This window comes from Amblyomma americanum, chromosome 1 (assembly GCF_052857255.1).
Source record: "Amblyomma americanum isolate KBUSLIRL-KWMA chromosome 1, ASM5285725v1, whole genome shotgun sequence".
In the NCBI taxonomy this organism is placed as follows: Eukaryota; Metazoa; Arthropoda; class Arachnida; order Ixodida; family Ixodidae; genus Amblyomma; species Amblyomma americanum.
The window spans coordinates 90,118,403-90,248,250 of NC_135497.1; the positions used below are offsets into that span (position 1 = coordinate 90,118,403).

At 47.8% G+C, this 129,848-nt stretch overlaps 1 protein-coding gene across 5 annotated transcripts; it reads left to right on the forward strand.

Moving 5' to 3' along the window:
* The first annotated feature begins 8,748 nt into the window (after positions 1-8,748).
* Positions 8,749-121,692, forward strand: LOC144113211 (transmembrane protein 163a-like). Of its 5 annotated transcripts, none has more exons than XM_077646176.1 (9): positions 8,749-9,131; positions 55,787-55,923; positions 111,435-111,572; positions 113,169-113,212; positions 113,290-113,375; positions 116,099-116,195; positions 117,457-117,568; positions 118,668-118,809; positions 120,450-121,692. In XM_077646176.1, the coding sequence occupies exons 2-9, from the start codon at positions 55,866-55,868 to the stop codon at positions 120,502-120,504; spliced, it is 732 nt and encodes a 243-aa protein (XP_077502302.1). In that variant the 5' UTR covers positions 8,749-9,131; positions 55,787-55,865; the 3' UTR covers positions 120,505-121,692. The 5 variants fall into 5 exon arrangements, with proteins under 5 accessions (XP_077502302.1, XP_077502304.1, XP_077502301.1 ...); XM_077646178.1 differs by lacking the exon at positions 8,749-9,131 and adding an exon at positions 34,772-34,884; XM_077646175.1 differs by lacking the exon at positions 8,749-9,131 and adding an exon at positions 38,463-38,651.
* Positions 121,693-129,848: the final 8,156 nt, after the last annotated feature.

A 129,848-nucleotide genomic window follows, 5' to 3' on the forward strand; every position in this document is an offset into this window, starting at 1 on the left:
CACGCGCTGGATGTATTGACATCTCGCCTCCCACCTCTGGGTCTAACACTCTCTCCTACTAAATCATGTTTCATTCGAATTGGAAATAAAGCCGCCTTACGGAAAGATCCCCCTTTAAATTTTACGGTACATAATTCTCTGATTCCTCAGGTAGAAACTGTTCGTATTCTTGGTCTTCTCCTCTATACATCTGGGACTGGCACCCCGTGGCTGGCAGCCACGCGTATATCGGCTCATGCTACTCTAGGTCTGATTCGTCGCATGGCTATGCGCTCTGGTGGCGCACGTGTTCATACGGCCCGTCAGATTGTGCGCTCTATCCTTGAGCCACGGATAGTATATCAGGCACAATTTCAACGTCTCACCCGCAGACAGTGGGACTCCCTTGAAGCTATCAATCGTGAGGCTATGCGCGTCATAACATATCTGCCTCGTTTAACACCCATACCTGTGCTACAGGAGTTCGCACAACTTAATACACTCAGTGAAATCATCGACCAACGGGTGGCAAATAGAGCTCGAAAACAGCCTCTCAAACTTCATCGTTTAAAGACACTTCCACCGTGGTCCTATTGCCAGCTCACTGACAATCGCCCCACTGTTTCCCTGTCGGTATCAGCAGCGTATCTGCCTGAAGGGTGCATATTATACACGGATGCATCACATTCTGCAGAGAGGGGAGTTACTGCTGTGTATTGTCCATCTCATCCGCATCTCAACTCTCGCGCGACGTATACTGCGGATACGTGCACACCCCTGGCATTGGAACTTCAAGCCATTTATAATGCCATTGCTTCCATTCCTCTCGTTCCAACATTCAATACAGTTCATATTTACACCGACTCCCGCGCCGCCCTTAAACAGCTTAATGCAGTTCAACGGACATTCCAGATTTCACAATCAATTCATGTGCTCTGCGCAAAGTATCCATGTCCTGTGCGCATACACTGGATTCGCGGCCATGCCCAGTATCCACATAACATTCAAGCGGATGCTATGACTCACCTTCCTACATTAGACGATCCGCCACCTTCCCCTCTTCCCCCAGATCCGTTCCTCTCCCATGTTTCCGATTCCGAAGTTCTGCGCCAGCGAACACGCGCTCTAATTCCTCCGTGTTTGCACCATCTCCCCCGTAGTCTTACTCGGCAGGAGGAGGTATCCGTGCGCCGGATTCGGGCAGGGGCGGCTCTGACACCATCTGTCCGTCATCGGTGGCGTGCCAAAGATCTGCCAGCACCTGACAGGTGCCCTCACTGTAGCGCTGCACCGGACATTTGTGATGTGCGGCACTTGTTATGGACGTGCTCAGCGACGGCTGCTATCAGAACACGGCTCCTCAGGCAGGTGGGCCTGCGGTGGAACCGCGAAAGTGACTACGTGAAGTGGACTATGGACAACCGTTTCATTAGCAACCTGTGCGACTACCTCAGCGCAACGGTTCTTCACTCCTTCTTTTAGCTTTCAATCCCGTGCACCCCCCCCCCCCCCCCCCCTTCCTTTTTCAACTTATGCCTCATGGCACACTTCTCGAATAAAAAAAAAGAATAAAGACGCGGACTCCCCGACCAGGATTTCCAGAAAAGCAAAGAAACGTGAATGCAAAGACTGGCGTTCGCGGAAGGAATGGCAGAGGCAGCGACGCCAGTGGCGTATCCACGTGGTCGAGCATTCCATCGGGTCGACGAACCGAATGTGGTCCTCATTAGTGGCGCTGGGGTTGAAAATTGACGGAAAGCTGCGCCTTCGACAGAGGTTCCGCTTTCCGGTCATCAGGCGACGAAGTGCAAGGTCTTTCAATCCCTGCTGGGAAACAGCCTGACATTCCTGTGCCACATGGGCCCGCATTCCTGTGTCACGCACGCGCATTCCTGGGTCACATGGACGCATTCCGAACCCACGTGTGCGCCCACGTGGAAGCTGTGTTGACAACGTGACCGTGTCCTGTACCCTTTACGGAATAATTTCGACCACCTGGGGATCTTTAACGTGCACTGACTTCGCACAGCACGTGGGCACTTTAGCGTTTTGCCTCCATAAAAACGCAGCCGCCATGGTGGGGTTCGAACCCGGGAACTCCGGATCAGTAGCCGAGAGCCCTAACCACTGAGCCACCGCGGCGGGTACTTTCGACTTATTCGGCCGAAAAATGGGCTGCGGCATGGTTTTTGTATGTAAAATTTCTTGCTTGGTAAGAGTGGGTCGATAAATCCGCCCCTGGTGAGAAATGTATGAAGGCGTAACTGCTGTGAGAATATTTCGACTTAGACTGCTGATACGGTTGATACAGACGAATGAGAGACAGGAACTTTCTCTTTCGGCCGTGTAGCAGCCAGATTATTTTAGTGAGAGCACCGACTTGCGTCAGATTATTTTATGTCTCCCCTTTGTGAAATGGGCATTCCTTTTGGTATTACTTTTAAATAAACCGCTACTGGGGAAAAAAGACTTCTTTCGTTGGCGTCACGCAGCCACGACATCAGTAAAATTCGTCATGCGTGTTCCCGGTCAGGCACGTCCTGAGCTTTGTTTTATTTAATTTTTTGCCTATCTTGATGACAACACAGGGAGCGAGAGCTTGTCTGCCGTTTTCACTTGTCTGTGTCGTTCTGCGCACTTTATATCAAACATGGTTTTCCAAATAGCCCAGACCCATACATTAATGAAGGGATCTATTGCTTTGCCCAACTACTATCGAGTGAGGTGGCAAGCCAGCGTCTTTTGGTCACTGGTTCAGATGGTTCCGCGGAAAGCAAAGAAGGCGGCCTGGCCTGTATTCCTCCGACTCCGTTTTGTTCCTTTAGCCTGGCGGGGACCATGGGATTCAAAAGTGTGGTTCTCAGGGGCTGATTTTTTTCAGGCAGGCTTTTTTGCGAATTGATTGCTTTGAATGGTTCTTCATGTTTTGCAAATAAAATAATTAACGTTTTTGTGAATTTTTTTCCTCGAATAAGGCTACATAGCAATCGTATCATCAATTCATGCGCTGTCAACATCAGGCAACCGAACCGCCTGAATGATTTGATTGCGGAATGAGCCACTAAGGGAAGGAATTGAGAAAATATGGCCATTCGGTTTTAGATGTGTCCTGAGCTGTCCACCCCAGAGAGAGCAGAGTGGCGTTTGGAAGACAAATTCACCAATACTGCGTGGAATTTGGCACGTCTGATGATTTAGTAAGACAGAGGGATCCGGTCGAATATTTAAAAAGGGAGAGTTAATTATGCAAGAATAATTATGCTTAGCAGGTTATCCTCCATGCTTCTGTCATACCCGAGGAACTCGGGGCTTGGTGAATAGTCCTTATTAAGTTCGAACAATAAATGCAGCATAAGCCTGCGCAATTCGGCGACCTTGATACTATAAATGATGACTTCGACGGAAGCCCATATAAACGCTGTCATTCTTCAGTGCAGCCAGTGTACTGGAAAACACAGCAGCCCGTCATAACTTTTCGATCGCCGCACAGTAGCAGCGACTGCATAATGTATGAAACGCGCTCCATATTGCTAGAACATTACTGCCAGGAGCAAAACAACTATGCAGCGTACCTTTCCAGTTCAGTCGCATTATTTCCACGCAACCGCAAGGAAACTACCCCACAAGCTTAGCGCGCAGTACGCGACCTGTGAGTGGGACCCAACATGCCGCCGCTGTTGACAGTTCTACGGATTGCATTCTTGGTTGTTCAGTTTCGTTTTCATTGATGTGCTGTGTGCCTTGTGGTGAATTAGTTTGCTTTGTTGTGGTGCAGGCAGCTCATCTTAGGTCCGAAGCACCCGAAGGTGCCTGACTCCAGGCAACAGACACTGTGTTCAGCGCACTTCGAGTCAGGCACCTGCTTGCCTGCGAAGTCCGTTTGCCCTATCGCTTGGAGCCATTTACGCAGCAAGCTGGGCTTGTCTAACGGGAACCTGTGCATTCAAAGGTGAATGATGATAACAAACCTTTTTGTGAATTTAAAACTCAACGTGCTACTGTGACCGCCCTGCACATTTCTCATAGGAGTCACGGAGACATTTATCTTGTAGAATTAAGCGCTGTCTGTTGTTGCCAGGAAGAAAAAAAAGGAAAGTGCACAGGCCTGCTCACTGGCTCAAGACGAGCCACAATCGCTACCACGTGCAGATAGTAGGAGAGTTGAAAGTACTTCGCCAATTATGTTACCGTACTCGTTGAAGATTTAATTTTCTTGCTTTCGAAGTCTGCCGGTGGCCACGCGCGCGTTGCATGCAGAAACGACTTCCAGGTCATGAATTAATTCACAGAAATACCCACCCGCAAGTTGCACATGCCAGCATGAACACGGCTTTCAGTTACTTGTGTAGGACAAGTTTCCGCTTCATAGTTCATGTTTTTCTGTGCAAAATCCGTAAGCGCAGCGCCAGGACACGGTGACAGCCGGCACTCTGCGCGCGCAAGCAAACTTTCCTAAGAAGACTGAGGGCAAGTTTTTCGTGTCACAAGGGCGCGAACCCGCAATAGCAGATGAACCACGCAGCGTTTCTATTCTTCACAATGCCAAAACGGAGCCTCCTAATGCGTACTATATTAAGTGTTAACAAGTTTCTTTTTTAATAATATTTGCTGTGAAAAGTGTGCTTGTTAAACGCAAAAAATTGGTTTCGATTTCCAACGCTATATAACCATATGGCGACGTGGAGAAAGGCCACTTATGTGCTCATTTGTTGCAATTTACAGCAAGAAAATTTTATAAGACATTCTGATTGTAAAACATCATCTACTCGCGATACATCAGGTGGTGCGGGCGAGGATATTTTTCTTAATAATTTAAAATGCCTTTACTATCCTCTGTAAAACAGCGTTTCCTCGCAATATTTTTGAAAATTTATATTTTTGCAGTCGTAGTTATGTTGTAGGGCAAACACTAGCCAAGCCAAGTAGGAAACTTCGTTTTCACGGCACTCCGACGGTGAATGAGAGGCTCTTTAAGAAACTCGCGCAGACGATGGAGGCAGCTTTCCCTCTAGGTAATATTTAGAAACTCTATGCCTAATTCCATGGTAACGGTGCATGCGCCCATCTCAATCACGTGTGGGCTGAATATATGGACACCGTATATATACGTGTGGCGGATTTTCATCGCTGAGGGCGTAAGTTATGCAGTGATGGCTCCACCCCACTTAGTCGGTAAGACCAGGCCACCACACGCAGCGACAAGGGGTCGCACAAAGTGATCGGACAGTTGAGGCCGAACTAACCTTTTGTGGTCGCACGTTGGATGCATCAAGAGCCTTTCTTGGTGCGTCTCGCGGAAGCAGGCTTGTGTTGACTGTGGACACGTTTCATTCGCGCACAGCAGGCGTAAACGTGAGCCGTAGTAGTTTTCTGGAACCTGGCGTGCATTTCAGAACTAAACACCCGTTTTCACCGCCGGCGTATTCTGTAAGAAAAAGACGTGTGAGCGCTGACTGGAGGTGAGAACGTGGGCCCCGGTTTCGCCAGTCCTCGCTCGTAAAGCGCTCGGAACAGCGAAACGGCGCAGTGAGCCGACGCGGCGCCGTTGGCTTCAACGTATGCAAACACGGGCCTTTGTTTTCCGCGGGCGGGCATGAGGCCTTATAGCCAACTCGTTTCACCGCCCTGCAGATAACGTAAGACCAAGCACACGCTGCGTGCGAAAGAGGTGCTAATGCACCCTGTGCGCTCGTAAAAGAAAGGCGGATTTTGGTTTGAAGATGAAGCCGCTTTACAGTTCGAGGTTGAACTTCAGCGCACTTGAAAAGAAAAAAAAAGAAGTTCGTTGCGCGAATATGTTTTTTTTTAGTAAAATGGCTGCCATACCTGAAGCCGAAGGGAGCATTAGATATGCTTTCTTCAAGCAGGGAAATTCTTGGAGCGAGGAATGAGTTGGGTTCACGTGTAAACAAGATGTGCATGACGCCGGCTACTCCGCCTCGCCCCTCCTCAATGGAAGCGAAATCGCACAACGCGGAAAGTAGGGCCGGCGGTCTGAAAAATAAGCCTTAAACACAGAGTGTGGTTTCAAAAAGCCACCAAAGAGCCTTCGAAAGTACAAAACTCAAAGAAAATACCGTTAACAATATGTGCGTGCTCAGCTGCCAGAGCGTATTTATTGAAGAAGTTTCCAGTAATGCTTTCAAAAGTGAAGTGTAAATGCCGGAAGTTCGCCCGTCTTAAAAAAGGGCTCTTTCAAATCTTAAAAATGAAAACGTACGCCACATTTTCAAACAGCGCGAAGAAGTTTCCGAAAGTGCGACGAAAGGCTCAAGGTCCATATATGGACTGGCACACACCCTTATCGGTAGTATAGCAGAACGATTGCTTATGAGTCGATTACTTCAGTGATTACACGACTGCGGAAATAGATAGGGCACGGGGAGCCTGCGGCTGCGTGTGGTGCATGGCGTACCTATTGAGAGCAGGCTGGACGGCAGTGCTTGGCAAGAAGAAGCCGGCATTGTGCTCGACGAGTCCCAGGTGCAGGCCGCATAATCGAGTGGCGCTCTTAAAATTCAATGTGTGGACCTTATGAACACTGTCACCAAATATACAACCTTATTCTCTCTCTTCGGATGGCCGGTCGTACAAACCACCTTTTTCGCATCTCCCCATGGCGTTCCAAAATGCAGGGCCCATTGGGCTCCGCCTTTTGGCATTTTGCGAGCTGCGCCAGCGAGCAGTGCATTCTATGCGTTGCAGGTCTCCACAAGATATAGCCTTCTTTCCTTCCCTTTCGAGTGGTCTTCAAAATGCTACTCATGTAATTGGATACCTATTGCTGTACCTACAGAAAATTAGTTTATGTTGTTGTTGCTGTTGCTGCCTCAAAAACGATGGCACATACCCACGGTGGGGGATTGGCCAGGGTTTGGTGCAGATCCACACAGGAAAAAACTCATCCAGGTTTACCTCAAGCGGCTCATAAATTTAGTGGAATCTGAGAGAAAAAGAAAATCACGAATTTGGAGAGAGCTTAGAAAATCAGAATGAAAATCGTGGAAACAAAGCGATGTGGGTTGAGTAACTAAACTTCAAAAAAAAAAATCAGAAAAAAAAATAATTTTGAGAGGAAAGTAAAGGCATCGAGAAGTTAACACAAAAATCTCCCGGTTTCAATGATATACGTGTGAAGTAGCTGACACACCTGCCAAATGGCATGCCCTTTGACGGTTGCATCGAATGAGAGGAGGACGGGAAGAGTAAACGGAAGACTTAATTGAGCGAGAGGATTTTGGAAAAACTGAATTCTCTGCCGTTCATGTTGGAAGCACAGAAGAAAAGGAATACAAGGAGAACTTCTCTGTCTCCCAGGCCTCACATATATAATCGGTGCCGCTCCATCAGCTGCTTTGTGGGATTTACTGCGATCAACTGGTTGCAAAACTGCATTCTTGCCGACGAAGCTTGTGCGAATTCACGGTGGTGACGAACCGCAGTGAGCTGCACAAGGCTGCGAGCAGCGAGTTGCATAGTAAGTGCCTGGGTTTGTTCGTGCCCGCTCTGTGAGCTGACGTGCAGGCTGATACGAAGCAGGATGAGCCAGATGAATCGCGCTGTCCTGCTCGTTACTGCGACCTTGGCGTGCACTGTTCCTTCGGAGTCCGTTGTCGCATTTGCGTAGGCAGCCCAGCGGTAAACTCGCGGTCTCGCCGCATCGACCCGAATCTCGGAGCCGGCACTAACTCCTGCTATCCGTCCTTCTCCGACGTTAAACCCACTAGACAATGCGAAAGCATTGTAGCTGGCCGCAGAAAAATGCTACGCATTTAAATGTCGACGAGGTCATTGGCTCGATGCGGGCCGCGTCCCTGCTAGCTGAACAGCAGCAACATCAGCAATAACAACGCCCGGCATTTTCCCTCTTAGTTGTATAAGACTGGAAGAATGAGGAAAAAAACAACAAGCATAGCCAGATGAAATGAAGACGTATGTATTGCAGATCCCATATGTTGCGTAAAAGTGGAATAAAAGGCGGAAAAAAAGGCGTCACACATGACAGTATTTTCGCCATACTGATTTTTATTTTCGGGTTTTCCTTGGTTTCTATAAATAAAAAAAATGATGCAGTGTTAGAACCGGATAACAGGAGGTAGTACTGTTACATTAGAAGTGAGATATTTTCGGCGCGCATCTGCGTGTTGGGTCACGTAAGGCGGTACAAGCAACAGAAAACGGGACGTTTACGAGCCTGTATAGCCTTGCCTTTAGCATCGTATGTGGTATGAACAGATTAAACTGGACTCGCTACCTATCATCAGCGACGACCCTTTCTTACGCGCTGTTCTCATCGATTTCTTCGGTCGATGAAATCGGGCATCATCAAAATAGCTGTGCGATCCAGTCCGATTGTTCCGATCACCAGTTGTTCCGATCGCCAGTCGAGGTGTCATACTGTGACACGAGTTCTAGTCAAGTATCGCCGGTTCATGTTCGCGCACTGCGGGAAAGGCATTGCGCAGCCCGCACCCAGCTACGTTGGCAACGTCCGTCTAACCACGTGTGCAGGAATTACTAATAGCTCTGGTCAGCTTCGTGCTCAAGCAATACGTCACGCGCGCATGTTCACGCCGAGATATCACTTGCGCTTGATCCCAGCAGTTCGGGCGACGATCAACGTGAAGCACCGTCCAGCCGATACGATTCGAAAGCGTCCGGCTGTGTCAGCCAGTGTTGCCGTCCGCGTGTGTGTCGCTTTGCCGCTTCCCGCGTGGTGACCGCACGGCACGTGGAGGGCGGGTGGTATGAGTTGCACTGCTGCGGCTGTTTCTGCTGGGACGCGTGGCGGTAGAGAGCACTGCCACAGCGGGAGTCGAAGGTTGACGCTCGGGGCTATGCCGAAGCGGTAGCCGGTGGAGCTTAACTTGACGCACAGCGGTTTCCGCCCTGTGTCCACGCGCCTGCAAGCTTCCCTTCGAGCGCTTTTTATTTTCTTCGCCACAATCCGCGGCGCGCAAGTGTGTGAACAAGCGCGACGCCGGTGCAGTTGTCGCGCGTGTGAAATCTGAGGGACTCCCGCAGCCGTCTCTATTGACTTGAGCTTCGCCCGCATGCCGTTCGCATGGATTGGAGTCGCTGACATTCGTACGACGTGAGCTTCGACGCTAAGCGTCTAACCGTGCGGCCGAGCGCAGCTGCTGCACACAATGGTAAGCACTTTGTGTGTTCTCTGTGCAGGCTACGCTTCCTGCCAACGAATTTTCTTACGCGTTGTGGTCTCTAGGTCGCCGAGAGACAGTGTATGCTTACGGAAAGGTCTAGGTGCCTGGAATTTGCGTTGCCATTTTCCGTGTAGCAGTGCATTTCCCTTCTATGAAGGTATATGCTCGCGTTCTCGTTATCTGGTATGTTTGAACTCTTGCTGATAATGTGCTTTCGCTCAAGTTTCTCTCTGGATTTGTATCTTTACATCACCGAGTACGGATCGAAGGTTAAACAAAAGCGGCGTATAAATGTGGAATAAGCATGTCTTCGACGTGTTTCAAGTTCCACATGACAAACGTTGCTATTCCCCGGCGTCCTGCACGCCTGCTGCCTCACATGGCTATATAGCCACACGGCAGGCGTCGGAAAGCTTGCAGCCTGATGAGTGCTGCACAGAGGCCGGTCTGACGCGCTGACCCCGGTCTGACCCCTTCAAACGAATCTTCGTACGAACAACTTCTAAGCGGGCCTTCTGAGTATCATTATCGTTCGCCGCCTTATCACTCGGCGCTTTTTGACAGCCAGTGCGCGTACAGTAGGAAGAAGTTTGCTGGTTAGACGCATTTGGTCGCTTAGGCTTATAGATACGCGGATGAACGCCAAACACATTTTATGTAAGGTTTCCCTGATTCTGAAGCACTGTCGGGCGACTTGTCCAGTGTGTAATGATAACTGTGCGCACGTTGCCTTTGTTTCAGCATCAAAATATTATTTCCATGCCGAGCTAGTTGCAACATCACCTGAATGCCTTGATATGAATGATATTGCGGGTAGACGAATGACACTCGAGAGTGCAGCGCACGCGTATAGGTCGTAAGATATATGACAGCTAACACGGGAGCTCGTGACGTTCGGCGCAGGTAGGTTAGGCTAGCGAGGGGCTCTCGCAGTGCGTTCTTGACCGGACGCGCTCCTTGTTTCATCTCGCGGCTTGTCTGCTAGAACCCTCGGCGACAGCACATCGCGGCTGGGCAGCAAGAAATGACGCCCGGTGGCGCGCATGCCAGGTGAAGCAGACTGAATAAATGTTGGTTTCGAGCTACTTTCACATATGCACGCCATGATCTGCAACCCACTTTGCAGCCCACCGTAGCGTGTTCCAGCGATGGTGCCGATTGTGTTGGATTCGATCGGAGAGAACAGCGCGGCACCGCTCAATAAGCGAAGCCGCGCTAATTTAATGCTCGCCGACATGCCGCCGAAGAGGTCGAGAAGCGAGCGCGTCATGAACACGCTGTCGCACGTTCTGCGTCATTAATTTGTGCACCAGAGCGATCAGCAACGCACACATGCCGCCGTCAACAGCTGTAGGCACAGTGCCGAACGTCGCTCCGGATCCCCATGCATCACTCACCAGGCGAGCTGCAGTAGCAGCGACCGTCTCTATGCGAACTAACGGCAGGCGAGGGATGGATGGATGGATACGGCTGAACCCTTTACATCGGGCGGTGGCTCATGCCACCTAGCCATGACTTATGAAATTTTACTCTTGTCTTGATTTTAGCCACCAATCAGATAACCTTCGCTAGGTTATTTCTACCCGCTTAAAATCTACTCTCCCTTCACTGTCCTTAAACCCCAATGCCTTGGGTAAATCAGCCCCGCTGCTTTCCACTGCAGGGTGAAGCCCTTTACAGAAAAGTATCAAGTGTTCAGCCGTTTCCTCCTCCTCTCCGCACGCAACGCACAACGTGTCTATCTCGTGGTACCTGACTCTATATGTCTTAGTCCGCAAAACTCCCGCCCTGGTCTCAAACAACAAAGAGCTTCCCCTACAATTATCATAGATATTTTCTTTGGCAATTTCCTGCTTAAAAATCCTGTATGTTCCCAGTGCTGATTTCGTCAGCATCCCTGTTTTCCACAGAACTCTCTATTTCTTTAACCTTTTTCTTAACCGATAATTGCTGATTTGCCCCCCTACTGCTGTCCAGATTTTTGCTTGTCAATTTTCTAGTTCGCTTTCTCCATTGCGTGTCAACATTCCTTATATACAGGTATCTGAAAACTTTCCTAGCACACTGCTTTTCCCCCATTTTTCTCAATCGCTCCTCAAATGCTATCTTACTGCTAGCTTCTCTGCTCTCGAACGACGCCCATCCCATAACACCCTGTACCCCCTGATTTGGTGTATTGCCATGTGCTCCCAAAGCTAGCCTCCCTAAACCACGTTGTTTAATTTCTAACCTTGCTTGAACATCTGGTCTCATGCAGAGGACCGCATTACTGAAAGTCAGACTAGGAACCATCACCTCTTTCCGGATCCCTCTTACCACTTCATACCTATTGTAATTCCACAGTGCCCTATTTTTCATGACAGCTGCATTCCTACTAGCTTTATTCATTACATATATTTCATGCTCTGTCAGATACTCAGCATCGTTATTTATCCACACACCAAGATACTTGTACTCATCCACTACTTCTAGCGTGAACTCCTGTATTCTATGCTCGCCGACCTCATCGTTAAATATCATGACTGCAGATTTTTCCTTACTAAACTTGAAACCTAATCTATCTCCCTCTGTACCAAATATGTCTATCCACTTCTGCAAATCTTCCTTGTTGTCAGTTATTAGCACTATATCATCGGCGTATATTAGTCCCGGTAGTGACTGTTTAATCAATTCTCCTTGCTTGAAAAAGAAAGGTTGAAGCCTATTCCGCTCCTCTCTAGCTTGGTCTCCAACTCTTGCAGATACAACATGAACAACAAAGGAGACAGAGGACATCCTTGCCTAAGCCCCCGCTGTATCTCTAGAGGCTCTGATACATTTTTCCCCATTTTATAAGCACTGTGGTACCTTTATATATATCTTTTAAAAGATTAATTACTCCCTCTTCCACATCCAATGTGCCCAGCATGTCCCACAGATACTCTTGATTAACGTTGTCGTAGGCTCCCTTAATATCCAGAAATGCTAGCCATAGGGGCCTGTGTTCCTTTTCAGCAATATCTATACACTGCGTCAATGAAAACAGATTGTCCTCCAACCTCCTTTGTTTCCGGAACCCATTTTGTAGCGCCCCTAGCACCCCCTCGTTCTCCACCCAAGCCTGCAATCTGTCCTTTATAATCTGCATCACCCCCCTGTAAACCACAGATGTCACTGTTATGGGACGGTAGTTACTTACGTCAGCTTTGTCCCCCTTTCCCTGATATATCATGTTCATTCTACTTAATCGCCATTCATCGGGGACTTTCCCATCCACTATCATTTTATTCACTACCTGTATTAATGTTTGCTTGGATTTTGGTCCCAGCTTCTTTATTAACATAATCGGAATACCATCTGGTCTTGTTGACGTGCCACTAGGGACCTTCTCTGCCCTTTACCACTCACTTTGCTCAAGTGAAGCTATTGCAGTAACCGGTCTATCCTCCTTCGATAAATTATGCGCAACATTTCTTTAAATTTTTCTGTCATCCTTGTTACAATGTGTTTTATCGCTTCATCCCCTTCTAGTCGAATACACTGATCTGTAACAATAAACCTTTGTTCTAGCCTGGTCTTATTACTCATTGCACTTAGATGCATCCAGAATTTTTGAGCTGCTTTTCTATCCTTTTTATTTACTTTTGACATCCATTGGGCACACTTTCTTCTAATTTTCTCATTAATCAAATAGGATGCTTCTCCTCTACACTTTATGAAGGTATCCCATTTTCTGTCTACTTCAACTTCTGGTTCCCCCCTCTTAGAATATCTGGGTTCCCTGGACGTTTCCTGACGTTTCTCTATCGCCCTCTTGACCTCCTCATCCCACCAACTCTTGGGTTTGCGTCTTTTCCCTTTTAGCTTTACTCGCACCTTAGCTAGCTCTAGCTCCAGTAATCGAGTTAATTTGGTATAAGTTCATTCTGTTTCACTATCCTCAAAAATTACTTTCTCAAGTTGTTTGTCTGCTGCTTCCAATTGCTTTTCTGAGCAAAAATTCCCCTCTGATTGTTCATCTCGCTTCAGTCCTACTTTGGTTTCTCTTCTGAAACTCAACTTGATATGCTTGTGGTCACTACCTAGACTTCTGGAACCATGTTCATCTTTGCTCATTACCCCTAATCTATTATACATCCTCTGTGACATTAGGGCATAATCTATCGTCGAGTACAGACTCCCTGCCTCCTATGTTATGAGCCCTTCACGCTTCTCGGCAGATGCGTGAACATGCCACCTGCAGGTGAATCCTTTGTGCTTGTGAAGGGTGTCTGATCTGTGACGATAACTGCTGTTGCGAAAGACCGCTGTTTATCTTCGCTTTGATTTCAGTGTGGATGAACAGCAATCGGAGTCCAGCGCACATTTTCTTCTGCAGTCTGTGAAAGCGGGCGTTGCCGCCCTTTTAGGCTTAATCACACAACAGCCTTAACTGAACTGCGAATTGCAGTAGCATGCATACGTTCCAATGCAAGTGGCACTGTTAGTGAAAGCATTCCTAAAAAAAACGATTCAGACATAAATACTGAGCACAACGGCGCCTGCCACCACCCCGTTTCAAAGGGGACCAGTGATTTCCCTATGCACCCCTGTGTTTTTCTGAAGGCACCCCGTTAATTTGTAATAAACCTTTTTTTTTTACACAAGGAATTTTTGTAATCTTTGGCACGTGTGCTTTAATGATAAATGTTGCTAGGCCTACGTGACACATCGACACAAATAAAAATTAAATATGACTACAGATTCTTCTCTATCCTGAACATCCCCCTCTTCCCCCGAAATGTAGACCCCCCCCCCCCCCCCCCTTTAATTTCATTTCCTAAGGAAACCACTGAAGCGGACGCTCCTAACATCCCTCTATATAGGGAGCGGGCGCATTGAGGCCTCCATCCATCAATCCATTCATCCGGTTGCAGACATGGTATACACTATACGTATACCTTGGAGGAAGGAAAGCTCAGGAGAGACCCTCGCTATCCAGGCTGCACACCAAATAGTGTGCCGGAACTCATGCGCTTTCGCAAGGACTACTGGGAGTCTTTGGCCGACTGCGCAGCCAATGGTAACGTTGGGCGCGGCGGCGTCGTCTGCTACATTGTCTGCTGCGCATGCGCAAGCGCGCCGAGACGGCGGCCAAGTAGGCGGGTGCGCAGGGCGGAGTCGGCTTCAAAAAATGGGACGTAACCGCCTCTCCTCAGTTCTTTCCTTTTCTCATGGGCAACGCCGATGGATGGATGGAAGGTAGGAGCGTCCCCTTTGAAACGGGGCAGTGGTAGTTGCCACCATGCTCAGTTTTTTCCCTTTATTTTTGTTTAACTCTGCTGTAAGTTAATAAAATTCGCCATTTTCTTTAAAATACGTCTTCCTACACTTTAAAGCTTATGTCCCCTCTCTGCACTTGTGCCACCAATCCTCCAATCGCTTTTTGCTAATTTCCACCGCAGATTTATTTACATGACTATTGTTATCTCTCAACCCTAAGGCCTCAGGAAGAGTGACTGTGCCTGCATCGACATCGGGATGGATACCATCACATTTTAGAATGAGGTGTTCTATTGTTTCTACAGATTTACCACACACAGCACATGTGTCATCTTCTTCGTTAAATTTTTTTTCTGTTGCCTCTTGAGTTATCATAAAACGTTTCCTTCCTGATCTGCCTATTCCAGCATCGATATAGTTCTACACCATGTTTCTTTATTTTTTATTTATTTTATTTAGCAAATACTGCCGGCCTGTGTTACAGGCCTTAGGCAGGAGTGGGGTACAAACATATTGATAAGAAAACAAGTACATTGCAAAAGAAGCAGATAGCGAACAGAGCAAAAACCAGTACATACAACATAAAATCGATTACAAAGACATAGAACATATAATGACATCGATCCTGGCAGCAAACGAAGGCATCGGACTTGGCCCAAAACAAGGATACATAAGAGTCCTATACATCCTTCAGAGCTTGTAAAAATAAATCCACCGATTCGCAATTGACAACATCAGCAGGTAAACCATTCCACTTAATGATAGTATGGGGAAAGAACGAGTACTTAAATACATTAGTTTTGCATGAAAACGCGGCAACTTTCTTAGTATGGTAAGAGCGTGTAGGGTGTCGAGATGTGTGCTCAACTAAAATTCCTTCCTCTATTGTTAGTTTATTGTGATAATACAAGTAGAATAACTTTAATTTTTCTCGATGACGACGCATGGCCAGGTGTTCAAGTCCTGCGGTTTGCAGTAGGGCTGTTGGGGAAATATTCCAACTGTAACAATTAAAGATAAATCTAGCAGCTTTGCGTTGGACATTTTCTATTTTAAGTTTGTTACTTTCGGTCCAGGGATCCCACACTGCCGCAGCATATTCCAACATTGGCCGAACAAATGTTTTGTAAGCTAAAAGCTTTATTTCTTGTGTGGATTGTGCCAGCGTTCTTCTCAAGTAGTGCAGTTGTCTCAGAGCTTTTTTTTCTATATACGATATGTGCTCGTTCCATCGAAGGTCTGAGGCTATCTGAATTCCTAAGTATTTAAAAGCGTTGACCACTAAGAGGGGCTCATTGGCTAAGCGGTATGTAAAACTAAAAGGATTCTTTTTACGTGTCACAGTCATCGCTACTGTCTTGTTGGAATTCAAAGTCATTTGCCACGTGGAGCACCATTTTTCTACTGCAGACAGTGAATCGCTTAAAAGGAGTTGATCTTCAGGGCTAGAAATTTCTTGATAAAGTATGCAATCGTCTGCGAAAAGCCGTATTTTAACATGTACGTTGTGAACTATGTCATTAATAAATACTAGAAAGAAAAGGGGACCCAAGACTGAGCCCTGCGGAATACCGGATTCTACTGGGACAGCATCAGAGAGGACACCATCAACAACCACACTTTGACGTCTATGCGAAAGATAGGCTTCGATCCATGAGAGTAGGCACTCGTGTTTCAGTATAGGTTTTAACTTCTGCAGTAATTTTTGATGAGACACACGATCGAATGCTTTCTCGAAATCAAGAAAAACAATATCAACTTGATTACGCCTATCTAGTGCTGCCGCTAAATCGTGGACTGTTGCAATAAGCTGCGTTACTGTGGAGAGACCGCGACGGAACCCGTGCTGGCGATTATCAAGGACGTGGTTCTCCTCGAGAAAGTTAGACAAGTGTTTACAGATGATGTGTTCAAGCAATTTTACTGAAGTGCACAAAAGAGAAATTGGCCGGTAGGAAGAAGGTGCTGATTTGTGTTGGTCTTTGGGAATAGGGGTGATTTTTGCGTGTTTCCAATCACTTGGCAATTCAGAGCAGTTTAGTGATTTCCTAAATATTAAAGTTAAATATTTGGCGGACCATTCAGCGTACCGTACCAGAAAGGCATTAGGTATTTCGTCAATCCCTGGTGACTTCTTTGTGTCCAAGTTAAGCAGAAGAGCTAGCACACCTTCCTCAGTTATGCAAATGTCACTGATTGGTGCCAGATCATCAAAGGAAGAAAAATGTGGCTTGCAGCCGTCATCGTGAGTGAATATCGAGCTGAAGTACTGGTTGAGCGCCTGCGCTGTTTCTAACTTGTCGTGCATACCCGCGCTATCTGCAGAAAGGCCAAGAATCAATTTCTTGCGTGGCGCGAGATGTTGCCAGAACTTGCTTGGAGAAGAAACAAGGAAATTTTTCATACGTACAGTGTGGAATTGGTGTTTGGCTGTATTGATAGCGTTCCGCAACGACAGGCGTAGCATGGAAATCTTATCTGCAGTGGCCGATGAAGGATGCTTTGAGTGTTGTTGTCTCGCTTTCTTAAGCTTACGTCCCAGACGCCATTGAATCTATCCAATTTTTACCTTCGACGTTTTAACCTGTCGTTTAATGCTCTTTCTTTCTCCTTCCTCGTCTCTGGCAAACTTACTGGCCAGCTTTCTAGTTCGTTTCCGCCACTGTGTGTCAACGCTCTTTCTATGCAGGTATTTAAATACCTTAGCTGCCCACCTGTTATCGTCCAATTTCCTCAGGCGTTCTTCGTATAGTACTTTACTCTGAGCTTCCCGTGCTTCGAACGTTGCCCAGCCCATATCCCCCTGTACTGCCTCGTTTGTGGTTTTCCTGTGGGCACCTAGTGCTAATCTTCCGACAGTTCTCTGATTTACTTCTAATCGCGACCGAACTTCAGCCCTTAAGCATAGAACCGCACTCCCGAAAGTAAGCCCCGGCACCATTATTCCTTTCCAAATACCTCTGAGGACTTCATACCTGTTGTGCCCCCACAATGCCCTATGTTTCATTATCCCGGCATCTCTTCGCCATTCTGCTATGAGAGTCTGTTCGTGCTTTTCTGCGTACATATGCCCTTTGTTTACCCATACCCCGAGATATTTGTATTCGGTCACTCGGGGTATTTCATGGCCTTGTATTGTAAACTCCTGATCAGTTGTACCGTTGAAAACCATCACACCTCACATAGTTGCGCTAAACATGAAACCTAGACTGTCTCCTTCATCTCTACAGCAATTCACCAAAGTTTGCAAATCTTCCTGGCTATCTGCTAACAGTACAATATCTTCCGCATGCATTAAACCCGGTAGTCGTTGCTCAACAACCTTTCCGCCTAATGTGCACGACAGATCATAACCTAGATTGCTTCCTTGTAGCCTTCTTTCCATACTTATCATATAAAGCATGAACAGCAGCGGTGATAGAGGACAACCTTGCCTTAATCCTTTGTGTACCTGGACAGTTGTTGTACTCTTAATTCCTTCCCATGCTATTTCAACTTCATTTTCTCGATATATTTCCTGTAGAAAATTAATTACCTCATGACCGACACCTTCACCTTTAAATATGTTCCACAGGAGTTCCCTGTTCACGTTGTCGTGTGCACCGCTTATGTCCAGGAAGGCTAAATACAGAGGTCTGTTTTCCGCCTTAGCTATTTCTATGCACTGGGTAAGAACGAACAGGCAATCATCTAAGCGCCTACCACTTCTGAACCCGTTCTGAAGTTCTCCGAGTATTCTATTACTTTCTACCCATGACTGCATTTTTATTTTCACCGCCTGCATCGCCAGCCTGTATGTGACTGATGTTATCGTAATCGGTCGGAAGGATTTTATGCTCGCCTTATTGCCTTTCCCTTTAAAAATCAAATTCATTATACTCTCTTTCCAGCTGTGCGGAATTTGCTGATTTTTTATGACTGCCTCCAATACTTTTATAAGCGTTTCCTTGCCTCTTGGGCCAAGTTCATTAATTAGCTTCATTGGAATTTCGCCGGTCCCTGCGGACGTGCATCTTGGAATATTTGCTTACGCCTTTTTCCAGTTGAGATTCGTCAGTTCCGCGCTGCTTTCTATTGTGCGTTCCTGTGTTACTCCCTCATTTGGGGCGATTACTCTATCGTCTTTCTTAAATGACTCAGCTATAACTGATGAAACGTAATTCACAGCGTCATCTCCCTCTAAACGTTTTCCCTCGGCATCGTGAATCTGTTCCTGCTTTCTGTGATTGGCTTTGCCCAGCCAGCTTGTATGGTTACAGAATTTTCTTGGCCCCCCTTTAGAATAATCGCGAACTTCAGCCAGCCAGCGATCAGAGGACTGCTTTATTTTAGCCTGGATGAGGACCTGCACTTGCTGTTTCTTTTGTCGATAAGATTCCCATTTTCGGCCTACTTCCTCTTCAGATAACTGCGCCCTCTTTGCTTCTCTGTGTTCCCCTGATGCCAACCGTCGTTGTTCGATGGCCTCCCTAATTTCCGTATTCCACCAACTTCGTGGCTTCCTAGTTCCTCTCCAGCGGTTTACTCCTTTTACTTGTTTTATTTTTGTACTAATGAGTAGTTATAACTGATTATAATCCCACTTTTCCATGGGATGTGTCTTTATTGTTTCCTCTATGCAGGCCGCTATTTGTTCGTCATTTAATTTGGCGTACTCTTTTTGACTTCCCTACATTTTTCTTTTGAGCAGGACTCCCAACTGCAGACTAATACGCTTATGATCACTTCTGAAGCTGTACTTCCCCTCTTCGTCTATTTCTATTATTGCGAGCTTGCTATACATCCCCTGCGAGATTAAGCAGTAGTCAATGGTCGTTTGCCTGTTACAGGATTCCCACGTGATTTGTCCCTCACACTTAGTTTCTCTACTTGTAATAACTAGGTTGTGTCGCTCACAGAAGTCTAGCATCAACTTCCCGTTACAATCTGTGTATCCATCCAGATCCTCGATGTGGCCATTCATGCCCCCCCCCCTCCCCCCAACAGAATAATATCGGCGCCTTCTCCAAACTGCTTTATATCGTCATTGACACTTAACTAGATCCGTGTTCTCTTGCCTGCATTTGTCCCCTGTCCCTAAATAAACTACTCCTAGCCATGTCCTTTTACCGGCAATTGTACCCGATACCCACACATTTTCTATGCAAGTTGACTTTATTCTTTGCCAATTTGTTCCTTGATGTATCAGCATACCTACTCCTCCTCTCTTCCTCTCCGTTGTTGTTCTGCTACCTTCCCAGACGTAGCCATCAATAAATGGTGGGTCTTCTAGATCCCTGAGATGGTGTCTCGCATAGCGCGTATACAACTACTTCTTCGTCCTTCAACGGCTGTTCTATCTCTAACCACTTCGCTCTCTTTCTGCCGCCTTGCATGTTTATGTACCTGATCCTAGTGATAAATTCCTTTTTTGTACTTTTCTTCCTGGACCTCCTATTGGCCATTTTATTGGCGCCAGCCTCCATTGCTACACTTTCTACTTTGCTTCTACCTACTCCTATGCCCTGAGCCGCAGTGGACCCCCTAAAAAAGCTACTGCCCGGCCTGCCAGGCGCCACCCGATCTCGGCTCCTAGCCTTCCATTAAAGTGGATGCCATCTCGTGTAAAGCCTCCGCCAAAGCCTGCTCTATGCACTTCCCTGTTTATGTCTGCCACTTCAAAGCCTTTCTCCTGGCTTAACTTCCTTATCTCTCGATTAACGGCCACAACGTCCTTGGCAATTTCTTCGTTACGTCCTTGCACTTCCGGCACTGTGCACACTACGATCTGGACTTGCCGTGCTATCGACCTTAAATCGTCAACTCCCTCTGCTAATCTTTCCACTACTTTTGCGGCTTCATCATTCAAGACATCATTTAGTCCCGCTGCTATCACTACCAAATTGCGCTCTGCAACATTCATAGAAAGTTAGTTTTTTGTCTCTCTCAGTACTGCGTCCATTTTCCTGCCTGGGAATGCCCCCACTGCTACCCGCTTATCACCCTTTACACGCTCCATTATAGTTATTTTGCACCTACTCATATTTGAGTCACCACCGATAAGCACTTGGGTACTCGCTTCCTCCATCCTAACTTCCGGATTATTATGCCGCCTCTTATCTGTGACTGCGACCTCATTCCTGGAAGTTCGCTTGTTCCCCTTCTCTCCATCTCCTCCACACTTCCTAGCTGCCACGTGTGCGTAGCTGTTCCTGTCTGAACCTGCCTGGCCTTATTCCTTATCGCTGTCCATGCCAGCGCAGGCCCCATCCACGTGGCTGGCGTTGGAATGTCCGCCATTGTGGCTTCGCTTGGCGGTGTCAGCCATTTGGTCATCAGCTGGGAGGACTGGGAGGTCCTGCTTATGTCTGCAGACCCGACATCGCAGCTTGCTGCGGTGACTCGGGCTTGCGACGTCATGTCCCGGCATGACCTACTTGATGCAGTGCGGGACCGCGCAGTGGCCCAGGGACCCAGCTGGGTCTAAAACTCACTTTCTCAATAAAGTTTTTCTGTCTGTCTGTCTGTCTGTCTGTCTGTCAGCCATTTTTGCGTCCAACAATTCACTAAGCTGCTCTTGGAGTTTGCGCTTCTCTGCCCTCTCTACCTGCAGCTTTTTCTAGGGCATCCATACGTAGCGCTAGGCTGGTGTTCGCTTCGTCAGCCCTGTCCAGGCGTGCACTTAATACGCTGCCTTTCCACATAAAATCCGCGCCTTCGGCTTCCTCTACAGATTCGAACCGCGTTTCTTTGAAATTCACCGAAGCCTCACACTCCTTGCATTTAACCTTCAGTTGCTTGACCATCTTAGCAGCACTCTATTATTACTACCACAAAATGCTAGAAAAGAAAAAAACCACATGCTCAAATAAAATTCTGCCTACCGCAAAAGCCACTCACCTAGAAAGGAATACTAACTACCCGTCTAAACCAGTTAACTCACAAATGAGCCCTGCACATCTATAGCTGCCGGCCGGAAAAGGCCCGGCCGTTAGGTCACTGACCTACTCTTTCGCGAGCACTTCACCTAACTAGCCCAGATCTAAAACTAGCCTAAATCTAAGCTCTCAAAATATTAAAGGAAAGAACTCATCGATTTGTCGTAATCACGGCGCCCTTGCAGTCGTCCGTCCGTCAGGTCCCGGTCATCACGCGTAATCCGAAGAGCACCGAAACAAGCGTCCGCACCGCACGGCTGTCAACTGTCAATGCCATCCATTTACTGCTACAGGCAAGGCAGCCACGCTGGCTCCAGCCGTAGCTGCGTTTGGCTGAGCAGGATCAGTCGCTAGCTAGCTGCGCTAGGTAATCGCGCTTTTTTGAACGTTTATTTCCTGTGTGGTGGCTTTTTAAGACGAGTGATCATGATGACTGTCTCAGCTGTACCAGCAGCTTGCTGGCGCTCGCCCGGAATGCCTGTGCACGCGCCAAGTGTGCTTCGAACGAGCAACGTCTTCTGAGCGTAAATAAACGACGCGGCTGGAAAGCATGTTGTTTGGGGCGATGTAAGGGCAGAAATTGTAATTGTCATTCTATGACGGTATAGTCTTGAGTCTTGCATGCGGCGCGCAGCGGATATATAATCAGTAATACGGAATTTAGGCGAAAATTGTTATCTCTACACTTGAAATAATCGTGCGCACTTTTTCATTGCAATGTCTAACCTCCACTAAACTGGTTCTTAACATGGCTTGCATTTTTGCTATCTGGTTTTCTTTCTGCTGATACATACGGGAAGCGACAAACGAGTCACCCTGCTGGCGAATACTGCTCACCAGTAAGGTTCAAATCTGTACTACGTCAGTCTCCTGAACTCCCCTGCTGAAGACGTATACAGGTGCGGACAGAATAATACTGAGAACACTTCACATTTCAGCTTTTCTCGAGTGTTCCATAGACTAAATACGAAGATGTCTTGGGGTTATGCGTGAGCGCACCAGCGACATTTGTTGCCACAGGTATTATGCATCTCCTATTTTTCGCTATACGTTATGCGTGACAGTTTTGTCGCCGAAGAATGATCCGTATTATGGCCGCTGTTGTACAGCTTGAGTTCACCACGTTCGTATGAAGAGTCGTTGTGCTTCATGGAAAAGCACGTGTTCTGTACAAAGACGCCATGAAAACATACTGTTACCTGCGATAGAAACATTCGCATGAAGCCCGATGCGTTTTTCTTCAATGCGTGACTATGCGGCACTGCCTGAATAAAGCGACCACGCCAGCAAAGCAGTAAAGCTGAGCCAGTTAGAGTAGAGCACCATTTGCTTTTTTTCCTTAAAATGAGGGAGGGGGGGGGATATCCTCGCCGAAGATATATTCGTAGCCCATTAAAAATTGGGCTGAGCTGGAAGTCCAAGAAAACAACGGATTGCTAAGCCCAGCGCAGAGGAGGACGCGGAGCCCGCCGCACAAGCCAACGAGGGGAGCAAGAGGTCGCCTCCCCTGAGCCGCGGTCGCTTTCCTCCTCGCCCGTGAAAACTGTCTATACTGTCGCATCGCATATCGGCACCGTGGCCTATTGCCTGCCTGACAGGCTGACCGACTTAATGAATAATTGGCTGTCTGTCTGTCTGACTGTCTTCTGATTGGTTGATTGACTGATTCTCTGTCTGATTGATTGGTTGATTGACTGGCTCTGTCTGATTGATTGGTTGACTGTCTGATTGATCGATTGGTTGATTGACTGTCTGATTGATTGATTGGTTGATTCACTGACTGTCTGACTGTCTGATTGATCGATTGGTTGATTGACTGTCTGGCCGTCTGATTGATTGGTTGATTGACTGTCTGACCGTCTGATTGATTGATTGGTTGGTTGATTGACTGTCTGAAAATGTTTTAATGCGTAAAAGGATTGAATCCCTCTGCTCTGGGCTACAACCCTCTGCTGAAATCACGGTCAAGAGTCGTGGGTGAAGTTGTGTTGGGGACTGTACACGACACGGAGACTGGTGTGTCTTCTAGTGGCGTGCGATGTCCTGTCTCCTTGTCTCCAAAAGTACCTCAAGCAAGACTTCTTGCTTTTAACGCACTGGCTTAGAAGACTAGACGTCATGAGTTTCAATATAGATGGAACCAAGGTAACTTTTGTCTTCATATATCATGCGCTCTAACACGTTAAGCGCGCGTGAACGGACACATCTGAGTAGTAACATCTGAGTAGTTAGTGCGTTCGTGTGAGGTGTATACTTCGTTTAAATAAAGGTCACGCTATTCTGAGAACCATCGGCGCTATGCGCGCGCTTAGTGGAGCTCTGAACAAACTGTTCGTGCTTTTCTTTCTCCGCAATAAGAACAACCACGCATGCGCAGTTCTTGCTGATGGCCTTCAAACGACGCATTGAATCACGCTGGTCGTAGATGAAGACCCATGCACAATGTTTTGTCGTCTTCTGTACAATCAATTGTCCCGCATTTCATGTAAATTGCTTCCTGGTTGTCTGACAACGATGTTTTCCAGAAGGTAGGATAAATGCAGTTATTTATGCACGGGCGGATTTAAAAAGGGAAATTTGTATTTGGGCAAACCGTATTATCCCCCTTCCCCCTTGCCTTTTGGACGAAGAAAGTTAAATACATGGCACGAATAGCCCCCCCTCCACACCCACCCACCCACCCACCCACCCACCCACCCACCCACCCACCCACACACACCACACGCCGCGGTATGGCGCTCGGGTATTGAGCCCAAGAACACGGGAACGGTTCCCGGCCGCAGCGGCATCATTTCGATGGGGGCGAAATGAAAAACGCCCGTGTGCTGTGCAGTGTCAATGTACGTTAAATTACTCCAGGTAGTAGAAATTAATTGTAGTAAGCCCCCCACTACTGCGTCTCATTGCCCATGTTCACACCATACCAATCCCCATCGTCCATCTGCAAGAGTTACCCATCAATCTACCCCTGCTTGTAATTGGTAGTACTACAGGCACATACCCCTGTATATAATGTGTAGTTCTACAAGCACATAGTCTTCGGTTTACAAGAATGTACAAAATATCTTTGGAACAGTGCGTAGGCCGGGACAGCAAACCGAAGCGACAACATAGGCGTTTACTGTCGGTTGGTGGTTTATTTCCTGGAGAGCAGAACATATGCTTGGTGACGTGCGGTCCCCCCAAGAGGCGCATATGGTACGGGCCTCTAAGTTAAGGACCACTTTCCAGTTGGCGCATTTGTTCTCTGCCCGTCCTGCGTATTAATCCGATTAATCCGAAGATGAGATCGAATTGTTTGGCTTCGAACTTCGCCAAACAAACCTCGAACTCAGTTAACGCGTTAACAAATTTCTGGTACACTGTTCTGCTCGCAAATCCAGAAAACGGATCGCATATATACCTTCTCGCGGACGTGTCGTGGCTTTTTCTTGTGATCTGAATCTGAAAAAAAAAAGGTTTGAAAACACGCCGATAAGGAGGAATTCACACACGTCAACACAGCATTGCGCTTCGTTTGCGCACACAAAACAGAGCCCAGGCTGGAAGAAATGTGACGAAGTAGAACGTTCTTGCGGGTTAGCTGGTTCATTGCAGAAAAAGTTTAGTACTGCGCGAATGAAGCACGACAGGAGAACAGGAACAAACACGACAGCACAGGCGCAGACTGTTACTTGTGGCGGCACTGTCTTGCGTTTCAAGCAGTACGCCAGGGCACGGGACTGACAGGTGGTCATAGCGATGAGGTTCACGCACACACACGTGGGCTCTGTTTTGTGTGCGCAAACGAAGCGCGATGCTGTGTTGACGTGTGTGAACCTCATCGCTATGACCACCTGTCAGTCCCGTGTCCTGGGGTACTGCTTGAAACGCAAGATAGTGCCGCCACAAGTACGAGTCTGCGCCTGTGCTGTCGTGTTCCTGTTCTCCTGTTGTCTCATTCGCGCAGTACTAACCTTTTTCTGCAATGAACCAACTAGCCCGCAAGAACTTTTTACTCGTTTAATCTGTTTTTCCCGCTCGTTGCTACTACAGAAACGTCGAAGCGATTGTCTAGAAACAGACTGACAGTCAAAAGCTGCGAAGCGCGTAGCGTCCGAGCCCCGGGCTAGGCACGCACCCAGCAGCCGTTACCGCCAGCTCGCGTACACGCGCGTGTGAAATTTATGCGCGGGTAAAATGCCATCATTCGCGCACGGCACCCCGAGCTGCCTGAGCCCGCGCCTCTCGGCTCGTTCTGCGCGAGCGCTGCAAGCGCTGGCTTTTCAGCCGCGTGTAAATTTCACACGCGATTAAACGGGCTGCAGCAGCGAACGGCCCCCTCAGATTCTGCGCGTTTTGTCGCTGCTTGCGTGCGTTTGCTTCGGAAACAGTGGGAGTAAAGTTCGGGGCGTGGCTGGCGAATGTGGCCTTTCCCTAATCAGGGCGCATTTATCCTGTTTGCCAGCCAGAGAACGGCAAAGAAGCTGTCTTCTGACGGCTGCTCCCCCCCCCCCCCCCTCCCTTTTCAGTTTTTTTCTCCCGACGCTTCTTGTGGATGTACAATAATTATTAGCTCGTTCCGAAGAACGGCGTGGTTCTGAGCGCCGTCATCTTCTCTGGTCGGCTTTTTCTTTTTTTTTCTCGCCTGAGTAGAATAAAATGTGCCCAGCCTTTGCGCCGAACTATGAAAAATACATCGCCAGCTTGAGCCGCTATTACTCTTGTCGGCTGTGAAAAGAATAGGAGAGGACGCCTTTCGAAACGAGCGGCATACCAGACGAAGAAAGCTTTGTTATCTATAGCGCCTGACATTTTCGCGGCGAGCTGCGTGCGGTACCATGCTGGGGCGGCAACCCGACGGTTACACTGCAGCGTGTTAGACAGCTTCGTTTTTAAAGCGTCGAGCTGCTTGCCTCGCTCAGTTTCACTGAAGCCCCCGCCAGCAGACCTTTTGTCACGACCCACAAGGGGGCGATCGGTAGAGTGCATACATGTCTTTTCTTTTTTTCGGAGGGGGGGGGGGGGGGGGGGCGATGTGCGTCTGTGGAGTTTTTTGCTCGCGTCGCATCTAGAGCTTCGAGTTTGGCAAGTGCAGCCACGTGTGTATATTCCGAATGATTCGAAGAAACCGAGCCAAGCGGTAGTGTATGAAGCAACGTGGCCGACGCTAATTCAGAAATTAAAAAAAAATTAATACTTGAGCCGTTCAGTCATGCGAAACAATAATCATGAAATTATGCACACACTTGACTATTATTTGCGGGAAGGGGGGTAAATGGTGCGAAAAATGACAGGAAAAAAGTGCTCCATATTTACGAACACGAATAAGAATAATGAAAAATATTAACGCTACTAATATGGCAGAATTTTCGAACTTTTCACGTCGCTTGTACGGCCTGGCTGCAGGGAAAACGTTTTAAGCAAAACCGTTGGAGCTCTTGCTCAAGGGGAGGGCCCAAAGTCATGTGCCATGCGGCGCATGTAGCTGTGGAAGTCATTTCCAAGAGTTCTACGCCTGTGGGCGAACTGAACATCGTCAAATTCAGCAAGATGTCGCAGGATGCATGATTCCTAGACTTGCGATTATAATATTTTTCTTGAATTCTAAATTGGTTGTAGATATCAGCACGCTGCTCACTCGCCCTCTGGCTGTCTATAGGTTACCTCTCCTACTCAGGAGCCGCCGTAGTGGCTCAGTGGTTGTGGCGCTCGGCTGCTGACCCGAAAGATGCAGGTTCGATCCCGGCCGTGGCGGTCGCATTTCGGTGGAGGAGACCTGTGCAGGAGACCCGTGTGCTGTGCGATGTCAGTGCATGTTAATGCAACCCAGGTGGTCGAAATTATCCAGAGCCCCCCACAACGCGTCCCTCATAGCCTGAGTAGCTTTGGGCTATTAAACCCCATGAACCAAAAAACGCAATCTACCGGAAAGCATGCCAATTTCGGCGCTACGAAGCTACGAACTGCCGCTATTGTACACCATGGGGGCACCGCAGCGATGGTCAAATGGTTTCAGGATCAGCCTCGTATGCTAGAGGTGTGGAGTTCGATCTCCAGGGCGACCAGATACCCATCGGTTTTCAGAGTGCAATTGGCTTTCCCCTGGCGTGTTGCTCAGCTTTTCTGGGGTGAAATGCTTGAAAAATGGGGCTTTGACTCCCCCTAGTGCAGACTAGAAAAGATCGTCTGCCATGGCGCTCTTCGGCCGAGCTGACCTTGCGCCATTAAAATTCATCACTATCATTATTAGCAACAAATACACGCGCAAAATTGTGCGCCAGTACTTGTAGGACGTAAGGATCGCGTCTGCTTGCTGTGTACTGCCTACAATTTTTTTTCTTCACTCCTGCTTTCATGCGGATTCTATGCAACGGCGGCACGCAGTCCTACCAGACCATCCCGGTGCCGAGTGTGCGATAATGCCGATAGTGTCAGCTCGCGATAGGGAACGACGTTGCGCTCGCTGCTAGCAACTTCCTACCTTCTTTGGATGACATCTGGACGTCATCAGCTGCTAGAGACATCACCCTGGGGCATTGACTATGGCCTACAAACGAGCCGCTAGCGAAAACCGCCCAGTTTCTGGCGCTCAAACTTTGCGCGGAAAAATGTGACAGCCCATTTCATCGAATGCTTCGTTCGACGAAACCGCTTGCTTCGTTTGACCTGAAGGAAAAGTAATCTCATGCTGCCTGTGTGATCACACACAGGTCGGGGTCGGACGCTCCAAGGACCACGCATCTTATCGCAGCCCATTACTGCCCATACCAGATTATGGATTTGCTGACAACCAGGTCCATGCAGCCGCCAAGGTCGTGTTGGATAATACAGGATACCAAACAAGATTCAGAGATTAGACAAGCGAAGCCTGCGTTCCGGGGAAGCTTTATAAATCATTAAATGGTTATTTTAGACACCGTTATTAATTAACGCTGTTGTATAGTCGCCATGGCTAACTGTGTCTGCTGTACCGGGCAGGAAATTCATCACGTTTCGGCTTCATTATGAACAAAGCTGCTCTGTGAGAGTCGAAACGTCACATTTATCATCATCAGCTTGACTACGACCACTGCATGGAAAGCTGCTTTCCCATATCTCTCCAGACAACATAGTCTTGTGCCAGCTGCGGCCACCTTACCCCTGAAAACTTCCTAATCTCATCCGGTCACCTAACTTACTGCCGCTCCCTGCTACGCTTGCCTTGTCTTAGAATACACTTCGTTACCCTTAACTGCAAGAAGTACTTTGATTTGGGCTAGTTGGTTCATAGCTAAGGTTGATTCTGAAGACGGCGCAAAAGAGACAAGGACAAGGAAGGCCTGTTTTTTTTTTTTTTTGGGGGGGGGGGGGGGGGGCTTCCTTGTTTTTGTCTCTTTTGCGCCGTCTTCAGAATGAACCTTACCTTAACTACCGTCAGTTATCTTGTCGTCGCATTATGTGCCCTGCCCATGCCCATTTCTTCTTGATTTCTACGAGGATGTCATAAACTCTCGTTAGTTCCTTGATCCACTGTGCCCTCTTCCTCTCTTAACGTAACACCTATGGCTCCATAGCTCGCTGCGTTGTCAATTTGAGTTGAACCCTTTTTGTTAGCCTCCACGTTTCTGTCCCATAGGTGAGTACCGGTAAGGTAAAGCTGTTATATACTTTTCTCTTGAATGACAATTTACCAATACCCGTCGTGATCTGAGAGAGCCTGCCAAGTGCCTTCCAGGCAATTCTTATTTTTCTAGTTGTTTCACTCTCGAGATCGGGATCTGCTGACATTACCTGCTCTAAGTGGATGCATTCCTTTACCACTTCAAGCACCTCCCTATACCTACCGTAAACCGTTATTCCCTTCTGAGATTCTTCGCCTGTCTGCCGTTCTGTGCATGTTCCGTCTTGTCTATCACATCACCACTGTGAGGTACCAACCAACAAGCCCTCGCTCTCACCTTGTTCGCAGATTACTAATGCATTCTCCATTAACTGTTATCCCCAAATGTTCCCAATCCAGTAGTCTGAGTGCCTGCTGTAAACAAGCTGTGAATAACGATGGATATATCGTGACTCGCTGTCTGACACCCTCCCTCACTGAGATTTTATCACTCTCTTTGTACAGGACTTTTCTGCTGTACAGCCGTTATAGATATCTTCCAGCATTTTGACATGTGCGTGGCTCTTCCCCACCCTGAGTCCGCAATGCCTGCATGACTGCTGAGGTTTCGACTGATTCAAATGCTTTCTTGTAATCTATGAAGGCTGTATATAAGTATATGGTTATATTCTGCATATTTGTCACCTGATTGACAATGTGAATATGGTCATTGTCTAGTACCTTTTGCGAGAGCCTGCCTGGTCCTTTGGTTGATTAAAGTGTAAGGCTGTACTGATTCTGTTAGCGGTTACCTTAGTATATGCCTTGTAGGAAACGGGCAGTGAGCTGATCGGTCTACTTTTTCAAGTCCTTAGCGTCTTTTAAATTAGATGTTAGCGTGCTTCCAAGGTTCCGGTATGCCTAGAGGTCATGAGACATCGCGTATACAGGGTGACCAGCTTTTACTAGCGCGATCTTTCCACCGGTCCTTCAACCGATCCGTTGGTACCTGATCCTTACCAGCTGTTTCATTTGCATTGCTTCTAAGGCTTTACTTCCTCTTTCGTTGACGGCGGAAGGTCCAATTTCTCTGCACAACTAGCTGTTTCTTTCATTACGTCCTGATTACTTCGGCTACTGTTAAAATCCGTGTAGAACTCCTCGGCTACATTAACTGTCTTAGCATTGTTGGTAATCACATTGCCCTGCTTCTTTCTCTCTTAGCACATGCACCTGAATTTTTCCTATGCCTAGTTTCCCCTTACGTGAAGGATTTTTTTTGTGTACGGCGCCGTTTATTTATCAGGAAATTCACTGTATAACACTTGAGATTCGGATGTAAAAATGAGTGGAAGCACGCCAATGAAAAAGAAATTCGTAAAGTTTTCCGTCCTCCGATCGCAAAAGAGGGACAGGGCTAGTTGTATTGTGTTGCTGTATGTCACATGCGGAGGTGGGGGACACGAAGGAACAGCATGCGTCAAAACAGCGCACAAAAAACAGCACAGTTACGAAACAGCACAGGCAAAAACTGCACAGCAACAAAACAGAACAGGAAAAAACAGCATGGCGACAAAACAGCACAGGGAAAAACAGCACGTCGGACAAAACGGCTCAGCGACAAAACAGCACGACGTCAAAAAAGGGCAGGGAAAAATAGCACGACGACAGAACAGCAGAGCGGAGTACGGTGCAGCGCTGCTGGAGCGGTGAACTATCAGTCATAACCACAAAGGGCAAATCACAACACATGCGGCAGCGACATTTCACGTTAGCGAGCGCGCGTTTCGCTGGTTCATTAAGAAACAGATCTGGTTCATTCATTGAGGAACAACGTTGGTTGAACGGTGCATATGTCAGAAATAATGGTAATGTATAGACCGGGCTATTTTGAAATTCCTTGCATTTGTTCTACAACTCTGCTTCAGTGCATTTCCACCGTGTTTGTTAGGTTAGGCATTTCTTGTCGTTCCTGACCAAAAGGGTTAAATTTCTCGAACATTGATGTTTCGAAATTTGGCTTCTCCTCAGACAACCACTGTGCAGCGTCCTGTTTGAGCACCAAACAACTTTAAAATCTCGACTCGGGCAATCCTGCCATCGTTAAAAGTAAGCATCGCATACTGGATTTCTTCAGTGTATGAAGGCCCTGTAGCTCGCTCCAAACGAAATTGCTGAGGATTCAATTGCCGAGATTGAGCGTTTTGAAGAATAAGAACTTTTGGTACACCCAGAGCACTACGTCGGGCATATTTGCCCGAATTCAGCATCATTATGATCAACCCGCAGAATCGATGCTTCCAGAACAATACTTCAGCGTTATTCATTCTATTACCCGCTAGAAAAATAGCGGATAGGAGATCGCAGATATTTCCCTACCCTTTTCCGTAGTGAGTCTGCGAAACGAGCACTCGGTAACTACAAAGGTTGCTGTCTAATTGTGTTGTGACTTACCGTTCGTGTATGGCTATGATAGATCACCCCTCCAGCAGCGCTGCAGCGCACACCGATGTGCTGTTTTGTCGTCGTGCTGTTTTTCCCTGCGCTCTTTCGTCCTGCTGTTTTTTTCGCTGCGCTGTTTTGTCGTTGTGCCGTGTTGTCCGGCGTGTGCTGTTTTGACGCATGGTGTTTTTTCCCGGTGCTGTTTTTTCCCTGTGCTGTTTTGTCGTGCTCTTTTTTTCTGCGCTGTTTTACGCATGCTGTTTTGTCGTGTTTTTTTTTGGCATAGCATTATCAGCGGCGTAATACATCAGAATGCAGCTTCAACGTTCTAACTAGCAGGCTAATAAACTAATATTGAATCGTTTTTAACTATTACTGTTAGGCTCCTTAATTATTGAAAGGCATGCATTCCACCGTAAGTAATGTCTATATCAGTTTTTAGAATTTCGAAAATGCGATTACCCTCGCCGCTGTGGCCCAAAAAAATTTCGCGATGGCCCCACAAATTTTGGCTATTAACGAGTTACGTGCACTGAAGAGGTTGCTTCGCCTGCAAGCTTCTCTTGAGCGCATGTATTTTGGCGCGATATAGCAAAGATTTTGTTGGGCCACAGGGCCGAGGGTAACCGCGTTTTCGAAATTCTAAAAATATGGATATTAATAACGGTGGGCTACACGCCTCTCCATAATTAAGGAGCCTAACGGCTATAGTTAAAGATAGCTATTCGATATTAGTTTACCAGCTGCTGGTGTAGCACGTCTGAGATGTATTCTGATGTATTCCACAGAGCTAAAAATGCTATGCCGGAAAAAGCGCTCTTCTAAATCAAAAAACTTTTTTGAAAAATAGTGTAAATTCCTAGGTGAAACCCCGTGTTTAGTAATGGCTACGTATAAAGGGCGAAACGCTTGTATAGAACAGGTTCTGGGCGTGTCTCGGCTGAACCCGCCATATCTAGAGGTAACATTTGGTCAAAAATGGCCTGTATGTAAGCATGTGCAGTTAAACTTAAAAGATTGCATTGTCAGTTCTTGCCTGTCTGGTCGCCGTGGCTTTGGGAACTGCGGAACGCACAGTTCGATTGTTCTAGACATTGTTTTGCCCTCTGTGCAGCCAGGGCCACACGTGCAGATGCATGCAGCCATGTTTATTTCTTTCTTTGATTTCTCCGCCGGTGCAGATAGAAACAAGAGATTGTGTCCGCCTCGTTAAGTCAACCTGTGTGGTAGGAATTTTCCGACGTGTATCGAGGCTGCATGCGCTTGAGGAGCAAGTATTCTGACATGGACAGCAGCATGTTCGGTCAGCTTTGTCTCAGTGGACGTATAGAGAGCAAGCAGAAGCAAACACTGTACGTACGCGAAACGTGCTAGTGGAAAACTTTGTGGGAAACTGGAAGGACAGAGGTAAACGCGTAAGGAGACGTTCTCTATAGGCGCGCCCTTAGGCACAGTTCTAGAATTTTTCCGAAAGGTCTCGCAGACAAATTAAACTGCGCAGTATTTGTCGCGCTAATGTCGATGAACAAAATTCTCCCATTTGCAAGGTGCAGCGAGAGTTTTTTTTTTAATTCGAAGACTTTCCATGTGGTATAGTAATAGGCTGACAACAAGCTGAAGTAGGTCGTGGAGCATATTCTCTTCAAGAAACCTTAGCAGTCCCCGGCTCTTAGCGTCCTCCCTTAGCCACAAGGACAAGTGTTCCTCCTTTGCAGCCGTAAGTCCAGCATCCAGTAGTCGTGTTCTTGAATCGATCACTGGAAGTTCATTGCAGCGCAAATTTTTTTCGCGCAATTCTTAGTCTTCCCAGCCGACAGTTTCATAAAATTAATAAACCGTAATCTTGCAGCCGCGGAATGACCATTAAAGCATGTGAGGACGCTTGCATGCTTTTTTTCTCCGCCAAGTGAAATATTCAGCGCGATTTCACCTTGTAGGGCGTTTTCCTTGATGTTCATCCTTCCTTGGTATCTGTTTCGAAATGTTCTAATAATTTAATATGTGGCATTTAATGTATTTTTATCTGATGATGGCGCTATTGAATCTGAGGTTTTGTACTGATGTATGAACTGGCTGTTGATAGCGACAGTTAATTTTCTGCTGGCAAGATTTCCGTATTTATTTTAAATTTACTAACCATAATATATATTACATGAAATAGCTCTGTAAGGAATAGGATGGTGACAACCGCAAGTAGGGAGTGTGTTGGTTGTCTTTTGTGTTCGAGAGGGCCGAAGTGGATAGTTTAGTGGGTAATTTTTAATCGTTACGCCGGACGGACCTGTGCGTCAGCGCGATCGGAGCGCTGCTGTCTTTTTAGTGGCAGCGTGTCGTGGCAGTAGCGCTGCGACCAGCTGGACCATGGACAGCTATATGACACGATCAAGCAAATCGTTGTTGACATTTTTGCGCGACACTAGCTTCTCGAAATATATTTTACACGTGCCAGCCATACGGCAATATTCCTTAGAAATTACGAAAGAAAGGTTGGGCAAATTAAAAAAAAATAAACGTTAGAGGTCACTGCGGCTACCCGCATTGGAGTAATGCGAAAGCATTGACGCCTCCCCGACACTCGTCGCCTCTCTTTGCCCCTCTTTGAGTCCAATGACGTTTGCTTCTAGTTAATTCACTAATGTCAATCAGACTTTTTCTTCGATTAATTATCACTCATCAAACTCATTTGCGTCCCTCATAGCCTGAGTCGCTTTGGGACGTTAAAAACCCATAAACCATCATCAAACTCATTTAAATCTATTTCAAATTTTATTCTCTTATTTGCCTATTTTTTAACTATTTTGCCGTCCACAGCAGCTTTCCCATTTCCTCACTATATCGACGTCCGCGCTAGTTCGACGTTTTTTGACATTATTGACTCGAATTAACTAATCATCCTATTGACATCAAATTTTTTGCGCGTCATCCTCACATCGCCCTGCATCGATCACGACCATTCATTTCATGCTACCTCTTCTGAGAACGTCACAATCGCTGCGGACACGCTTTGGTGACACGACCCCGCCGACATAGCCTAGAAACGCTTTCGAATTAAAAAAAACAAACAAACTCCGGCGTGGCGTTTGCAACATAGGTATCGCAATAGCTGAGTCAGCGCGAACGAGTTCAGCGTCATCCCATTGGTTTTCGACCATCGTGGCAGGAGCGGCCATGGCCGTGATCGGCGAGCGGTCAGCACCGTCGAGGCGTCCGACAAAAGCCGACTACGTGCAGACGCATCGGCGCTTCTCTCGGGGGAAGCTAGACGGCGTGAGTTATGCAGATTTGCCGAACTGGCCTCGGCTACGTTTGTCTGCAGCCGACAGGAACAGGCTCGGCGGGCACGCCATCGAACGAGAGAAAGCAAGATTAATGAACGGGGAGGGAGATGGAAGGGGGGGGGGGGGGGGGCGCAGCTTTCCCGCTCGCCTTCTCACCGCTCTGACGCTTTCCTCATTTCGCACGGCGGCCTCGGCCGACGTCTGTGGTTTTTCATCCCGCGTATACAACCTCGCACCGCGTCGAAATTATGATCCCTCGTCCCGGATGGAATGGCTCCCAATTCATCCGCGCCTTAGGTTTGGTGAGTCACGTAAAGTGTTGTTCACAATTGCTGCTGCGTAACGCCGAGAGCTCGTCGGTCGAGATTTCTTTGGGCGGGTTCACTGCTGCGCTGCACTTTAATTCGGCGCTTCCGGTAAAGAGGCAACACATCAGCTATACCCGCGTTCAACGTCCAGTTTCGACTTCTGTCACGTGCGCCGGACAGGCTGGCAGGATGCTTGCCCACCATTGCGGGCTTGGAGACAACTCGTCGAGTAAATTCAACCGCTTGTGGCGTGAATTAGCCGGTTTTGTTGTTCCTCGGTGGAAAAAGCTTGCGACCATTACAGGAACCGTTCTTCGTGAAGACGTATACGTAGCTTGCTGGCCATCAGTGTTTTCGGGCACTTCGTTGTTTTTACAGAGCGGGGGCACTTTTATGACGCCAGCATCGCCTGGCTTAGGCGTGGTGCGCCGTCACTCACTTGCTCGCTTGCTACAATGGCAGATGAGGGTAATCCGAAGCCGCACGCAGGATAACTTCGCGGATGTCGCCGCGTATGCGTCCGCAACCGACGACGGGAAGATCCAGAGTTGCACGCCCTTGAGGCGGGGCGATAAAGTCAATGGCGAGAAGTTCTTGACGTGCCAAATGGCGACGCCGGAAAGGCAAGACAACTAGCTACAGGATCAGAAGGTACGCGCACGCAAGGCTGAAGTCACCGGATGGAAGAGGAGGGCGGACCACGATGGTGCCGCTCCTGTGTTTGAGGGTTAATGCGAAGGCGGCCTGTACGGCTTTGCGTGTTGGCTGAGCGACAGACTATCAACGATGATGCGCATTTCGACGTCCTCATAAACCAGTGACGTCACAGGGAAGCGAGGTTAAGCGACCAGCGAGAGCCCGAATTCGCAGCATTTTGAAGAAGATCGCAAGGTAATACTTTTTGTCCGCTAGCACCAAAACCCTTAATCTCAGATTTTGCCGATGTTTGTCTGTCCGAAACCTCTGTCCGTGACCTTGAGGTTACTCGCGAACAGCAACCTGCGGTCGCACGAGGCCCACCGGTGGCAGCACCTGCCATCGCAGGGCAGTGGCGCATCGCTTAACCGCTGTGCCAGGAGTGGTACGACGACCCCCAGTGATCTACGAATGTAAAGTACGGAATGACGCAAATGTGTGTGGTGTTGGAAAGCGCGCGAAGACGACAGGACAAAGGACCACAGCGACGAGCGCTAACTCTCAACTGAAAATTTATTACTGAAAGAGCGGGTGTTAATATAAAATCATGAAAAGACGGAACAGAGAAAAAACAGCAAAGCAGCAGTCGTCAGCGGCAAAATTCGCCAAGCAGCAGAAGTAAAGAAAAAAAGAACTTAAGCAACACAGCTCAGTTATTTCACTGGTAACACAATGCAGACGCTAAAAACTCGAATTCTCCATCAGTCAACGCCACCGAAGGTTGTCTGATACAGATTCCCTTTCACATGAGCACGTGGTTCGGTGCCTCAAACGAGTCGTGACTTTTGCAAACAACGGTGTGCATTTTTTTTTTTCATTGCCATTGATCGCGCATGTGCGGCAATGCTTCGGCAGATTATTTAGTCAGTCCCCGTCCAACAATCTGCTGTGTTCCCCTAGCTTTTTGTTTATACATCGGGTGGTTTGTCCGATGTACGTAGCATCACATGACAGCGGCAACTTGTAGACTACTCTGATTCCACAAGTGACGAACAGAGCGTCGTGCTTAATGCGTCACCCGTTTTTTCTTTTCCTTTTCCCGCAATCGTACTGCTTGCTACGCTCCTTAGAGCATATTTTGGCCAATTTTTAGGGAGGAGAAAGACTACTGGGACGTTGTATTGCTTTGCAACATTTTTAAGCCCCTGAGGCAATCTGTGTTCATAAGGAACCGTTGCAAACCTTCGCCGTTCCCTAGCCAAGTTGCTTGGCCTGGACCCAGCCTTGACCCACCTAACCAACTTGCCGCGAGCCTGTACGATCACATGCTTGGGGTATCCACCGCCCCTAAGCCTATCTGCGCAGAGATACTCCCTTGTAATGTGTGAACACTGGATTTCGTGATTGCAGCTTTAATACATGAAGTTGTAATACCTTTCTTAACACCTTGGATTGACCGGCTAGAGTAGCAGTCAAGTAATGGTTTTTAGACCTGGAATGGTACGACCAACCGACGTGACGGGGCGGACCAATGACAATAAGTCTAGAAACTGAAGTGCCCCGTCTTCGGCGACTTCTGCGGCAAAATTAAGAGCTACACTGCTTTCCTTGAACACCTTCAGGGCGTCTAATACACTGCGGTTAAGGTTGGATACAAAGGAGAACACGAGGTCCACATCTAACCTCAACCGCAACTCATCGATTAATTGAAGAGGTTAGCTGAGCCAGCTTTTTCACTAGAGGAAAGCATATACCAGTCCATCTCGGCTGCGGTATATCACGATTCTAGTGCATATTTTTCATATTTATTTTGGCAATCGTCACTGCATCAAACCTAGTACCCACTACCACCGGAACCAGCCATTCGGCGAGGCGGATGATAGCAGAATGAAATAGGACTGAAGTTATTTCATTGCATTATATGAACTCTGCTCTCGTCAAGTAGAAAACAGACAAGCGACAATATTAGGAACAACTTCAACGGCCCCAAAGGTCGGCTGATTCCCTTTGAGAATCGTTAGCATGCGGAAAGCAATGTTACTGGAACACAGTAGTGGTTTGACAAGTTTGCTTGCTTTGGAGAACAATCTCAATGACAAAGAGGTGCTTTCTCTTTCGTATTATTCCTCACTATCACCTGTCGCATTACTGTGGTATCGTTCTCGTATCATTCCCCGCATCACGCCTCGACATCTCGTCATAAATTTTGTGACCGAAAGGCAGCGCGCGAAGCAATCACGACCGTGTGTGACGTAAACACCGACTCCGGCAACAGAGTATAACAGACGTATGCTCACGTGTATGTATACATATCGGACCAGCTGCGGAGCCTACCGCGCATGCGTACAGACAGGGGCGCGCCCTTATACATGACCCCTGGCCTCTTTAGGGCAGCGAGCTGCAGTCGGGCCATGAGGATGTCGATATTTAGTGGAAGCAAATGTCTTTTGTTAGCGTGTGTCTAGCTTAGGTCACGCCTCTCGTGCGGGCGTATTCTGTATGCTTCTGTGCAATGTTTAAAGAGAGGCAGACGATGAGACGAACGATAGTGTTTTTGTGAATTTCTATGGTTGTCTCACCAGTTCATCCCATACCAAGGGATAAGTTAAGGCGACAAGCCAGTGACTTACCTACCGACAGGTGGGGCCGTCCGGTAGCCCAGATGTGTTCTCGTGCCGGCATGACATTCCCAAGAGGCGCGCGGCGGCAGGAAAGGGTTACGTTTTGGGTGAGCGTATGCCGGCTCGTGCAGCGTCTCTCCACTGTCTTTTGTCATTGAATTGAAGATGCGAACACTCTCATCTTTCATCGGCGCTAGCCGGCGCGGCACAATGGGCCAAGGAAAGGGGAGGGGGGGAGGGGCTGGCTTTAGAATAAAATGCAGCCAGCGCTTCTATGTCAAAATCCGCATAGGGGCACAATGGAGAAAGGCAGCAGCTGCTTTCTCCGGCGCTAGCGGTGGCTCGGATGCGAGCCCTTGTATAGCACGCTCGGCCGCCCCACTGCGCTCGGTGTTTGCGGATAGACACGGCCGAACTGCTTCTCCGCGGCTCGTCGGTGTCCGGCCCTCCCCGCCGCCTTCCGCCGACATGCGCCGGGGAGATGCGTCCGACCGAGCGCGGAAAGTACGTCCATGCATAGCCTTTATTCCTTCGCGCCTCCTCCTCCTCCTCCTCTTTTGTTTTTTCTTTCTACTGGCTTCGCTCAAAATTCCTCTCTCCTCCCACACTGCGCACACATTCGCCGAGGCCTGATTCACTACGAAATTCTGAAATTGCTTGCCCGCCGGGGGATATCGTATATATACGTGGGGGCTCCGTCGTGCCCGAGATCGATGGGTTCTCGGCGGCTCCTTGGGCTTCCTTCATACGGTTGCGATACGTGCTGCATACATCGCGCCAACGGCCGCCCGCACTCGCTTCCCTTGTGAACGCAAACCGTAGAGCACTTCGGTCGGGCGGCTCGGATCCGGCGCGATAGACACACTTCCCCCACGAGCGCCAAGATGCGCTCCTTTTTAGCAAGAAAAGGCGACCGCCTGCGCTTAGAAGGGGCTGGGCGCGGGCTCATTAATGAACGCTAAAACGGTGGATGAATTCTGCAGCCTTTTATATGCCGGCAATAATTCTGTGCTCGCAGCTGCTCCATTGCGTCACCTGTGAAAGAGCTGCGTGCTTTTCATGAAGTGTGTGCTACTCACCTTCGCGGATTTTTCGCAATAACAAAGAAACATAACTCAATGAATATGTGGATACAGAGAAAGAGATTACTTGCTGAACGCTGACTGCATCGGACAGTTGTTGGTGCATATGCAGCGGCACAATCGCCAGCGTGCCTACGTCGGCGGCGAGTCGCCGTGTCAAGAGCGGACCTTCCGCTGAGTCAGCCTCAGGAGAGCCGGCCCTGTCGCGGGTCCATCCTCATGAGCGAGATACCGCAATTCGTCACAGTTCTTCGCTGCAAACTGCGGGAGCTTTTATATTTTGGTGAATGTCATTCTTTCTGACGGAGCGTCGCAAACATTGCTTGCAATGCCGCGTTGATATTCAGTGTTTCTGCAACGCGCGCGTTACCAAGCAGCTTCACGAGGGTCAGCGTCTCGCGCAGAGCTGTACTCGCTCGGCTTCCTTTATCATAGCGTTGTTATATCCATGCGCATATACTGTGTCGTAAAAGCCCGCTTTGCTAATCAGGTGTGCGTGTTTGAATGTTGCTTAGATGTACTCAAGATGCGCAGCACTGCATACAAACTTCTTGACCGTGATACGAGAATGTCTTGCGATAGTAACGGTGATTATTCAAGGGCAAAATGATACGATGTCACACTATTGGCTCTCACCTCGGGTTTCTGAAAATGGCCGCTTTATTACGATGGTGATGCACTGGTAATGCGTCGGTGTGTTTTGTAATTTGATGCACTGAGATAATGTAAGGGGGAAACATTTTCTAATGGATCGAAATTGGCAGAGTATAACGTATGGCACGAATAATATTCTAGAACAGCTACAGTTTTTTTGTCTTGACCAAAGCAATTTTTGAACTTGCCTGATCACAAGAAATGAGACACGTCGTTGCCCTCTGGACCACTATCTGGCCGCGGTGGAGGCTAGATTTTTAAAGAGCACTAATGTAGCATTGCACGTGTACAGTACATAAACTTTAAGGAGCGGTAATGATTATGTGGTTAACATACTGTAGTCTGCGGAATCGTCCGTTAGGCCACCTGAAATGATAATTTCTAGGCATAAAGCCTAGCAAATCAGCTCTCCAGAAACTTGTTAGCGTGTCTTGTGGCAGCAGAGAAGAAAGAAAACAGCAGACTATATTTGTTATAGGGCATACAGTTTCTATAGTTTCTCATATGCTTCCTTTTCCAGCGCGACGCGTGCCAACCATTTCACCGGTGGACATGCATTGAAAACGGAGTGTGTTGCGATGAGATACGTTAACTGAAAACCTGTGCAACAGTGACGGGAAGTAAACGAATCGGCTCATGGTTACTGCAGTGGGCCGGCTCTGATTTCCCTGCACCAGCGTGTAACCTGTAACTGGATCTGTTGCACTGGTCGTCGCGTGACGGTAGCTGTTTGTCAGTCATACAGCAAAGTCGCACGGGTATATTCATGTAGGAGTAGCAAATGTGCAAATGTCGACGTACTTTTCAACGCGAACAAGTAAATCTGCATGACGCGTATGATTATTATTCCTACTCGTGGCATGTCTGTATACGACGCAAGCGCAACATTAGTTGCGCTTATCGTGAATTAAGCGCAACTCGCATGTCAGAACATGAGTCGCGCCCCCCTCCCCGGTCGCGTGTAGAAAAGCGAGTGTGTGTGTGTGTGTTCTGGTGTCACGAAGTGTTCGAGTTGCAATTTGTGCCGACAGTACGCGCTCTCGACACCTCGTGTATAGGGATGCCTACTCCTTCTGCTCGCCGCCATACTGCTGGAGTCGCTGTAACAATGGCCGTAGCAATGGAACATTGGCTGGGTGGCCATCTTGAGCGCTTCTGTGAAAACTGCAGATGTGACGCAACATAGCGTAAAACAACTCACTGCAGGGCAGAAAAGGTTATTTCATCTAGGGTGTCCTTACTGAAAAAAAGTGTTCTGTTCCCCGTTAGTGAATCCTACATGCCTTTCCTCGAAAAATGAACTCTCTGATGAACGAATTTCTTTAAGTGCTCAGAGCAGACTTGATCCGTATTGTCCATCTCTCCGCACGCAATCAGTGTTCATAACCAAAAGGGTACGTAACCTTCCTAATCAATTTTAGTGAATATTGGTAAAAACCAACAGAAAGCGGATAATGACGTCAGTTCAGTGGCTACTCGAGAAGAATACGGAAACCTTCGCCATTGTTAGCCTGTATTAGGCACTCGTTTCGACACTAACGCAATTCCCCTGACCACTGCTCTTCACTAAAATGACAAACGAAAACTCACCAATTTTCTGGACAATAAAGCTTGTTTTCGTACACCAACAGTAATCGCACGTGCTACCACTGGACTCTTTCAACGAGCCTCTTTGGAGTATCACATCTGCGTTGGAACATCCAGCAGTTGGAACATCCAGCAGTTGGAACATCCAGCAGTTGGAACATCCAGCAGTTGGAACATCCAGCAGTTGGAACATCCAGCAGTTGGAACATCCAGCAGTTGGAACATCCAGCAGTTGGAACATCAAGCAGTTGGAACATCCAGCAGTTAGAACATCCAGCAGTTGGAACATCCAGTAGTGCGTTGGAAGATCCAAGTGAACTACAATATTCTAGACAATCTTCTAGTTCACTATAGAATATTAAAAAATTAGAGCAGCGCGTGCCGAGAGATATTACTACTTTTATTTTCGTAGCCCTGCGACGCCTTAGCAGGCGATGGCTGGCGATCACAGCTGCAGCCAGGCGAGGTGGAAGAGGTGAATGCAGTCCCACCAGTGTGGAGGCGCATGCTCAAATGAAGGCTTCCTCTAACCAGGCGTTATCGGTAGGTGTCATCCGTGCAGCCCAAAGGCCGCTGTTTGAGCGCTCTATACATTCGTGCTTATGACTGTGCTCTTCCCACTTACGTTCATTTTACTTACTGGTACTTAAGTGGAACTTTTTCACGTTTCAGTTCAAATATATTCAAATATGTGGAACAGCGTTTCATATATCTTGGAGACACATTGTATATTGACACCATTCCACGTATAAGGTGGTCGAAATTTCCGGAGCCCTTCACTACGGCGTCTCTCATAGCCGCAGTTGCTTTGGCACGTTAAACCCTCATAAACCATTCCGTGTACATTCTGAATATTAAATGTAACCGCGTTTCGGGTAAGTTTCTCGGACGAGTTGAGCCTCGACCAGACACACAAGACGTACTAATACAACCTAATGTCACACTTCGCCCGCACCGATTTTTAAAAATCTTTCTTCGTGCGCGTCATCAAACAGGGGAAACTCTATGAGCTCATGCCTTAATTGGACGACATGGTGTTGATTTTTAAGAGCGTATGTTCCCTTTATCTGATTGACGCGTTCCCTTTTACAACTATAAATGTACAGCTATAAATGCGCAGCTAGCTGGTTTATTTTTATTTTACATCGGGTGTTTTTTTAACTGTTTACAGATCGTTATTTTAAACCATGGTAGAGATACATTAGTCCGGTCTGTGCAGGTTGAATTGTACAGCAAGGCGGACATTATGTACGTGATAGAGCTCAGTGATGAAACGATGATGAATCAACTCTAATCAACTCTATTACTTTTGATTTCAAGGGTCAACACTATATTAAGAACTTGAAGTCTGTCAACATAGAAACTGAGTCCAGTTTTAAAATTTTCTTTATCGGCATTGCGTTGCGAAATATTTAACTTCAAAAATACACATTTTTTGCTCGTAAAGTTTGCTTCCCGCAATGCAGGTTTTTAAAATGGCGTCGCTGGGCGTAGTATTGTTGCGGAAATCACGTTAACTGCTTCTGCGGCATAAAATAGACAAACGGCTTCTGTGTTTGAAGTATCAGACATACGAGTGACGCCATTTTAAAATTGTGTATTGCGGGAAGCCAACTTTACGGGATAAAAAAATGTGTGTTTCTGACGCTAAATATTTCGAAATGCATTGCCGAAAAACAAAATTTAAAAACTGGGCCCAGCTTTTACTTGATGACCCTCAATTTCTTAATATCTTAGCCCCTAAAATCAAGTTAAAATTTCCTTGGTTAATTCTAGTTCCTTAACCGTTTAAACACTGAGCTCTATCACGTACATAATGTTCGCCCTGCTGTAGAATCCACCTGCGCAGACCGCACCGACGCATCTCTTGCAGGGTTTAAAAGTACGATTTTTTCAAAAGTTAAAAAGAACATCCGGCACATATGCGCTTGCCCCATGAAGTGAATAACGCTTTTATGGGGCGGAAAATGTTTCGGGATAATTTTTATCCTGAAATTTTTCTTTCGTTCTTCCGTTGCCCTTCACTGCTTTCGTTTTGCCCAGGTGTTAGATGGATTGTTAATATTGTTTATTTTCTTCTACTGCATGATGATTTCGCTTGAGCTTTGATTTTGATCGTTATTTGCACACACTGGCTGGTCTTGGGGCTGTAGTATTTTTTTTAATGAATCAAACTTACACACGAATGCCTACAAGGGCGCAGTGTTCGTCTAGCACCATTGTTTGCTTTTGACAGTTCCTAGCAACCTTAACAGTCGCGTAACAATCCAGCATACGTGCGCTGCCCGATCGGCATTCTCGATTCTTGGCATTGCACGCGATGAGCGATGGTTAATTGGCACTGAAATTAAGTAGTGAATTTTTACTATCCATCAACGCTTGCGAAGTTTATCCATTTGAAGCGAAATTCAAAAGCAGACTATGCTAATTATGCTGAAGGGGGATTCGTCAATTCGTAATGAGGAAAGTAAGCCGCCGTAGTGGCCGAGTGGTTATGGCGCCCGGCTGCCGGCCCGAAAGACGCGGGTTCAATACCGGCCGCGGCGGTCGTATTTCGATGGAGGCGAAATTCTAGAGGCCCGTGTACTGTACGATGTCAGTGCACGTTAAAGAACCCCAGGTGGTCGAAATTTCCGGAGCCCTTCACTACGGCGTCTCTCGTGGCCTGAGTCGCTTTGGGACGTTAAACCCCATAAACCGTAATGAGAAAAGCGGGACTACGCGCCGAGGTTTCCAGTATTTTAATCGCTGAGTGCATGCTAGCGCTTAGTGAGGTGTGTTTTGGAGCTTTCAGAGATTGTGGTAATATGCGAAGTTATCTGGCAGTTTTGCGCTTTCATTTCTGTATGTATTACATTGATACATTATCTTATTTTAAGCGGAATGAACAAAGAAAACGGCTGCATGTAGCATGACGGTAGGTACGCTTGTATGTATGCGCAGTGAGTTCATCACACTGTTTACACCTTGACCTCCTTTTTTTTTTTGCTCCTTAAGTCTCAAGCATACATTTTTTGCATGGTTTCTTCCGCATGTATGTATCTCCTTTCTCCATGTTCTACAGTCGCATGCTAGTTTTTCTTTTTTTTTAACCTGCGAGAATTCTCACTTCAGGTTACTTACATTCACTCGCTGACTTTCTTGGTTGGGCCTAGTGCTTTCGGCCAACTTTAATCTCGACGCCTTGGCTTTCAGTTAAGCGATACCCATTGGAACGAGACTCCAGCTTCAGCGGTTCTTTGTATCCGGCAGGGTATACTGAATCCATGAAGAATTTTGCTTGCCTACACAGCTCAGAAATGTACTCCACTATAGGGTTTTAGCGTCCACTAGGGCGGTGCCTTTGACGCATTCGCAGACGTGAAGGATTGCCTGGATTATATCTACGTTTTCTCGACAGCCAGCCGGTTATGCCGCGATAAGGGAACACATTTGTGCTTATTGAGCTTCTCTCGGGGCAAGTGCTTCGATAAGCTCGTATCGGTTTCAATGGAGCCATGGCGTGATTGAGACTTTTAAATAAAAGAAAACTGCGCAGGTGAGCACTGTGAAACTGCGATAGCAGCAATGCCAGACACGAGGCAGCAGCTCAGAAACATTCAGGCAACGATAAGGCGAACGAAATTGGCCTCCCCAGCTTATTGGCCTCATTCACTATTAACCTTTTGGCAGCCGCTGTTCCTTCTTGCTGGTGCAATTTTTTTTTGTGTGTGTGCGTGTGCGAGAGAGGCAGCGAGAGAGAGAGAGAGAGATTCGTTCCACGTTCTGACTGTACCTTAGCTCCTTCCGTGTTGCCCATCACTGCTGTTCAGTACTGCGCACTGGTACATTGCACGTGACACCATGTACATGATTGCTTTGTAGAGCTCGGCGCTTAATTTATTCTTGTAGGCAAATATAAATGTATGGGTGCGGGCAAATATTCGGAACTTCCGAATAGCGAATCAGATATAAAATATCCTCCTATTCCGATTCGCTGAACGAATCAAATGGGACAATTTCAAGATTTTTGAAACAAATCGAAATGTTTCGAGTACATTTAGAATAATTGACCCAAAGTACGAATAAGGCCATACGGTTTTCTTTTTCTTTTTTTACGATTGTTTAAAAAAAAGGGCCAACTTCGAAGCCATAGAGGATGCTGCTGCGATTCGTCTGCGCGGGAACGAAGGTTGAGCCATGATGCTGTCCATTCGTGTGACGGAGTTTCGATTGCTTATGCAGGGCCTCCAAGATTGGTAGTTGCGGCAGGGCTCAGGCAGGTTTAGCAAATCCTGCCTTGATGCCCGGTCTCGAAATCCATAAATCACACGCAGCTCTTAACCCTCTAATCTATTCAGGTGGGGCGCTAATTTATTCGCTGCCGTCACTAGCAACAAACAGTTTTCTCATCCGTATGCCGCGACGGTCATAGTTTGACAATACCATTTGTTGGGCGAGTTGGTACTCACGATTACCCGTAACAGCGCGACAGACGGGACAGAGAAGAGAGGACACAACACAGAGCGCTCTGTGTTGTGTCCTCTAGAGCGTTCTGTGTTGTGTCCTCTCTTCTCTGTCCCGTCTGTCGCGCTGTTATGGTCATAGTTTATGTCGTGACTTCGTGATGCGTTCCACCTAGTGGAGATCAGCGCTCCATCTTTTGACAGCTATAGTTACAACTCCACAGCTTTAATGCCGTACCGCAGAGCCGCCGCCATCGCTTACCGGTATTATTCATTTCGTACGAATATCTGCGCAAGTGCCAACATTCGTGCAAGTATTCGATTCGTATCTGTTTCGATTTTTTTTCGCCATTCGATTTTTAGCTACATTATTCATATTCGATTCAGTTTTGACAAAGTATACTAACCGCACACACCTAAAAACATGATCTAATAATAGCCTTTAACAGTGGTTTTAGTTCTCGAGAATGTCTGGTCAATGCCTAGAGAATGGCTGGTCAAGTCATACCTATGCACGTGACACATATGCCAGGAGTGCAGAGAAACCTGCAAGTCCAAACTGACGTGAGGGCTGCTCTGGGACAAACTCCTATGAGCTCCACAATGCTGGCACATCCCTCTTCCGACTGTTCCCGCCTTGTCATGCGCGTATAGGGTCGCATGAGCGCGACGCACAGGCTGTTGTCTATTGACTCTATTAATTAGCAGCTGGAAAAGGGAGCATAAGCGCAGTCCGGGGCAAACAGCGGCCCCGGCCGCGTCTGCGCGCCTAAACAGCGGCGCGGGCCGGAGGCTGTGATGGCGCTAAGTGGCCGCGGCCGCTTGCTCCTCGCCGGACCGCAGGCGTGTGCTGTCGGCGGTGGCGGCGGGGGCGCCAGGCGTGATTTATGGGCTCCGCTTCCGGTGTGCTCGAATTGTGATGGCCCGTGGTCACGCCCGGGCTCCTTGGGAACCAAATCAGGGAGGCACCGAATCATGCGTGCTTGCGACCGCCCAAGATTCGCGTTGAGAACTGGGGGATGTGCAGGTTTAGTGCCGTCCTCTGGACGTGGGCTGCAGATAGGCTGGTGCGAATATTAGATTTAGAAATTTAAATTTGCATTTGTTTATTGATTTTTCGCACACGCGAGAGGAGACAGGGGCTGCATGCTATGTGAAAGCCTGATAGAGCCCCCCCCCCCCCCCCCCCCACACACACACACACACAAGTTCGGCATCGTGTGAGCTCAAACTAAAAGCATGCATTAGTAATAGCTCTTAAATAGGAGCAATTGTTAGTATAGAACACATAACACAGGTGGTGATATATGGATGCAATCACGTCTGGTACGCACATAATTACACAAAGAAAATTTCAACTGAATTTAACATACATTTTGACGCATTTCTATCCACTAGGAACAGTGTCAAGAATAATCAACTGAATAGACATGAGCACCCTACTAAAAATAGTAAAACACTGTATTGAAATTGCTGCATGCATGAGAGAAAATAATGAAATCAGCGAGACATAATGATTATTTGCTGAGCGAAGCTACCGAATGTCACGTTCCCCATTTCATAAAAGCGTACAGATTGGGTCGACTAACGTAAGTGATGAAACAGCGTCGGCAGCTATTCTGTTCCAAAATACAATCTTTCCCACATTAACATCTGCTTTGTCTGCTTTTTGAAATTGTGTTTACAGCAACTAAAATCTACTAATCCTTCTTGTTTATGTAGTATGTAGATTGATTGGAAATTAAACATTTGTTTAATAGCCTCAGTCGCCTTGGGATGTTAGACCCTCAGAAACCGAACCAAACTAAAAAGAGGGGCTGTTCTGAAGTTCACATAGTGGTCATCAAGTGATGAAACAGCGTCGGCAGCTATTCTGTTCCAAAATACAATCTTTCCCACATTAACATCTGCTTTGTCTGCTTTTTGAAATTGTGTTTACAGCAACTAAAATCTACTAATCCTTCTTGTTTATGTAGTATGTAGATTTTATTTATTTATTTATTTATTCAAGTTACCCCTAAAGGCCCTCCAGAAGAGGGTATTACATAGGGGGGGGTACAATCATAAGTAATCGCGATACATTTCAACAAGTAAGTGTAAAAAAAAAACGCTAATTAAAACATAAGGCATCACACAAAGAAAAATTGAACACTAACAAAAACAGCAAACATTTACACATTTCCGTCACAGCGAAGAAGCTCTTAATAGCCTCAGTCGCCTTGGGATGTTAGACCCTCAGAAACCGAACCAAACTAAAAAGAGGGGCTGTTCTGAAGTTCACATAGTGGTCATCAAAATTTGAGAAAGTTGGAATAATTTTTTTTATGCAAGAGGACCAGTCTCCTCTAACTATTCTTTGTAGTTGTGCCGCTCACTAAAGCATCATAAGTAGGCTAGCTTAGTTTAGAAAAACGCGTAATACAGCTTCTTCAGCCAGAGCGGTAGTAGATTCTTTATAATTCGCGATTGTAATGAAAAAAGCTCCCACAGTTTTAGACAGCTCTGCAATAAAGCAATTTATATGCATGTATTCTGTTTCAAAGTATTCAATAAACCTTTCTTCAAAACTCTGTTAATTTACCTGACTTATCCGACCATTCTTATAGGTAACTTTTATCTCGGAAGCTGATTATTTATTAACCGGACAGAAAATTGTATATTTCGTCTTTTCCACGTTTAGGTGTAGTCTATTTGCTTTCGACCAACGATTTTAAGGAGGTATCTGCATCATCCTGAAGTTCACTATTATTATTTGAGGAAAAGAACACATTAGTATCGTCTAAGTACATAATGAGCTCTAGGGACGCCGGAATGTTCGTCATTTACGTATATTAAAAATAAAAAAAACAACGTTCCTAACTTCGAGTTTTGTGGGGTCACCTTGCTGCGTCAATAGTGTCAGCGGAAACCATGTGCAACCGGAGGAATTGCTGTCGGCCAGACATATAGCTGCTCATTAATTCATTAGTCTTTCCACGTATTCCGCACCCTTCTCATTTATTCAGGAAAATTGCGTGATAAATTGAGACAAATACCATTTTACTGCCTAGAAAAAACCTTGTGTATTTTCTTTTCTCAGTGTTCGCAGTTATTTAGTTTTAAATATGTAGTGATGCTTGTTCGGCTCTTTCTTTATTAAAGCGTTTCTAATATTCGAAAAGACAATCGATTAACCTCCTAGTCGAGTCACTGAACAAGTCGAATGCAGCATGTTCAAATTTATCGGAAACGTATCGAACGTGTTCTCAAGTTTTTTGAATAGTATTAGAATTGGCGCGAAATTCGCATAATGCATGCCGTAGTTTCCTTCAGCTGTTTCAAAAACAAGACCCACTCCGACGCTGCAAAGCATGCTCTGCTTTGCAGCGCTCTGGGCTCGGTGGACGGTTTCTTATGTAGAGAGATTAAATAATCAGTATTTCAAAAGATTGCAGAAAACGATGAGAATAAGACGTAAACTTTAGCGACGCGACGAGGTGCATTCGTGTGGCGGGGTTCGTGACGCTGATACATGAACTTCAAGATCGGCAGGTTTAGCAAACACTGCCTAAATGCCCGATCGCTGAGGCCATAGCCTATAAATAAAGAATTAAGTTGGGCTAGTTGGTGCTTTTGATCCACAGTCTGCGACATATTACTAGCGTTAAAATACAAATGACAAAAAGCAGAAACACACAGGACAGACGCTAGACTTCAACTGCCGTTTATTGCACACGTAGGAGAAGAAATCGCTATGCGCATCTGCGCATGCCCGATATACAAGATAAATTTAATTAACACGATCAGGACACTAGCGTCTGTAGTGTGTGTTTCTGCTTTTTGTCCTTTGTATTTTAACGCTAGTAATATGTCGCTGTCTGTGGACCATAGCCCATAAGTATCTCTCACCCCTCGAAATCTATTGCGATAGGTTATTTGTTGTCGACGTCGGTAGTAAGTCAATCTGCTGCGCATATGATGAGAATCATTTAGTTAATTTATTGACTCTGAGTTACGCACCCCAAGTAGAGGCCGCCACGGTGACTCAGTGGTTATGGCGCTCGGCTGCTGACCCGAAAGACGCGGGTTCAATCCCGGCCACGGCGGTCGAATTTCGATGGAGGCGAAATTCTAGTGGCCCGTGTACTGTGCGATGTCAGTGCACGTTAAACAGCCTCAGGGGGCCGAAATTTCCAGAGCCCTTCACTACGGCATCCCTCATAGCTTAGTCGCTTTGGGACGTTAAACCCCCATAAGCCGTAAACTGTGCCCCTAGTGGAGATCACTGTTGGGTCTTTTCACATGGGTATACAGGGTGTGTCACCTATGATTGTCAGTAATTATTAAAAATAGGCTTTTTGAGCAATAAGACCTTTTTTTTTCAGCGTGGCATTGTCAGTGGTGTAGTGCATCAGAATACAGCTAAGACGTTCTAACTAGCAGCCTGGTTTACTGGCATTGAATAGTTAACTTTTTACCTATTAGGGTTAGGCTCCTCATTTATTGAGACTTGTAGGCCATAGTAAGCAATATGCATATCAGTTAAAATCTTCTAAAATGCCATTCTCGTCGCAGCTGCAGTGCAAGCAATTTTGGGACCAAACACGGCCAGAACCGAAACCACACGACTAGAAAGAGCGCTAGCTATGCCTACGAGTGCGCGGCACACATCGGCGCACCTAGCTGTCACGTGCTCTCTAACCTGCTTTTTTTTTTTTGCTTCATGCGGGCACGCGAAAGAGGCACGTGACACTTGCACTGGGCTCTCCTCTCATTTGTGTATTGCACTTACTTAGTTAACTAATATGAATTATGCAAAATTTTAAATATTCACTTCAGGGACAAGTGCGTTTCGTTGTAGAAGGTGTTCAGAAACAACTGATCCTTTTTTTTTTTTGTGACAGCATACCTCCTGCGTGGTGCTTTCTCTCGGTATTTAAAGAAATCTCGGGAAATAGGAAAAAAAAAACACGTGACTACTCTCAGGCACTACCATATTGCAGCGCTTCCAAGCGTGCTTTCAACGAACGCAACGTGTGCGCACACCCTGTCAAAGTGATTGGCTGCTGCTCAGTTTGACGGGCTGTGCAATGATACGAACACAGAAAAAGTAGGCTACCTTGAACCATAGTTTCTTTCTATTCCCTTCCTTTGGTTTCCTTTATTTTTTTTTGTTCTGCCTGTGGGATGGCTGAATAAAAGCTCCGTCTGAGTTGGCTGGCGGTGGCCTGCCTATGACTTATCGCACATCACGGCACGGGCTTTCCATGTTGCGGAAGAATGTGTTGACGCACTTTAAAGGCTATGCTGACCCTAAGACTGACCCTAAGCGAATATTGAAAAAAAAACTGCATAATTAATTTTCCCTAAAAATTTAGCGAAAACAATCTTGTTGGTTTCACCCAGCTGCTGTGCACCGCTTTTTTTTCCTTAAACGTTGGCTCCAGTTACGTGAAACGACCTGAATAATCAAATATTTTTGTTCGCGTTTCACTTTGTTGCCTTTGCCAGAGAAGACAGGCGCGACCACTGAAATTTCTATTAGGTATATCCTTTTTCTTTCAGCTTATTTAATTGCTGCTTTAACAATTTGTCAGACTTAAATGTCTTCAAGCAGCATGCACAACTGTCCTTACGGCGAAAAAGTCGTAAATGAGAATGACTAGTGCGGTTGTAATAAACGTGCTGCTTTTGTAAGCTTGTAATCCTAGCCCTTCAGTGTTCAACGTCACGTTGATGTGGAGGCTTTATGACGAGCACTACGCTCAGGCTTTCGTATTACGGACTTCGTCGACTGGATACTTGCGTTTCACGCTTTCTGCTTTGTTTGCTCGGTTTCCAATGCTAAGGTTTCCGACTTGAGGAGTTATATCAGTAGTCCCGCGTGTCGATAAGGAGGGCCACCTTATGTGCGGGAAGTTTTTTTGCGTCGCGGGCCTAAGCCACCCGGTTACCAGAACAGTTATCTTGCGACATAAGACATAACAAACATAAGACGAGCGACGTATAAAACACAATGCATAAGAGAGGCACGAACATGGACGAAACGAAATCCCTTTGGCCACGCTGCAGGACAGATGGGAATATATGAATGAAAATGGCAGATGAAGGGAAAGGAGAAGGGCATAGGGGCACAGGTTCGAGAGGAAGTGCGCTTGTGTGTTGCAGACGGCCGAGCAGACCTTACGGGGCAAGAACAGCCTTTGTGGCTTTCTGGACCAATAATGGGATATACCTGTCACTGGGGGGGGGGGGAGGAGCATTTAAGAGCGCGAATGCCCAGCCTGCCTACCGTAGCTAATCGTCTTTGCTCACTGTAACTAGGTAATGGGAAAAGGTCTTAGGTCGTCCCGTCGTATCCGTGGAAGACACAAGCAGGGCTGCCGGCCGTCAGCCGAGTCCGTATGGGTTTATGTAATCTGGCTCGCAAGCGATCAAGCATTTATTGCAGCGTCCATTCGTTGTGTCGGGACGGAAAAACAACAGCATTCTTGATGTGCGTACCACGCAGCTCCCACGTCACGCTGGCCGCTAAGAATTGTATTCTTTGAGATTGCGCGGCGGTAACTTTCTATGACTCCGGATGCAAACTGTATTTTTTTTCAGATTCATGGCTGAAAGGTGACTGAAAGCCGCAGATGTCTTTACCTAACAGCGGGCTGTTGACCGTACCCGAACTGTTTTTTTCTTTTGCTGACGTACGCAAAGACACTCGTCAAAGCTGCCATAAGACTTTTAGCATAGAAATGTTTTTCATGGCGTAGACGTATGACAGTTTACCGGACATCTCCTGCTCGCGCGCAGTGGCATGCATGGTGCAGCCAGGCAGGGCCACTGCGCATGCGCAGCCGGCGTCCGATAAAACGGTGCACGTCTACACTAATAAATCTGTGCTATGCTAAACGCCTTTATTGACGAAGCGGTAGAGGTCATGTTCTCGCCCGTAAGGTTGCAGTGCTTGCGGATGTTGATAACATCAGCGCGAATGCATTTGGATGTGTACGATTCAATTGGGCGGAGCGAAATTAGCGGCTAGGAGCAGGCGATGCAGCGTAGCCTTCTACACTTCTGAGACCCCTGCAGGGCGTGCCAGACGCTACACTGAGAACACTGGTCTCGGAATATAAAGCTCGATGACAGGAACACACGATAACCAACAATGGTGCAGCGAGAAATTCTCTCCATACCCTTATTTCATTCTGTGATCAATCCGTTACCATGTGGCTTGGCCTGTGAGCAGGAACTTTTTCTGAAAAAATTACACTAGCCATGCATTCACAGGCAAGTGGCCGACAGGAGCACTACCACTCAAACCATCAATGGCTTTGGCAGGCTTGAGTATATGTACTGTATTTTTTCATGAAGTATTATTATTATTATTATTATTATTATTATTATTATTATTATTATTATTATTATTATGAGAATATGAAGAAATTCAGTCCAGTGGTCTTATGTGGACTGCCACTGTGTCTTCGATACAATGTACAGTTGACCACAAACCTTTAAAATAGGCGGAGGCCGCGAGTAGAAAAAAGATAACATAATTTCATTCCAGATTTGACAGTCAGCTTATAATTTAATGCGACGGTGTTCATCTGCATGAGCGACCAACTCATGCACATTTCAGTTCGAGGCTGTGTGCTCCGAATTTTATCATGGCCTCCGCTTCCCACTGTCACAGTTGACTGTAGGCTGCAAACGGATCATGTCGATCGCAGTGTCAGCCAAGCTTACTCGGCCGATGTATTTGAAGGCACTGCAGATAGTGCCGCAGTTTCTCTGCACAAACGAAGAATCGGACGCAGGGATGCTCAACATCTCTTTATTCTCGTAACCTTGACGTTACAACGCAGTAATTCTTGTTGTTCGGCAGAATACAAGGGGGCGCCAGGGCATGTCATTGCCAGGAATGGTTTCTATGAATCGGTCCGTTTGCTCGTAGGAAACTGTCACCGGAGTTTTAGTGCGTGCTGCTAATGCGCCTTTGTCAATGTGGAGTCCAGGCATTGTGTACGAAGGTTGGGAGTCGTTGTCGTAGCAGCTCTGTGGACATTCTTTGCGGACCGGATACGTGCATGCATCCATAGATCACGAACACAGCTGTCGTAGGCATATTTCGACACCTGCGCTTCTACTCGGGGAGTCGGCAGCAGTCGTCGATGAACAGCTGCAAAAGGCAGGGGGAACGGAAATATGAGAGAGTGAAGTGCCCTTCACCACACTGACAGATGTAATGGCTAGATTTCGCTTTACTCTGCGGTCTAATATGGGTACGCATAAATGGGTTGCACCGGTTACTACTTTCCACGCCACTACCGTGACCTCCCAGCATGATAGGCATGGGTCCGCAGGTGACCTTGCCATATAAAGGCCCTTAATTTTAAATAGTAGTCGGAAATGTGTTCAGGATTTTTTTTTTGGAAAAAGTAGAATTTGCATTTTATCAAATCCAAATTGACCTGTATTGCCAGTGGCTTCGCTTGTGTATATTCCGAAATTATTTCCTGCAAAACATTTCTCAGAATTCGTGATGCTGGAATTCCGAGTGCTTTTAATTCCTAGCAATTCCAAGGATTTGTTTCCCATCAGCTAATAAAACAAGGATGTCCAACGACAGCCCGTCGATGAAACCACGGCACACAGCATATTATTCATGAGACGTCTTTCTGATTTTCTTGACGAGCTGCTCCGCACGAAATACTGCGCTACTATTTCGTCCCACGTGAAAGATTTAGTGCGCAGCGAAGGCCAGGAGTACGAAACTGCATTGCAAACTGAAACTATAAGTGCAGGAGTATTTTAATTTCACGACAAACTAAATTAGTCAAGAAATGAATATGTTGCAGAGCCACCGAGGACTTCCAATTAAAATGTCAGAAGAAACGAGAAATAACGCAAGTGCTTCAGTTCCAAGACTGGCCGCTGCTGTTCTCGTCAGTTTAGATATCGCGCGCTCTTTTCAAAATCGGATGTGATAAAGCTCCGAAAGTCCATCTTTTCACAATTCTCAAACGATTTATTAAAGTGCTGAATGATTAATCTGAAAGCAGTCAAGTAAGTTAGCGTGAAGCGAAAAAAAAAACAGTACTGTTTTCTTCATTACCGCAACGCGGAGTTCGTAATCATTGGCACACGCTGTGTGGGATGCCCGGCATGAAGGCGATACCGACTGGGACAGAACGGCTGCGGGAGTGAAACACAACGCTCCAGTTTACCGTGCGCCGTGCGCGCTGCAGCCGTTGCGACTTCCACTTGGTTGTTTAGTTCATGGCGTTTTGTGCAACCAAGGCTCACCGGGGGCTGCAGCCGCTGTGACAATCGCAGCCGGCCGGCGCCAATATATGGCCTGCCTTGCATGGGTTCACTCCATCTGGCCTTCGCTGCGAGGCTGTTCGGGTCGTCTGCTGTCGTCCTCAGTCAACACCGGCCTAACGCTAGGCTCTCTTTGGCGCGCGTTGAACAGGGCTAGCTACGGCAGTTTGCTCGTGCTAATTGCGTTAGTTTGCTCGTTATTTAGACGCTTCGCGCAACATTGTGCTGGCCCGTGCAGTGTTGCGGATACTTTCCGGGAAAACTGCCGGATCGCCACGGACGGTCGGTGTTGTCTTTCGCTTCGCCCCCCCCCCCCCTTTTTTTTTTTCACAGCGCTCTTATGCTCTTTAGTGTTTCGTATAAATCTTGCGCGCTGTGTGTGTGCAAGTTTTATGTCGAGCTGCCACTACCTCTCTCCTATCGTGTGCAGCAGTCAGTGTTCAAGTTTGAATTTTTTTCACATAAAAGCCGTTGCCCGCGTTCATTCTCTCGATACAGCTGCAAGCGCTGGTGTTCAGTGGGACAAATCACTGTTGCAAAACTGTTGTTTCATGCAGTTGGGAATTCTCTGACGCAGGCATAATTTTGGCAACTCCTGCTTTGTCCGAGTTCAGCTGGGCTGGACTGCAGCCCCCAAAAGCGAGCTGCCTTGCGCCATGGAGAGGAATGGGCTCCTTACTTCAGGCAGTAATGGCAAAGTGCGCGTGCTGAATGGTGAGTTTTGGAGCAAGCCATCTGTTAAACAATTTTTCTCCGGCATCCTGACGTCTCTCTTCAGCGAAGATATAGGTGAAAGCGGCGCAGCTGAACGACGACATGAAAGGCTAGCGTAACACAGGACGGGGCTGACTGCCAACTTTCTTTAGCAGTCAACGCCCGTCCTGTTGTGCGTGTGCCTTTCGCGACCTCGTTAGTTGCTCTGGTTAATCTGTATCTGGCAATTAAGCAGCTAGCCGAAATCAAAATTTTGGTTCCCCGGTGAGGATGGCCCCTGGTTTTTTCAACAGGTGCCATCCAAATTTACTCCAATTTTTAGAGGAGAAATTTCCGATGCTTTCGAATAGCATTCAAAGAAAAAAAAGAAAGAAAATGAAAAGAAGAAAACTGTTTTCCTTTTCGTATATGTGCTGGTAAAAGGACGCATGAATAAATAGTTCGTATATACGTACGCTGGTGTACCTTACAAAAGAGCTGTGTATTGCCTGTTATCATTTGGCAGTTGTGCACCTATTTATTTTTTAGAACATGCCATGTCTATACACTTCTGGATTTAAAGGGTTGTCATTGATTTGAGAATATGAGAAAACTGTTTTCCATCTCTTGACCATTTACGCATACGTCGCCGCAACGAGACAATTGTTTGTCGTTTCTTCAGACCCGGAATGCTTAGCCCAAAGCAGGATATGTACTCAAGTTATATTCGGCTACTTTCTGTAGAGCAAGCGCTAGATGTGCGTGTGGGGATACAGACGAAGTTTTAGCAGTGCAGAACCTATCTGTTGTCATGTCGCAAGCCTGTTGAGCTGAATAATTTTTTTTAGCATGTTGCGGACGTGGTGGACTTCACGTCAACATTCTCTTCGGAGTTTTCGATCAGAGGCCGCTTCCTTGGCGCGTGTTGGTATGCCTGAATGTAGCAGTGTCGTCTTGACCTCGTGGGTGCGGTTGCTTGTGCGCTGCTCACTCTCTCGTGGACTTATAGGCGCGAGAAGTGCGATATGAATTTGGTGATTCAGACCTTGGCGCATATGACAGCGTAATAACAGAAATTTTTATTGAGCGAGCTCGTTCATGGGTGCAAGACAGCCAGATCAGTGTTACACAGACAAACACAGAAGACAAACGTTACTCTACATTGTTTGAAGGAGCGCTTCTCTGTTTCTGTGTTCGTTACTTAGCGCTCTTCTATGTTACGATTGTGTAATAATGTGCAGTATTCAGTTCGCTTCTAAACGGCAAACAGCCGATGCCGCTTGAGTGATTCACGTAGAAAGTGAAATGAACTTCTGCATGGATCATTGACGTACTAGCTATAGATTTGAATTCTGCAGAAAATATATTCATATGGTTGTAATTTGCAGCAACTGAAGCTGTTATCAATGAGTATTCAATCTTTAATCATCACTTTTACCTCACAATTCGAGCATACGTATACGGTTCTGAGAAGCATGAGATGATCATAGTGCCCGTAATTACGGAAGACTAGTAAAGGCTGTCTAAGGTTCAAGTACTGAATATTGCTTGGCATCGAATTGAATACAATCATATTGAATACAATGATGAATACAAATTTGCTCTTCTTGCATGATTTTAGGAGTTCATCGTAATTTATAAAACCGTCAGCATTCTTCGTGCACCTCGAACAAAAAAAAAAGTGCGCATGAGTTACTGTTTTATCCAGCATTGCATTGCTTGATGCGGTCCATGTGGGTTTACGTGCAAATGCGAGTGCATTTTTGCGGCACGTTGAGCCCACTGGGTGTAACCCATTTCATTATTGACCGTCAAACTGGGATACATATTACCAAATACGCAATACAAACTTCCAGGATCTTTTGTTCATTAAAATCTGCTCGGTGACCTTCATGTAACTTGCTGTAAGTATTGTTTTGCAGAACATGAAAGGTTCAGCGCAACTGACGTGTGTTACAGACGGCAGCGATATTTCATTTAAGATGTAGCCGACTGTATAGATGCATGCATGTGGCTTAGGTCGCACTCAAGCTGTGGTCGGGTTGTCCACTCTGGCAGCTGTGGCTCTGGCGCGGGGAGGGCTCTTCGTCGTATCTTTTTCCGTGTATAACATATAAAATGCGATTTATGCATGTTTAAAATTGCACGTAATCAAAGACATTTTTTTTTGCGCGGCTGTTAAATCCTCGTCTGCTTGAATGAGAATTGGCGCAGAACAGGGGAAATTACATTTGTTAACGACGAAATAATCAATTTCTTAGGGATCCGAAGCATACTTCGCGACACCTTTTGTCTTCGATGCAAAATTTTAACGCGGCCCTTCTGTTTTTTTTTTCACGGCATGTTTATAACAGAAAATGAGATACGCGAGTTGGCAGGAGCGACAAGAAGTCCTCCCGTGGCACTGTTCCCTGCGAGGAGTCAAAATAGAGCTCGGGATGGCAAAATGGCGCCCGAACGGCGGTGCCGTAGAGGTCATAAGCCGCGAGCGTGGCGACACGTTGCGGGATTTGCTCTCGTTTCACGTCCGTGGTCGTACACCAATTGGTGTACGACCTGGGTGAGTTACTGCACGCGTTGCTTGCTGTTCTGTCTCCCGGCCGCTCTGTATCGGCGGCCGTAAACGGCGCCATAGACGAGTCCCTCTCTATGCGTTCTCGCATCTGGCGGTTTTGCAACTCCAGGCTTACGAACCGTGTCCTATTCACATTCATGAGTGGCGTCGGTGTCTGCCTTGACCTTGCGTTCACTGGTCTTCGCAGTGCACAGTATGGTTCGCAAACGGCGTCTCGTGCGATCTGCTTTAGGGCCTTGCCGCGCGGTAGCCATCAAAGTAACTGCATGCAGTCAGAAGGACCCGATGAGGGTATGTCGTACGGTGTAGTCATTTTAGTGTAATAGTGTACTCGTAACTTTGTTATTTCAATACATTTTTTTTGTATTCCACGAACGGTGAGCTTATGGTGCTTTATGCATGGTTTGTTGTCTTCGAGCCAGGTCGTTTACATTCCTGATTTACATACAGAATGTGCCATAGCGATGAGATACAGAGCTGGAGGGACAGGACATATTGAATGACACGGGCGACGGTGTCCTATCTCTCCCGCGCTCTCCTCGCTATGCCAGACCAACTAGCCCAAACTGCCAACTTAGGATGCTTCAGGTAACATTAATAAAAACTCTTGAAGCCGCAGGCACACTTTGGCGTAATAAAATATACGGAGCACTGCTAACAGTAGCTGCCAGTGAGCTCAAACCTTTGGAGTACGTGAGGAGGAGGAGGAGGAGGAGGAGGAGGAGGAGGAGGAAAGGCAGGGAGGTGAACCGGAAGAATAACCGGTTTGCTGCCCTGCACGGGGGGAAAGGAGTGAGGGCATAAGAAGATGAAGGAGAAAACAGAGTAGTAGGAAATTGAAGTCATTATGCGAAGTCATAGCGTTCGGTACACTCACAGCTTATTGTGCAGTCCAGAAGACTTCAAAAGGCGGAGCAGTGCCTTGGAGGCCTTCACCGCCGACGGAGGAGTACGTGAGACATTTCAATGAAAGTATGTAGGGTGTCGTAATGAGCATTCAGTGACGTTATTTTTGTGAAGTAAGCTTTACTCAGCGTGCGCGAAAAAAACGAACCTGAGCATTGGAAGATAAAGGCAAAATGACTATTATGAACGCCTGCACTGAAGATCCAGCGTCTTGCGGCCGCATTTTTACCGGCCCTTTCACTGACACCTCCAAGCCGCCGTCACTATCCGCGCACACGGTTGGTCGCATTCACCGGCGCTTTGGCGCACTTGGCGTTGGAGCACTAGGCGGGGTTTTTGTGCACTTGGTTTAATACGTATAAAACACTTACGGAATGAACTTACGTTTAGGAGACTGCGCTGATTGATGCTTCACTTGACGATCTGTAACTTTGCAATGAGAGTTTCTGAATGACGAGCAATTAGTCACTCTTAGCTAGTTCAATAAAACGCGCTGAAGGGTGCAGTGAGTGGCCTCCAGGTACGCTACTCGTTCCGTTCCAGCGGAATGAGTATGTGTTTTTAAACCATCGTTGATGTAGGGTAGAATGTTTGACAGTGAGTTCGTTACCACAGGCTACAGTTCGTACTGAAAGGATCGTGATGGTAGAGGTGGAGATGTCAGCATTCGGTTTAAATCACCCCTGTGAATTTTACCAATTACTCATGTATCCAATGAAGAGTGCATTTTTTGGCTTCGACCTATTGCAGATTGTAGAAGAAAATACCATATTTCAGGGAAATTCTCAATGTTCGACCTCTTTTTTGTTAGCGGATCAATTACTGTCAAAATAGTAGATAGAATATCGGACCACAAAGCTGTACTGCTCACTACTGCAGACGCCGCTTTACATAAGAAACCTAAACATTCATCCTATCTAAACTTTTCTCGAGCTTTTCTCGAGATACATTGTAAGAATCTTGGACTCTTGATCACTAATATCTTCACTTGGACTAAGCACATTGATTACATAATGGCTAATGTTAAGCGCAAGTTGTTCTTTCTGAAGAGATCTTCGAGACTTCCTACTCCATCTGTCCCACTGCTCGCATACAAAAACATAATTCTGCCCCGATACTAGACTGTGCATGCGTTATGTGGGACACTTTCTCTAAAACTTACACTAATAAGACAGAAATGGTACCAAGGAAAGCAGCTCGCATCATTTAAAATAGATTTGGACGTACGTAAGTGACAGAACTGTTAACCAAAGCGAACTTGCCCCCATCAACGCAAAGAAACCGTGTGTCACGACTAAAATTGGTCTTTTGAATTTTTTAACGGCCACATAAGACAGATCTTACGAGAATAATTTATTTTTCATCTGGTTACGCCACTAGGCAAAGACGCACAGAAAGGACATTTACCACGCGCAATAACTGTTTAAAGTATTCTTTCCACGAACAGTACTTGAAGGGAAACTCTTAACCAATGACCACGTTTCGAAATCATCTACGTCGACGTTTATTTCTCGTATTGTTTAATTTCCGTTGTGCATGCTTATTTTCCAAAATTTTCAAGCTACGTTATTCTACTTTGTTCCTGTGTTTATTGCCTGCGTTATTACGTCGTGCTTACTTACCTGTATCCCGTCCTTCTAAAATCCCCAGTGGGGATTGCAGTATAAGCAAAATAAATATAGATTACTATGAAATGTTATAAGTGCAGACACATGTATGCATGCAGTGCGTGCCAGTAATAAAACCAGAGTGATATCTTAGGGCCAAACTCGTAACTGTCTCGTTTTTGCCTCACGTATTAGCTCAAACAGCTCACACACACGTACCCGCACACAGGCAACAGTATAAGCAGCTAGCCTCTCGTTCAACAGAGCCTTGAGGGCTTGTCTTGTATGTTTATTACTGAGTAATAACGCTAGAAGTTGCAGACTAGAAAATATAACTCGAATTTTGAAATGACCGTTAATGGGTGTGAGGGTGAGGGAGGGCCGACGATGTGAGGGTGAGGGCGAGCGAGGGCCAGCAAATTTTTCGAAGTGAGGGTGAGGGCGAGGGAGGGCCATGGATTCAAAAGTGAGGGTGAGGGAGGAAAAGTAAAAATGAGAGCATTTGCCTACCTCTGCTGCCAAGCGGCTGAAGGCTCACACCTACAGCCAAACCACCTGCAGGAGACCGAGCGACCGGTTGTTTACTGGCCGCACGGGGGACTGCATAGGCGGCGGAAAGTTGGGATGTAACACAGCTAGACACGGCTTGGCGCCTCTAACGCTGAGTGCATTCCGCACACTGGATAGGCAGTGCGCCCATCCTGGAAAGTGGCAGTTAAATTAATGATTGATCACGAGAGGTTGGTCAGTCAATAAATGCTGCGGCCTATTGCTGCAGTGCCGCGTGCCTTCCACAACGTTGTCAGCGCTAATGCATGCAGCCCACATCTCTCTCTCAACACCGCCTCATACGTCAAAGCGCGATGGAGGCGTCCACTGTCCCAGGGAGCCAGTTATGCGCCTTCCTTTCCTCAAAATCATCGGAGTCTAGAACGTTGTCAAAGCCAGCGGCAATGAACACAATGAAACCCGACGATCTATAGAACATTAAAATGAAATTTGGTTTTCGGGAAAAGGAAATGGCGCCGTATCTGTCTCACATATCGGCGGACACCTGATGCCCGTATTAAGGGAAGGGATAAAGGAGGGAGTGAAAGAAGAAATGAAGAAAGGGGTGCCGTAGTGGAGGGCTCCGGAAAAATTAATGTGGATTAGCTCAGCTAATCCAGGATATACAAGGCGAAAGATGTCGGCGTTCACTGTGTTCATTGGCGTTGGCGTTGAGAATTTTCTAGACGGCGATGGCTTTATGGAAAGGAAGAGCGCATAACTGGCTCCCTGGATATGCGGACGCCTCGTTCGTGCTTTGATACATGTGGCGGTGGTGAGAGAGAGATGTGGCCTGAATGCATTAGCGCTGACAGCGTTGTGGCTGACATGCGGCACTGGAGCAATAGCTAGGCCCCGGCGTTCATCTGGTGATCAATCTCTCGCGATCAACCATTAACTGTATGCCACCTCCCAGGGTGGCAGGGAGGGCGCGTTTTCTATCCAGTGTGCCGAACGCAATCAAAGCATGCTTTTGCAGTTGGACACCAACGCCACGAACATGAAAGCGAGATTGAGGTCTCCACTGACCCACTGAGCCGATTGTGCGCCTTTCCTTTCGTGAACATGAGCGGCCTTTGCAAAGTTGTCAAAGCCAATGAACTCTATGAACGTCATCGGCTCACTTGTTTTGTTTGGTTTTTGAGGAAAAGAAATGGCACAGTAACAGTCTCACATATATCGGTGGACACCCGAACCGCGCCGTAAAAGAAGGGATAAAGGAGGGAGGAAAAGGAGGAAACTGAAAATTGATAATAATAATAATTGGTTTTTTGGGGAAAGGAAATGGCGCAGTGTCTGTCTCATATATCGTTGGACACCTGAACCGCGCCGTAAGGGAAGGGATATAAGAGGGAGTGAAAGAAGAAAGGAAGAATAGGTGCCGTAGTGGAGGGCTCCGGAATAATTTCGACCACCTGGGGATCTTTAACGTGCACTGACATCGCACATCACACGGGCGCCTTAGCGTTTTTCCTCCATAAAAACGCAGCCGCCGCGGTCGGGTTTGAACCCGGGAACTCCGGATCAGTAGTCGAGCGCCCTAACCACTGAGCCACCGCGGCGGGGCAAACTGAAAATTGAAAGTTGGATTTTGAGGAGAGGCGCGGCGCTGCGCAGCGGCGGGACACCTGTGGCTCGGTGCAACTAGTGGCGCATGGGCAGTAGTTAGTCGGGAGCGAGAGAGAAATATCCGTGGCGAGGAGCGCGTTGTGACGTAATGTGCCTCCTCAGAGCACAGCCACGGCGAAATCGCAAGTTCGCGCCCAGTAAAGCTTTCGCTTTAATAATTTCGAACACCTGGGGATCTTTAACGTGCAGTGACATCGCACAGCACACGGGTTCCTTAGCGTTTCACCTTCATCGAGCAATTGAAAAAATAAAATGAAAGTTGGTTTTTGGGTAAAGGAAATGGCGCAGTATCTGTCTCATATATCGTTGGACACCTGAACCGCGACGTAAGGGAAGGGATAAAGGAGGGAGTGAAAGAAGAGGTGCCGTAGTGCAGGATAGATAGATAGATAAAGAGGAGGAGGAAAAGGGAGGGATGTTAACCAGAAAGGGTTCCGGTTGGCTACCCTGCACTGGGGAAGAGGGATTAGGGGACTAAAAGGAGGAAGAGAGAACGGGAAAAGGCATAACACACACACAAACGCACAACGCTGTCACAATTTGTCACTCAATCCAGTCGCTCTCAAGTAGGCAAAGAGTGCCTTGTATGCCTTGAGGGCAGTCGACTGCTGTGGCCACGGACCGAGGATCTTCTGCTCTGTAAATGGGCGAGGATCGAGGCGGTCCAGGGCACAACACAGTGTATGTCTTGCACTTGCAAATGCAGGGCACTCACAGAGAAGATGAGCGATGGTCTTCTCACAACCGCAGCTTTCACAGGCAGGACTGTCGGCCATCCTCATCCGGAAGTCATAGTGGTTGGTAAAAGCAACACCGATCCATAAACGGCATAACAATGTTGCGTCGTGACGTGCTAAGTTACGTGGAAGACGAAGGCGCAGTCCAGGGTCCAGTGCCTTGAGGCGGAGGTTGCAAAACTCTCCCGTGTTGCACGCTGAAAGTGTGAGCTCCAGCGCCAAAGGGCGAAGCCCACACGCAGAGTCAGGTCTTGATATTGGGATCCTCACTGGAAGTCCGTCGTTGTGAGCAGAACGCGCAGCCGCATCGGCCTGGTGATTACCGTTAATACCACAGTGTCCTGGCAGCCATTGAAAAATGATGTCATGACCTTTGGAAACGGTGCCGTGGTACAGTAGACGGATCTCAGCAACAAGTTGTTCTTGCGACCCGTGGCGTAGCGCAGCTTGCAGGGCTGCTTTAGAGTCGGTCAAAACCGTCCAGTCATGTGGAGGTTCTTGACTGATGAACTCTACCGCAGCCCGTAAGGCTGCGAGTTCCGCACCAGTTGAAGATGTTGGATAGGTCGTCTTCACTTTCATGAGGTTGGATCTGGCCGGTATCACCACCGACCCCGCAAAACTTGTCGAGTGAACTGATCCATCTGTGTAAACATGTATACGGTGACTGTGGTAAGAATGCAGGTGATTCAATGTCAGTTGTTTGAGAGCGGGCAGTAATACACCAGCTTTCTTCGTAATGCACAGGAATATAGAGGTGAACCCGAGGTTCATGATGCTTAAATAATGGTGAGCACGGTCTTGACGCAGGGGCGAACTCCGATGGAAGATATGCGCGATGGGCTTCAATGCTTTTGGCGAATGCAGTACGCGGCCTAATTATTGGGAGTGTTGCGAGGTGATGACAGGGAACCCGTGTGAGGTGCCGAATATGTGTTGTCATGGTGTTAACAGCAATGTATGTAGTAACAGGATGTTCCCGGGCAACAAGAACATGTTCAAGAAGAACAGCGCGAAAAGACAAGGACCACAGGATGATACACAAAGACAAGCGCTGACACAAAAATACCAAACAGATACAGCAGCATTACTTCCTTGCAGATAGAAATTCTAATTCTTTCTTTGACAAAGATAAGGAGGGACTACTGATACATGCGTCATTTAGCCGGGCTATTTCAGCAGCTTCAATGATTTCTCGAGTCAGCGTATTGGGGTGTCTACTTAACACTTTTGTTTGTTGGAAGAATGGTTGGCACGTTTTGCTTTCGCAGTCTCGGCAGTGGATGCCGAGGTGCCCTTTAACAGTATTATAAACAGTGATATTATGTTCTCTTAGGCGCTCGTTCACACATCTGCCCGTCTGGCCAACATACTGTTTCCCGCACGAAAGTGGAATAGAATAAATGACACCTTCTTGGCATGCAACAAACTTATTTTCATGCTTTATGGAACACTTTTTTGGCGTGAATTCATCATTAACTCGTTTACACAATTTCCCAAGCTTTTCGGGAGCCGAAAAAACAACTCTTACTTGAGCTCGGTTGCCTATCTTCTTTAGCTTATGTAAAAATTTATGAATGTAAGGAACAACTGTTGTTTTTTTCTTTTTCCTTGGCAGACTCTGTCAGATCATTCCTATTGTTTTTGCTTAAACTTGCGAGCATCGATTCAGAAACGGACACGAGCAGTTGCTTGGGATATCCTGCCTTTACAAGGCGATCAGTTTGCTGGTTGAAACTGTCTTGTTGAGCATGAAAGCAAGATTTATTTAGAGCGTTGTAATAGCATGACTTAGCCACGGCACGTTTAACTAGCTTGGAATGCGACGATGCGAATGGAAGTAGAGGCTTGTTGCTTCGCGGTTCAAACGACCAGCAGGTATGATTCGGCGTAAAGCTGAGTCTGAGATCAAGAAATCTAATCGTATTATTTTCAGGAACTTCGGAAGTCAACGTAAATGGATGAAGGTACTAGACAAAAATATCTTGAATCTCTTGCTTGACTGGTTCAAAATTGTGGACATCGGTGTCCAACAGAACAAAGAAATCGTCAACAAACCGAAAACAGCGCAAGGTTTTTGACCCTTCTAATTGTCGTTGGAGCCTTCTGTCCTTTTGTGCGAGCAACAGATCACTAAGCACGGGCGCTATGCATGGGCCGATGCAGACTCCTTTTTTCTGCAGGTAAAGAACACCATCCCAGATTGCAAATGTTGAATTTAAATACACTTCAAGCAGTTCTAAGAACCCTGAGACTGAGATGCCTGCCTCATTTTGGAAGGCAACAACGTCGTGTTTTTCGATGCATTCTTCGATACATAAAAACAGCTCATCATGCGGCAGTGAATAATAAAGGTCTTTTACATCAAACGAGCAAGCCATGAGGCCTTGCTCGCACAACAGCACCAACAAGAACAGTTGGTGCTGTTCTGCAAGCTTGCGCTTGCACACTTTGAAGAGTCTTGATATTTGTCTTTCTAATGGAACTGAATATCGGAAGACTGTACCGCATGTAGCCCAGAAATAGGGAACGGTACAGTTGTAGCATCGAGTGCACTAATGCGCCCCAGGACTTTCCCCCGAGGAAGGAGAGGATGTGGACAATCGCAATTAGTCTCTTTCTCATGTCGTAGATATGTGGACTCCACGAGAGGTTCCTGTCGATGACAATACCAAGGAATCTGTGGCTTCTCTAATAGGGAATGGCTTCGCCATTGATGCGAATGGTGTAACGTGACATTATTTTGCGTGTGAACGCCACAAGTGAGCACTTTTCGGTCGAAATGTTCAGGCCCTGCAAGCGAAGATAAAATGTCAATATCGATGCCGCCTTTTGAAGTCTTGCACGAACTTGAGGACGGGTCACCCCTGATGCCCAAATACAGATATCATCTGCATATACAGAGATCTGAGCTGATTGTGACAATACGTCGACCAGGCCGATGAGAGCAAGGTTGAAGAGAACTGGGCTCAGCACTCCACCCTGAGGGACTCCGCGCGAATTTCGGTGTAAGGACGTTGGTCCGTCCGCAGTCAGGACAAAAAACGACCTCTCTGATAAATAGCTGCGTATCCCGCTGAACGTGCGGCCTCCGATCTCAGCAGCTTCCATTGCGTCCTAAATGGCCTGATGCGTTACGTTGTCGTGCGCGCCCTTGATATCCAAAAACAATGCCATGGTCAATCTTTTCAAACTGTTGCTGTGTTGCACCACCGACGTTACAAGGTCAACCACGTTGTCGATAGAAGAGCGGCCCCGTCGGAACCCAGACATGAAGGTTGGATAAATCTGATATCGCTCCAGGTACCATTCCACGCGTGTGAGCAGCATTCTTTCCATGCCTTTGCCGACGCAGCTGGCGAGTGCAATTGGACGGTATGATGAAAGGTCGAGCGGTGATTTCCCCGGTTTAAGAAGTGGAACCAGACGGCTGCACTTCCAATCATGAGGAACTATGCCAGCAGTCCATGACTTGTTATAAGTGTCCAAAAGAGCCCGTCGAGCTTCTTGGCCAAGGTTGGAAAGTGCGGAGTGCGTCACACCATCGGGCCCTGGTGATGATGACCTGCTACAACAAGCCAGCGCAGCATCAAGTTCTTCCATTAGAATAGTGCATCCATCCGAGAATCCCGTGAGGGTGGAACATTGTTTCAGTGCAGCGTTGCGCCTGGATTCGGAGGGTCTGTTATTCTTGCGCAGAAATCTTCAGCTACCTCAACCACACGGCGCCTTTGGTGGAGCGCTACGGATTTGAACGGGTAGCGCTGTTGAGCGGACGTGCGAAGACCCCGAATTACACTCCAAACGCGTGACAAAGGCTTCCGCGGATCAAGTGTTTGGCAAAATGTCCTCCAGCGTTGTGTTTGCAGTGCCTGAATTCTGCGTTGAATCTTCTTCTGTATGCGCCTAGCATCTCTTAGGCTTAGGCGCGACTTTGTGCGTCGGTATCTGCGCTCTGCCCTGCGCCGTTGTGATCGCAGTCGCTGCAATTCGAAGTCAAAATCGGTGTAGTTAGTGACAGGGTTAAAGGAGCAGGTGGCGTGTTCCATGGCCTCCTTAATTTTTGGTTCAAGACCGGTAGAGAACCCCTCTATGCAAGCAGCCTCCATAAGTAATTTAAAAACTGCCCAGTCAATGCGCTGCCTGCACGTGGCTGGGGAAAATGTGGAATGGCCGGTAATAATCAGGTAGGTTGGGATATGGTCGCTGCCTTGGGTTTCTACATCCGAAAACCACCGGACGCGGTTGGTAAGGCACTGTGAAACGAAAGTCAAGTCCATGCAGCTGCTATAAGTCACCCCTCGAATATAGGTCGGGCGTCCGTCCTTAAGGCACCGGAGGTTATGGTCAGAGGCGGACACAAGCTGCCTTCCCCTAACGTCCATCCTAACGCCTCCCCACATGGTGTGATGAGCATTGAAGTCACCCATAATGAGCCACGGAGCAGGTGTAGCTGCCATCAAAGCACTCAACCTTCTGGCGTCGAAACGGCTTGATGGCGTCAAGTATACCGCCAGTAGCGTAAACGTCAGGTCTCGGCTCCTCACTGTCAGGCGAACGTGCTGATTGTCTTCGTTCGGAGGAACTGAATGTTGCACATATGCAAGTTCACGTCGAATGTAGACGATGGCTTTGCTGGATCTGTTGCGCGTGGGTGATGCAAATGCCTCGTAACCGGATATTCGCAAAATTGCGGGGATCTTCGGTTCACAAATCACAAGAATGGGGAAATGATTCTCGTAGACGTAGTTCCGTAAATCGGAAATCCGGGACAAGACTCCACGAGCATTCCATTGGAAAATGAAAGCTTGCTTGACTTTCTTTTGAAAAGACAGGTCCGAAGGAGCCATGATGCCTTCTACTGTAGAGCCGCAAGAACTGGATGTAGCGCGTCCAGCACTTGAAGTGCGCTATTTGCTGCTGGCGTGCGCAGGCTGGAAAGTAGAGCACGCATGGCATTCATTAGTGACGTTAGCATTGCGATCACTTGCATATCTGGGCCATGGCCTTGATCGTGCCTATTGGCTGGATCAGTCGTAGGCGCTGCACACTGCCCTGAGTGCGCCAACATCCCTGACACAGTAGGCGTAGAAGGCTTTGGCAGTGGGGGCCAAGTTGCATCTGAGGCAGCAGGTCCAGCCTCACCAAGCGCCGGGCTCCCTTGATTTGGTACAGTTTTTGGTGGAGGCGGGCAAGCTGAAGTTGCGTTTGGGGCATTCTTCTCAAATGTGACTGCTTTCTTTGACGACCTTCGGCGGCGCGAACGACGTCGTCGCACCTTTGCGGCGGCTTCTTTGTGCGTAGAATCGTCTCGCACCATTTGCTTCAGTACCGCCCGCTCGGTCTTTAGACGGGGTTAGTCTTTCGAGGAAGAGTCATGAGGGCCGTGGCAGTTGGCGCACTTCAAGGTAGTCGCGCGGCAAACGTCACCGCTGTGTGACTCGGAGAATCGCGGGCACACGATGGAGTTGATGCAGACGCCGCTCACGTGGCCGATCCTCATGCACTTCCTGCATTGAAGTGGCTTAGGCACAAAAGGTCGAACTGGATGACGAAAGTGCCCAACCTTCACGTACGATGGTATGCAGTCACCCTTGAAGGTCAGCTTGACGCATGTAGATCTTCCTAACCGCTGAACTTGAATGATGGAAATGCCGTTGGTTTCCGGCTTGATCAACATGGGTAAATCTGCGTCACTGATGGCGATGTCGACATTGTAGATTACGCCAGCCGTAGTGCCGCTGTCCTGGAGAATAAGGGGGCGTACAGTGATGTTCCCGAGTTTGGTGATTGCGGTTAAACTCTATAGTGCACTTCGCTCTACCACATCAATGGCAATGACGTTTTTGAACGGGTTGATTCTGACATCTTTAATGCCTCCCGGTACGAGGCTCTCCAGATAGAGATGGCTTGTCTGTTCAGGAGGTTCAAGTTGTCCGTTGAGTTCAACGGCACAAATAAGGCTGTATGCGCCGAGGAACTTCGCGTCGTGATGATCGTTGGCGTTCTTGATGAGGACACCGTTGTCGTGCTCGATTAGGACGATTCGGCTTGTCTACGCAGTCTGCGCTTGGCCTTCTTGCCAACAACCGGTATGAAACCGTTGTCGGCCGAGGACGAAGAGTCGTCACTTGGCACCGAGTACACAACAGTGCCCTGGCTGCTCGAGTCATTCTGGCGGTGCAGGCGCTTCCTCTGGGCGGCTGCTGCCGACCCACCGGGTTCCAATAGAGGCCCAGCAGCCTCCACTTCCATCGCCGTGGCAAAAAGGGAGCGGCGCCTCTCTGATTATAACACAAATTACCAAAAAACTGCAGAGACGTGAAGACAATGTTCTGATACGGAACAGCTTCGTCGTCTTCCCCGTAGTGGAGGGCTCCGGAATAATTGATACCACCTGGGGATCTTAACGTGCACTGACATCGCAAAGCACAAGGGCACCTTAGCGTTTCGCCTCCATCGAAACGCAGCCGCCGCGGTCGGGTTCGAACCCGGGTACGCAGGATCAGTAGCCCAATGCCCTAACCAGTGAGCCACCATGGCGGGTAGGTTAGAGCACACCAAGTTCGACCTTGAAATGACCTTTGCCGGATTTGGCTGCCGGTGATTATGGTGTGTGGCCCCGCCGCGGTGGCTCAGTGGTTAGGGCGCTCGACTATTGATCCGGAGCTCCCGGGTTCGAACCCGACCGCGGCGGCTGCGTTTTTATGGAGGAAAAACGCTAAGGCGCCCGTGTGCTGTGTGATGTCAGTGCACGTTAAAGATCCCCAGGTGGTCGAAATTATTCCGGAGCCCTCCACTACGGCACCTATTCTTCCTCTCTTCTTTCACTCCCTCCTTTATCCCTTCCCTTACGGCGCGGTTCAGGTGTCCAAAGATATGAGACAGATACTGCGCCATTTCCTTTCCCCAAAAAACCAATTATTATTATTATGATTATGGTGTGGGTGTAAGACAGGGTCGGGTGGAAGACAGGCTTGGCCTAGTCTCAAAATGGCATTGGAGCCCCGTGGCTCAGTGGTTAGGGCGCTCGACTACTGGTCCGGAGTTCCCGGGTTTGAACCCGACCGCGGCGGCTGCGTTTTTATGGAGGAAAAACGCTAAGGCGCCCGTGTGCTGTGCGATGTCAGTGCACGTTAAAGATCCCCAGGTGGTCGAAATTATTCCGGAGCCCTCCACTACGGCACCTCTTCCTTCCTTTCTTCTTTCACTCCCTCCTTCATTCCTTCCCTTACGGCGCGGTTCAGGTGTCCAACGATATATGAGACAGATACTGCGCCATTTCCTTTCCCCAAAAACCAATTATTATTATTATTATTAGCCCCTCCAAATATGAGGTTGGCCATCACCGGAAATTTAAAAATTAAGTGACCCACGTTCGGAAGGTTATCTGAGGCACCCCCGAATAGGATTTGGCCCACCCCCGAAATTGGGGGCCTAGCGTGCTTTCGCACAATATTTCGTGCATAGGAATGCTAAACCACCAGTCATTGTTTTTAGTGCGAAAACACTTCTAGACGCACTCTCTGGGTTTCAGCGGTGTGTTCATGTCTGTGAAGCCTCCGAGAAGCAAGCGTAGCTGGCTCACTTGTTTAAGGGAAACCTCAATAGAGCTGTGACTAAACGGTGGCATCCACCTAAAAATTGAGGAAGTTATGCACCTTTCCTTTACTCAAAACCAGCGGAAGGTTTAGGCTCCGTTGATTTTGAGGTGGTGGTGGTAAAGCTTTATTGGATGCACTAGAGCGGGTTTTAGAGGATAGTGGAGGGTTTCACCGCTCCCTTGCCTGGGTGGTAGTCCTCATTCCGGGACACCATTGGCGGTAGCCGCTGCCCGCGCTCTTTGGACCGGAGCCCTCTGGGACTCCAGGTCCAAGTAGCCGGACAAGGTCGGCTCCCAGCCTTCTCTCGTTGGTTGATTTACTCTCTTTATTTGCGAATTTTTCTGGCAGGCCGATTGGCCGCCAGGGCGCCGTGGCGAGCGGACGTATGTCACGTCGGCTCTGTCGTCCTGCAGTGATTTCTAGCGGCAAATGTCGGATCGACCAGAGCTGGTTAAAATCGCCAATCAGAAGTTGAGAGGAATCTGCGGACACCAGCGTTTTTTCCGTAAGTGGATTTTTCGCCATTTTAGAACCAAACGTCTGCCAGCCGTGTGCCGACGCGCTAACCCGAACGCCGGCCACTAGGCCTAACGAGGGCTAAGGCTTACCGAGGCCCCCGGTGCCGCCGCGTCAGCTGTGCGGCAGCCAACAGGAGGTATGAATATCGCCGTGGAAGGTCGCAGCGCCGAAAAGGGCGAGCTCGACGCCCCAGATTGGATCACTGTACTCAACAAATGCAACCTCGAGGAGAAATGGGCACGGAAAACCAAGCTCGTCTCAGAAGAAATGAAATTGATAGACACCCCACCACCATCAGCGAAACGCAACGTCAAACAGCAAGCGGAGAAATCGGTCGCCTCGAACCAAGTCAAGCTTCCCGAGAATGGCTGGAGAATCATTTTCCGCCCCAAGGGAGGCATGGTAGTCAAACAGTACGATGGACCAACCCTGACCGAAGCCATACATGTAAGTGCGAAGATTGAATGGAACAAAGCGTGCCAGCTCGTCAAGAACGAGAAGCAAGGCATTTTGGTCTTCACGCCCAGCACGGAGGCAAGAGACAAGCTCCTACGTCTCACACATCTGGACATTCAAGGGAAAATGCACGAGGTGACCGTTCACCTGGCAGTACCCGACGACTTCTCGAGAGGAGTCATCCACGGAATAGGACACACGACCTCACTGCAAAAGATCAAGCAGGGGATAGCAGAACATGAGGAGAACCCCCAGGTGCTGGAGATCAGACGACTAGGACAGAGCAAGACCATCATGCTCACATTCACCACCAAGGAGGTACCGAGGAAAATCAAGTGTCTAGGTGCCCTCTTGAACTGTTATTTGTACAAGAAAAAGTACGACGTATATTATAAGTGCGGAGACCTGGGACACTGATCCGACGTATGCGAGAGCAACGAGGAGAAGTGCAGGGGCTGCGGCATCCCCAACCCAACCGAGGGACACGACTGCAACCCCACCTGCAAGCTGTGTGGCCAGCTACACCCCACCGGCGACAGAACCTGCAAGGAGATCTTCAGAACCCCATACATCGTTAAGAAACGACAATGGGAGAAGCTCCAGCAGCAGGAGGAGGAGGAAAAGAAACTACCAGAGCATCGCAGCAGGCGGGACGCGAGCAAGGAGCGACGCCGGTCTACATCCTTTCCGAGGCTACCGCAGCAGGCCACCCCAACCCCGCCCAAGAAGCAAGGGGCACCACCCACCAAAAAGGTAGGCTGGGAAGCGGGGAATTCCCATGACTCAGACATAGTGAGGGAGCTCAAAGTGCAAATGAAACAACAACACGAAATAATAAAACCGCAACAGGAGCAATGGAAACTTTACCAGGAGCAAACACAGGCTCAGATGCAGGAGCTCCGTAATCACATTATCGAGTTGCAAAGGGAGAACACTGAGCTCAAAGCTCAACTCAGACAACCGGAAGGGCACCAGGAGGCCATGGAAGATAAGTCGTCCGAATCCGAGCCAGAGGTACCTGCACCGCCAAAGAAAAAACGAGTTAAAAAGACCGATTCGGGCCTTACGAAGACCGAGGGCAGGGCAGACAAACTTGAGGCAGACATGCAGCAACTAAAAGAGGTAGTACAACAGGCGGCCATAGCTACCCAGCGTAACGCGGAGAGGATAGACCAACTTTCCGTCCAGCTCAGCCAACTAGTTATTCCAATGGGAACTCGAATTGACCAACTGGCAGAACAGCAAAAACAAATCCTTCTGCGCTTGAATAATGGCCAGACTCACCACTAGGGCAAACACAATATGGCAATGGAACTGTAGGGGCTTTACAAAAAAAAAGAAACGTTCTCCAAGCCTACCTTACGGGACGCGATGGTCCCGACATCATCGCGCTGCAAGAATGTGGGAAAAACGCTAAACTGAGCGGATACAAAACGTACCCAGGCCAGTCGCCAAACACGCAGACTGCTACCCTGGTGAAGAGAAATATGACTGTCATGCAGCATGAGGTAGGATGCACGCAGATTGACTATGTGTTAACGGAGATTATACCGCAGAAGCGGAAAGAACGCAGCCTGCTAGTCTTGAACGTCTACAGCTCTCCTAAATTTAGGAAAGGCTGCGGCTTCAGGGAGGTCTTTGCCAAAGCGCAAGCACTGGCACAAGGTCAGCAGCGTCTCGTAATAGTAGGAGATTTTAATGCGCCACACCAAGCATGGGGATACAACCACTCCCAGATAAAAGGGAGGGAAGTATGGGACGCCATGACACAGTGCAATTTAACCCTCCTTAACGATCCGCTCGCACCGACGAGGCAGGGGAACAGCGTTTCATATGACACCTCCCCCGACCTGGCCATGATAGGAGTGGACGTTGAGGCTACATGGCACAACACAAGAGAGAACCTAGGCAGTGATCACAGAATCATAGAGATCGTTATCCAAAACGAGGTCAACATCAAACGGGAAAGGAAAACCCTCAAATCCATCAATTGGCAGTCCTTCCGCGCAAATGGAGGGGGTTGCGGGGAGATCACCGACATAGCTGAATGGGCCAAAGGCATCAAGCAGGCGTGCAAAGCAGCTGAGGAGGAAGTGGAATTAGATGAGGAACAAAACTGGGTTGACAGCCACATGAGACACCTGTGGCAAAAGAAAAGAGGCAGAAACCGAGCTCGCCCAAAAAAGGGGCAACCGTAACCTGAGAAGGAGAATAGCTGCTCTCAACAAGGAAATTGAGAGTCATGCCCAAACACTAAATAGACAACACTGGAACGACATCTGCGATAGACTAGACGGCCAATTAAGCTCCGTCACCACCTGGAAACTATTGCGACACCTCTTGGACCCAGGCAGCACCAAAGCTGAGACCAGGAGAAAAATGGAAAGACTAACCCACAATTTCCAGGGATCGGAGGAGGAGATGATCAACCAGATAAAAGAGAGGTACATTGGGAAACAAACACCGAAACATTGCCCGACTATAGCGGCGAAAACAACGAGGAGCTAGACCAACCAATCTCCATAAGAGAGGTCCAAGCGGCCTTAAACAAGCTCCGCGGAAAAACTGCGGCTGGCCCAGATGGGATCAGCAATAAGATGCTTAGAAATCTCGATGACGACTCCTTCCAACAACTAACAGCATTCATTCAAAAGTGTTGGGAACAGGGGGAGATACCCGGGGAGTGGAAAACAGCAAATCTAGTCCTCATCCCCAAACCTGGAAAAGAACTCAAATTTGAGAACCTTAGGCCAATATCGTTAACCTCCTGTGTAGGCAAGCTTATGAAGCACGTCATACAGAATAGGCTCAACAGATACTTGGAAGGTAAGGAACTCTACCCAGACAGCATGGTCGGATTCAGACAACTGTCAACAAACGATGTCATGCTACAAATCAAAGAACAAGTATTGGAAAGGAAGACTAGCGACTTGAGAGTCATAGTGGGGCTTGACGTTAGCAAAGCGTTTGACAACGTCAAACACCAAGCGATCCTGTCGCACCTCAATCACCTAAATGTAGGACTCAAGCTATACAACTATATCAAAAGCTTCCTCACGGACCGAACGGTAAACATAGAAATCGGGGGCACAATAAGGAAAAACATTATGCTAGGCAACAAGGGAACACCACAGGGATCGGTGCTCTCTCCTATTTTTAACATTGCAATGATCGGGCTGCCAGAACGACTCAGAAAGCTAGAGGGCCTCTGCCACACTCTCTACGCTGATGACCTCACCCTTTGGGTTGACAGAGGGGGGAGCGATGGGCAAATAGAAGACACCCTACAAAGGGCAATATGGGAAACGGAAAGCTATCTGAGACCCATAGGGCTAAAATGCTCACCGGAAAAGTCGGAGATGCTAATCATGAGCCAGCAGCAGGTTAATATCCAGCTCCTGGTCAACAACACCCCGGTCCCAAGGGTGGACAAGATCAGGATACTGGGTATGTGGATACAACAAAATGGGAGAAACACCGAAACAATAAACCGACTTGAAGCCACGACCAACCAAACATGCAGGCTTCTCAAGAGGATAGCAAACAAAAACGCGGGGATGAAGGAGGCGAACCTACTTAGGCTTGTTCATTCTTTCATTATTAGCCGAATCACCTACGCTATCCCGTGCCTAAAGACAACTAAAGCAGAGAGAGACAAGGTAGACATTCTCATCAGGAAAGGTGTAAAAACTGCCCTAGGTTTACCAGCGTGCACATCAACCGAGACGATCCTCCACCTAGGAGTGTCGAACACACTAGAGGAAATGTGCGATGCTAAACTCACGGCACAATATGTCAGACTAACTGGCAGCAAAACGGGCAGATCCATCCTTAGGAAACTGGGCTACCAAAACCCAGAATCACGAGAGGGGATAACCACCATCCCCAAAGAGATTGCCAACAAATTAAGAATACCCCCCCTCCCAAGAAACATGCACCCCATACACAACGAGGAACGCAGGAGAAGCAGAGTCCAAAGACTCCAAAGCTCCCTCCTCCAAAAACAAGGGGTTGTGTACACCGATGCGGCAGAGTACCCAGAAGGCCACTGCGCTGCAGTAGTAGTGAGCGACAAAGGCGAGCTAATCTCAGGCTGTAGCGTAAGACACTCTTCACCAGAGGAGGCAGAGATGGCGGCGATTGCCGTGGCAATCACAAACCCATCAACTAGAATTATCATCACCAATTCTAAAACTGCAATCAGAGCCTATGACAACGGTCAAGTGTCCAAAGAGGCCGGCAAAATTCTGCAAGCAGGCAAGGAGAACGTACCTAACGACCTAGTTAGCATAATATGGGCACCCGCCCATAGTGGACTCACAGGGAACGAGATCGCCAACGAGGTCGCCCGAGCACTCACACACCGGGCCCCAGCGCAGGCAGAATACTCCCTGTCCAAAAAGCGACACTTAATCACTTACAGTGAAATTCTAGAACACTACAGAATGGGGAGGAGAACCCTGCCTCCCCCCCCCCCCCATACATCTCTCACAAAGAAGGAAGAAGTAATCTGGCGAAAACTGCAGACGGGTACTTTTCCAAACCCGTATGTCCTACACAAATGGCGTCCTGAGGTGCACTCTTCAATTTGCAAAAACTGTGAAGACATAGCGACCCTAAATCACATGCTGTGGGCTTGCCCAGCGCTAAATGGTCGACATGGAAACAGAGTCATGGGAATCCTCCCTCCATAGCCAGGAAGAACAAGTACAGCGACAAGTCATCGGTCATGCCCAGGCCGCCGCCGGAAGTCAACTGATTCCGGCTGACGTCTAGGGGGGAGGCAGACGGTGAAAGGGGAGCTGCGTCTCACCCATCACCCATACTCTCTGACGGGTGCAAATAAAGTGCTTTCTCTCTCTCTCTCTCTGGCAGGCCCATTTCATATGATAAGCGTCTGCCCACATCTCACAAACTTTGTGCTATTGGGGATATGCAACTCGATTCCTCCATTACTAATAATGTTCATCGTCCTTCGTTTCGTTAAGAAGGTAAACTGACACAAGTTCTATGCTAGGCCAGTGTTGTGAGATTTGAGTAGCCGGAGGGCAAACATCGCCGTCTTACAAGCTTCACAGGACCAGCAGTACTGAAGCAGACCTCAATCCTGCGCGTTGTGTGCAATGTCTTGAAACTGTGTCTATGTTTGTGAGTACTCTGTGCTACATCAACAACCTGTCATCATCGTTTCACAGCGTCTCCTATTGTTTCATGATCTGGAATAAATTCTCTTTACTCTCTGACCAATATCCATTTGCTGATAACGTGCTACATTCTTAGGTGGTAAATGCTATAAATATATATACACAGACTCAACGATACCGCAAGAACACTTCAATGATGTAATTTCCTTGCAATGCAGTCGCTGGAAGGAGTGGCATGACCGTATTGTTCTCGATGTATGAGACTCCGTTTACCCCGCACGCGCACTCCCTCTACGCTGTCCCTATTACCAAGCATGCACTGCCAATATACCAGCGACTTAATCTGTAAAACTGCCGAGGTACACTGCCCGCGTGCTCATCCTCTTTACCTTGCGACGAGAGCAGAAACGCCACATCTTAGGGTTGAAAACCCAATGACCCCATGACTGCCTCGCATTTCTAAGAATAATGGAGGTGATTTCGGCTTCACTCACCTTTCCTCGCTCTGTCTTTCCAAATGGTACCACATGGGAAAGCTAAGTAATTTTATATCTATGAGTTTAACGTTCCGAAGCGACAGATGCATGTCTCGGCTTGGGAACTTGGTGTCGTTTCGGTGCTTTCAACTCAACAATGTAGAATTTCACTTCGTTTTCCTATTCTCCTTTCGCCGTGCCTTGCACTCTCCTACACCCTCGAGGCTGTGAGCCTAACATAAAAGCATTGTCGCGCATTACGCAATAGCGTATACAGCTCGTTCGGTTGAAAAGCCGTGGGCGTAGTTGTAGTCGGCACAGCGTGTCGGAAATAATCGGGGGCTGCGTAACAAAATCGTAGCATGGTAATTTGTGGTTCTAGTGATTGATGATTATTGGTGTGTGATAGGCGATGAGGAGTTAATGAAATCATTGATTTACTGATTAATTAAGGAAATAAGAAAATGGCAAAATTGGAAAAAGGTGGCTAAAAGGTATCAATATGGTCAGAATTAAAAGCCAATGCTTGATGATGCTAATTAAAAAATAGTGTGCGCAATTCATATATTAACTGAAACAATTTCAAGACATGAAAAATGCGTTCAAAGGTGTCAAGCTGCTCAGGATGGAAAGCCTAACCCACTACGCTATCGCGTCATACCCTTAACGCGGAGCTTAAGTATCCTCTCCAATTCCTAACGCGACAGCGTTAAGGAGCTCGTGTCGCAGAAAAGCCGGTGTCGTCGGGGTCTTTGGCCGTGAGCGAAAAATGGCGCATCTCGGTGGGCAGCTGGACCGCGCCGTAAGGGAATGAATTTTCTTTCCCTTACGGCGCGGTACGTGTGTCCAGCGAGAATTGTGAGACAGGCGTTATTTCCGTTCCTTAAAATCAATTTTCATTTCAATTTCCTTTCCTTACGGCCCGGTTCGGGTGTCCACCGAGATATGTGAGACAGGCGTCCTTTCCTTTCCTTAAAAAAATATTTTCATTTTTCTTGCCTTACGGTGCAGTTCGGGTGTCCACCAAGATATGCTTCCTTTCCTTATAAATTGTCCGGGCAAGGGCTGGCACCGAAGGACGATGGCGTTTCCGTGGATTCCTTGGCAATGCTGCAACACGCTGTTGCATCCTGCTCTTAAAGGCGAACCTTAAGCGTCCTCCATTTTTTTTACTCACCAAAGCGTCCAGTACTTCTGCCAGACTTGAAAATCTTATTTCAGATTAAATTTAGAAGCGTCTTCATTATTGGAATTGGCGTAATCCTTGTGATTCAGAATGGCGCCTCCCGATCGAACGACCAGTGTGGCCACCCTACCAAAGGTATGCTCTATCGAGGCAGCATGAGAGATAAAAAAAAGCGGTTTTTGAGGAAAGTAAATGGCGCAGTAACTCTCGCACTTCTCAATGCACACCTCAACCGCGCCTTGAGGGAAAGGATAGCCGGTGGAGCGTCCCCGTGTACAGAGGCGAGAAAGAAAAGCTCAGCCAGGAGGGCAGCATCGTGCCACTGGGCCCAGCAAGTAAAACAAAAGCTGGACAAAAGATACACTTTTTGTATTTACATTTTACACTACTGCTAATTTCAATTAACAATTTAGTACAGCTCCTTGAGGCCAGCGATTGTGATTGCAGTGCCCGAGCCTTCGTAATGGATTTCAAGGACACTCTGCCTAAATATGTTCGCTGAATGAGGAGACATTTTAGCGCTGAGTACTAAGATATACCGTACAAAACTGCGGGTATGACGGCGTCGTCTGCGTTCAAATCCGAAGATGCGTCTTCTGTACAAAGTGCGGAAGTAGTCCGCAAAAATAAGTAAATAAAGGGATGTGCATCACTCCGTGTTGTTGTGTGGCCGTGTGCCCCAACTAGAGGTGGGCAAATGCCCTCATTTTTACTTTTCACCCTCAATTTTGACTCCATGACCCTCCCTATCAATTCCAAAAATTTGCTGGCCCTTCCTCGGCCTCACATCATCGGCACTCCCTCACCTTCTCCCTGACTGTCAGTCGTTTTAAATTTCAAGTTATTTTTTTATGTAAGTAACTTATGGCGTTATTACTGAGTAATAAACATCAAAACAGGCCCTCAAGGCACTACTGGACGAAAGCCTTATATTGTTGTGCGTGTACTATCGCGATGGAAATAAATGAGAACAGGGCGAGGCCTAGGCGCTCCGCTGTTTGAATTTCTTTTGATCGCGCTTTTACCTGGGTGGCACGAAAACGATATGTTATAGTCAACCTAGAATGACTGACGAACGACTCTAGCGTCTTCTTCCTGCCTCCGAAGTAAAACCGCGATGAAAAGAAATGCGAACAGTGGAGCGCCTAGGCCCCGCTCTGTTCGCATTTCATTCCATCTCCCCTGTACGTGTGTGTAGTGTTGTTTGAGCTAACGCGTGAGACAAAACCGAGACAGTTACGAGTTGAGCCCCAAAATATCACCCTGCCTTTACTACTGGAACGCACTGCATGCATGCATGTGCCCTGCACTTATAACATTTCATTGTTATCTATATGCACTGCTCAAATGAGGCAGCGCGTTATTGTGTCTGTGTACAAAATCTAATGCACGCCAATAATATTTAAAAAAACAATGCAGTAGCGTTTACCACGACAATTACAATAAGTGCTAAATACAGAATAGGCTCACAACAAGGAAAGTTTGTAGGTCGCTTAATTACCCTTACCCGATGACATTGCGATAGCACTGGGTATTCTGAATTTCACTGAGCACTTCTAATCTCTCGCCATTTTGTGCGGTTTGCGGCATGCTCGCCTGACGACGCTTCCACGCGCGCTGATGAAAGGGGATGAAGACGACACTTTCAAACTACAGCATGAGAGACTGGCAGTTTAACGCGCGTGAACGCGGGTACGTGACGAAGACGGCGACATCGCAAGCACAGCTTGAGATCTTGGGAGTTTGTTCAGGCAGGACGTTAAGATTTCTCCCAACTGATTATTCAATTAAGGGACGTGTATGAACCAACTTACATTAAACAGGAGTGGCACTCCCTCTTGGTGATGTGCTCAGCCTTACCTCGCGTCTAGAGCTCTATTGCTCTCTTTTTGCGATGTGCTTCGTGGCATTTCCTTGGTTTCTAAATAATTTAGTTAATGTAAATGGAATATATTTTCAATGTAATGGATATCATGCTTTAAAAAAGCTGTGGGGATGGCATATTGATCTGAAGCAGCGGCCAGCGCAACTGATTTTTTAGCGCTGCCACGGTTTAGCATCCCACTCCCCCAGCTATGAAGTTTTTTATCCCTTTAGTGCCTTTTCCTAGTGTACTTGATGCCGGCTTCCCGCTGCAGAGAGGCGTTTATGCTGTCGCTTAAAGTAAAACTTTATTCAGGCCTCTTCAAAATAAAATGTGGCGTTAAATGCAGCAATTGGGCTGAATAATGGTTAATAACTAACTCCACGAGTCTTGAATGAACGAATCTTGTGGTTGCTATCTTAGTGCCCTAGCGCTTTCACTCTGCCGAAAAGCGGTTGTCTGTCTGTCCGAAGCCTGCATTAGTACGTGGGCCACCTTGGCCACGTGACGTTGTGAGGTCATTACAAGCTGTGCCGGATTGTCAGCAAACTGCCCACCGTGGCAGTTCAATTAGTGATTAGTCGCGAGAAGTTACTCAGGAACAATGTGGGTATCACAAGCCCCACCGATGGCAGCAACTGCTATCGCATTGCAGTGGCGCGTATCTTGCACCTCTTGCGTCTGTTGCACCTCTGCGCCGGGAGCGGACTCAGGACTCGCAGGGATCTGTGAATGTCGGGACTGACCAATTCTACCGCGGTACAAGTCTAAAATGATGCAATATCACGCAAACTTACATCATATGACATATCAACCTAAGTAAGCCAGTTCAGGTCAAGCAAAAGCATAGAAAGTGAGGATAAACCGTGCAAATCCGGGGCTAATGGTGCTAGAGCACGATAATTCGTCGTTAATCCCAAGCTAAAACGCCCGTGATTTTTTCGCTTTCATGTCTACACAGTATCTAAACCCTGAGTGTCAATTTTCTACAATGCCTGCAAGAAATTTGATTCATATAATCAGGCGCGCGATTACGTGGCTGCAGCCTTTACCAGGGAGAGAAATAAGCCAAGAGAGGTTCCTGTTATTTGGAGAGCAGTGCAACTTTTTCTTTTTTAGCACACCGTACAATGCAAGGCGGAGCGAGCGATGATTCAGACCAAGGTGATTAAGGTGCTGCTTTATTTTCATGGTAAAACTACAGTGGTCGCCCTTGCTCAACACATTGTGGCACCGCTTTCCTATACTGCAATTCTAGCGAATATAGACAGATGATACGGCTGTACTAGACTACTAGCAGTGTGAATGAAAAAATTCCACAGAAACGCCGCCAACACGCTTTGATTTGGCAGTAGAATTTCGTAGACGTATTTTTTGCGCCGCAGCCAGTTTTGAAACCTCACTAAGCTGAAATCGGGCTTGGTTCCGGGAAACAAGGCTTAAAACTTCCGAATTCAACAACCTTACGAGGCATAATTTCTACATGTTTTACTCCCCACTCTGATCATCTGACAGACTCGGGGCTGTTAATGAAAATGCTGACTGCGGTACCACGGTTCCTGTTGGAGCGCCGGCCACCCGCAAGACCCGCCAAGTGCCCTCTTGTTGAGCTTGTTGAGGTATTTCATCTAAGACTTTACACAATTTTAAAGAGTAGGCTTTCTGAGTTAGAAGAGCGCTTTTTTCGACAAAGCATTGATAATAATAATAATAATTGGTTTTTGGGGAAAGCAAATGGCGCATTATCTGTCTCAAATATCGTTGGACACCTCAACCGCGCCGTAAGGGAAGGAATAAAGGAGGGAGTGAAAGAAAGGAAGAAGAGGCGCCGTAGTGGAGGGCTCCGGAATAATTTCGACCACCTGGGGATCTTTAACGTGCACTGACATCGCACAGCGCACGGGCGCCTTAGCGTTTTTCCTCCATAAAAACGCAGGCCGCCGCGGTAGGGTTCGAACCCGGGAACTCCGGATCAGTAGCCGAGCGCCCTAACCACTGAGCCACCGCGGCGGGTGGCAAAGCATTGTCATTGTCAGCGGTGTAGTAAATCGCGGGGACGGAGAAGGCGTTCACCTCCCCGCCTTTCGTGTTCACGTCGTGTACCTCCAGTCTGCAGAAACTACGTCTCCCCGGGAGCCTTCACCCCAAGAACTAGTGCTTTAGAACGGGAATTTATAACGTGCTACACAGACAAAAACCGTTAGCCAGGGGTATAGTTCGGACCACCACCCTCGCCCTCAGACAGTACATCTTGCCCTCCCTCACCCTCACCTCATCATGTGTTCCCTCCCTCGCCCTCACCTCACCATGTCTTTCCTCCTTCACCCTCCTTCTCACGAATTTTCTTGCGCCCATCCTTCCTCACCCTCAGCTCACCGAGTGAAATCCCCATGAGCTGAAAGTGAAGACGCCCTCATGAGGGCTCGCTCTCGTGAGGATGGCCATCTCTGGTATCTACACGCAAAGAAAGCATATTTTGAAATGCACCTTCATGGGATAATAATAATTGGTTTTTTGGGGAAAGGAAATGGCGCAGTATCTGTCTCATATATCTTTGGACACCTGAACCGCGCCGTAAGGGAAGGGATAAAGGAGGGAGTGAAAGAAGAAAGGAAGAATAGGTGCCGTAGTGGAGGGCTCCGGCATAATTTCGACCACCTGGGGATCTTTAACGTGCACTGACATCGCACAGCACACGGGCGCCTTAGCGTTTTTCCTCCATAAAAACGCAGCCGCCGCGGTCGGGTTCGAACCCGGGAACTCCGGATCAGTAGTCGAGCGCCCTAACCACTGAGCCACCGCGGCGGGGCTCACCTTCATGGGAAGAAATCATATTTTTCAAAGTCCTCATTACATCCATAGTGTGATTCCAGTGTCCGCCAAGCTGCGTAAACTTCAACCAAAATGAGGCGACCTTTTCGTAAGCGCTTACTCATGTTCAGAGATGGGCATCCTCATGAAGGCGTCCTCACCCTCACCTCGTGAGGATTTCACTCGGTGATGTGAGGGTGAGGGAGGATGGCCGGATGAAAATACGTGAGAACGAGGGCGAGGGAGGGAAGACATCATGAGGTGAGGGTGAGGGAGGGCAGAATGCACTATTCGAGGGCGAGGGTGGTGGCCCAAACCGTACTCCGGGCTAACGCTTTTGCCTGTGCCGTATGTTATGAATTCCCATTTTAAAGCGCTACTTCTTAGGGTGAAGGTTCGCGGTAAAGACTTAGTTTGTGCACTGTGGAGGTACACGAGGTGAACACGAAACGCGGGTGCAGCACACCTTCTCCGTCGTCGTGATGAACTACACCGCCGAAAAAGGCACTCTTCTAACTCAGAAACCTTTTTTTTTTAATTGTGTAAAGTATCCGGGGAAACACCCTGTATAGTGCGACAACAAGGGGCCACTGACAAGGCCGTGGGGGTGACTGCCAGCCCAAGAGGAGCCATGGTATCGCAGTCAACATTTTAACTATCAGCCCCGAGTCTGTCGGATGATCAGAGTGTAGAGTAAAACATGTAGAAGTCATACCTAGGAAGGATGTTGAATTCCCAAGTTATAAGCCTTGTTTCCCGGAACGAAGTCCGAAATCAGCTCTGTGAGGTTTCAAAGAACCGGCTGCGGCGCGAAAAATTCTCCAACGAAATTCAACTGTCAAATCAAAGCCTGTTGGTGGCGTGGGTGTGGAATTTTTTCGTTTCACACTGTGAGTAGTTGAGTACAGTCGTATCTTCTTTCTATTTTATATTTTCGCTGGAATTGCGGTATAGGAAAGCAACTATAGTGCCGCAAAGTCTGTCTGGTGGGCAAATCCAACCACTGTAATTTTACCATGGAAATAAAGCAGTAGCTTAACCACCTCGGCCTGAATCATGTCTCGCTCCGTCCGCCTCGCATTGTACGAGGTGCTAAAAAAGAAAAAGATCTACTGCTCTCCGAATAAAAGGAAGATCTTTTGGTTTATTTCTGACCCTGGTGAGACGTGTGACCGCGTAATCGCGCGCCTGATTCTATCTTGCAGGTATGGTAGGGAATTGACACTCAGCGTTTCGGTAATGCGTAGACATGCAAACAAAAAATCACGGGCGGTTTAGTTTGGGGTTAACCACGAATTATCGTACACCAGCACCATTAGCCCTGGTTTTGCATGGTTTAATCACTTTCTATGCTTTTGCCTGACTTTAACTGGCTTACTTTGGTTGTTATATCGTATGATGAAATTTTGCGTGATATTGCATCATTTATACTTGTACTGCGGTAGAATTGGTCATTCTATACATTCACAGATCCCTGGGAGTACTGATTCCGCTCTGGCGCAGAGGTGCAACAGTTAAGCGACGCGCCACTGCCCTGCCGATGCAGGTGCTGCTATCGGTGGGGCTTGTGAGACCTATGTTGTTCCTGAGGAATCTCTCGCGACTAATCATTAATTGAGCTGCCACGGTGGGCAGTAAATTTGCTCACAGCTTGTGATGGTGTCACAACGTCACGAGACCAAAGAGGCCCACGTGCTTGAAGAAGGCTTCGGACAGACGGACGGATGGACGGACGGGCGGGCAGGCAGGCAGGCAACCGCTTTTCGGTGGAGTGGAAGCGTTTAAGGGCACTAAAATGGCAACCACAGGAATCATTCACTCCATACTCTGGAGGTTAGAGATTACCATTATTCAGCCCAAATGTTGAATCGTTACCAACCCGCTTGATTTTGAAGTGGCCTGAATAATGTTTTATCCTAAGCGGGCAGCATAAGAGGCTCGCTGCAGCAGAAGGCCGGCATCGCACTGGGGGAAGACACTAAAGAAATAAAAAAAACTTCATAGCTGAGTGGTGGGATCTGAACCCGCGGCGGCGCTAGAAAATCAGTTCTGCTGGCCGCCGCTTCAGACCACTACGCCATCGCCATAGCTTTGTTTTTAAGCATGGTATTTATTACATTGAAAACTGGATTCTATATACATTAAATTATTTACAAGGCATTTAGGAAATGCCGCGAAACACATCGCAAAAAGACAGAACACTAGACGCGGGCTAAGGCTGAGCACATCACCATGAGGGAGTACCACTCCGGTTTAAGGTAGGTCGGTTCGTACACTTCCCTCAGATGAACGATCAGTTCGGAGAAATCTTAACATCCTGCATGCCTGAACGAACTGACAAGCTCTGAAGCTGTTGTAATGTGTTCGTCTTCGTCACGTACCCGCGTTCATGCGTGTTAAACTGCCAGTATCTCACGCTGTTGTTGTTACCCTCACACAATGGCACATGCCCACATAGGGGGATTGGCCAAGAATTAGTTTGACAGCGTGGTCAGCATCTTTCATCCGTGCGCGTGGAAGCGTCATCAGGCGAGCATGCAGCAAAACCGCATGAAATGGCGGGAGGTTAGAAGCAGTGAAATTCAGAAGACCCAGTGCTATCGCAATGCCATAGGGTAATGGTAATTAAGCGACCTACACACTTTACTTGTTGTGGGTCTATTCTGTATTAGCACTTATTGTAATTGTCGTGGTAAGTGCTACTGCGTTGTTTTCTAAATATTCTTTGCGGCGGCTGCGTTTTTATGGAGGAAAAAACGCTAAGGCGCCCGTGTGCTGTGCGATGTCAGTGCACGTTAAAGATCCCCAGGTGGTCGAAATTATCCCGGAGCCCTCCACTACGGCACCTCCTTCTCTTTCACTCCCTCCTTTATCCCTTCCCTTACGGCGCGGTTTCAGGTATGTCCAACGATATATGAGAGATACTGCGCCATTTCGTTACCCCAAAACCAATTATTATTATTATTATTATTATTATTATTATTATTATTATTAATGTGGACGACATTTTATTTCACCTTCCGCCAAAATATCGCGATAGGTATTTGTATGCCTCTGGAGTAACTTGCTGGACCTTGCCCCGACTTGATGTGCCAGAACAAGGGGATAAGAGAGAAGCGATAGAATTCTGTCGCTCTTTTCATTCTGAGAATTTTGTGATTTCCGCTGTCGTGTGAAGCGGAGATTGCGCCTGTGAAGCTTATAGCACATCCACCTGACGCTTACTGTAAGAGGCAGAAAAGCGTCCAATTTCTAACTGGGCCGCGGTAAAGAAACTCGGGTGCTATTCTGTGCGGAAACCTTGACTCTTTTTGTTGAGCTTCAGTGCAGCTACCAGTGGACATGTTTTAGCCACAGCTAGCGGGTGCACTGGTTCACTTACTGTCGGCGTATTCTAATGTCCCCCCCCCCCCCCTAACTTTTTATTTAAGCGAATGAGTTCAATTCGATAGGCGGCAATACTCTCGCCGCGAACATTGTCACTTTGGCGCTCCATGTGTCCTATCCCACGACCGTTGCAAGGCAGCGGTAAGTTGCGTGGCCCAGTAGCAGCCGCCTTGCTACTCCGGCATCCTGCCGTTGCTAGACAACACCTTTTCACTTGCTTTAGGAGAGCATAGACTGAAACAAACTGAACTCTGCAGGGGGTACTACGCCTAGCTATAGTTTTAATATTTTTGGGCAATGTAGCACTTTGTGTTCCAACACATGTTCCAGTCAGGACCAGCATATAGCCAAATCCGTTCTTGAAATTTGCCGCAGTTGGAATAACGAAAGCAACCGGCTGCGTTCGGCGTTCCACCTGTGCAAGAAAGGCGCCCCTGACCTCAGGTAATCTGACCTGCCATTGTTAGCGGTGTCCTTAGCAGCTTTCGCTCTTTGATCGCTAGCGCTAGCTATTATGCAACGACCTCCTGTTTTTTTTAGTTTGCTTATATGGTTATCCGAAATCAGGGAGCTTCTGCTGCGCAAACGTAACGCGAAACTGCACATGGCTCACTAGCGCCATCTGGTGATCGCTTGGCGGCGGCTTCTTTTTAACTATTTGTGAACCTTTTTTTTTTCGGGTCAGGGCAACACAAAAAATTTTCTAGGAAATTTGTGAACGGGGTCCCGGTTTCCACTTCGTAGCATATACTAGGAATTTATTCTTTCTTTTAGGTTCAAGATAAGCTTTTCCATGACTGCGTTACGGTGAAGCACAGTGCTGTTTCAGTTATCTGATCAATCGTACCATTGCATTTAATTACTTGCGCTGTTCATTTTGCGAAGGAAGTTATAATATAAACTGTAAATGGCATAATTCTCGCGAGGTCTTCAATTTCGCTTTTTCGCTATACGCACACCGTACAGTTCACGATAATAGGTGCCGCGAATAATTTTAGCAACATGAACTTGTATTTCGGGAAAAAAAATGTCCTTGAGGTCAGCGTATTATTCCTACCTGCGACTAGAAGTATAAAGTCCGGAGGCAACCCTGCCTTACGCGGCAGTCCGCTCGCGTGGCCAGTGGCCATTTTTTTTTTTACAATTTTTGCGCGATTGCTGTAGCCCTCACGTTTACGACAAACATATTTTTGGCTCATTAGAAAAGCAAACGTATTTAAGTTTCAGCGCCATGCGTTGTTAAAAGCAATAACTGATGCCGCGAGTAGAGTGAGCAAAAAAACGTACTGTATAAAAAAATACCCTTTGTTAGACTTGCCAGCTTGCGTGCAGTTTTCGGAAAAGCTACTGCGCCAGAAAGAGGGTTGTGTCTGCGCAGTTTATATGAGATGTCAATTTTTTTTTGGCCCCAATGGATAGTAATGACAAAAAATGAGGCACATTAGAGGCTTAATATCTTCCCATCTGGCAAAACACAGAGCCATTATTCTTTGAGCTTCACTTTATATTTTGATTAGTTTTTGTTGTTCAGAGTTAACCGACATCGCGAAAACGTGACAAACGGAGGTCTGGTAATGAACTGCTTTCTCAATCATAAACGGAAGGATTGCGATCCCGCAAACATTGCTAAAAAGGGACCACTGGCCGCTCCTGACACGCCGCCCGTGTTATGTTCGTCTTGTTTCTTCACGTCGTACCTCTCTCATCTACGTGAAATATCTGGAGCTCAGCGTCGAGCTCAAATGCCGTGAGAACTTCCGAGTAGGGTTCTGTATTTGCCGCGTCAACGAAGTGAATTCGATAAGAGATGCTTAGGTCCTGGCTGATGCGCTGCAATTCTTCAGGAGTGCGTATTGTTTTAAAAAAAATATCCTGCTCAAGAAACAGCCTTCAGTGTGTTTCATTTTTGTCTATTGCCGAGTTCCTGCTAAGGTCGGTTCCTCTAGAAACACCATGTAGCATGAGTTACGTACCAGCCATTGCAGCGTCAGATGACCTAGTAGAATTTTAGTACCAGGGCCGAACTAATGGTGGTGACATGTCTTCGCGTTCTTTCATGCTAGCGGAATACTCTTCAACTTCGAAGTAGCCGAATTCGCGAAAAATAAGTCGTTTGCAGTAAGTAGCAGCTTACCTTTTGTGTCGACGGTAAGTGTTTTCTCGTAGCTAATAACTCCTGATATGTCTTAAACGCATTATGGCAATTTTTCTCTCTCCCTAATTCAGCTATTCTCTCGCTCTCCACCAAAAGTCCTCTGGTCGCCTTTTATTTACACTTTATGAAGGTTGACTGCGCTATCGCTGTTTTCAATGCCAAAGCATTGGAGATGTTTTTGTTGACGCGTCTATTGGGGGCTGTTTTTCTATCTTGTATATTACAGCAGGGGATGTCGTGTATGGCAACGAATGTTCACCGGTAGCTTTTCGTCCTAAGGCACCCAACCCTAACCTCGAAAAGAAAGCACCTCCCTTGGAATTTAATTTTATAGCTAGCAGTCTTACAGCGTTCTCAACGCGGTACATCTAACATTTTACATTCCCCATGGATACTTTCAGAATCACGTGCTTTCTAGTTCAGGGCTACCCTACTATCTTGTCCTCCCCTTTGACACCTGTGTTTACTTGCGAGCCACGGTGTCTTCCTCTTCCAGGTATTATCGACACAATGGCATTGTAGGCACTACTGGGGACAAGTTTGCTGGACGCGAGTTGTAGGAAAAACGTTTATTGTATCTCTACCTCGCTACCCAGTCTCCTGATATTATATGAAGGTACTAAAGGCCTAAACACTTCTTCCTCTGGTAAAAATGTCAGGCGACTGGGTTGCGAGTTGGAGCTACAATAAAGGTTTCTGCAAGGACTCGCGTCCCGCAAACTTTTGTCACCGATAGTATCTGAAAATTTTCGCCACCCAATGCTTTTCCAGCACTAGTCTGAAGACTACTTCATGCTGGGTGCTACTTTTTGCGTTCTGTGTTTCGGACGTTGGCCATATCTCCTCGGACTGCGTCATTAGCCGAAATACCGTGGGCGCCTAATCCAGCCTACCGAATGCCCTCTGCGTTTGTTTCAACCGTAAGATTTGTTCCATATTCCAGGAACACAAGAGCGCTCACCTGCGACACCGATACCATTGCGTGTTTCCAAGTTCCGCGAATCACTTAAATAAAGCCGCAATTACAGTTCTCGTCTCATTCCCTCTGGTCACGTATGTAGTCATTCCCATCATTTATTCGTACCTGTAGTAATTTCTAAATAATCGAAGTTATTCGCGGTAATTGATGAAAAAAAATTGTCAACGGCTTGTCCACAACCACTACTCTTCATCGGAAACTCTCGTGGCCTCAAGACTTCAGAGGGAAGCATCCATAACTTCCTCCTATCTCCGAGAGCAAGGTCTGAGCGTGTCAGCCGAGAAGTGTGCTATAGTGGCATTTACGCACAAAAGTATGACTCATTATCCGCTAACTATATTTACGGCCATGTCATTGCCTATCGTGCATCTCATCGTTTTTTAGGAATTGTTATGGATCGGAATTTATCATGGAGCTGATCTCTATCACACACCTGCTCAGATTTCTTGGCGGAAAATCATGGGGCTTGTCGATTCTATCAATGCTGCAACTGTACATAGCACTCTTTTTGGGATTTTTGCGGTATAGTGCACCAGTGCTTTCAAGCACATGCAAGACGAATTTGCGTGCCCTTCATACTATACAAGGTCAGGCACTTCGCACATGCCCGGGTCTCCCTGGCAGCGCATCAACAGTTGCTACCATTGCAATCGCCCAGGGCTACCCACTCTCGACGTATATAACCCCTGGTACCCTGCGGATCCACATACGACATCTAACAAGGATTCCCCAGCACCACCTTGTGTCAGCGGCGGATCAGACCACACGCAGCGTTTTCAAAGGCTATAGCAGCCTACCAGTCGTCCATCCCATCACAGTTCACCCCGGCAGCACGGCCTTCCTCTGCGCTGTGGTGTCTGCGGGAGCCATGCGTGCGCCTTACAATTCCGTCCATTAAACAGTTGACACACTACCTACTCCACGCTGCATATAGTGACCGCACTCATGTGTATACAGATGGTTCGGTTTCAGGTACAATTTCAACCTACGCCGTGGTCATTCCTGCGAGGCAGACCAGTATTATCCAGCAAACTTCGCATCGGACAACCTCCCCCGGGTCCGAGTTGGCCGCTCTTCGTGCGGCTGTGCAGTACATCGGTGCAAAAACACCCCACAAATGGGTTGTGTTCTGCGACTCAAAAGCAGCCCTACAATGTCTTAATTCTGCTTTACGCCATGATGATCACGATCAACTCGTAGCTGAATTAAGACATCTTCGACACCACTCACAGAAAGAGGGTCATGGCATCGTATTCCAGTGGAAACCGGGACGCTGTGGCATTGTCGGAAACGACGCAGCTGACGCTGCAGCTCGAGCGGCTCACGGCAGAGCCAACATTGTCGAGATACCGTTGACAAGAGCCGACGCAGCAAGACATCTGCGAATGCTTGGCCGAAAGAGATTTTAGCGTCATGGTCTTCTCCTGGCAACTCCACAAGCCATCTGCACCACCTAGACCCCCCCCCCCCCCCCTCCCCCCTACTTCAACTCGGTCCTCCGTCCGGCCTCTCCTGCTGCGATGCTACGCTGTTGTGTCGCCTGTGGTTGGGAGTGGCGTTCACAAATTCCTACTCCCACTTAATGGCAGACTCTCCTGCGTGTGAGATCTGTGGGTGCGATGAAACTATAGAACACCTTCTTTGTAACTGCCCTCGGTTTCAGCGGGAGCGTGCACTCCTGGCTGCAACACTCCGCCGTTTAGATCCTCGGCCTCTTACTGAAGCCAAGATTCTGGGTCCTTGGAGTAAGCCTTCATCGCAGCGGACAGCTTTGAAGGCACTTTTCAAGTTCTTGAAGGACTCAGGACTGAGTGCAAGGTTGTGAACTATCAGTGTGCACCCTGTGTACCCTGCAAGTAATGGCCAACAGACATGTGGAAAAGTGATCACCTCCCTTTGTTCTCTCCTCTTTCTATCTCTCCCTCCGTTCCCCTTCCCACGTGTAGGGTAGCATACCGGGCGCTGCCTAGTTAACCACCCTGCCTTTCCGTTTGTCTTTCTCTCTCTCTCTCTTGTGGTCTCAAGCAATGGAGGCCGTCGACGCCGGTGTTGAACTCCAGTAAACGCTGATAAGCATTCGTTTTGTGTACATACATCTTCAAGTCCTTGCGTTCCGTGGTGCAATATTGCTTTGCCGTCTATGGCTCGGTGTTGCATTTACAAAGTTATACACGTTTCGGATTGGGATGGCCGACAGTCCTGCTTGCGAAAGACGTGGCTGCGAAGAGACAATTGTACAATCTCCCGTTTGAGTGCCCTGCTTTGGCGACCGAAAAACATACGCTGCGTTGCGCTCTGGACCGCCTCGATCCTCGCCCTTTAACAGAGGATAAGATCATGGGATCGTGGCCACAGCAGTCGACTGCCCTCAAGGCTCACATGACACGGTTTTGCTTCCTCAGAGCGACTGGCTTGAGGGACCAATTGTGATTGTGCCTCTTGCCCCTTCTCTTTCCCTTCTCAGTCCCGTCATCCCTCTTCCCCAGCGCAGCGTAGCCAACCCGAACACACTGCTGGTTAACATCCCTGCCTTAATTCATTCTTCCTTTTTACCTCTCTCATCATTTTGGACAATGATCAACTGGCCCAACTTCTGTTCTCTTCCTGCTACTGCCAGCATGTTTTTGCAAGCTGTGCTGGTCATTTATGGATCTGCATGAAGCCTTCGTTCTTGTTTTCGTTTCCGGAGATTATGAAAAAAAAATGCAGCATGTGTCGTAACCGGAATTAAGACTGACCACGAAATGACTAGACGTTGCACGTAAAATGAGCAGCCGTTGCGACCATTCATCATGCATGCTTCCCAATCACACTTACGGTGAACACATTGGTGTAAATGTGTAAACGGTGTAAGGAGCAAATGATTATACGTGAACCTTTCCTTATTGCCTCATCCTGCACTTGCTGTTTTGTCTGTAAAAATTTAGGCACCCTTGTTCAAGAGCTCGTAGTTTGGCGCACGTTACGGCCTAACATCCTTGTACTTTTGTGCTTATTAAGCTTCACTTGTGCAAATGATAAATGATCCCCGACTTTGTGGCAAGCATTTGGTCACGGTGGCCGTAATGAAGCAGAGGCAAACATTTTTCGAGCAAATAGTCGCGTGAACAAACTTCTCTGCCTTGTCACTGCAGCCTCTACTTGAACACATTTGGTCTGCCTCGGCGCTGTTCCGTTTCTGTGCCCTGTGCCTGCCCGTTTCTATTTTCGCTTGCAGCTTGGTTCGGTATCCTGCATGAACTCTCATAGCCTGCACTACACCATTCACCGTTTCCTGAAAAGCGCCCTTTCGAAAGCGGCTGCAAACATTTCTTTGTCTTGGGGCTTCCTTTCGCTTCGGTTCGCTTAGTTCCAGGCAAGCAGCGAATGAAGTCCATAGAAAGTCGGCCAGCCGTATCGCGGACCGTGCGATGAGCGTGGTCGCGTGGCTGGCTTCCAGGTTACGCGACGTCGCGAAATTGTGTTCGCGAGTGACAAATGACTCACTTTGCGTTTGAGGTCGAATCCAGGTCGAGCGGGACGTGTAAGCAGCAGAGCTGTCGCCTTTCACGACAAAGCGCTACGACTGCTCTCGGTGGGGCCCGGCGCGCCTGCCGTATCGACGGGCCTGTATACCGTTGTCACGTTTTGAGTGCTGTTCTGCCGCATTCTAGCCAGCCAAAACTAGTAGCATCGTTTCATGAGGTATTCGCCTGAAGTTAATGAAGCGTGTTCTGCACACTCTGCACAGCTTCATAATTCTACCTTTCTACTTTCTGGTGCGTACCACTCGAGATTCGACTAAGGTAGCGCCACGTCGCGGCCACGCCTGGTGCCTGTAGGCAAAACGAAGGCGCTCACGATGTTTCCCGCGAGCTGTTACCCCGGCTTCCCCAGCAATCGCAGGAACATAAATATTCAGAACCGTTACTAAGCTACAGGGAATTACTGAAACATTTGAGATTAGCAAGGAAATTATACGCAGAACCGCACAGAAATCTAAACAGGGAGCAAGGGGTCATCCTAAGGAAACTGCAATCAAATACTTGTATAAACCCAATCAAACAGAGCTATTGTTTCCAAATTTGTACGATCCGCATTGTGCCTTCTGCGGTGAAGTGGCTAACTTACACCACATGGTATGGGCATGCCACAACAATCCAGGTATTCCAAGAATCAATAACCGAACAATTGAGGACTGGGAAACGAACAACGGAGCTCACATTCGGAAGACCACCTTTCGCTGGTGGACCGAGCAATAGCGACGGCAAAAGCCAAGAGGCTCCGGAATGAGGGCCTGCCCAAGTAACTGCGATTTATTCTATGTATTAAACGTTTTTCTCAATCACTTCGAAGGGGGAGCGTTCATATTTGCAGGCGTGGTCGGTCACGTGGTGCGGAGCAGCTGGCGGCGGCGCGGCGCCGTGCTGGTCACGTGGCTCGTCACGCGGTTGGTCACGTGGCGTGGTTTCCAGAGAATGCACAGACCTGCGAGGCGCGCCAGCTGTGCGCCGTGTGACGTCACTGCTCCTCGCGCATTCCCAGCACGACTCTCCAGGAGCCACGCGAAACTGCTCAACCTCGGCCAGTGTAGCTTACGCTACAAAAAATATTTAGACGCAGTCACGCAAGACAATCACCTGAATTGTCTGAGTGTGCGTGGCAACATGCATGCTCTATCAGCTAGTAGCATTACCAGGTGGCTGCGTCGCGAGGCAGCGCTAGAATGTTTTTTTTTCCCATGGACACGCCTCCCATAAAATTTTTCGGCCAATAATACATTGTAGACCTAAAGCAAAACCGAGCCTGAAACAATACTTACATACGTGTGTATTACCGCAGTGGCCGCTAACGTCCGAGTACTTCATTAACACTGTTCTGTCCGCTCTGCGACGAGGCTGCAATGTACGCGACTTTTATGTCTATCTAATATATAACGTCAGTTACTCCAGTAAATAGCAAATGTGTAATGCTTACCTGTCATGATCTGGCTTTAGCACTGTTAAATTTGTAAGTTGGCACGCCTAGAACAGCAGTTCTGCAGACGGGAATTCGCACAGTGACGATGTTAAACTGAACGTCTTATTGCCGACACGTGAATTAGACGTGATAGTGCCGATACATGCCGACTTCGGTTGTGCCAGACCTGTATCCGGAGTCTGGTAGACCGAACTAGCTTTCCTCAGCCCTTCCTCCGCTATTGCTTGGAGCTAACGAATTCTCGACGTGTAAAGTAATGGTCTAAAGATTGCGGGATGTGGGTTCGCGGAAAAAAGTTTTTTTTTTCGTGGTCAGGAAAATAAATGCAGCAAAACCAGCAAATTAGTGACGAGACATGCACACTAAGTCTGTTTGAAATACTCGTAATACAAGCTGAATAGGCAGTGAGGCAACGGAGAAATAAATATATATATATTTTTTTTCGTGAAGCCGCATATCCCGAAAACTTTCGGCCATGAATGTACATCTATAACTTATCTGCGCGCCGGTGTAAAAAAAAAAACGAGGGCGAGAGGTGCGGTAATTTATTACATAAAACTCCCGGCGAGCTTGACTGCACAGATGTTGCACTTGGACATGCGGCGCTTTTTTGGCATTATCTTACCGAGAGCGCCAAGCAAAGCATCAGCTTGTCCCATAACTGAGCTCAGGGCCGATCATTCTACTGCACCAGAACTTCTAAAGCAGAATCTAGCGCTTCAAAAAAACAAAGAGCGAAAGAGCCTCGGCCGAGGACGCGCCTCCGCCGGCGTGGACCTGATCCGCCGCGGAATGCAGCGGAGGAATGCACCTGCGCTCGCACCCCTCTAACACAGCGGCGGCGGCGCATTAGGGGGCCCCATCTGCGCCCAGGGGCGACCGGGGGGAGTAGCAGGAGCGGAAATAACAGCTCCAGGAAAGAAAGCGAAAGGAAAAGTGCCGATGCATTCGTCACGCGGAAGGGCTGGATGGCGCGGTCGCCGACGGTGGTGGTGTGGGGGACAGCCCTATGCACCGGTGGTCGGGACGCGCTCGAGCCGCGGTCGGCATCGCCCGATGAGGGGCCCACCGCGGTCCACTCCCTGGTCGGCAGTAATTGGCAGCCGCTCCTTTCCCCGCGTTTCTCTGCCGGCCCGAGTGGAGGAAAGCCTTCTCTCGGCGCCCGCCGACCCAGATTTTCGCCCAGCACGCTGCTGCGAGAGATTCTCCCGTCGCGCCAAGGGCGGCTCTTTCACTCACGCGCGGGCCTTGTTTCGCGGCAACCGGTGGCCGCTCGGAGGCTCCGAAAGAGGAAAGCGGCCGCCTATATCGGTCAGCCGCGTCTGCATCGGCGGCCTTCGGGTAAACGCACTCTGGCCGCGTTGGCGGCCGCGAGGACGTCGCCATGGCCGTTGCCGCCCGCGCGGGCCGTTGAACCGCCATGGGCTTTCACTCCTGGGAGCCGTACCACTTCCACTACGCCGACGGTGAGTGCGACGCCGGCCTTCGCGCGAGCACGGCCGCGAACTTTCTCCCGGCGGTCGCCGGCCGCCGAAAGGGATGCGCCGCTGCTCCGCCTGGCGCTGCTACTTGTGCCGCGCTGATCTTTGTCTCCTTTGCCCGAACGCTTCGTTTCGCGGTTGCTCTCCCGTGTCAGAGCTACGAGCAGACCGCGGGCCGCGTTTCTGCCGGGCTGTAGTGCCGGGTTGTAGTGATGCTCTATGAAGCGCGCGAAGTGATGCGAAGCGGTGCAAATCAAACTAGACCGCGTCATCTCCCTCCGAGCTTCTGGTAGCGCCTGGCGGCGCTTGGGAGCCACGAGCGGTGTGCAAGAGTTCGACGGCTGTGACGGCGAAGCAGCTAGTGTGTCGCCTTTTGGCTGTCCACTTTTTTATTCCTTTGATGGAGAGCATTCGCTTGCCTAACTCTAGGGCTGCGCCCGGTCTGTCTTCAGTGTTCGCAAGACGTGTTTATTGTGTGCTGGTGTTTGCCCCCAACGCACGAATACATTTTGATCGTTTGCACTTTGTTCCAAAGGAAGTGAAAAATGCGAACCAAGGAGCTTTTTCGAAGCTTCCTGCTTCGATATTCGACGCTCAAGAAATGACTGTGGTCAGGGGACGTCGGAATTTCTTGTTTGTCGTTCCGAAAGCTTCTGAAAATTCCATGTTGACATGTACGATGCTTGTATTACGTCCCCGTATGATTTTAAGGCCATCAGTTTTAGATCTTCATTCATTCGCTCTTTGATATTTCGAAACAAAAGTAATCCTCATAGTCACCATTCAGGCCCTGCAAACATACTCCTATGCTTCATGCTACAGGGATTTCTAATGGAGTCTTAAAAAATGGCGCATTTAGTCGCCAGTGTATGTTCTACTCTCAGTACGATCACACCTTATCATTATTACGAAATTGCCCATTTAAATCAGTGACCGCGAATGGACCTCGCAGGAAGCATCTCCCGAGCGTTAACTAAAGCAGTTGTTCAAACCAAGATGCAGCCTCGACTGCGGGCGCATACAAATCTAGCTCGCATAGCACCAGGCTAAAACCGTCAGTCCTTGGCTCCGTGGTCCATATTTAAGCCCCGTGAAATTTGGCTCCGCAAGTGTTTAGGCGCCGCTTGAGGCTTTCCCTTTCTTAGCCTGTGTTTCACTTTACGACGAAGATGAAACCTCGCCAAGAGGAATGCACGCAGTTCTACAGACGCCTGTGCGCCGCATAAATGGTCAGGCTGGGCTCGCGTTCGAAATCTTGGAGGGAAACATGAGCGCGAAGCTTGCATGGGAAGCGACGCAGCTGTATACGACTCAGCGTTCGTCTCTCCTTGCGTTCGTTTTGGCGCTGCTGCTAGTTACCCGTCCTGAGGAGGAGGAGGTTTGAGAGCGTGTTTTCTGGATTCCGCTTTGCGCAGCACCGCCTCTGCATGACGAACGTGCGCGCGGTCATCAGTGGGAACGGTTTCCCTGCTGGCCCTGCTGCCTCGTTGCATGGGAGGGCGTGCGTGATTCGGGCTGAGCGCTCTCTTTTAAATGAAACGCTGACGCAATATTTCATCGTCCCGCAACAGGTGCCCTCTGACGTTGCGCTTCGGGTTCCTTTTACCCGACCATCGTCGCTTTAGCGCTTCCATTTGGCATAATGCTGGGCGTGGATGCCTGCTTTGTGACACTTTCCAAGGCTAAATATGCGAAGCTGTTATCAGTGTACTTTCAGCAACCACAAATGAGTTCATCAGAACTAGTTTTTCCGGCGGTCATTGTTTATCCGGGGTTGTTTCATCAACGAATTCTATTTAGTTTTAATGACAGTGGCGGCTGACATTTCGGGCTTTTTTTAATTCAAGGGATTAGCGGTAGTTTTTCTTTTATTTCACGAGATCTTTACAGGTGTGTCACGTCAGTAGGAGTGAGTTCACATCTCGGGAGCTAGACTGTACTGTGAACCCACAGTGAATTGCGCGCCGATTTATGAGGAAAGCACTTCTATGTCACATACGGTTATTGTGCGAAAGAGAGATGATCGCAGTTGCTCAAGCCTTGAAATCACGATATATATTGCAGTAATAGACGAATAAAGAAACATAATTCTGAAAACAAGTAGCTTTCGGTTCCTTTGCCTTGGTTTTCGTTACCAGGATCGTTCACACACCAATCGCACAAATACACACACAAAAGGTTTTTCATAGCGCTAAGAGATATTGCTAACTGTTATAGTTGGGAACTTGCGTTTAGGGAGTTTCTTTTTTTTTTCCGTCTTGGTTCGCGGCACCCGCGATGTCTTTAGAACCTGTCGAAATAGCTTTCGTCAACTCCACCGCTCAAGGATAGCATCTGCTCTCAGCCGTGAAACAGCCCAACTACTGAGCTGTGCGGAGTCGAACATGTCGTTTACATCACGAATGACAGGAATTACTGAAAAATGTACCGCGGCCGCCACATTTAGCCCTAGCGCTCTAAGGCGACTTTTCAAAGAACTTCAGTTTTCGGACGTCGGCGTCGGGCGCTTGCTAGCCTGGGTAGCTCTTTTCAACCCTCTCTATGGTTGCTTTTTACAGAGTCGCCGAATCACGCATCACACAGAACTGCGCCATGCGTGTTCGTTTCAAGTGTAACGGTGGCTGGGCAATGGTTAGAGATGGTAGATGGTTTGAAAAGCGCGCTTTGGTCCCGTTTGCGGACATGGAAGTGGTTGAAAGCATTATCGCAGTAAAGAGCACAATAAAGAGCACATCAATGTAGTCAGACTGACAGCAGCCAATGAACAGTCATCGTCTAGGAATTTCTGCGGAAAGGGAAAGTGTGTTCGCTTCTGTTGTTGTTGCTCGCTATTTTTTTTTTCTAGCATTTCCCCTGAGTGTTGCTTCAGTCGGTTTCTGTACAAGGGAAGAGAGCTATCCGGGGCAGGGCCGCCACAGCGACGCAGGCGCAGTACAGTTCATTATGCGTCAATGCATCTCGGCGCTAGGCTTTGTTCCCCGCGCACAGGGGCGCTGCTCTTCTTGCCGGCGTAATGCGTTTGGAATGTGGTCATTATGTTGGCTTTCATAAGCCAATGAGACGTTAATGTCTGCGGCCAGCGTTAATTTCTTGTTATCGTGGTGTGGGACTTGGTGGAACCGACCTGATGGCATGTTGTGCATTAGGGAATGCCACAATGCCCGCACTGCTCGCTTTGCCGAAATGAGCCAGAATTAATGCGGGTTCCCTTCACCCTCGTGCTTCCTTCCACAGTGCGGTCGTAGCCCACAGAATCGCAGGTAAAACCAAATAGTACAAACGAATTCTCTCTATCGGCGGTTTCGCGGTTCGCATGCAAGAGCTAAATCGGAGAGCGCATTTGTACAAAGTTCTTTATTTTTTCAGAATGTCTACCTAATGTAGGAGGAAATTCAGTTTTTCGGATCTTTTAGCGCAATGGCTTTAAAGTTTTAAGGCAAACCTTGTTGCAAAAAATTACACGATGAAAGAATGTAGCCGTCAGGAACGTCCTTATCATGCAGTCAGTACGTATCTACATTGGCAGTCAGATTTATCGCTGTGCACAACTTAGTATATACGATATCCGTATCTTTCTCAATGTTGTGGCTGGTGATGGCAGCAAGTCTTTCTCACGAGCATGAAGCTTCGATAACTTCCTTTCCACGTTCGCACTGCGCACTGGAAACACCACTAAGCCTAGCATGGCCATGGCGCACCTTCAGCCCGTCACGACCATGCATCCTGCAGGTCTTTAGGATTGCGCTTACAGCGCAAACTCAGAACATTGTCACTAATTGGTGAAATCAGTGAATCGGGCTCCAAATATGACCCGCCGCGGTGGCTCAGTGGTCAGGGCGCTCGACTACTGAGCCGGAGTTCCCGGGTTCGAACCCGACCTCGGCGGCTGCGTTTTTATGGAGGCAAGACGCAAAGGCGCCCGTGTGCTGTGCAATGCCAGTACACGTTAAAGATCTCCAGGTGGTCGAAATTATTCCGGAGCCCTCCACTGCGGCACCTCCTTCTTCTTTCACTCCCTCCCTTATCCCTGCCCATACGGCGCGGTTCAGGTGTCCAACGATATATGAGACAGATACTGCGCCATTTCTTTTCCCCAAAAACCAACTATAATTATATATATTGTCACGGAGTTCTCACGGAGAGACGCTTCAACAGCTGGAGTCGGCAAGAGGAGACGGTAATGGCGGCCGATCCGCGATAGCACGATCGCAACCTCATCGTCTTCGCGGACAGCTTGCGCCACCTGGCAACACTAGGTGGCATTATTCCCCCCTCCGAAAAAGAAGGGCATCGCAGTGGGGCCGCCAGCAGCGTAGGCGCGCTAAGGTTCAGAAGGGAAACAGAGAAGGACGCGAGGAAAACGGAGCACACACAGAGTCACAACGGAGGGCCGCTAAGCCGTTATCGGGCATAGTACGGCTTAAGCCGCACAACGTGCACAATGTCAGAGCTGTTGGGCTGTCGACGTCTCGGTTGCGCGGCACCGTCGGGAACCACTTCATAGGTAACATCACTGATACGCCGTAGCACTTTATAGGGGCCAAAGTACCGGCAGAGTAGTTTCTCGGACAAGCCCTGGCGGCGGACAGGTGTCCACACCCAAACTTGTTCACCGGGATTGTAGTCGACCTGTCGGTGTCGAAGGTTGTAACGGCGCGCATCAGTGCCCTGCTGCTGGCCGATGTGTACGCGGGCAAGCTGACGGGCTTCTTCAGCGCGGTGGGCAATTTCATGAACATCGGGTGCGAGTTGGTCGTCATCGAGGCATGGTAGCATCGCGTCAAGCATGCTCTGGACTTCACGTCCATATACAAGACGAAAGGGAGTAAAGCGTGTAGTCTCCTGGAGGGCCGTGTTGTACGCAAATGTGACGTACGGTAGCACCTCATCCCAAGTTTTGTGCTGAACGTCTACGTACATTGACAGCATGTCCGCAATGGTCTTGTTTAAGCGTTCGGTTAGCCCATTGCTCTGCGGATGATAAGCTGTGGTCTTGCGATGGCTAGTGCAGCTCAACGTAAATATATGGTCGATTAGCTGCGCTGTAAACGCTGTGCCTCTGTCGGTAATAACGCACGAAGGGGCTCCGTGCCGCAAGACGATGTTTTGCATGAAAAAGTCGGCGACCTCTGAAGCTGTGGCACAGGGTATCGCCTTGGTCTCGGCGTAGCGAGTCAAATAGTCAGTAGCGACTATGATCCACTTGTTTCCTGAGAGTGACAACGGAAAAGGACCGAGAAGGTCCATTCCTATTTGATCGAACGGAGAGCGGGGTGTAGTAACGGGCTTGAGAAAACCCGCCGGCTTAAGCGGTGGCGTCTTTCGGCGCTGGCATTCACGGCAGCTTTTTACGTACCTTTGGACATCGTCCGAGAGTCCGGGCCAGTAGTACATGTTGCGTATCCTGGCGAGCGTCCGGGAAAAACCCAGATGGCCTGAAGTGGGCTCGTCGTGGCATGCCAATAAAATGTCGGCGCGAAGATCGGCCGGAAGTACCAGAAGGTAAGCTCTTTCTTGGCCTCTCGAGTTCTTCTTGTATAAGATACCTTCGCGCAAACAGAAAGAGCCGAGACGTCGAGCGAAGTATCGTGGTAGAGGCATGGCGTGACCTTCAAGGTTGTCAATCAGCGGTCGGAGGTCCGTGTCAGCCCGCTGCCGGGCTATTATGTCCGATGCATTAAGTATACCGAGGAAACCGCTGTCGTCGTCGATTTCGGGACCGGAAGAGTCGAGTGGTGCACGCGACAGCGTGTCGGCGTCTTCGTGTTTACGGCCCGACTTATATACGATGGTAATGTCGAATTCTTGGAGCCGTAAACTCCAGCGGGCCAATCGTCCAGACGGGTCTCGCAAATTAGCCAGCCAGCATAGGCAGTGGTGGTCGGTTACGACTTTGAATGCGCGGCCGTAAAGGTAAGGGCGAAATTTCATGGTGGCCCATACGACAGCAAGGCATTCCTTCTCTGACGTAGAGTAATTGCGTTCGGCGCGGGAGAGAGTACGGCTAGCATAGGCTATAACTCTCTCAATGCCCTCTTGGTGTTGGACAAGGACAGCTCCAAGACCGATATTGCTGGCGTTGGTGTGGATTTCGGTGTTGCGTTAGGGGCGTTTGATGAACTTTCGACGAAGAAGCGAAACACTGTTTATACTCCAATAGCAAGTGCTCTAAGGCCAGGCGCTTTCCTTCGGGGAGGTTGCAGTTGATGTCGACATTCGGAACAGATTGGTCGTCAGTGGCGCGCGATGATTGGTCGTCAGGGGCCGCTGCCGCGAACGCAAAGCAGACCGGAACATCCACAACCGCTTCAGCGGTAGCGATCGCAGTTCCAGAGAAAAGGTGCCGGTGCTCTGGAGAAAAATTTGTAACAAGGATCGCAGACCGGCCAGCGCGAATTGTTAGTAAGCTTCGAGCGGCGCAGATGCCTTGAGTCAGGAGGAGCGAATGATTAGCCTCGGCGACTGCTTCAGCGTCGTGCAACTCAGCACAGGCGACTTCAATCAAAACACTGCTACGGGGCGGAAGTGTGACGCTGTCGGCGAAAACGCGAAGTGCGGCACTGCGTTGGCAGGAGTTGTCGTGTTCGGCGGCTTGCTCTGTGGAAAACATGACGATTCGGTTGCGCAGATCGATAATTGCTCCATACTCCCGCAGAAAGTCGATGCCGAGGATTAGGTCCCGAGAACACTCGCCCAGGACGATGCAGCTGACGACGAACGTGGACTTGCTGATCTGAACGCGAGCAGTGCACATACCCTTGGGCGTAACCAGATGACCGCCGGCAGTTCGAAGGTGCGCGCCAGGCCAAGGGGTAATCATTTTTTTCAGAATGGTCGCCAGTTGTCCACTTAAGATCGAATAATCGGCCCCGGTATGAACTAATGCGCTTACTCTGCGACCATCGATAAGAACGGGTATTTCTAAAGAAACGCGGTTTTTTAACTCTGGTGATGGCGTCGGCGGGTTTTTGTCGGATTGTAGCGGCGACGACGGGAGGTCTTCAGCACAGCGCCCCCCAGCGACCTTGCCCCCGAAGGTCGCGGGTTTCAGTTTTCCCGACGAGGACTTGGCGATCGGCCCGGTGCCGCTCGCGAGAAGCCGGGAGGTGTCGGGGAAGAGCGCCTCGGTGAGGGTGAGCGCGACTGCCGCTGCGCTCGGGATGGATTGCGCTGGTCCGCAAGGAATTCTTCAATTTCAAGGGGTCGTTCACCTTGACGGGGTCTCGGTGAGTCGGTGCGGAAGGCTTGGATGCCGATGCGTCGGTAATAACAATTTCGATAAAGATGACCTGGCTCTCCGCAGTGAAAACAGAGCGGTCGTCGGTTAGGTGTACGCCAAACGTCGGCCTTTCGGAGGGGTGCTCGACGATCCTCGAAGTACTGCACCGGTTGCACAGAGGGCCGCGGGGCTTGAGGCGTGGCGTGAATTGGTGGCGGCGAAGCGGGAGCCGGACGCCTTGCAACTTCGGCGTACGTCGGACGGTGGTAGTCCCCAGGCAGAGGTGGTACGTCGACCATAGGAACAGGGCCCCGGAACGCCTGTTGCACCTCCTCTCGTACAAGAGCGGAGATGGAACCGAGCGCAGGCTGCGACGGGCTACAAAATTTGTGAAGCTCCTCACGCACGATTGTGCGAATAAGTTCCCGCAAATCATCAGGATGCTGTCCGATGGTGGCAAACGATGATGTGACTGCAGCAGCATGCACGGGCTGGTCGTAACTGGCGCAACGCTGTTGCAAGACCTTCTCCATCGTTGTGGCTTCCGAAAGAAATGCAGCAACTGTAGATGGTGGGCTGCGCACGAGGCCTGCGAACAGCTGCTCTTTGACGCCTCTCATTAAGTGCCGAAGTTTCTTCTCTTCAGGCATGGCAGGATCAGCTCTCCTGAAGAGCCGCGTCATGTCCTCGACGTACATTTGTACGCTTTCGTTCGGTAGCTGGACGCGGGACTGGATTGCCCGCTCCGCTCTTTCGCGGCGATCCGCGCTGGTGTAGGCCTCCAGCAGGCGACGGCGAAACTCTCGCCAGGAAGTTAGAACTTCCTCACGGTTCTCAAACCACGTGCGGGCGCCATCCTCTAGGCTAAAGTAGACGTTTCTTAGTTTCGCGGCGTCGTCCCACTGGTTATAAGCAGCCACACGCTCGAAGTGAAGGAACCAGTCCTCCACGTCTTCGAAAAGGTCCCCGTGGAAGGCCTTGGGAACCCGCGGGGTCTGCAAGGTATAGTGGGCAGGTGTAGCACCGGCAGCTTGCGTGAGAATACCGGTGGCTGGTATCATGACTGGCGCGAGTGGTCCAAGCTCCGGTGAAAGTCCCTGCAGCCTCCGGCTGAAGCGGTGTACCGGGGTGGCAATCGGCGCAGGGCTGGCGGCACGGCTCCCTGGAGGGGTTTCTTGCATGGGATACTCGTACCCAGCACCTCCACCAAATTGTCACGGAGTTCTCACGGAGAGACGCTTCAACAGCTGGAGTCGGCAAGAGGAGACGGTAATGGCGGCCGATCCGCGATAGCACGATCGCAACCTCATCGTCTTCGCGGACAGCTTGCGCCACCTGGCAACACTAGGTGGCAATATAAATATGACGTTCGTGACAGAACACTACGGATTAATCGCCGCATACTTTACGCATGTCTTCTTCTTTTCGTGGCCTTCCCCAGCCTTGGTTACGCAACATTTCGCTTGTATGCAGTATGCAAGTAATTCACTTCACGCATAGAGCCGTCGATTCTCATTTGAACGATGGGATTTCAGTTCCATGCGTCCGATCTTTGTGATAGCACAGCATTTTTAGAAACAATGAAACGAAGTTGTGGCCTGACCAAAATGCATCCACAAGTTTGCGCATTGACTGAGGTCGCTGTTCCAACTTCTCTCGGCAGTATGTCGCACGTCCTGTAACGAGCCGTGTGCGAAACCGCAGTGAAGAGGCGAGTCTGTTCGATTTCTGTTGATTACGGCACGAAAAAAATAATTGTGCGAACTGCCCGACAATGTAATACTCCCACCCCCAGAAATAAAAAAAAAATGATCACGTATTCGTGAAATGGCTTCATGAGTTACTGCGTTCTGCCATGTAGGCACGCTGCAGTGGGGTTCTTAACCCCTCTCTGCAGCGGTGCACGTCAAGGAACAGACGGACCTCTCCCTGTTTGCAAACAATGTGACGTCAGGGGAGCAAGTGGGCGAGGATGCCCGCCGGACGAAAACAGGCTTGGTTGGCAAAAGCGGCCTTTCCGGTTCGCTCTGCCTGCTGTGCGGAACTTCGCGAGCTGCCGGACGACGTGCATTTTGCGCCTGGAATTGTGCATTAACAATGTTTAAATAAAGCCAAAGTACGCGGCACTCTAGTACTCGGGCCCGTTAGCGTCTGGCAATTGAAAAAAAAAAGGTTTTTAAGTGTTCGGCAAACATGCAGTTCGGAGACATTTTCGTGCATCTAGTTATCCCTTCTCTTACGGTGCGGTTCAGGTGTCCAACGATATGAGACAGATACTGCGCCATTTCCTTTCCCTCAAACACCAATTATTATTATTATTATTATTATTATTATTATTATTATTATTATTATTATTATTATTATTATTATTATTATTATTATTATTATTATTATTATTATTATTATTATTATTATTATTATTATTATTATTATTAGTCAGAACAAGCCTGGCCCGTGCGACATCTTATCAGACGCTTGAAAACTAGACGACCTCGCGATGGAAGGGCATGCTGACAAGTATAGGTTATTTCAGACTTCGGCACCGGTGATCGCATCCTAAACGCCCTTCAAAGAAGCGACTGCAGGACCTCACGAAGCGCACGTGGGCGCTCATGAGCGAAGACAGCAGTGTACGCACGAGCACCGTGCTTGGCTGGCCGATTTTTCTGCGGACATGTCTAGTTTGCCTCGTTTAGGTTACGCTATGAGTGACACACATGATATCATTGCTAGAACGTATACCTTCCAGGGTAAGTGCAGTGCGGGACAACCAATGCGATGCGCATCGCTAGAAACAGATTAGATTATGGGGGTTTAACGTCCCAAAGCAACTCAGACTGTGAGAGACGCCGTAGTGAAGGGCTCCGGAAATTTCGACCACCTGGGGTTCTTTAACGTGCACTGACATCGCACAGCACACGGGCCTCTAGAATTTCGCCTCCATCGAAATTCGACCGCCGCGGCCGGGATCGCACCCGCGTCTTTCGGGCCAGCAGCCGAGCGCCATAACCACTCAGCCACCGCGGCGGCTGCGCATCGCTAGAAACAGCTGTACGCAAAATAGCCGGGCAATTAAGCCCGTTTTGTACAATATTGCTTGATATTCATGCGGAGCCCACTAATATTGGAAAAGCGCCCTTAAATGACGCGAGCAAAACCGCTTTTCTACTCGGAAACGACAGCGCTTCACTGAGCGCGGAATGTTACGATTCCGGGTTGGAATGCGGCTGTACTTGAGCGCCCAAGGCACTGGCATAGCCGTCTTGTGACAGAAGCTATAGCTTCTTGAACGCGATCTGCCGCAGAGGATTAACTACATATGCCAGTCTAGGAGTTTTTTTGAATACTTCCAGCTTCACATGCCATCCGGCCCTTAGAGCGCTCGATCGGTCATGACTTCAGTACGAATCATCCGGAAGCATAATAAATCAAACTAAGTGCTTGCTTGTTCACTCAAAAGTGCGTGGGTGCACGAGCAACCGAGTGCATCTGCTCACCACCAAGTTCACGCCGCAGATCCTGACAGCGCTTGACGTCGGCCATCTGCTCTTTGCACGGCTCCGAAACTCGTTTTTCACCGTTTTTCACCGGTTTTCTTACCCGCCGCGGTGGCTCAGTGGTTAGGGCGCTCGGCTACTGATCCGGAGTTCCCGAGTTCGAACCCGACCGCGGTGGTTGCGTTTTTATGGAGGCAAAACGCAAAGGCGCCCGTGTGCTGTGCGATGTCAGTGCACGTTAAAGATCCCCAGATGGTTGAAATTATTCTGGAGCCCTCCACTACGGCACCTCTTTCTTCTTTCCCTCCTTTATCCCTTCCCTTACGGCGCGGTTCAGGTGTCCAACGATATATAAGACAGATACTGCGCCATTTCCTTTCCCCAAAAACCAATTATTATTATTATCACCGGTTTTCGCTATTCGGAAAGCAGGAGGAATATATTTGGCTGGTCGTCTTTGACCCACAAGCGCATTCCAACACGCAAAAACCCGATGGCATTGAGAAAAACAAAGCAGGTGTTCACTTCACGAGACCATTAATCCACTGCACCACGCCGGTAGCTGCGGATTGTTTTTTCAACAACTCCAAGCTACGCCCTTCGCCCCATCCTTCGAAACGTCATCCGTGACGTAGGCCGGGTGAGGTCTATTGAGGTACTCTGACGTGGACTGAAATCTCCCCGCATGGGCGTTCTTTTATATTTCCTCTCCAGAGAAATGCAGACGCATCGGCCATTATCAAACACGAAATCTCGCTTTCATCAGCAAAATTTTTACTAAATGAAATGCCGAAATTCGATATTTTCGGGTAAATCTAAATTCGCAGTATTTCTGCCGCGCACGCTGTTGGGATTTCATTGGGGCTATTCGAAACGGAGAACCCCGGTTGCTAGATACCAGGAGCAACTTTGTTCGGGACTGTCGTACAGCGCACGGAACGGTCAGATGTTAGTAGTCATTATAGGGAAAGCTGTCTTCCATGCTTCCCGTGCCCCAGTTTATTACCGCCTTGCGACATAAATCAACAAATACGCCTGCATCTCTTCTCTGTGCATCAGCGGGGAAAACAGTAAATATCGGCATGAGGCTGCATTTTTATGTGTTTCATATTCAGTTTTATATATGCGTGGTATTTCTTGCTGTTCGCTTGGCAACAAACCAAGCATAAAGCGATGATTCTGTCCGCAAATAACAGGGCTCCGAGTCGAATGAGGCTGCTCATGAAACATGTCTTGGTTAAAGGGCCAGTTTTTTCTGTGAGAGATATGTGATGATCAGCAAAGTGTTCTTAATGTGAAAGACCGGAAGTACAAAGGTCGAGTGATCATTTATGTCGGTGCTTAAAGGGAAATAAAAAAAAATGCACGAGAAACCACTCAACCAAGACTGCAAATTTTCGCTGTTCCTGCCTTCCAATGCTGGCTGGTGATTTCTCACGACAGCCCTGTAATTTGTTGACAGAAATTAAGTGGGATCGGTTCCGGCAAGCCCAAGTAAGGATAACAAACCATGGCGAAGCTGCTAGCCGGCTAGGTGGCACGCGCGCAGGAAAAGTAGTGGTTAGAAAACTTACCGTATTTCTTGAGCAGAGACTATACTGCCTGCTGGTTCTCCACAAGTGCCGTTAATTATTTTTCTATTTCAAGCAGAGCCAGTGTAAACTTAGCCTATGTTTGAAGTATGCGAGGAGTGCGCGATATTTTCCTCAGCGCAGTAGAAATTGTTTAACGGACTCAGGGGACTCTAGTGGCGTACACACCGCACGTCGTATATTTTCCCTGATACCACTAGGAATGGAGTAATACTCACACGTACACTTAACTAAATTTAACTTGTACAGATGCGGCCAGAACGATACAAGCACGCTTCGGCATTTGATCTTTTTTCACGCATTACACGAAAAACATATGAATGTTCTTCGAGTTAGCACACGAAAGCACCAATGGCATTTGCTAGCAAATATGTATTAAGTACCTCCAAATTTTCGCTAAACAAGGCGTCAACATTTGATCGCCGAAGCATGCTCCGTATTATGGCCGCGTCTGTACATATGTCGTCTACATTTGCATGCATTTTCTAATTTTTCATATTGTAGAAGATCACTGCTTATCGGATCGGCTGTTTTTGTTTTTTTGTTTTGTTTTGCCAATGACATGTACACTGGCCGTGGACTCCGTCAAGCCCGATTTGTGACTTCTTTCGCGGTCTTCGGCATCTGTAATATGAGGAATAGATCATTTAGCGCTATGATAGCAGGACCTTCACACGTCCACACACTTGTATGTAAAATTATGCAGTGCAGTAAGGATGAACAAAACTCTGAAAGTAGTACAGCTCACGTTAGCGTGAGCCTGGTGAGTGTAGCGGAGATCTCAAACTGCCGATGTGCGTGTCCCGTCTACTGGCGAATGAAGTGGGGGCGCATAAGTACGTATAATGAGAAATTTTTTTTCGTACTTAAGTAGGCAAGTGGGCAAATTGTTTTTTTCTGCCCTAATATTCACGCGACAAAAATAAAGTGTTCTCCGGAAACTTATGCTGATGTTTTGCGATTGCTCATCAAAGAATTTTCATCAACTAGAACTGTCCGCTTAATATGTTAAATGTTTACATCAGTGAAAAAAACACCAGTACTAGAGTAGATGCTCACGTAAGCACGAAAAGAACGAGTGTTTCTAAATGTCATGTTGTTTTAGCATACGCCAGTATTTTTCTTTTGTTAGCCATGTTTTGTTGATTACTGCTCTGAGCGAGGGAACACCAATTAAGCGTTGAGGAAATAGTTGTTACTTAAAGAATAAGGCTTGGCAGAACTGCAGAAGGAAGCCAGAAAATGCCACGCTGACGCAAGAATTTTGTGCTTTACGAAATATACGAAATACCGTGGCTGCTAAAGCATGACTGGCGAAAGGAAGCACTTATCCCAGCCGTTCGCAATGAACAGGAATAATGAAAGACAAGGAAATTGACAAGCAGTTTGAAGTGCGGGTTCAGACACGTTACTTTCACGATAAGAAAAAAAGCGGAGCCATTGTTACAGATATTCAACCATACCTTAATTCATGCAAACAGGCAAGTTGCGCTGCGCTGGTGGCATGAACTCTCTCGAATACAAGCCGAACCGCAGGTACGCACCGACAGTATACCTTCCGGAGTTAACACAAGAACTACCGATCATTAAAAAACTGAAAATGTTACAAGCCTTTTAGGTTTGCTAAGATAGGTACTCTAGATTCATACTGCAACTTCAACGCACTAAAAGGTACAATCGTAAAGATACGTACTGAACGGAATATTAGAAACTAGAATCATGCCGAAAGATGCAAAATTAAATAGGCCTTTGTGTAAAAGCGGAAAGAACTGCCACTGCATTAACTACAAACTTATTTTCACATTTTTCAAAAAAAAAATCAGTGTTATGACTCGTGCAGTCTCTTTTGCGAGAAATACTCAATAACAAACCAGCCCGTTGTTTATTCATCAACAACGCGGCATGAAGGACGTGTCGCACGGCACGTGGTTATGTTGCAGAGTTCTTAAAAGTGCATTAAAAGATACTGGTGTCAATTTCTTGTTGAAGCTGTACCACGAAACTTGCCACGTTACAGATAAAAATACACGCGGGGAAACGTAAAAATAGTTACGGATTTATCAACCGTGCGTGCTCTACAATTCTTGATGTGCTTTCAAAACTTTGCTGCCCACAACTGTTGCCGGCCTTGTACATTAGCCCGGATGACTGCAAAAGTTTCCGGATATTTTTTTGCATCACTGGTATTTTCTTCTCGCAGAAACAACACCGCTCAAGCTCGATTCGCAACTTTTGGAAAACGGCCCTTTCGAGGGAGGCGACCTCAACCGGAAATGCGTCCTCACGTTGAGCATTGTATCTGTCGTCTTCAACATTGTGGTAGGGGGCACGGGCTTTGGTGAGTTTACTCAGCATCCGATAACTTTACTGTCGGTCATTAGGCGGCTATTTTGCTTTCAGTTTTCATATTCCCCTTTCGCTTGGCTGAATTGATAACCCTGGGAATATGTACCGTGCTTCTAAGAGTTTACGATTTAGATGCACTGTGAATCGCCTCGTCATCACCTATAGGAGCCTGTTTATTTGTTAATGTATAGGTGTGTGCGAAAGTTCGGAATTTTCGAATAGAGAATCGAATATCCTTCCTTCTATTCGATTCGCCGAACGAATTAAGTATTGTATGCTCAAAACTATTCGAAGCGAATCGAATACGCTCTGAACTTTTCGAATACTTTCCAAATAATTGGCACGAAGTTCGAATAAGGTATGTCATAGATTTCTTCGAAGATTCTTCTGGAAACAGGGCCATTTCCGACAACGCACAACATGAGACTGGTGCGCGCCGCAGGGAAGTGCAGTGGAGAGGGTCCATTCTAGTCGCGGCGCTAGTAATACTCACACATGGCCTCAAAGATTGGGCGCTGAGGCAGGGCTAAGCAAGATTAAGCAAATCTTGATTTTATTCAAGGTCTCGGAGGCCATGGCTCACATAGATTTCGCCTTCTCATCTACTGAAATGTGGTGCTAGTATATTCGCTGTCATCATTACTAAGAGGTTTTACGTATAACATGAGGGTCATACAACTATCATACTGGCTTCTTGTTGTATACCCCCTAGCGGAGGTCAATTTCGTGTCTTTTGGCAGCTGTAACTATTACTGCACAAGTTATAACGCCGTACCGCTAACACTGCTACTTCCCACGATTGTTCGTTTAAATTGGTACGAATATTCGCGCAACTAGCGAATATTCGTCAAAATATTCTATTCGTATTAGATTCGGTTCTGTCACTATTCGATTCGGTCTTCAGCGACATTGTTCCTATTCTTTTCGACAGCAAAGCAACACTATTCGTTCTTGTTTCGATTAAAAAAAAATGCTATTCCCACATTCCTACGTGCCATGTAGGGCGTTCGTTAGGTCTTTAGGTTCAGTTTAATGACATGTTTGCTTTCTGTGATCATATGACCTCACACATACCGCTAAATGAGCGACGTTATTCCAGCCGTGACTTTCGGCAGCAATATGGCAGCAGCCCAAAAATGTAGCCTTAGCATCAACAAGTTCAATCCGCGCCACTTATGGCGACGAACTGCTGCGGTGTGAGAAAAATAGTGGAATGAGCTTTGTCTAAAATGGTCCTTTATTTAGATTTGTAGAGAATGTGTTTAATCTACTTGTAAACAAGATTTTATTATGTAGCCTTTCGGCAGCAAAAACAAAGTGCAAAATTTGTAACTAATCTTGAAGCTGTTCCGGTCTGTATTCGCTGACCGTCCTTTGAAGGCTTAAACTTTTCATGTACTTGACAAATAATGCTTAATCACCCCGGCTACGCTAAAGCGCTCCCTGCTAAAGGCACTGCCAATACAAAAGTCTTGGTTTTAAATTCTTTCGATGATTTTTTTTTCTTCTCTCTGTCTGCAAAAAAGTGCAAGCACACTGACAAAACAAAGTGGCATATTTTAAATTATTCTTCCTTTTGCGTTTGCAGTGTTCGCATTCCAGAGGAACAGTGCTTCAATATACGCATTTGCGGTAAGGTCGTGTCATTCTTGTTGATTATTACCATGCGTCTGTTTGATACCGGCATTTAACGTTTTCTTTTTTTCCAGGCCGAGTGCCTTCTGGACATGCTGTCTTCGATGATTGTGATATGGCAGTACTTAACCCCGCACTACTCATTTGCAAGAGAGCGTGTGTAAGTACGCGTCTGGCACGTTAATTAGATTATGCTATTTCGTTACAGGACCCAAGCGCGAAGAGAAATATGCCACGAAACAGAACTTTGATCGTTATTTATTTCATTCAAGATGTTTGTTCTTCCTAAGTCACGGTCCCTGCTTTTCAGGTTGTACTATTTTCTTGGCTGACGCCAAGTGCGTGTAGTGTGGCTACAAACGAACGAGAGCCGTACATTTTATTTTACAAATAATTGTTGTATTACGATCAGGATTCAAGAGCCCTCAGATTGAGAGAGAGGTGGCGGGGTTTCTGCAATTTAATTATGCGCTGTGCTCGGGTATATCAGATAGTTCTTCGGGCAGGGTGTGTCTAAAATGAAGATGAGCATAATAACGAAATATTCTTTCTGCTGTGCATCCACTTCTCTGGCATATTAGCAGTTTTTTTTTATGGCGCACGACGTTCTGCGGTGCCATTTCGCATTTTATGGCATCCTATCTTTTACAATTTGCATAAACTGCTTACTAAATAAGGAGACCATATATGTTGATGGCACCTGTCGATCAACTCTCAACTGTCGATAGCGAAAGAAAGTGATGCAGGAAATCACATTTTATAAACTAATACTTCTTGCACAATAGCCGACTAGTATATTCTCGTGTTATTTCCCACAGACCAAGATATCGAGATGAGCATTTTGCGAAGACACCGACAATACAGTACAAATAACCTACAAAACCAGAGGCAGCAGTTCACATCGCGTTTGTCAGCACGACACGTGGAACACATGCAAGTCATAGAAACACTATTAGGAAATCGTCAGCCCGAATATCTCAACAAATGGCCGTCTTTACAGATCAATAGCGGTGAGCTTTGGACAAATGAAGGGAGCCGTGAGCTTTTTGCCAGGTTCATACGTTTCCGTGCTTGACAATCACCACGCACCTTTGCAGTTTGTAAATAATTACCGGAGTACCAAGGCGACCCGCCAGTATCTTGTTATGCGTATTATATTTGTACAGTTTGTAGGCTTTCGACCCACACAGCTGACAAAGTGGAAAATGCAGCAGTAAACGGCTAAATGTGATGCTCTTAAATGTACGATCGCAGAACCGCTGAAAGCTATCTGAACTGATTCCTTTTCCCTTCAACGTGGCCGTCTCAGTAAATATCGACACGAACGCTGCATTCGCCAGTTGTTATTAAAATAAAACGCAACAAAAAAAAACGGCTATGGTGTTATGTCCAGATCTTCCGAGTAACCTGTCAAGTAGATATGGTTGAGTATTGACGAGACCTTTTGGCAGCGATGACATACTACATGCAACAACAATGCATCGCAAATAGGCGCTGGCACTGTTTCTGTGTGTCGTGGGGGGCCCACGAAGCCATGTCACTCATGAAGTGATAACACTGCAGGCAGGCGGCCTAAGTGCCGAGCTTTTTCTTGGGGCTGGAGCAATTTGTCTATGCAGTGAATGCAGCAGGTAACACCTGAAGGGAGAAGTATAAGAGGTTCACGTAGAAAAGTTTCCCTTTCCCACAGGTTAGTGTTAGGTGGCGCCCAACGTACTCGAAGCCCGAGATTTCTTTTTTGAGTCACTGTCAGAAATTTTCCCTTGTCTTTTTATACCGGAGGTCGACGGTTGCAACTAGGCTGCGCAGGGGAGAATTTAAGGGAGACTGCAAGACCACCCTCCGGCCTCCTCACGGGCTAGAAGGTTTGGACTAAAGGATTGGACCCCCCCCCCCCCCCCCCCCCCCGTTTTCTTCTGCGAATCAAGTTGTAAAAAAAAGCATAGTATACCTTTGACGGCAGAGTGCGTATTTTAGGAGCTGTGCGATTCAAGCCCTGCATTCCTCATATCATCCTCCCCTCACCTTGCTCCTGCTTTAGAAAATCAACCGAAAATTTTCTGGTTCACTCCTCTGCCTGCTTTTCTATTATTGTTTCCGTCCTCCTCCTCCTTCTTGGCTGGAACATAAGGTCCGGCTGTTGCACTTATTCATGCACACGTGTCAATTCTAACTTGATCCTCTCTTTCACGCTTGCCTCTGTACACGTGGAAAGTTTCCCTATTCATTCCGTCGCACGTAAGTATCACCATGTTGGTGCATCGTACTACAATTAAGAGGAGCATCACTATCGGCTTTCGAGTAAAAGCCCGTAGTTTTCTGCATTAGCAGGTGGACCTTCTATAACTGAGAACTTGATATGAAACTTCCGGAGCCCGCAAGGAAGGAAAATGATCCGACTTCCTTTTCGAGGTTCGAAATGAGGATGGAAGATCGCAAGACCCAAACATATAGCTATTTAAGCTGCGCTGAAATCGATATTATTCCAGTATCCCAGGGCCATTACGAGACGCCTTAAATAGCTTAGTAGCCGCTCAAGTCGAGAACACACCGCGATATTCTTGCTTGTCCTTTATGGCCCGACCACTTTGATATAAAAACGGGGAACAGTTCTGGCGCTCGAATTTCGGGATATCATGCGCTCTGCGTGATCTGAGTATACGCGCGGTCTTGTACATATATACTTGCTGTCATTTCGTCCCATGTTTTTCTCTGGCTGCCTCGGATATTTGTGGCTGCCGACGACGCGAAACTAAGCACCGCCATTCGTCTTCTCCTCTCGTTTACTTGCCGGCTCAGCGTAATCGACCAGGCGTTTCAGAGCGGATACGCTCGCATTATCTCCATTCTCTGTGCCTAACTAATGTCTTATTTCTTCCCTAGAGCCTGCATACTTTTGGGACTCTTCTTTATACTCTCGGCGATTGCCATTATCAGCAAAGCCATGGACGACCTAATCGTGCGAGAGAGCCCCACTTGGGTAAGACGGCGCTGGCGTAGTGGACTTCCTGCAGGATGCGAGATAGACGGCGGCAAATCGTGAAGCCTGCTGCGAATTGATGATCGCCGCGGGGCGCTAGGTTTTAGCTCCTGTGCTTGGCTGGTCACGCTTCATCGAAGCGATTCGTCAGCCTCATCTGAACGCGTATTCAGAAAAAGCGATGTAAGGTGGAAGGAGTAGAGGATGTTTAGCAAAACAATCCGATTAATTTGTTTTCGTCAACTTTGACGGCGCAGGCACCTGTCTTGCGCAAAACATTCGCGCACTTGAGGTATAGCTAAGCGCGGTGCTGAATGTTGACCGGAATTCGTTGTGCGACTGGTGCACTGAAAAGATCTCGTAGTTTGCTATGCGTTTTCCCCTGTTCGCGCCTGGAGAGCCAGTTAAACGTCCGCAAGGTGGACAGCTTGATTTCTCTACTGCGACTGTACCCTGTGTAAATCGTCTTGCGTTGAAAAGCAAATAAAATGTCGTGAGAAATACGAATAACTTGCTGATAGTCTTCAAAGCAGCAGATGAACTTCTTAAAGCAGGCTAGCTCTCATTTTCTTTCTTTCTGCCAAGTTTCCAATTAAGAGTTGAACAGAACGCCTGCTTCTCCGTTATATGTTTCAGTGTCTTGTTTTGTAATGAAATTGTTCTAATGGTTTCACAACAACCTGGGGGTCACTAATACGATGATAGACGAAGAGCTAGGGTTATCTGTTTAAGTACAGTTTAAGCTTGCTAATTGAGATGTAAAGGTTGAAATGTAAAAATACGGGGTGCACTCTAAACACAAGTACACCTATATGGGAGTAAAAAGGGGGTAAACTGTCCTCTAGCGAACACTCTTTTATAAAAGGGTGCGTGCTAGAGGACAGTTTTACTTCCTTTTTACTCCTTTTGTTTAGAGTGTACGCATGTAAACCAGCTACAAACGGTTGCGAACAGAGACCGATAAGAAGCGGTGTTTAGGGAGCCACTCTAGCGTAAGAGCACTTCATGACTGGACGGAAATCCTGCGTCGCCATTCGCGCTGCGTTCTGACGTAAAGCAAATTTGAAAGTGCCATGCCAGATACTGAGCCCAGGCAAATAAGGTAGAATAGTTTGGAATTTTGGTCACCTCCCAGCAATCTTCATGAACGCGAGGTATTGCAGAGGAGCACGCCGCTATTTGGCACCTCCCTCTGAGAAGAGACGAGCGCGCGTCCTGGACTCGCAATGCTTCCAACTCTCGCTTTGTCCCCTTTTTCCAGATACCCGTCCTCATTATACTTGCCGGAGTCGGTGCAGCGGCCTGCTTTCTCCTAGCAGTCGTGAAATTGATCCTGGCTAAGCGGCTAGGAAGCTTGTCCTTAGTCCTCGACGGTGGGTATACAAGGTTTCATGTCTCTTGCAAGCGAGAGCATGTTCGAGTAGAACGCCTGCCTCTGGAGCCCGGTAGAGCCACCATGAGCGACGCCGACCACTCAGCCTATACGGCAGCACACGCGTTTATCAAGGCGCGGCCTGCATCAATACAGGAGGCTAAAGCGGCAGGCACGCGGAACGCATTTCGGCAGCGATATTTCGGGCGTTAAAATCGCGCAGCTCCGGTGCGCCTGGGCCGTGAAAGGAGAAAGGAGAGCGCGGGTCGGAGCAGATTGGCCCTCTCCCAGTCGGGAAATATGGCGGTGCACATCGAAGCCAGCAGCCGCCCGCTGCAGCCGAGCCGGTCACCATTTCAACTCTGGTCTCTACGTTCGGCAACTGTAGTCGGATACAGCTTAAGTCTTCAGGGAACTTCCGCCCATAGTCGGGACTACCGAAGAGGATTCCTCCGCGACAAAAAGTAGGCCGTTGTAAAAAGCTTTGCTTGTTACCTAAACAAGAAGTTAATCACGAGACGAAATTATAAGGTAATTTAAAGAATTTTGATGGCTGTGGTTTGTTTTTTGTCAAATTTTTGAAAATACGTTTTTTGATCACTGTTGTAATTGGCCAAATGTCATTGTTACCAAATGCTGTTTTTTTTAAGTTCTATCCTAGTATACCAGCACTTCAGGCTTTCGCTTTTCTACTGGCTCAACTACGCAGGAAATGTTTCCCCTGTCTTAATGTTGTAACTCCATTCTCCGGAGCTTAGGCTTACCGAAGGGCGCCGCTTCTCTGTTGTCATGGGAACAACCGGCAGGAACTGGCTCTGATGCGCGTCTGGCGCCAACCCTTCAGTACCGGGCGAACATTGCGTGCCGTGAATGCGCCCTTTGCTTACCCCGCGGAAAGAGCGGCGAAACGTGCTGTCCGTGGGGTTGCCGCTTCAGTGCTGCGCAAGCCGTTTTGACGTATGGTGTGTTTCTGTTGTGGATGGAGTTGGAACAAATTTTATTACATGACTACTTCATGCTCTTGGTCTGTGAATAGATAAATGTATACTGTGCCCCGGTCGTGCAGCGGCTCACTTTCTCTATACGTCGTGTTCTTTCAGGGATAAACTCGTTAATTAGCAGCTTTTGTGCCGTGGCCATAATAGTGAGCGACCTCGTGTACGACTCCAACCCGGAAGTCTGGTACATGGACGCCGTGCTCAGCACTGTTGCGGCCCTCATCATGCTCCTCGTCGGGGCAAAGTAAGTCGGCTTCCGGAATCTCATCTTCAAATGCATTTTATGCGCCCTTCGCTGACACGGCATGCGTGAGCAGTTGCGCATTCGATGATACGCTCCTTGTACGGTATTGTGCATTGTGCGATACTACACAATGCGTTGTATCCACAATATTCATTGTGGGTGCAACCTTCTTCAGACCTGCTGCTCTGCTTTTCTAGGGTGAAAGTCACGGAAAAGTGGGTCTTTGACTTCAGATCAAGAAGACGAAAAAAACAACAAAAGAAAAACTCGTCAGTAGTGGCGCTCTTTGTCCGAGCCGCACTTGCGCTATTAAAAACAATCACCAGCATACTATGCATTGCAGTGTTTGTGGAAGAAGTGGCGGCTAATGCTGTGCTTGAGTCATTACTCATTTAGTCCTCAATAAATATGGCTGTTATGGCGGCTATACAGGAAAATTATTACTCGAGGCTTTGTCTTTAAACTCTAGAGGTCCTTTAATGCGCACTTTCACCTGTACATCCCGTCCCATGTGCACGGTAGACTAATCACCGTAACGGCATTTGGGGTCGCTTTGTGTTGATTTTGCTGCTTCTACTGGGTGTATATACTGTCCTGCAGACACCTGGTGGCTTATCTCTTTTCTACATTAAGCGTTTTTTTGTTGTGGTGGCGTCTCGTTTCCTGGTCCTTTTGAAACTGTGCTGCGTGTTCCTAACATCATGACTTTTGGTGACAGCCAGCATCTCAACGTTCTAGGGTACTCAGTTGGCTGGCCATCAACAAAAAGCGTTGAAGTGCGTGTCACTCGAGTGAAAATAGAAATGACTTATTTGAAAGCATTTTGAACGAAGTTAGAAACAAAGGGACGCATGTTACTCAAACGTGAAACGGGTAAGAAGGCGCACAAAGGCACCTCTGTGAATACTTTGTTTCTTCTGCGATTGCTGTATGCATGCGCCTCGTAGCAACTCACTCAGTAAGTTCTTAAGACTGCACACACGTTCGCCACAGCAAGTTATCTATACACTTCATTTCATTCGCGGTGCTAGGGTGTTCCCGTTAATGAAGACAATAAAATATAATGTGCCACTCGTCATGCTTGGTGGCGGCGTGTAATGTCGACGTTGAAGGCAGTCGTTCGTGCGCTACGCACTAACCAGTCACATTTGTGCCTCGTTTTTTGTTCTTTTTGTTTTGCTAGCCGCTGGAAAGCAGCAAATACTTAAATTTATCTGCTCTATCACAGTTGTTGTTTTGCATGTCGGACGTAGGCTTTGTGTGTTGTTGACGTCATTAATGCCTAAAATAAGGAAGCAATAGCACAAAACTACGTTTAGTGCTTCGCAGCCCGTGTCCTCTACCGCTTTGAGGAGGACTGGCTGATAATCAGTTGCCGTTTGCTCCCCATTCATCAATCAACGGGCGTCGTGCCTTTTTCCTGCGCACACATCATTACTTCGCAGTTTTTTCCACGTGCGCGAACTTGAATTAACGGAAATGAAGTGTCTCCAGTGCCAACAGGGAAAAAAAAACAGCTAACAGAAAAGTAGACTAACGACCACCGGCGCAAAGTGGTCTGTAGAGCAATTGTTCCTTCCGTGTCAACGCGGACGTGGCTTGTTTGGCGCCCCCCTAACCTATCGCTCGTCCTTTTCCAGGGTGTTGTTTGAAAACTGGTCGATAGGACGTCACGGCCACATGACACTTCAGTGAAATACAGTGGCCACGGACAGTGTACCTCGAGCGAGAAGCTCGACGCCTGCTTTCTCCCCCCCCCCCCCCTCCTGCTCCTCCTCCTCTCTACGTTTCCTGGCCCCCTCACGCTCTGTGAAGTGGCGCGGCAGCTGCGTCCTCTGGCGTCCTCAGCAGGCTACACGGCGCCACGGGACCCTGCATGTTCTCTGCTGGACAGACGGCGCAGACGGCGCTCTCGTGTAGGCCTTCCTCATCACACGTGGTGACCACTGGTGGCAGGATTCTTATTTAAATCAAGAAGAGCGTGTGACGGGCGTTACGCCCGGCTTTGTGGCTACGTAGCCGCGCGTTGTGCCTTCAGGAGGCTACCACGAAACGAAAAAGGCTTCCTCGCGTGAGCCTTCGAACCTTGTAACGGCAGAAAATAGTCTTCGTTGCATGTCCACAACGCGGTCGAGAGTGCACTGTTAAGTGGAGCACTGGTGCCCGCGTATTCCATGAAATATGGTACACGGCCGTCGGGTTATATAAGCAATCCTCAAAAAAAAAAAAAACCCGTCAGTTCGCCTGCAAATTGTGGTGCTGGTTAGTTGGCAGTAACCTGAAGAGCTACTGGCCGAGCCGGAATTCGTGATTAGGTTAATGCATTGGCTCGGTGGCAGCGACGTAGCTGCTACGTAACTGCAAAAAACCTGTATTTGGCCCATGACTGTAACCTTGAATTGACAGGTGACGCGGAAAGGATGAGTGAACTGTCGCACGCGCGGTAATTGCATATCGGCAGTTCTGAAGCACCGAGAAGTGTACGGCGGTACAACTCCTCTGAGCCAAGGACACGCTTGGCAAGCGTCCTGTCTCATCAGTGTCGGGCACTTCAGTCAACTCGACGCGGATCGAATCCTGCAAATAGGTATGCAAAGCAACCGAATTTAGTGCGGGATTAACGGATTTCATGGTTCAGTTGGGTCGTTTTCAATCGCATATACGCGAACTAGAGATGTAATTGCATGTTTAACAAGTTTTTATTGTTTTATTATGAGTGAATTGTCATCGCGTGAACAATGTTTAAGGCTTTGAGTATAACATTGACGTGTAGTGCAATTCGTGCACTTGTGACCGAAAAAGCTACAAGAATATTTATTTACCGTTTCGTTGTTTTTTGTACTACGTCAACTATGAACACAATAAAAGCAAATATCATCTGTACCCTCCTTGATCTTAACGTATTTTATGGTCGGATCCTCAGTGAAATTCGAAATTCTGTGAAAAAAATTACTGGTAACCACGCTAGAAAACGAATAAAACGGAACTTGTACTTCATCTCATAAGCTGTTCGCAATGGAGTGCAAGCGACAGCACGAAGCGGCAGCCTCGACTTCAGGTGCACTGTTTTCACGCGCTCGCGTGCAAGTCTGACAGGTGCTCGTACCTTCCACTCCACTGCGAACAGCTTTCGAAATCGAGAGTAGACTGCCGAATTCACTTCCAAATGCATTCGGTGGCACTAGACCTGCTGCGTGAGGGAAATGTAGGTGTTCGCTTATGTGAGACCTGTACGATCACGGATATCCAACAGCATAAATTCAGAGTAGGAAATAAAGGATTTTTGCGGCACAAATGACCGTGAGATCAAAGTTCAGTTTTCTGGAGTACGTATTAACTGAACGGGTTTTCATTTATGCTACTGCGCCACGCATGCATTTTACCCTGAAATAAAAACTAATTTGCGAAGCCACAAGTTTGCCTTCTCAGTCGTGTACCTTCTTAAGAAATTAACTGTCGTACAAGTTTGTGGTTTACGGGTGTTTAACGTCCCAAAGCGACTCAGGCTATGAGGGACGCCCTAGTGAAGGGCTCCGGAAATTTCGACCACCTGGGGTTCTTCGAGCGATAAGCGTGCGTCTGTGAATATCGCCGTTTATTTGTGCTGTGATTAAGTCTTGGCCTGCCGGCTGCTGAGCAAAAAGTTTTCCTCGTTCGAAACCTTACTTTTTTGAACTGTGATCAGCGCCACGCAAGCATCCACGGGGATCGATACAATGCCTAATAAAACTATACACGGTGTTCATCCGTTGTGATGGCTCAGCGGATAAGCCGTTCGGCTGCTGTGCTCTATTTTACCAGTTTGACACTGGCAAGCGGCCGGCGTTTCGGTGGAGACGAAATGAATAAATTATAATGCACTGAGATTTTGGTGCACATGCGTGCTCAAGCTTTTGCGCATTTTTCTGCAGCAGTAACAAGACAGATGGAGAGGGAGGGAAGGGGGAAGGCTCTTTAAAGCAGATCTTGGGCTCTGTACAAACCGTCAACATGGTACCCTGCTCTAGGAATGTGGAGTAGGCACTCTCTAACGATCACTGGAGGTGTTAGTCTGATAATCTCCATGGCCAGCTACTCCAAACGAGGGCGATAAAGATAAAGCGAAACGTATTCACACAACTCTTGCGCGTGCGCACACGTACCCAGGATTTTCATGGGTGCGTATAAGGCCCGTGTTCCTTGGGAATTTTGGAACATTCCACTGCATGTAACGCCGAAGTGCGTCACAGGGTCTAAGTGCATTCGTAAGGCCAAGGGTAGCATTCTGACGTCAAAGTAACATAAATATGAAGAAAATACGCGAAGGAATACTAAAGAAAGGGCAATAGAATGAAGGTGAACATATTTCAAGGGGAGATACAAATGTTTTGAAGTTTGTGCACACGTTCGATGTGCTGCACATTGCAAACAAAACGTTCAGTGCTCGGACGCTTCTGCGAAGGGCAAGGCGTGGTACCTAGTTTCATTGTCAGGGGCCTTTGTGTTCAAAGTGGCGATCTCCACTTTGCACTCGTAACTTCTCTGCTGGTCTCTATCAGAGAGACCGGAGAGAGAGATAGTGTGGACCGATTCATGCTATGTTCGCACGACGCTTTTAGCTCGCTGCGGAAGGCCATACAAAAGGTCTTGCCCGCAAAATAACCACGACTCGATGCAAATGATTTTGCTAATCTAGTTTCTTAGAACTCGCAAAATGTTAATTTCATTCAATATGACGCTTCAGCGAACTCGCTCAGAACGCCCTTTTTCCGCGGCGTCACCTGCGGTCTGACTATAGCCATCTGCGTTTCCGTTTGTTTGAGGTCACCCGCAGCGCATCAGTTTAGTTGTTTTCTTTTCTTCTGCGATTACGAACCAGCTGACGAACAAAAAAAAAGCTTAGATGTTCGTTTCGGTTTCATGACATCTAGGCTGCCGCCTGTAAAAGCTGCTCAGGGTCAGTCCCTTGACACAAACTTGCGTATAATGAATTTCAGCTGAATGGAAGTGCGTCTGTCGCAGCTGCGGCAGTCCCCCCCCTCCTCTCTCTCTCATGAAGGGCTCTTGTGATGTTAGTGTCCCGTGACGTCAAGCCAGCTGCAGCGTGGGGCTTGTAACGGCACTCTCAACTCGTGAGCCCACAAAGGTAGGAGATTGAGCGGCTTGTTATGATAAACATAGCAAACAAGTACACAGTCACTGAAGGCAAAGAAAGCGTAGGGGAATGTGTTTTTTTTACAGGTAGTGGTGATTAAACAGGGAAATTAGGAGCGTAAGTTCTCTTATATGCGAAATGATCCGAATTGACGACCTCCGCATGTCGCGTGCAGCGCTGTACCAAACTGAGCTAGCGCCACCCCGGACCACAGCGGCAGACGTGTAGCGTTCTTTTCAAATCGCAAGTGCCTCGTGGAATGTAATCGAATGGAAAGGGTGACAGCTGAGCGATAACCCTTTCAGGCTGCTTAAGGAATCAAGACTACCAGAACTGAGACGCTCTGCTCGTTAAGCATGTGAGCACACAAGCGTTGGGAGTTGAGGGGCTGGTTCTGATATAAATAGGAAAGAAGCCAACAGGAACTGACACCGAAGAAAGCATCGGGTATTTTTTATTGATGTTGATTAAACAAATTATGCGCGTAATAATTTTAAATGCAGATAATTAAACAAGGTGGATGACAACCACATAGTGCCGATGGGAACCGAACACACCACCTGCACATGTCGCTTACAATGCTGTGCGTTATGGCAGTGGCTTTAGAGTGTACCCGCGTGTACTTTCTAGTTTACTTCTGTGGCGTGTTGACTAAACTTGAGAGTGTTTACCAAAACTGTTTTATAAGAGGGTTTTCACATAGCTGCCGCCCTCCCCGTTCGATAACGGTCCGCGTGGCATTTGCGGCTTACAGGACACTCATTTGGTAAAGCACCGTAAGCGACATAAGGAGGTAGTGAGTTCGGATGAAACCGACGGCGTTTTAACGTCTTTTCTTCTACTGCCTGTTGAATCGTCTGTCATCTATAAATTATTAAAATCCTAAATTCTCAGTTTAATCAATGCCGCCTATAAAAAGACACCCCTCTTATGCTTTCATTTGTTTCAGTGACGGCTGGTTTATTACCTACCTTTACTCGTACAAAAATAGCTTTGATTGTTAATAGATTAAAAAGTTGTGATTCGTATAGGCGGTTTCAAAAAGCCAGCCGAAGTACTGCAGATGACATAGAATGTGTCATGCGAAAACTATTGTCTGTGGTGGCCTTAGGTCTTAACATTCATGGTACATAATTGCGTTTTATACCGATGAAATCCGCCGCGGTGGCTCAGTGGCTATGGCGCTCGGCTACTGACCCGAAAGACGCAGTTATGATCCCGACCGTGGCGGTCGCATTCCGATGGAAGCGATATTCTAGAGGCCCGTGTACTGTGTGATGTCAGTGCACGTTAAAGAACCCCAGGTGGTCGAAATCCCCGGAACCCTCCACTACGGCTTCCTTCATAGCTTTAGTCGATTTGGAACGTTAAAGCCCGTAAGACCTCTAAATTTCAGTAAAACTTCTTTTTGGGCTAGTTGGTGCATTTTGAACCGAGGAAAAGGAGCAGCGCAAAAGTATGCAACCACACTAGAAGAAAGGACAAGACACAAGCGCTGACTGACAACTGAATTTTATTGAAGGAAGGCACGCCTTAAATAGGGCGAGGAACAGAGGTTAAAAGGAGGAGAGCGAACAATCGAGAAAGATAACAGCAAGCCCAAGCAAGCATCAAGACATGAAAAACTCAAACGTTGGCTGTTTCTAAAAAGTCTACCTCTGCTGCAAAAAGTGATAATGAGGGAGTGCTGATGCAAGTGTGGTTATATCTATTAATATAGTAAGCTTCCAGGCTAACACGCGCCGTCCTGTCAGCACTCTTACCAAGAATCTCAGTCTCAGCCAAACGAGCCACGCATCCTCTGCACTTACTTACGTGCGCAACCAAATGTGCGTACTTTTGACTGACTTAAATTTCGGGCATGTTCCCCCAATCGTTCATTGAACAAGAAGGGATGATGACCGTCGGAAGGCCGAAAAGCCTGTGGTTGTGCCATACCTGCACAAGGCTTCCGCACAATATCAATTAAGTGGCCAAGAGGCATGGTGTGTCTGTTGTATTTTCGGCACCCAACAAGCTGGGAAAGTTATGCCCACGCATTTGCGACAAAAAAAAAATAGGATGCCAGATACATGAAACTCCGTTTGTCAAGTGCTCAACAGGCGTGATTTATGCCATTCCCATGACGTGTGGAAAGGTTTACGTAGGCGAAACCGGCCGTTGCATCAACGAACGATTGGGGGGAACATGCCCGAAATTTAAGTCAGTCAAAAGATAAGTACACACATTTGGTTGCGCACGTAAGTAAGTGCAGAGGATGCGTGGCTCCTTTGGCTGAGACTAGGATTCTAGGTAAGAGTGCTGACAGGACTGCGCGTGTTAGCCTGGAAGCTTACTATATAAAGGGATATGGCCACACTTGCATCAGCACTCCCTCATTATCACTTTTTTGCAGGAGAGGTAAACTTTTTAGAAACAGTCAACGTTTGAGTTTTTCATGTCTTGATGCTTGCTTGGGCTTCCTGTTATCTTTCTCGATTGTTCGCCCTCCTCCTTTTCACCTCTGTTCCTCGCCCTATTTAAGGCGTGCCTTCCTTCAATAAAATTCAGTTGTTAGTCAGCGCTTGGGTCTTGTCCTTTCTTCTTGTGTGGTTGCATGCTTTTGCGCTGCTCCTTTTCCTTGGTTCACCTCTAAATTTGTAAGGATGGGTTCTGGAAATTATTTTAATTGGAATAGTTGCAGTAGCTTCTACTGGAATCGCAACGCATTTATTCTTGTATTCGGATATATGTCCCTTCTCATTACGTTATTTTCCTTACTTCCCTGAAGCGTATTTCGAGATTTTTCAAAATTGTAAATATTACTTGCTGACATTTGTGCAAATCTTGTGTCATGTGTGCAGCTTGTCTCTAATTTGTGTAAAGATTCACATGCACTGCTGTTAACCACTGAAAGACAGTGCCCTTCGTTAAGAACTGTAGCACTTCTCCTCTGCCCCTGTAGCAGGCCCTGTACCGGTCTGCTCGGAGAAACACCATTTTAAAGACTGTCATTATTATTCCGGGGTAAGATAGGATGATTGACATGCCTGGCCATCTAGATTATTATGAGTAGCATGCAGGCTGATTTGTCTTCTGCATTTCACTTCTAAGCAACGAAAAAAAAATTGTCTTCCATACCGCAGAATTGCCACCTTGTTCACAACGATGGAGGTGCCGGACAAGGAGCAAAATAATGATTTCCCTCTCGATTTCTGACATAGCGACACAGATCATTTAGAAAGGATGAAGGCACACCGGAGTGCAAGAAGCGCCACACTTTTAATGGATGGAACCCGAAACGTCACACTACATGAAGTACTTAAGGGTTCTGAATACAACAAAGGCTTCTGCTGAGCAAAGTACAACCGACGGGTCGTGCAAACGAGCTCTACGAAAAAAAAAAAACAAACCCAAGCCGGAGCGACAACTGCGCTGAAGGCTGGAAGGTAACATTGTGCCCGGAGTCTTACACTGACTTCATTAGGCCGTTGTCAACACTCTTGCTTACAAGTTTGTATTCACTTGCTTAGACCTCTGGCGCAGAGGTTTGCTCAGAGCTCCTTTTGCGTAGTATGGAAAACAGTTGCTTATTCCACGAAGTCGTCCAAGCGCTCACAGCGCGAAGAAATTGGATGCTTAGTCTATTCACTGCAGGTCCCTTTTGTCGATCTTCAAGGGCCATGTGTACTTTGTAGGCTTCCGTCGCGGAACCCTATATCGGAGCACTTTTGGAGGTGCATTCAAAACAGGCGGCTTCGGCGTGTGCGGAATTGTCGACAAACCTCTTCAGGCAGAGCCGAAGGCGGTGCGCGGAATAAAATCAGATTATCGCACAACTGTTTGAAAAGCCCAGCGATGGACACGTTTTCGCTTGGAAATGGCATTGTTTTCCGCCCTGCGTCATCCTTTGTGCTGTAAAACGAATCCTTTTCAATTAGCGCTTCATTGTTTTGCCTGGAGGATCATGATAAAGATGATTTGACGAGAGAAAGCGATTAACCTAGCTTATGGTACTAGATCGACGAAGGGCAAGGTAAACGATGCAAATAAGACACACCAGGGCTAGTTTTCCACAAAAAGGCCAGAAAAAGGTTATTTGGAGGCAAGACCGTAGCATGTCGGGCAAACCGTTCTCTTCCTGAAGCTGGTGAAGATCTAAAGATTTCGGGAAGACGTTTAAGTCGTTCACGCTGACGTAGTAGGGGGATCCGTCGTAATGATGCTTTATAGCATTGTGGCTGCTTGGGACAGCTTGTGGCAATTCAGGTGGTGGATTTATAATTCTCCAGTTTTGTTAAACTGCGCTCTGTTCATGGCATTATAGGCTTTTAGAGTGCTTCCGGCTGCACCAGCGATGATTTGAAGTTACAGTTAGTGCTCGCAGTGCGATCTGTATCGCGTGGAATGCTGCTCATTTGATGCAGGCGTGGAACTTGGACCCGCTCAGATGCATTGTAGTGCCTATGCAGGTTATTGCGTCCTGGTCAGGAATCGCGAAATAAGCAGGAGCCTTCATGGTTGGTGCTACGATTGAAAGACAGCTCATTGTACTCCTGGAAGTGCTCACTGTAGAATTACATCGACTGCAGTTCACCTTTAGTAGTAACCGTTTCATGAAGCAAAGCGTAGCGACCCGCGAAAGTTTGAACCCGTATGCATTGATCCCGGATCCCCGTGGAGACGGTTGAGGTCGAGTTAAATTTATCATGGCAAGCGAAACTACTACACATGTCAGGGGAAATATGTCGCGCTTCTGATATCGGAGTAAACAGTTGCTAACTGAGAAGGACCAAAACTGTCGCCAAGCCATACGTTGGACGCCTTGCTAGAAACGTTAAGCTCCGAAGTCCGTACGCTGAGAAAATGCGCCCTTCGTCGAGAGAATAGGTTCTGCGTCACCGTTTTTTTTTTGACAGACAGAAACTGACACGTCGCGATTTTGTTCCTGCTCGACTTACGTCACGCAACGTAGATTTCCGTGCGCGTGCGCATGGAAATGTTGAAGCTGCCTGCCAGCCAATATGAAAATGTTATTAAATAACCTTCTCCTCAATGCCTGCAACTGAAACCTTCTAGATTAAATCCTTATATGCCCAGAAAACAAATCCCGTCCTTTGTGGTCTTTGAAATCTTGTCTGCTCCTTCGAACTCAGGATTACACGCAAGAAGGGGAAAGAAAAAAAACGTGGGTAATATCACTCCCGCAGATGGTGTTTTCGTTTCCGGATTAACCGAAATTTTACTAGGAGCGGAGACACTGCGACGGAAATACACAGCAGCGAATAAACACTTGAGAAGCCTCAGACTACTACTCCCTATAGCGTAGTCTATACCAATAGAAGTTCGACAAAACAGTAACAAGTGTGGCTTTTACGTAACAGTCAACACGCGACACGGAATCTTCAGACAAGATAGAAATCGATTGCTTTCTATTGAATTATGGCGTCGAAAGGAGATAAAGTAACATCGGGTTACGCGTTCATAGTTCTCTCTTTCCTTCTTTGTGAACGGCGCCCTTAAAGGATTCAACTTCGAGATATTGCACGAAGAACGCGCTTGCGGCCAGGGTAAACGTTGGTAGCTGTCACACGGGCTGTCTCATCTCGTGTGACACGATTGAAACTTCCGGTGGTGGCGAGTGTGGAACGTGGGCCTGCTCTGTTCTTTCGTCGCCTGTTTAATGTAGAAAAAAAAAACGGGCCCTCTGAAGAAGATTGGCTTGGCCTGGTGTTCAACAGTGTATTGTATCACATGAAGCACGCCCAGGTTTGGCAGTCCGGCCCGGATCCCCTCCTTTTCATTTTAACCTCTTTAATGCACCACGCAATTTCCTTGAGTGCTCTAGTCTTCCTTGTTTGTGTAGCCCATCTTGCCGCGTGTATATTAAAGCAAATCGCAGTAAAAAAAGCAGAACGAAAGCAAG

Excerpts from the sequence above, each read along its gene's own strand:
- LOC144113211 (XM_077646175.1), top strand. The coding sequence starts at position 38,629 with ATGCGTCCGACCGAGCGCGGAAA. Across the intron at positions 111,573-113,168 it reads GGTAGGGGGCACGGGCTTTG|TGTTCGCATTCCAGAGGAAC; the intron begins GTGAGTTTACTC and ends TTGCGTTTGCAG. Across the intron at positions 118,810-120,449 it reads ATGCTCCTCGTCGGGGCAAA|GGTGTTGTTTGAAAACTGGT; the intron begins GTAAGTCGGCTT and ends GTCCTTTTCCAG.